This window comes from Miniopterus natalensis, chromosome 2, assembly GCF_054644295.1.
Source record: "Miniopterus natalensis isolate mMinNat1 chromosome 2, mMinNat1.hap1, whole genome shotgun sequence".
Classification (NCBI taxonomy): Eukaryota; Metazoa; Chordata; class Mammalia; order Chiroptera; family Miniopteridae; genus Miniopterus; species Miniopterus natalensis.
In genome coordinates, this window is record NC_142082.1 from 39025302 (window position 1) to 39169480 (window position 144179).

The 144179-nt window shown below is 39.6% G+C and overlaps 2 protein-coding genes and 1 non-coding gene across 7 annotated transcripts; 2 read left to right on the top strand and 1 right to left on the bottom strand.

The window, feature by feature from the left end:
• Window positions 1-56218: 56218 nt before the first annotated feature.
• GPR180 (G protein-coupled receptor 180) lies at window positions 56219-84712 on the bottom strand. Its single transcript, XM_016224150.2, has 9 exons — window positions 84568-84712; window positions 81846-82004; window positions 75397-75597; window positions 66769-66949; window positions 66578-66627; window positions 63523-63680; window positions 61764-61955; window positions 59563-59640; window positions 56219-58510 (listed from the first exon to the last, which is right to left on the bottom strand). The coding sequence occupies exons 1-9, from the start codon at window positions 84710-84712 to the stop codon at window positions 58352-58354; spliced, it is 1323 nt and encodes a 440-aa protein (XP_016079636.2). The 3' UTR covers window positions 56219-58351.
• A 3273-nt stretch (window positions 84713-87985) lies between these two features.
• On the top strand, window positions 87986-103110 carry TGDS (TDP-glucose 4,6-dehydratase). Of its 5 annotated transcripts, none has more exons than XM_016224156.2 (12): window positions 87986-88072; window positions 90340-90406; window positions 91431-91499; window positions 92945-93035; window positions 94315-94457; window positions 95548-95646; window positions 96594-96653; window positions 98303-98346; window positions 99086-99251; window positions 99591-99649; window positions 100284-100381; window positions 101620-103110. In XM_016224156.2, exons 1-12 carry the CDS (start codon window positions 87987-87989, stop codon window positions 101703-101705), a joined length of 1068 nt encoding a protein of 355 aa, XP_016079642.2. In that variant the 5' UTR covers window position 87986; the 3' UTR covers window positions 101706-103110. The 5 variants fall into 5 exon arrangements, with proteins under 5 accessions (XP_016079642.2, XP_016079643.2, XP_016079644.2 ...); XM_016224157.2 differs by having other exon boundaries at window positions 88031-88096; XM_016224158.2 differs by lacking the exon at window positions 87986-88072 and adding an exon at window positions 88268-88371.
• A 13518-nt stretch (window positions 103111-116628) lies between these two features.
• On the top strand, window positions 116629-116701 carry TRNAF-GAA (transfer RNA phenylalanine (anticodon GAA)). The gene has a single exon. It is a non-coding gene; the product is annotated as a tRNA-Phe (tRNA).
• The last annotated feature ends 27478 nt before the right edge of the window (window positions 116702-144179 follow it).

Sequence of the window (144179 nt, forward strand, 5' to 3'; positions counted from 1 at the left end):
CTTAGTAAATAACTGTCAGCACACACCAAAAAAAAAAAAAAAATGCTATTCTTTTTGTCAAAAAAAAAAAAAAATACCAAACCTCTCATGACCCCATTTTTCCCTCTAGCTACCATTCCACTTTTCTGCTTCCATTTATAGTGAATTTGTTAATTAACAAAAGATATCTGTATTCTCTAGCTTTAATTCTCAGTTTCTTCTTCTCTTAAAACTCCCTCGGTTCAGAGTTGTTTCCTCCCTAAACACCACTCCACCCAAACCTGCTCTGAGCCAGGTTACCAGTGACTTCCTAATTTGATTAATCAGTTCTTATCTTCCTTGATCTATAGCATTTGACTAAATTGATAACTCCCTCCTACTGGAAACCACTTGGCTGCCAGGACACCAATGCTCACTGGGTTTTTCTGCTGTCCCGTTGGATGCTCTTTACCATTCTCCCTTCCTGGTTCTACCTCTCTCTAAACTCTTATCAAGTTTTATCAGAAAGATAGGAATTCATTCAATATTCTCTGCTATAGACTGAATGTTTGTGTCTCTCCCTCCCCCTCAATTCAAATGTTAAAGCCTAAAGCCTAGTGTATGGTGTTAGGAGTTGGGGATCTATGGGAGAAGATTGGATCATGAGGGTAGACCCCTCATGAGTAGGATTAGTACCCTTATTAAAGAGACTCCAGAGAGCTCCCTTGCCCTGTCGATTACATGAGGATACATCAACAGGAAAGCTGTCTGTGAACAGGACAGAGGCCCTCACCAGATACTGAATCTGTTGGTGCCTTGATCTTGAACTTCCCAGCCTTCAGAACTGTCAGAAATAAATTTGTGTTGTTTATAAGCCACCCAGTCTATGGTATTTTGTTAAAGCAGTGTGAATGGACTAATACATCCTTCAATTTTCAAAGAAGCTTCAATCATCTTCTGATATTACTGTAACAGTTTCAGTAGGACACAATTACAATGTCAATTATATATCTACATAATTGGCAGTATAGATTTGTCAGTCAGTATGAGCAAGAGTAAGCTGAAATGACATATAAACCCTTAATCTCAGTGGCTTATAACACAACAAATGTTTATTTTCACTCCAACATGGGTTATCCTGGGGACTGTGCTCATCATTCCATCTTGACCTGTTTCTCCAACTGCCTCAGCAGGGAAAACAGCATAATTAAACACTGGCTCTTAAAGTTTCTCACCAAAAATTATACCAATCACTCCTCACATTTCTTTAGCCAAAGTAAGTCTCATAGCCAAACCAAACCTCAAGCGGGGCACAGTAATACAATCCTACCCCATTCCCAGAAGCTGGAGGGTGAGAGCTATTTGGTGAACTGCACTATTGACCACCTCAATATGCTTTATGTAAAACATCCTCAATCTTAAAAAGAAAACATTACCAACTGTGCTTCTTATTTCTAAGAAACAATGTTATCTGAAAGAAAACGTGACTAAACCACCCCAGACTTAACCAGAGGTCTTTTCACCTTCCATAATTGGAAAGACTTCCCATTGCTTTGCAGGTGCGGCCAAATTTGGGAAAGCCTTGTGATGCTCACAGCCCTGCCTTTCATCTCAGCCTTTGATAAAATATGTCCATCTCCTCTCTGAATTCACAGCTTGCCAGGCAGTCTATTGCTGCTAGGGATTTCTGAAAGGTTCATAACCACACCACAGGATTTGAAACTATACATCTACAAAGCTTTACAGAATTCATTTCCTGTGCTTGTGGTGGGGAGAGGGAAGAAAGGCCAAACTGTAGCCCCAGCTTTTCCTTCCATCCTATGTCTCTACCCTTCAATCTTATATCTCTACCCTCTCCACACACATGCATACAATCATCCTTGTACACAGGTCCCATTAAATGACCCTCTTTCGGGAATTTGTCTTGTAGTTCTCCTACCTTTGTCCCCCCTCCAAAGTCCTACACATCCTTCAAAGATCTGTTCAAACATCATGTCCTTCTAGACCTCATACCCTGCCAACTTTTTTTTTTTTTTAACTCTCACCCAAGGATATTTTTTCCATTGCTTTTCAAAGGGTGGAAGAGAGAGAGAGAGAAAGAGAGGGAAACATTGATGTGAGAGACACATCGATTGGTTGCCTCCTGCATGCGCCCCGACCCCAGCAGGAGAACCTGCAAGCCAGGTAGTGCCCCTGACTGGGAATCGAACCTGAGACCCTTTGGCCCATGGGCCAGCGTTCTAACCACTGAGCCAAACCAGCCAGCTTTTGATGCCACTTGCAATTTTTCTTTCTCTTCTGTTTTTCATTATATTTTTGTTGTTATTGTTTTTGTTCTTCTGTTAGGCACTTACTGGCTTAATTGAATTTAGTAACTCTCTGTATGTGTCTGTATGACACAATTGTGTGAAAAGCAGGGGTGTCTTACCTTGTTATATCAGTATGGCACTCTCTCCTCTCAGCACCTGGCTCAGACCCTGGCCCAGTACATACTTGGAATAATTTACTCTACTTTGTGTTGGAGCATCTTCTAACAACTTCTGGGCCTAAAAACAATTGGAAACACTTCTAACTTTAATCATTTTCAGCTTTCTCTGATCTTCTAATCTTACTATGTGTAGTCTCACTATGAGCTCCTCAGTCAATTTGAATCTAGATGCCAGATGTACTTCAGAGAAGCCTGAATCTTAACATTTAAATACTTGGTTAAGTCAAAAATCTTCTGGGCTCATATCTTGTCTTTCCTGTCTATAGATATAAGGAGCTGAAGAAAGGAGATCACAGAATACACAACATAAGAAGAACTTGTGTAAGTTGGGGTGATTAGTGTGAGCTACTTTAACAAACAACCCCAGAATTCCAGTGGCACAACACAGTAAAAGTTTCTTTTTCATGCATATTGCAGCCCAAAGCAGGACATGTGGCTCCTCTCTAAGAAGTGGCTCAAGATCCAGACTTCTTCCATTTTGCTGCAAGGCCATCAAATAAGGGCCTTCTGGATTCTCTGCACTCAGCTGACTGACAAGCAAAGACAGCCCATGGCTCTTGCAGGTTTTTGTGGCCATGCCTGAGAACAATGGGCATTCCTTTAGCCTATATTCCCCTGGCAAACATGAAACCTGATTACAAGGAATGCTGGGAAATTTAATTTACTGGTGTATCAAGACAAAGTAAAGAAGATTGGTGAACACCTAACTTTTTTCTTCCAAAGGACTTCCAAAATCCTTCCAAAGGACTCAAGAAGTCATTTTGTCACTTTATAATACTGAGAACAGTGCTCCAACACTGCACTGTACAGTGAGATACAAATCTTCATAAAGGGGGCATCGGGAGTTCCCCCTTAACAACAATTAATTTCTGCTCCCCTCTATTTCACTCAAAAACCCCAAATTCACTTTCTCAAAAAAAAAATTTAAAAAAATCAAGAACTAAATAATGAGCTTCTTCCATCAGATATTGCTCTTCTCTCCCTGAACCCGGATTATAAGAAATGTCCTAAGAGAGTGTTTCTCATCCCTAGCAGAGCATCAGAATCAAGGTGAGCTTTTGAACCATAGCGGCACTCAAGCCTCTGTGAAGATCTATTCAGGTAGAATTTCCCAGGACTAGAGCTCAGGAACCTATCTGACTCTAAAATTTTCTCCTGATGATTTTGGTGCACACCTAGGACTGAAAGAGATTGTTCAGAAAGAAGTGTCCAGTAAGACCCATGGTCATATAATTGCCATGTTTTATGCTATAGTAAACTTTTATGAATTTGTCTTGGCAAATAAATAAACAAAAGCCAAAATATTTTGCCTCTCAATTCAATTCAATTTTGTAAAACAATTGTATTGGTGAAAACAACATGGTGTAAAAGAAAAAGAAGAAAACTAGAAGCCAGAAGATCAGGTTCTGCAAATTTCCATTTATGTTACCTTGGACAAGTCACTTGCTCTCTTAGAGTTTTTGTTTTCTTAACTGTATAAAATGCCAACACCTTGACCTATCAACAATTTTTGGCATAGACAAATGCTCTCTTCTCCTAGAAACACTTTCTTCAATTGGCCTCCAGGACCCCACTCGCCCTTGGCTTTCCTCCTACCTCCCTGTTCACTCTTTTCTATCTTCTTTTCCTGGCTTCTCCTCTTTTTGCTAGCTTTAAACATTAGGGTACCCAGGGTTCAGCCCTTGGGAATCTCCTCGTCTTTGTCTGCACTCACTCCCTTGGTGATTGTATTAGTTTTCTATAGCATAACAAATTACCACCAACTAAGTGGCTTACAGTGACACCCATTTTTAGGTCACAGTTCTGTAGCACAGAAGTTTGGGCATGGTGTTGTTGGGTCTTCCGCTCAGGGACTCAAAAACTGAAGTTAAGGGATTAGCTGAGCTAAGTTATCATCTGAAGGCTCTGGAGAAGATTCTGCTCCCAAGGTCAGTTAGGTTGTTAGCCAAATTCACTTTCATGAGATTGTAGGACTGAGGTCCCATTCTCTTACTAGCTGTCAGCTAGGAGCTGGTCTCAGCTCATTGAGGCTGCCCATATTCCTTACCACAGGCCCTCATCCACCAACTTTGAAGCTAGCAATGGTAGCAATGGAGAATTTCTTATGCATTCAATCCCCCTTGCTTCAAATTTCTCTCTTCTTTGTCTCAAAACCAGATTCAAAGGACTCATGGGATTAGATCAGGCCCATTTGATCCAAATTAACTCAAAGTCAACTGATTAGTAAGCGTTATGGGCTGAATATTTATGTCTGTCCCCCCACCCCTAATTCATATATTGAAACCCTAATCCCCAGTGGGATGGTATTTAGAATGGAGACTTTGAGAGGTAAGTAAAGTTAGATGAAGTCATGAGGGTGTGGCCCTCATGATGGAATTGGCACACGTAGTTAGAATTCTGTTTACCACAGTAATCTTATCTGGTCTGGCGGCTTTAAAATCATCTACATGCTCATGATTCTAAATTTATTCCTCCATTCTAGATCTCTTCTGATACCTAGACTTATCTATCCAAATACCTCCTAGATATTTCCACTTGAATACTCTATAGGCACTTCAAACTTTACATAGATGCAGCCAAACTTTACATAGCTGACTGAATGCCTGAGTATAAAATGGAGAGAGTAGCCTGCCCTGTACAGAAGTGAAGGTTTGGGACTAGGAGAAAGGGACTGGACTGCACATCTTATGGAGCACCCTCTTTGTCAGACAAAAGGTAGGCTCCATGAAGACCAGCTGGTAATCATGTCATGTCATAAGACCCAGCACAAAGCAGATTATTTGCTGAATAAGGTTGATGTCACTATATTAGATTCTGCATATTTATTAGCACATTTGACCCACATGACCTGTGGATCATTATTAATTTCATTTTACCACTTGAACCGTCCTCAGACAGTGAGCCAAATGAGACATTACAGTGTGAGAGTACACTGTGAAGTGTCGTAGTATTTCTGAAAAGGAACGTTGGGCCATTCAAACTACCTTTTTGTCCCATGAAGTCTCCCCCTCACAAATGGGCACATTTTTGAAAGCACTGACTGATGAGAAGACAGCATGGCACTGTGGCAACAGTGTGGAGTCAGCCAGGGAAAGGTCTGACTATCACCTTGCCGATTGACCTGCTGTATGATCTTGGGGTAGTTACATAACCTTCCTAAGCATCCATTTCCTCTTCTTTAAAAATAGGCTAACCAAGCGTCGGCCTGTGGACTGAAGGGTCCCTAGTTCGATTCTGGCCAAGGGCATGTTCCTCAGTTGTAGGCTTGATCCCCAGTCCCAGTAGGGGCACGTGTGGGAGGCAATCAATCGATGTGTCTCTCTCATGTAGATGTTTCTCTCTCTCTCCCTTCCACTCTCTCTGAAGAGCAATGGAAAAAATATCCTCTGGTGAGGGTTAACAATAAAAATAAAAATAAAATATAAAAATAAAATAAATAAAAATAGGGCTAACCACTGCAACTTGTAGGGATATTGTGAGGATTAAATGAGATAGCAGGTGGAAAGACACAGGAGAATGCCAGCTTCTGAGTAGGTACACAATAACATGAGTTTTTTCCTTCCTTTATGAGACCCCAAATCCACCTCTGTAACATTTACCCTTTATTGCAAATACTGCTCTTGGGATAAGGAAGTGATTATCCCTTTGAAATAACCTCTGAAGGCAGTTACCATGTTCTTCCTCAATCTTCTCTTTCCAAAGGTGGAAATGCTCAGTTCATTCAACTATTCCTTAAGAAAACTGGTTTTGATTTCCAAATGTGCAATAATTTGACAACACAGCTTCTAAAATATGCTGTCTAGGAAGGACTTATAGTAGAATATAAGTTCCATGGAGGCAGGATTTTTGTCTGTTTATTATTATTATTTAAAGTTCTTTTTTAAAAATTGCTTTCAGAGAGAGAAATGGAGAGGGAGAGATAGAAACATCAATGATGAGAGAGAGTCATTGATTGGCTGCCTCCTGCACACCTCTGCTGGGGATCGAGCTTGCAACTCAGGCATATGCCCCAATCAGGAATCGAACAGTGATTTCCTGGATCTCCTAGATCAATGCCGGAGCCACGATAGCCAGGCGGCTTTTTGTGGTTTTTGTTTAGATTTATTTATTTATTTATTTATTTATTTATTTATTTATCTTTATTGTTGAGAGTATTACAGGTGTCCTATTTTTCCTCCCCAATTGACCCCCTCCACTTCGCTCCCACCCCCTCCCCAGGCCTTCACTCCGTTATTAACTGTGTCCACGCATTATGCATATATGCATATAACTTCTTTGGTTAATCTCTTCCCACCCTCCACACCCCTTCCCTCTTTCCCCTGAAATATGATCGTGTGTTACATGCGTCAGTGTCTCTGTATCTATTTAGTTCGTCAGATTCTTTTGTTCATTAGCTTTTTCTTAAAAAAGACTCAACTTTTCCTGTAGTGCTGGTCTGGTGGTGATGAACTCCTTTAGCTTTTTCTTGTCTGTGAAGCTCTTTATTTGACCTTCAATTCTAAATGATAGCTTTGTTGGGTAGAGCAATCTTGGTTGTAGTTCCATGTTTTTCATCACTTTGAATATTTCTTGCCACTCCCTTCTGGCCTGCAAGGTTTCTGTTGAGAAATCAGCCGACAGTCCTATGGGTGCTCACTTGTAGGTAACTAACTGCTTTTCTATTGCTTCTTTTAAGATTCTCTCTTTGTCTTTAACCTTTGGCATTTTAATTATCATGTGTCTTGCTGTGGGCCTCTTTGGGTTCCTCTTGTTTGAGACCCTCTGTGCTTCCTGGGCTTGTAAGTTGACTTCTTTCCCCAGGTAGGGGAAGTTTTCTGTAATTATTTTTTCAAATAGGTTTTCAATTTCTTGCTCTCATTCCTCTCCTTCTGGCACCCCAATAATATGAATGTTGGGCCTCTTGAAGTTGCCCCAGAGGCTCCTTATACTATTTTCATATTTCTGGTTTCTTTTTCTTTTTGCTTTTCTGGTTGGGTGTTTTTTGTTTCCTCATGTTCCAAATTGCTGATTTGATTCTCAGCATCCTCTACTCTACTGTTGATTCCCTGTAAATTATTCTTCATTTCAGTTCCTGTAGCCTTCATTTCAAATTAGTACTTTATTATGCTATCGATTTTTTCAGTTATTTCCCTAATAGCCTGCTTAAACATCCTTATAACCATTATTCTGAACTCTGTATCTGTTAGCTTGCTTGGATCTATTTCATTTAGTTCCTCTTCTAGAGATTTCTACTGTTCTTTCCTTTGTGACATGTTTCTTTGACTCCACATTTTGGCTGCTTCCAGGTGTTTGTTTCTATGTATTAGGTAGAGCTGCTGTGTCTCCTGGAATTTGTAGAGTGGCTTTGTGTAGTAGGTGTCCTGTAGGGTCCAGTGGCTCAGCCTCCCCAGTCACCTGAGCTGGGCATTCCAGGTGCTCCCCTGTGTGGGCTGTGTGCACTGTCCTGTTGTAGTTGAGCCTTGGTTGCTGGAACTGACCCCCAGGCCAATGAGCTGTGAGGACCAGCTGCAACTACAGCCAAAGAACTGCTGTGCTGGAGACACCCCTATGGAGCAGGATTTACTTCAGTGGAGCTTTGGTATTCACCAAGTGCGCCCCTTGAGTGTGTCACTCATGGCTGTGGTAGGGTTGTAATCCAGTGTGGTTGAGTCTGACCACCAGGTGCAGTCTCTCAGGCCTCCCAGGAGGTGCAAAGTTAGCCTGTGCCAGTGCCTTGCTCAGGGCCACCCACCATGAGCTACACAGCAAACCATAGTTGGCTGCCACTTGTCCTGGGCTTGGAGGTGCCCAGGAGAGGCCAAGCTATGAGCCAATGCAGGCTGCCGCTAGTGCCAGGCCTGGGGCCCCTTATCAAGCTGTATGGGGCACCCTGCTGCTTGTTTGAGAGATTTTAGGAAAATCCTAAGCATGAGGCTCGAGAGGCCACTTGCACAGAAAAGCCCCTGGAAATGGCCTGGATGAGCTGCAGGTGGGGAGGGGCGGGGCCTCCGGGAATCACGGGGCGGGGCCAAAGGTGAGTCAGGTGCTGGCGATTCAAACATGGCGCCTGCCTGCCGGCTGTGTGCGGGAGGACTCGCCAAAGGAGCCATGGCCTCCGCCAGCTCTTCTGCCTGGGAGGAAGCCGCCCCTCCACCTCTCGCCCGGATTTCAGGCAGGTTAGTTCCCCCCGAGTGTCCCGGGTCCTTTCAGGCTGCTGCCCGGCGCTGGGCTCAGAGGGAGCGTCCGAGTGAGTCCGTGCCGGGCCCTTTAGGAGGAGCTGCTGGGGCTCCCGCAGCCTCCGAGACCCTCAGGGAGAGTCCCTGCTGGTTTCACAGCCAGGAGTGAGGATGTCTCTTCCCAGCCCTGGGGCCCTGGGCTGGGGGCCTGCTCTGGGGCTGGGACCCCTCCCTCCTCCGGGAAACCCCCACCGCCGAGATTCCCTCCCGGGTTTCAAACTCGGCACCGGGTGTGGGTCCGTGGCTAGTCTGTAATTCAGCCCCGATCCACCCGCGTCTCCGCCCCTCCTCCCGGTCTCGATGCTCCTTCAGCTCCCTGGTTGTGGGGCTTCTGTTCAGCCAGATCTCAGGAAGCTCCGAGTGATGGTGGTTTGTGTTTTAGTTGTGATTTTGATGTGGTTGCAGGAGGTGGCGGGTGCAGCTGTTACCTACGCCCCCATCTTGTTTCTCTTGGCTTTTTGTCTCCTTAGTTTCTGATGTACCACCAGCACATGGAAAAGTGCCTGGCACATAGTAAGGTCTCAGTAAATATTTGTTTACTTAAATGAGGAATCTATAGAAGTTGTCTATAGTGCCCTATTCTGGGGATCATGCTGCTTTTAATGCTAGCTGTCCTTCCCAGTTCTTTTTTTTTTTTTTTTTTTTAATATATCTTTATTGATTTTAGAGAGAGGAAGGGCCTCAGAAGGAGAGAGAGAGAGAGAAACATCAGTGATGAGAGAGTCATTGATTGGCTGCCTCCTGCATGCCCCCGACTGGGGATTGAGCCCACAACCCGGGCATGTGCCCTGACCTGGAATCAAACCCTGATCACCTGGAGCCTAGGTTGATGCTCAACCGCTGAGCCACGCCCGGCCGGGCAAACTACTGGTGCTGTGAGCAGGATCCTCAGGTCTTGATGGGTTCTAAGTAAGGTAGAAATCCTCTTCAAACTATTTTTTCAGAGATAATTTCTTGGACAATAACCTCGAAGTTTCTCAACTAGAAAGCTTAAAGTTTGTACACGCCATTTCCAGGAACCTTTCCAATTCTAGGTTTTGGTTGCTGTGTCTTTAAAAAGAATAAGATATAATTCAAATAACATAAAATGCACCATTTTAAAGTGGTATTTAGTATATTCATATTGTTATGCAACCTCACCACTATCTAATTTCAGAACAGTTCCATCACCTCAGAGAGAAACCCTATATCTATTAGCAGTCAATTTCAAGTCTCTCCTCTCTCTATTCCCTGGCAATCACTCATCTACTTTCTGTTTCTATGGATTTGCTTATTGTGTACATTTTATATGAAAGAAATCATACAATATATGGCTTTTTGTGTCTGACTTAGCATAATGCTTTCAAGGTTCATCCATGTTATAGCATGTATTCCTTTTTATTGCTAAATAATATCCCATTGTAAGGCTATACCATATTTTGTTTATCCATTTTTCTACTGATAGACATTTGGGTTGTTCATACTTTTGGTTATTATGAATAATGCTTTTATAAACATTTGTGTACAAGTTTTTTTGTGGACATATATTTTCAGTTGTCTTGGGTATATACCTAAGAATGGAATTGCTGAGTGATTGGGTAACTTTACATTTAATTTTTTGAAGAACTGCCAGATTTTGTCAGAGTAGCTGCACCATTTTACATTCCCTCCGGCAATATCTGAATGTTTCAGTTTCTCCACATCCTCGTCAACACCTTTTGTTTTCCATTTCTTTGATTTTAGCCATCCTAGCAAGTGTGAACTGGTATCTCACTATGGCATGTGGTTTGTATTTGGTTATCTTTTACGTTAGGGTTTAAATATGGTCCCTCCAAATGTTCGTATCACATTCTTTGTCTTGATGTTGGTCTTATGCTTGTTAAACAATTCTTAAAATTAATGCATGTTTTTAACTTGCACCACTTCTTCTTTTTTAAAATTTATCTTTATTGTTGAAAGTATTACAGATGTCCCCCTTTTTCCCTCATTGATCCCCTCCACCCTGCATCCACCCCTCTCCCCAGGCCTTCCCCATACTAATGTCTGTGTCCATGGATTATGCTTAAAAGCATCTAAGTTCTTTGATTAATCTCTTCCCACCCACTCCACCATCCCCATCTTCCCTCTGAGATCCCTCAGTCTGTTCCATGCTTCTATGTCTCTGGATCTATTTTGTTCACCAGTTTATTTTGTTTATTATATTCCACATTCGAGTGAGATCATGTGGTACTTGTCTTTCTCTGCCTGACTTATTTTGCATAGCATAATACTCTCCAGTTCCCTCCATACTGTCCCAAAGGATAAGAGATCCTTCTTCTTTATAGCTGCGTAGTATTCCAGGTATAACTGTCCCACAGCTTTTCTATCCACTCATCTGCTGATGGGCACTTGGGCTGGTTTCAGATCTTAGCTATTGTAAATTGTGCTGCTATGAACATAGAGGTGTGTATAACTTGCACTACTTCTTGGAGCAAAAGCTTGCTGAAGGTATTCTCTGCCTAAAATAATGCTTGCCTCTGTCATTAACAAAAATTAGCAATTCGCTCAACTTTCACAGGTTACTCCTTAGTCCTAATCACCGATTAGTTGAGGCTTTTCATGCTCAACCACTCCTCACTCTTCAAGGTTCTGTGGTCTTACTGCATCCTGCCAGGGTCAGTTTTCTGAGAGTTCTAAGTTTTGCAGCTTGCTGAGGGCTCTGACTGCAGGGAGAGATTCTAAGTCAGAAATGGGATGCAAGGAGGGCGAAGAGGTGCCTTGACATTTTTATCCCTGCATAACTTCTCAGAGAGATAAAAGTCAAGCCTCAGTCAAAGAGCAAAAACTGAAAAGAACTCTGGGATAAATACAAATAATCCTGGACCACAAATTCACAGCAGGAAAAGGTCAACCAAAGACCACACACACAGTGTAACACAGTGCCTTTCAACAGGGAGAATTTTGCCCACCCCCCACCCCACCCCCAGCATCTGGCAATGTCTGGAGACATTTTTGGTTGTCTACTGGCATCTAGTGGGTAGAGGACATGGATGCTGCTAAACTTTCTATGATACACAAGACAGCTTCCGACAACAAAGAACTATGTGGCCCCAGATGTCAACAGCATATGGTTGAGAAACCCTGGTGTAATCAGATATCAAAGAGCACTTTTCTTATCTTTAATTTTCAGCATATTTTGCAGGCTTTGGTTACACCTATTTGGTTCAACCTCTTTAGCTGAGCTTTCAGGTGATAGTGGAGTATAGTTCAGATTTCTATATCCCTGTTAAAAGTAATACTCAAAATTCCACAAGAAAAATAAAAGAAAAACCCCCACTGTAGTCTAGCCATGTATAAAATATATATTTATAGGTTCCAGGGTGTAAGTGAAGAGGTTGACTTATATACGTATATATGTATGAAATATAAAAATCATCGTCATATAAAAAAGCTTACCTAGACAAATAAAAAGGAAAGATATTATAGAGGTGCATCTTACAGTTAGTTAATAAACTTTTTTCTGTATTTTGTGTATGGAATTTGTTAGACATTTTATATTTATAATTTATTTTATGATTTCTCATTCTAAATAAATATTTACTTGTACACCTAATTTTGTATTAATTCTGTATTATTTTTCTTGAAGACAATCCCCAAGAGACTTCAGGTCCCACAGTCAGTCTTCAGAGCCTGTGATCTTAACTAACCACTTAACCACTGGCCTTTTCTACCCACCAGGCACAGATCTAATTATCATTAACCTGTTCTGCCTCAGCTTGAGCCCATTCCACACAAGCTTTGCCTGCACCACTCTACAGACCCTACTCTAGGGATAATAAGCATCAAATTGGCAAATCCAACCAATGGTCAGTTCTGTCCTTGTATTACTCAGCCTCTGGGGCATTTTATACAGTCAACCACTCCCTCCTTGAAAGTCTTCTACTGGCTTTCCTGACACCACACCCTCTGGTTTTTTTTACTCCCTCTCTACCTGCCCTTCTCAGTCTCCTTGGCGCTTCATCTCCAACCCTCTTATCTTGACTCCATGTTGTTGTCTTTTTCCTCCACAATCCCTGTCCAGTTGACCTCATCTAGTCCCATGGCTTTATTATTATTATTTGAAATATGTTTTTATTGATTTCAAAAAGAGGAAGGGAGAAATAGAAACATCAATGATGAGAGGGAGTCATTGATCGGCTGCCTCCTGCACGCCCCCCGACTGGGGATCGAGCCCGCAACCCGGGCATGTGTGCTGACCGGGAATTGAACCCTAACCTCCTGGTTTGTGGGTCGACACTCAACCACTGAGCCACGACAGCCAGGCCAGTCCCATGGCTTTAAATGTGACACATATTCTTTCAGCCTTCAAATGGCCAGCCCTGATGTTTCCCCAGACCTCAGATTCATTTAGCCAACGTTCTGCCTGACATTTCTCTTCATTTGCGCATCATGTCCAAATTAGAACCTTTGATCCTCCCTTACCTTGACCCTGCTATTCTCTCCAGTCTTTCTCATCACAATTAATGAAACTATCACCTACAGCACCTGGTTGCTCAATCCAAAAGCCTAGGAGGCGTCCTTTCTTTCAATCTCTAGATCCAAATCCATTAATAACTTCTATTGATTCTTCTCTCCAAACATGCCCAGCATCTATCAACCCACTTCTCTCCAGCTCCACTCTCCCCTTGCCTGGCTCACTGCTGCGTCTCTGAACAGTCTCTCTGCTTCCATTCCCGCCCTGCCTCAACCCATTCTCCACAGAACAGTCAACGTAAATCAGGTCACATCATTCCTCTGCTTAAAACATTTTAGCAGCTTTCATTATATTCAGAATAAAATACCCTGGCCTACCAGGCACTAGCATCCCTTCTCTGGCCTGATTTCATCTTCTCTCCTTGCCCACAATGCTCCAGCCACACTGGCCTTTCTCTACCTTAACACACCAAGCTCACTCGCCCTTAGCGTTTGTACTTGCTGTTTCCTCTGCCTGGAAAAGCTCTCACCCATGATCTTCTCATGGGTGACTCCCTGTCATCCTAGTCACCTTTTCAAAGGCCATCTTGTCACTCTACCACATAAACCTATTTTAATTCTCTTCACTGCACTTATTAGTATCTGATACATCCTAACTTGTTTTACTGCCTTTCTCCCTGCTGTAATGGAAACTCCATGAGAGCCGATGCTCTCTTTTTCATCTCTATGAATAGAGTACTCAATAAACACTTGTCAAAGTGAATGAATGAATCCCTGTTTTACAGATGGCAAAACTGGGGTGCAGGGAACAAAGTATCACAGCTGTAGGTGGTAGAGTCAGGGTTTGAACCCAGGCAGTGGGTCTTCAGAGACCATCACCATAACCACTGTAACACCCTGCCTTTCTCCACCCACCAGGAACAGACCTGGTTATAATGAAAGACCAGAAGGCAAGAGAAAGGAGGAAATAGGGTGGTAGTTCTGCCTTGGACCCAAGGGACACCCTTCCTGGAACATGAGGAGATAAATCAACCTACTGGTGTCTGTTCTTAAATACTAGAAGGTGGAGTATAAGTGGGTTTCCAGTCCCATTTGAAATCTGCTCATGTCCTGCTGGAACCCGTCACCTATCTGCAAGTCAAGTCTGCAGCTGACTTTGACAACCCTGCTCCTAAAAACTTCCCAGGGATTCTGAACAGACATGAAAGTCACCCCTGTCTTCATTCAAACTCCAAACAAAGCAAATGAAAGTCCACCTCACAGCATCAGTATAAAGTCACCTTCAGGAGCAAGTGGGGTGCGTCCAGAGGCTGTCAATTTGGGATCTGTAAAGTCCCCTCACAAGGTGAGTGTAATTGGTGGGAAGCCAGAGCCCACTCCTCTGCCACCATCAGTCCCTGAGAAAGCAATTTTCTTCCCCTTCTGGAAGCACAAGCTTTTAGAAAGTGGTCTCCAGGTTCCTGAGTCTGAGGTAATTTGTTTTTGCTGTATTTGATGACATATTGTGGCCTATTCTTCCTAGTGCCTAAGTCACTTCCTGAGGTTAAATTGGCCGGTGGAGTGGCACTCTCATACAATTAATGTATAGAGGCACCACTAGGGAGTTCACTTTTATTAATTTAAGTATTTTACAGTATTTCCACCCCACCCCACCCTTCACTGTTTTCCCCCAGATATCTATAAAGTAGAACACTTTCCACGTGTTGTAGACTTGCTCCTAGTGTCTTCTGTTCGGTGTGTGACAGCAGGAGGCAAAGGAAGGCCGGGGTGTCTAAATCCCTGGAATCGAGTATTTTCAAGCTCATCGCTCGGAGAGATTACTAATCACTTTAGCAATTTATTCAGTTGGAATCATGGGGTTTAAAAATGCATTCCTCCCTTTCAGATGTAATTTCTGTGAAATAATAATTCAGCAGTTAGTAGAAAGAGCAGTGAAGTCATATATCAAGATCACATTCCAGCCTTCTACCATTTCTGTTTCTGACACATAATAAAGGGCAACATATTAATAAAAGAGAAATTCAGAATTTATTTTCAACCGAGAACTGAAAAAAAAGATTATTTTTGACCTTTGTCTTTCTTTCCTGAAGGAGAACTATGACCAAAGTATCAACCTAGGTCAACTCGAGTTAACCAAGATCAAATTCTTTTACATAATGTAGTCTTATATGTTGCTTTGGCATGATTATTAGCAAGCAAAAATGTGTATGCACCTGAATACCAGAAATTAAAAGTTATTTTTTAAATATGGAGAAAGTTAAATCTAAGTACATCAGAAAAGTTGGGATTGACTCAGTTAATATTTAAAATGTGTGTGTGTGTGTGCTTCCCCCTATTTTTGGAGACTTGGAGCATCTAGTGGACAGTCCCAAAGTCAAGGGCAGAGGCCATTTGGGGGGAGGTCAAAGGCAGTGTTTCAGTTGAGTAGAGACTCAAGGAACAGTGCACAGTGCAAGTACATTCATCCTAATCAGAAGACATAGGGTCACAGAGTGAAGAGGGCCCTTAAAAGTAATCTGATCCCAACACCTGGTATTCAGGAGAAGGGCTCTACTGATAACTTGTTATCTTATGAGGGGTGGAGGAGGAAGGAGTTCTTCCCCAACCTAGTGTAGTCGGTCTGGGTAACTCAATTACTTAATATTATGCATTATTTACTCAGTTAAAAGCTCTCCACTAGATCCTGCATCCTGTGGGGAGGGTTTTGGCAGCTGAGTCCGCACCTCTGATGATGAAATACAAATAAATCACAATTCCTAGGTGAGATTCTTTAATTGCTCTAATTTAATGCATAAGATTGAAAATTTTGAGTGTTTGCTAAATGCACATGCTTCTTGGGTATGGAAGGGGTAGGAGTGGGGAGATGGTGGTGCCTAAGAGATCTCAATTTCCCCTTCCAAGTCTCTTGGGGGTCTTGGATAATTGAGCTCAGGCTCAGTTACAAGCTCTTCTTTCGTAGGGGAGAATCTCACATCACCACTTCCCCATTCCAACTAGAAATGGCTCAAGGTGCTGACAAAGTCTCCTGGAGCAGTCGGTGGAGGTTACCTCTGGAGGAGGGCAAGTACAAGTTCTACTGATGAAATCAATGACAGTGGATAGGGTTTTAAGTCCTTCATGGCCAGATGATAACCAGTCATAGTGGTTATAACTCCCCTGACAGCCAGGGATCCTGCTCTTGACGCCCTCCAGCTACAGAGCCTTTAAATTCCCCAATATAAGTCTCATGCCAGGGCAAGCACTACTCAAGTCCATTTGTGAATTAAGAGGAATCTGTTCTGCTAGATTTGGAAGCCAATTGTCTACCAGTATTTGGTTTTCAGGGTAAAAAATGTTCTCCCTTGATTTTTAAATAATGGCTGATTTCAGTGATGTGTTTGGTCCCTTGAATTTCATTGCAAATCTCAGACAATGACCACTAGATCCTGCATCCTGTGGGGAGGATTTTGGCAGCTGTGTCCACACCCCTGATGATAAAATACAAAGCTGTTTTATTTCTGCCATGGTCACATTTTGATCCATAACATTGCAGTTTTTGAAGGAAAGGGCCAGTTGGCATTTAATCTGGTGGAATTCCAAGTGGCTATGTGCCACCAGTTATTCGGCACACATTATAAGACACGTGTGCCTCTTCTTGCTGATTCCTTTTGCTAGAAGGATGCACTTCCCTGATAAATGAAATCTGGAAGCCTCTCTTCCCTCTAATTTGCATGAGAGAATTAGGCAAAGGGCCTACAAGGATTATGAGGGCTCTCGTACCATTCATCTGAAGTCACACAGCAGTTACAGAGCTCCGTGTAGATAGCGCAGCCACCAACGCATTCACCACAGAAATTACTCTGTAATTGAACTCTATTAGACACTAAGCCTGAGCCTCCCCCAAAGAAGAAATTTTAATATTTGGGAATATTATCTTGGAAATTTAGGTTTAAAAAAATATTCATTTAAAATATTTGAGAGATTGATTTTAAAAGTACTTGTCCAGAAGTTCAAAATATTCAAAGAATGACCTGGATTTTTCCTTCCTGTTGATATGCAGGGACACATCCCAAAATACATTCTATTATAATTGCTTAGTCATAGAATTTCAGTTCTTTCTGGGAAAAGAAGCCAGATTAACTTGTAAAAGACAGGGGTCCAGTTCCCTGGCCTGACTGCTCTCCAGAGCTTCAGCTTTGCATCACCACCTTCCTACTGGACATTTGAACTTGGATGCCTCATAGTTACCCTAACTCCCAGCTCCTAGCAATGCTCCAATCTCCCTTTTTGCTTCCCAGTAGTTCCCCTCCAGATTCCCCTCACTGTGGTACCAATGCTCACTGCCACCTTCCTTTCCTTTGTCCCAAATATCCATGAGTCTCTAAGGCTTGCTGGGTGTTCCCTTGCACTATCTCTCATACTCCACCCTTCCTTTCAATTCCCATTGCCCCCCAGACCCCCTGCTTCTTCCAGCCTGGCTGATTATAATAGCCTCTTAACTAATGGCTTACTTGTTTCTCCCCCTCCAATTCACTGCAGCCACAGTAATCTCCCTAAAACACCATTTAATCATGCCAAACCCTTAATTAAAAATCTTCATTATCTCTTCATTACCACCAGGATAAAGTCCAAGTGCCTTAGTTTCCTTCTACTATCTGGCTTCAGTCCACATTCCTGGTAATTGCCCGCTCCTTCCCTACAGTTTTCATAGACTCCACTCAAACCAGTCCAATCATACCGATCGTCCACCAGAAATGGTTTTTCCAGCCTCTCACTGAGATGTGTGTTCATTCCTTGAGAACCACGTCAAGTTCTTCTGCCTCTTGTGAGGCTTCTTCTCAGGGCAGCTATGTCCCCTTCAGAGCTTCTAGAACATTCAGCCCCACATCATAGCCTAACATGAGTCATTGTGTAGTTTTTGAAGTGGTTGTGTTTTCTGTCTGCTTCAACTACATGTTTCTTAAGATCAAAAATTACTCCAGATACATCTTCGTATCTCTCATTATAATCCCCAATAAATACCAAATATGATATGATTTGATTATAGGGTATTTTGAGTTTGATGGCCAATGGAAATAATTGCTGTAGTGCGTCCATTGTGGGGTCCTTTTTTATTTGGGACAACCCATATGGGTGATTGTCATGCCAGATTATAAAGAACTTAAAAAAGTAGATCTTTATTGATTTTAGAGAGAGGAACAGAGAGAGAGAGAGAGAGAGAGAGAAACATCAATGATGAGTCATTGATCGGCTGCCTCCTGCACACCCCCTACTGGGGATCAAGCCCGCAACCAGAGCCTGTGCCCTGGCTGGGAATTGAACCTTGACCTCCTGGATCATAGGTTGATGCTCAACCACTGAGCCATGCAGGTCAGGCTTTAAAAGAAATTTATTTGGTGTGCATGGGTGCTCAGTTAAAGCCAACCATCCCAAATAGATAGGATTAAAGATGGAGAAATGCTAGGGGAAATCATTTGTAGGGAAAGACTATATCACTGTCCCCTCTGAGGACTAAGGAACATAATGGAGGAACTCCTCGTGCACAGCCGTGGAATGGTGGAGAGGCCGAAGGGAAAGCAGGCCAATTGTGTTTTCGCCTAATTCATAATTTCCATCTAAGTGCTCAGAACCGTGCAGCTCTGCCCTTCTCTGCATTTATGCTAGACTCACACGGAGTAAGGCACAGTACGCCAGGCACAGAGAAGCATCAATAATGCTCCTGGCTCTCTTTTGTGTTTCAGTCCCACTTAGAATGTAGGCACGTTGTCCTGAAGGGGTAGTTAGTGCTGGCTCCCTGCTCTGTGCTGGCCACGCGTGCATTTCATCCGCGGGCCCTTCACTCTTACTCTTCACCTCAGCTCGCTGCATCCTTGCAGGAGTTAAGTGCTGCTTCTCCTTGTCACTCTGGAGTCCCCAGGTCAGGCACTCCATAGCCACACATGGCATCATTACAGGAGTGAGAATCTTCCTTATGTTCACTTGAGTGAAGAATGCCTTCTTCCTGTCCCCCCCCCCATGTTACCCATGTCCCTACTGGAGCCCCCAAGCCTTAGCTGATGCCCCCTGATCTGCTTGTCCTTGTTTCCCAAAGTGTCTTCTACAATAGGCTTTTCTTTGTTTCTCCCCCAAAAAACATTAAAAATAGTATTTCAGTCAATAAGACCTGAGGTTGCAATTTGTGTACAAAAGATCCATAAGACATTGTTCTCAGAGCTCCAAATCATTCCGAGCAAATGAACTGACACTCACATGACTTGAAGTTGTCACCAGGTTAAGGTGACATATAAACATTTACAAATTACACATTTGGAATCCAGAAGAGTACATGGCTTAAGGAAGTAATCTGAGCTAAAAGGTAAAAGAGGTAAATTGGAGAAAGATTTTGATGTGGAAGAGAGTTGTGTATAAAAAGATGTGGAGCTGAGTCAGAGTAATTCCTATGAGGATGGCAGAGGTTTGATTAAGATAGAGAATCCGAGATGAGAGTGCATTTTCCCATCAGGCTTGAAACACAGATGTAGTCTAATCCACCTTTGCATCCAGTGCAAACAGCATAGTGCCAGGCACATAGTAGGTGGGCAAAAAATGTCTGATGAATTACTACATGAAAAATAAATTCTTGCCAGGCTGGTGTAGCTCAGCAGTTGAGCATCGACCTACAATCCAGGAGACTGAGGTTGGACTCCAGGTCAGGGCACATGCCTGGGTTGAGGGCTCCATCCCTGGCGGGGGAGGGGTGTGTGTGTGTGCAAGAGGCAGCCGATCAATGACTCTCCCATCATTGATGTTTCTATCTCTCTCTCCCTCTCCCTTCCTCTCTCTGAAATATATATATTTAAAATATAACTTAAAATTAAGTAAATAAAGTAAATCCTTGCAGAATCAAATGTATCTAATAAAAAGTGAGCTGGTGTATTTCTAACTCTGTTCTCTCTTGGTTACATTGTCCTGGTCTCCTATTGCCTGCTGGAATTCTTGACTTTCTGACAGGGCTCATTGGCAAAAGGGAACACCCAGAGTATCGTGTTATGCACACCTGTAATGTTCTACTTGTCTCATGGGGAGTGGGTGAGAATCAGACAGGATAAAGCGCTTTGGTCCCCTTTTAGTAGAGAGGACATGTCAATGCCTAGGGAAGATTATACCACCGAAGCATGTTTAAAAGCTTTCTGTTGTTGGATGGACATTCAAGTCCTCAGAGAAAGTGGGAACACATCTTCCGGATCATTGTATGCTAATGGAACTTCCCTATAATAAATTCTACCCACCAGCTGAATTTCCCCAGGACGTTTTCTCCCCCAGGTCAGAGTAACAGTTGCCATAACCTTTTCTTGCCTGGGTACAAACCTTACATAACATAGCTCCCAGTCTGAAGAGGAAACTACAACAATTTCGCCTCACTTGGAAGGTTGCAGAGGAAAATTATGACTGGAACAATCTTTTTTTTCAGAGAAGAGAAAATATGGAGGCTTTCCCTCCTTCTGACCTTACAGGTCTCACTTTGTGCTAATTGGAAAACTGTGCATCTGCACAAAGCAGGCAACTCCCTCCCCGACCTCCAGGTACACGAGCGCCACCTAGTGAGAAAAAAAATCCCACTTCAGAACTTTCCAAACAAAACAACCCTAATTGTATTCATTTAACTTCCCATTGAAAATGATTAAGTTCATACAGACATGTATATAATTTTAAATATTTAAACAAAGAATCCTAACTTAGGAATCAAAAGACTAGAATTAGTCAAGTGAACTGAGTCAGGAAATTCAAAGATTCAACCACTACTTTTTAATCACAGTTTGATTTCTTTCCATCTACGTATGTTTTCAAAAGTGCTGATGTGTTATGTTTCAAATATAAAGACCATCTTCAGAACTCTGGAAGAAAATAAAAGAGGTATGGATGAAGTGTTGGGAATAGTGCACAGGAAGACAGAAACAAGACCTTTCACTGTATACTGTGTGATATTGTTTATTTAAGAACCATGTGAATGCATTGCTACTCAAAAAATTATATTCAAAAGGAGCAGTGAGCATGTGTTTATGTTGCAAATAGCCATTTAGTTTCAGCAAAAACAATATCACTAGTCACATTAAATTTATTTGCTAATTTGCAAAGAAAAATAATGCCTCTTCTTCATGAGGTTAAAGAATATTTTCCAAGTAAAAGTATTTACTTGTCTGCTAAATGTAAACTGTTACACATAGGAACTTCATCTGAAACACACACACACCACTCTTCCTCTGAGTTTCTTACATCTTTACATAGGCAGGCATCTCAGCTATTGATTTAAAAAAAAAAAAAACCCCGCACAACTCAAAATGGTACTCAACTTCCTTGAACAAACTCTACCAAGTAATTTACCTAACTTGGCCCTTGAACATATTAACTAAAAAAAAATAAATAGATGTTAAAAGTTACAAAGCAAAGCTCATAGGATGTCCTTCAGGTTGTGGCAACTGCTGAAAGAAGACTTCTATTTATCTTCTACAACTTGGAGAGAAAAGACACATGGACTCCTGTGCCAAGTGCAGCTTGCTGTCCTGACAAAAACGCTGACCCAGAATCACCAGGCTGCGCTTCTCAGTGCTCCCGTGAAACCAGCCTGCCCAGCGGCGCACCCAGCTGGGCAGACCACTGTGATGCCTCCCGTTACACCTAAAAGTATGATAGCTGGCTTTGGGGTTATTTTATAAAACAGCGAAACTGTTTGGTGAAAAATATCATGTAGTCTTGCATATTTTTCTGCCTTTATTTGTGGTTGAATTTTTTCCTGTCCACAGACCACTTTATGATTAGGTAAAAGACCCTGGAGACTCCACAATTGTTTCCCCAAAATTGAAACAAGGCAATACACAAGCAAACGAGAGAGCCTTGGCTAAGCAAGTGGATGCAATTTTTTAAAGCTCATTTTGGAATTTTGAAACAGATCCTCAGTGAATAAAAACCACACCACCACCATATTTTACTGTGTTTTGCATTTTGAATGAACACTGGGGGGAAATGCATTTGTGCCGTGAAAGCATAATAACAAAAGTTCAGGTTTGGGATTTTGCATATTTTAGGTACACAGGGTGGGGCAAAAGTAGGCTTACAGTTTTGAGCATGACAAATAATACAATAATTAATAAATGAGGATACAAGAATAAACTCTGTTTCATGTACTCACAACTGTTAACCTACTTTTGCCCACCCCTGTACGAACTTCAGATTGTGGCAAAAACAAATCTAATTTTAATAGTGTATGTTAGCATACTTAATGCCAAATACTGTCTTCTATTATATATATATATATATATATAATATATATATATATATATATTCTACAGAAAATATTAAATAAATTACCAACAATTACTATATGAATGTGTCCACAATTTTCCTTACGTATATTCCCTTAAAGTATTACATTGGGTAGGGGCTGACAGCTAAAATGAAAAAGTTTAAGTGAGGGTGTTTGAAAATTTTAAATACATACATTCCTGTGTTTTACTGTATAAGCTTGTGATTTTAACAAAGAAACTATAAAACAAGGTAGACTCAATGATGAGGTCATTATCCTGTAAATGTGGACTAAGATGAGAGATTTTAATTGATCTGACAGTTGGTTTGGGCATTATTTAAAAAAGGAAAATACGTACAATTGCAACTGTTGAATGATATCCAATTTATAACTCTAGTCACATGGCTACAGAGCTAAAAAGAAGTGAAATTGAACCATCCTCCAGTAAATTAAACTCATGCCCATATCCCATCTAAACTGTTGGTCCAGCCATTCTCTTCATTCCATCTGAGTTGATCCAACCCTAACCTGTCTGTTCTGAAATTGTTCTTAGAGTGACAGCTGTGATCCAACATTTAGTAATGGATCATTAAATAGGAAAACCCCCACACATCAGTCAGAATTTGATGTTGGTTTCTCAATTAGATCATATTCATCTTGCCAGAGCTATAAGCAGTGTGAGAAAATCTTTGGTATAAATGTATATGTGTATATATGAAGTTTATATATGTATATATATGAAGTTATTATTTTGGGATATATATATAAAGTTATTATTTCCTCTAATAGAATAAGCCATTTTGGTTGCTTAGTTCTTTAAAGCTAGGGAGAACTAACATTCTTCATGAAAAATTACAATTATTTTCTCTTCTAAAATTACTGTGTGTTATAAAACATATTTTACCAGATATTAGATGGGTTTAAATATCCAGCTGAGTGAACTATCTGCAGCTCATTCTCTAGTTAGTGGCTAGGAATGTCGATTGTTTTCATTTGACCATTTTAACAACTAACTTGGAGCTAATAACCTTCTATTCAGAATTCCACCTTAGTAAAAACAGCAGCTCTAATAGCAAAATTATCTGAATTAGATTAAGCTATGGTTGATATACAATTCTGTGAACATCTACTTTATAACATGTAACTACATACTACATAATCTCAGATACTTTAACACTACTCCCAACATATCCTGTGAACATTTCATTAACTTTCTAAGGAATCCCATTTTTCTTTGTGCACTTGCTTAAATAATTAGCTATTCTACCAAATAAAAAAAAAATTTTTTTATTTTACAAATAAAAAGACTTTCCCATCCTCATTCATTCATTCATTCATTCATTCATTCATTCATTCAAATAAACTAATAACTGTTGAGTGTCTAATAAGTTCCAGACACTGGGTGTTATAACAGCAATCGAAAGAGACATGGTCCTTGCCTTCATGGGCAAGAGGGACTTAATCAAATAAGCAGAAAAATAAAAATATAGTTACAAATTGATGTGGATGATGAAAGGAAAGAATGGGGTGGCCTGAAGAAGCATAATAAAATGACCAGCTTTAGACTGGGCCTTCAAGGCATCTTTGAGGAAGTGACATTTAAACAACAGGAGGCATCCAGGTGATGAGAAAGGTGGGGCAGGGGTGCCAGATAAACAACAAATACTTCTTTAGTATAGGTTTGCAACATTGGACCATACTCCCACTAAGAAAGTTTTGTTGTTTCTCTTAAATTCAAATAAATTTAAATTGAGATATAATTGACATATGACATTATATTAGTTTCATGTGTACAACATCAAGATTCGGTATTTGTATAACTGCAAAATGATCACCACAAGTCCAGTTAACAACCATCATTGGACATATTATTTACAATTTTTCTCCTCTGACAAGAATTCTTAAGAGCTAATCCCTTAGCAACTTTTAAATGTGCCATAGAATAGTATTATCTATAGTCACCGTGCTATACAGAATATCCCCAGGCCTTATTTATTTTATAACGAGAAACTTGTACCTTTTGACCCCCTTCACCCATTTCCCTCAACCCCCACCTATTGCCTCTGACAACTACTAGTCTGTTTTCTGCATATATGAGTTCTGTTTTTTTTCTCTGAAATTTGAATTTAACTAAGCATCCTGTATTTTATCTGGCAATCCCAGGTGGGTGCCTGTGCCCGAAGCAAGTGGGAGGGCCTGGCCACTCTGGAGAAGGTGAGGTGGCTACCATGATGTGGCTGTAATGGAAGGGGGCGTTGGTGAGCTGAGGTTGGACAGCCAGAAGTCCAAGATTTCTGCATGGCTATTAGGTATCATTCTTTCACACCTTTGATTTTGTCTAAAGTAAAGTTTTGCAGCACACCGGTCAGAGGCTAGTTTCAACTTAATATGATAACTTTTTAATTAATATAATAATCTGAGAAACATTCTCAGCCAGTATCTGAACTGCAAGGAAGATGTGCTTATTTTCTTGAAAGACAAGCTTAAAGAAAGCTTTAGTGGATAAAGCATGTGTATATTCAATCTCTGCTTTCCACTTGGCTATTTCATCCTGTATTGGCCGAGTCCATCATGGTATATGCAGGGGCCTGAAAGACACCTGCTGTCTGGGGAAACATATTGTCCTAGCAGGCTGAGGTGCCCTGCAGAGGGGTGTGACTCAGCTCTCACCTATTAAAAGCTGTCCATTTCAGCCCCCATAGGTAGTCTCATACAAACCTCTCTGCGTAGCACATATAATTTAGCCTTACAGACCTTCGCGTCACTAGATTCTATTTTACAATTTTCTACTTCATGTTAGAAATCATATCATTGTACAAAATCCCCTGCCATCTCCTCTCATCCCACCCCCAAAAAACCTGCATACAAATGTCAAAAAGTTTGTTGACCATTTATTCCAAATTCATTAACATTTAGCTGGTATTTTTTTCTTAATATACAATGAAATAATATCATGAAGTCTTTCACCCCAACCCTGAAATAATCTGGAAAAAAATCAAACTATCTCTATTCTGCAAGTAACTAAAATAGAACAAAGTTACCTCTAGCTGCTACAAAGTCTCTTGGCTTGTCTATATATGTATATGTGTCTTTTCTGTTAATTCATCTGAATATTGATAAAGCTCCTACTGTGTGCCACACAGAGTATTTTCTAGCACTTTCAAACAAAAGGTCAAATAGAGCCTTATTAAATTCACCAAACAACTCATTCATTGAGGGTCTATCATGTTAAAAACCAAACGCAAAAACAAATTCTTGGGGCACTTATTAAATCATATTTAGAAATAAAGATAAAATAACACTGGAAATTCAAAAAGATCTCTGAAAAACAGAGTCCGAATAGCTGCAAACTAAGGGTTACAAATCTTGCTCCTGTGGAAGATCAATGGTGCATTTCTCCAAATACAGGTACAGGTAAGGCCTGTGACCTCAAAACTGCCTTCAGCAAAAGAAAAATTAAAAAAACACATACGAAGTAACCCTCAAAAGGAAATCTGCATTTCATATTCCCTTTGGGAGGTGCATTAGTTTCCTAGCGCTGCTGTAACAGAGTACCACACACTGAGTGGCTTACACAACAGAAACTTACTGTCTCACAGTCCTGGAGGCTGGAAGCCTGAGATCAGGTGTTGTCACCTTTGGTTCCTTCTGAGGCCGTGAGGGAGACTCTGTGGCATACTCTGCCCTGGCTTTCGGAGGTGGGCTTTTCTTACCTTGTAGATGCATCGTTCCAATCTCCTGTCTTTATGTGGCGTTCTTGCTGTGTCCTCTTGTCCACTTCCCTCTGAATTGTCTGTCTCTGCCCAAATTTCCCCCTTCTGTAAGGACACAGTTGTACTGGAATTAGGTCCACCCTAATGACCTCACCTTAACTTTATCATCTGCAAAGATCTTATTTCCAAATAAGGTCACATTACGGGTACTGGGGGTTAGGCCTTCAGCCTCTTTTAGGGAGTACAATTCAACTCAGAACAGGGGGAACCCAGCAACAGTCCAAATACCTGTGGGTTTAAAAGAAAGGGAACTATGCTAAGCTAGTATGGTTTTCTTAACCTCAGCTTTGGTTAGTGAAGAGCTGACGTTTGAGTCCAAAAGCATCTTAATCTAGACAGTCACAAGAAGGCAAGTGTCACCTCAAAATACACAGAACTGGGCCCATGTACATCTATGGATAAAGACCTGGCAAGACCCTCTCTTTCCCCAAACCTTGGCCGGACTAGTGCTAGGGATTTTGTAAACTTATCTACAGAACTGTGTCTTTTCAGCTTTCTATCCCACATATCATTTGCTGAGGAGGGTAAATCAGGCTTTCTGGTGGGAATTGCTCCAGAGGGGAAGGAGTGGAGGTGAGTTTGGTTTGGTAAATTTATCCATATTTCCAAAGGGGTTATATGAGAGATCTGCTTTCTTTCTGCAATGTCTATTGGAAGAAAAGCTCCCTGGGAGCCTCCTCTTACCAGAAGCAGTAACTGCTATTTTTCTACCGAGGACCCCCTTTGAAGGGGCTTCTTTTTGGCTGTCCTGAAGCCTCCAGCATTCCATGAAGGAAAATGATTCTTCTTTTGCAGGATGTTTAGACCAGCCGTTTGGGTACAAGAACGGAGCAGGATTTGTCTCTTAGAACAAGTTGTTGTGTCTTATCGAGAAGGAAGGTTGGAATTGACTATCACTCCAATCAGTAAGGCTGAGATCGTCAAATGATTTGTCCCCTGTCAGTAAGTGTTTACATTGATGCTGTGGTCAAGACTTTTTTCACAGTTGGCACACTGCTGAAATTAGAGTGCTGAGTGTACAAGTATTTTTAAGAAGACAGATACCCTAATGTTGATAAAAAGGCACTTGGTGTGCGGGGGAAAATATTCTGAGGGGGACTCACTGTAGTTTCTTCTCATTGAAAACATTGATCAAATGCTGAACAAGATTGTCAGGTGTAATTTTGGATTTGCAGTGGGGTTTTAGGCTTAATAGGCAAGAAACACAGCCACAGTAATATATATAGTAGTCCTTTATGAATCTCTGAAAATAAAAACTCCTAGCCTCTTATTCAGAACAATTTGATGATGTGCTTTTTTTTTTAGTTGTCAGAAATTACTTTCAGCTACACATGTGTTCAAGCTCCCACCTACTCTTCCTCACTCATTCAACTCACTGCAGCAATGACAGTCCCTGATTATAAATGCACTCAGGGGGTGTTTAATACAGAGAGATAGCAGCCTACTATATGTTGCTTTAGGGAGGGCAAACTCATGATCACTGATGGCAAGGACAATAATAGTGGGTGTGAAGAGAAGTTGGGGGGAAGGAGGAAACAGTTCTTTATCACCAGCTGATTTTTCCCATCGAAGATAAAGGGAGTCATTTGGACGGGATGGTTAAATCAGTTGTCATCTTCGCTGCATCTCACCCTTTCACAGTCCCGTTTATCTTTTCACCTGAGATTGTCTGTGCTTTAAAGACTCCCATCCACAATAGAGACTTCAAACAGGTAGGGAGGAGACTGAAGAGCTTATAGACATCTGGTGATAGGCAACTCGGATTTCAGTTTAGACATTATAGGATCTCCATTTTAAAACATCAAAATGTTCATTTTGTGCAGTTTGAAATGTGACTTTCCACGATGACCCTAATCTCAGGGGAGTAGATAGTCTGCCTGACATATGTGAATTTCACTAGACAGCCTGTTTTTGCTTCCCTGTAAGGCGCTGAAGTAGATATGCTAAAAGGTTGTACCCCTTTCAAAGCTGATTCTCCCTGTAAGAAAGTGTTAAACTGCAGTTTGCGATGGAAACGGCTGATAAGCCGTCTAGTCGGTGCCACCGCCTCCGTGGGTGGCTGCTCTTTTGACATATCTGAATTCGGAGTGAGGGGCTGTTTGTAACAAAGTCTTACAGACAAAATTCACATGGTCAGAAAGGTTTGCAATATAACGAATGCTCTAATCATCACTAGAATCTTTACAACAGCTTGGATGACTTTTTAATTGTGGCTTAATATAGTTAATTATGGCAACTCTTCCCCATTTTCCAGGATGATGAATTAATACGACAGATCATTAACGTTACTAAATTGACATAATGATATAGTAGATTGAACATCCCAGTTATGTTAAGACCTGCTTTATAATTTGGCTCTTTTGTTATTTGCCTTAAATAGGAAAAGCATGCATGGTGCTTGCCTCTTAGCAGTGGGCTTCATGTAACTACTTGTGTCATTTTCCTTAATAAATTATTGATATAGAAAATCCCAAATGGAAGATTTCTTCATCTTCAGACTGTATGTGAAGCCAGCATTTTCTTTCTAATATCCACTTTATCAGTATAAAAGTTAGAAAGCTCTGGCTCTTCAGCCAGGTTTTATAATTAGACAAGACTGTATTTTACATCTGCAAAATACTCATGCTTAGTGGGGGGGAAAAATGAGAAACGCGATGTGTTCCATTCTGTTGCAATGGTTATACCATTTTAATCTCTTAAGTTCAATATATATCCTCTAGCAGGCTATACTTCTAGGATTTCATTTTTAGATCCTTAAGGCTGCATATATCTGTCAAGCCGACATAATGAATTTAAAGTGCTAATGCCTAGAAGAGCAGAAAAACATTGAAATATATCCTCAGTTGATTAAATTACCACCTCCAGCTACTTTACATCCTTATGTCCAAATAGATTTTCTTTTTACTTACCAAGTACTGGATCTGGAAGATGTGGAAGATGTAATTTTATGGTAAAAACATGCACATGTCTTTAGACAAGAGCATTTTCTTAAGCATCTTTTTAAAGTCCGTACAGTATTTCTGTGATAGGACTCGCAATTTGATTACCTGGCCTTTCAATTATGCTCAACCTGCAGGTTAACAAGTAACTTTCAAGTGTATTCTTGGAATGGAATTTATGTTAAACATCTGGAGTCCTAATATTCAAATGTTCATGATAACAGTATCAAAAATAATGGGAACCTGTTTTGCAAAAGTAAAAAGGCAAAGATGAATCCTAATCTTCATGTTAAAAGCTGTTTCTTTCAGGAACTGCTTAGATTGACAGACTGACAACTAAAGGCAGCAAAAATGACTCAGAGAGATTCCTTACTCCTAAATGGGGCCCTTTGGTCATCTTACTAGCTTGTCACAAAAGGGAGACCAGGTGGGAAGTCTTATTCTTACTTGTAAAAGAGGCAGTCAAAATAATCCTAGAAATCAAAATGCTATGAACCTCCGTGGGAAGGAAATAATGGTTTTCCATTCAACTTTTACTCCTGGAATTTAACATCGAATCAAAGCTTAAAGATAGCAGTGCCTTCCTATACTTACTGTACACACGACCTCCTGTGCACACCCGTCACCTGGTCCAGTTCATACACACATGCACACTCCATTACACAACCACAGAAGTCAAATACACACGCATCCCAGCCATCACCCCGACACAAAGAAAAAATAGCAGCAGATGCGGCTGTGGTATCCAGGGCTCCCTTTCTACTGGAAGATGGCCCGTTATAAGCATCTGCCTCAGGACACCCTGTCCTGGCCACCAGGCATGGAAGACCCCTTCTGACCACATGTTCGCGGTCCACACCCCTCTGAACCAGGCCCAGGACGTGAGAGAAGGGCTCTGTCATTTCAAGGTGAAGTCTGCAGAGCCTTGCAGGAAACAAGCAATGGAGAAGACAGTGAGTGTCAGTGGTTAGACATCAGGCTGCTGCGAAGTCTGGGGGTGAAACTAAAGACTGCGATGAATGTGAAATAAAACGACAAGTATCAGATGAAACAGGAGCAGGGACCGAAGGCAAGAGAGCAGATTTGTAGTGCTTTGAAATGAAACGTTATAATCCCCCCGACAATCCTGTTGACTACGAGCTCTAGCGCTGGGAGTACAACACAGGAAAAGGGATACATTGTGGGATAAACAGCTTCTTATAAGGTAAACTGACTGGCCAAACAGATGAACGAGGAGACACAATGCGGAGGGAAAGCAACGGAGTCGGTGGCGCTACAAGGGAAAGGGAAAAGTGAACAGAGGACAGAAAGGCAGAAAAGGGAAAAAAATGTAAATGAGTGAGACAAAAAAGCCAAAAGACGAGAGAGAAAAAGAGAACAAGAGGGGGAAAGAAGTAATATTTTCCCTGATAAAAATGCACAAAAGGGAAGATGAACTTTGTTCTTTTTCTCTTTCTACTCTCCTCTCTTTTTCTGCTTTTCGCCTCGCAGCACGCCAGCCTAAGCTGAGAGCTGTAATGTCATTAAATTGCAAATGCTTTTTCATTTCCGACACACACTGTTTACTTATCTGGCAAAAACATATGTTGGAAGGAATCCGTTAAATTCTGCCCATTGCCTTGGGTAAAAGTGCAATGGAAACGGACCCACCGAGCGTCCTTTCTTCTTTAGCACTCCCCTTATCTACAAGACGGCTTCGCAGGAAACTGGCTCGTTCAATGAAAAATGAAGATACAGCGGGAGATTAGGGAAGAACACTGAGCACAAAATTCCTGGAGAGAGGGTCACTCCATTGCAAATGATTTCACTCCTCTAGATCTGCATAAATTACTATTTTTAAGGCATCTCCAAAGTCTGTATATTTTTCTCACTCTGTCAAACATTTAATTTCACGCCCCGTGTTCTGAATATGCTAAAATGCATATCTCTGATGCACCTTTAAGCCAGAAAAACGAATGCAAAATTGAAGATAAAATGATGTGATTTGCACTACAAGCCTATTACTTGAGGTATTTACATATAGTTTACCTCTGCAGTTCTGAGGATGATTTATTTTAAAAAAATCTGGATTAAGCTCATATAAATATGTATAAATCTTTGTTTAGAAAATAGATTTTGCAGCTGTTGTGTCAAAAAAGTTCTTTAAGATTCTGTGAAGAATTTTCCTTTTAGCATGCTTTAAGAGGGAGAAAAGGGGACAGGATTTGACATTCTGCTCGGCGGGGGGTGGGGGGTGGGAAGCATATTCCACCATCCAGCAGTCATAAAGACTCCTTTATTGCCCCAAGCAGCTTGGCTCCTCCTCACTCTTTTATTATACTTACTTAATTCTCTTTTTTTCTTTTTGCTTGGGCCCAAATAATAGTACCCGGGATTACGAAACTCAAATTAAATATCGGTGTTTAATGGCTGAAACAATCGAGAGCCTTTTGGATGTACCGCACAGCCTCCCCCCCCCAGCCCCCTCTTCTCTCCACTTTGCCAGACACAACCTCCAGGAGTCCTTACTGACACCAAGCCCTGGACCTGCTGGGAACGACTTCTCATTACTGATTTGAAAATGATTATTAGCATTCTGTAAGCAAGGTATCTTAGCCACTGGAGAAGCAATCCTAAAAAATTAGTGGCATTTTGTTTAAACAATTCCCACATGTGTGTTTTAGCCCTCCCCATCTCCCCCCCCCCCCCCCCCCCCGCCCCATCTCTCCTAGAGTTTTGCCTCTTTGTCTGAATAATGCTTCATTTAGTCTGGCCTCTTGCATTCCCCTCTGATCCCCATCCCTCTGTAATCATTGTGAGGGAATTACTCTTTGCTATTTTCTTGTTAGGCTTTGGGTTTAGGAGAATTTAGATAACCAAGTTGACTAATTCGGACCTGAACACACATTGGACTGCAAACATACCACCCGCCGCATGATGAGGGCAGGGCCCAGCTTCTGGGCTGCACCTGCGAGATGCTGTGGGAGCAGCTGCTTCTGGAAGCAGGTAGTGGGAACAGCCATTTCTTCAAAGCCGGCATTAATCCTTTCACAATTAAAACAAGAAAGGGATGTTTACGGGCATTTGATCGCTTATGGGGGAGATAGGAGCCCACTTACAAAGATTGGATTCCAGTTCTGGTGTGCTGCGTCTGCTTAAAGTTGACTAATGACAATTTAAAGCAATGAAACTGCAGTCATTTTCAAAAGTTAAGAGTCATTCTTTTCTGCACAAAATGGCTTAACAATCCCCCCTAGTGGTCTGTTTCCTGTTTCTGTGATTTATGTACACTCTGCTTTATGAAACTGCCCACTTGGTTAGTTTATCGTTTCAGAGCAGGGAAACCACAAAAACAAAACCCAAAAACCCAAAGTCAGACTATTCAGAGTTGAATGAGCTTTCACTGAATTCTTACTCCTAGACAGTGCCTAATCTCTCATATAGTGATCGGACTAAATCCTACCATAAAGCCAGCTTTCTATCTCGAGGGTTTTCTTAAAACTGATGAGTAACCGCAGATTTCTGGTGTTCACACTGCCGTCACTGAAATCAGTGACTAGACTAGGGGTGGGGCACACTCGGTCTTTTCATTACTATTTCCAAGGGTGGATTTGGGTTTCCAAAGGGAAAACAGTAAATCATAGAAATGGTCGGAGCCTTTCTTTCAGGAAGATTTGGCCCAGACTGGATTATTTCAATCCTTTAGGATAAAACTACCTTTAAATGATTTTTTAAATCCTGTATGTTTTTCAAGTATAACCACTGAGGACATGCCTGGTCATGTTGCCACCCGGTGTCCAATTCTTTTCTTTACTCTGCACATGAAGGTGGGAAATCTTGTTTCCTCCCGTGTTTGCAGGTGGTGAGCTACCCACCAATCTCCTCTGCTTCCGTCTAGCTGCTGCTGACACACAGCAGGCTACAGCTGAGATGAGGCCAGCTAAGTCTTTCAGGCTTTGGACATTGAGACAAGGAGATAGCCCATTCACCCGAAAGCTGGCTTTGTTTCCCTTGGCTGTGTTCCCAGTGTTGCTCCTTTTCGGGATGATATAGAGGTAGAACCCACATATCCACTCATCATGGAAGATGCTACATAGTGTTGCCCCCTTGATAGCGCAGATGGGGAGAGTACCGAGATTCCTTATATTACTGGACATCTTAGTCTGTTTGAGCTGCTATTACAGAATACCACCAATCGGGTGGCTTACAAATAGCAGAAATTTATTGCTCACAGTTCTGGAGGCTGAAAGGCCAAGATCAGGTGCCAGCATGGCTGGGTTCTGGTGAAGACCCTCTTGAGACTGCTGACTTCTCCATGTGTCCTCCCTCACACAGTGCAAGGGGCGAGGGACCTCTCCGGGGATTCTTTTATAAGAACACTAATCCCATTCATGAGGGCTCTGTCCCCATGATCTAATCACCTCCCAAAGACCATCCTAATACCATCCCAAAGGCCGCCTCCTAATATCATCCCATTGGGGGTTAGTAATTCACTATAAGAATTTTGGGGAGACACAAATATTCAGACCACAGCACTGGAATAACGGAGGAGAATAATGTTAGATATTTACTAAATGTGCAGCTACAAAAAAGGTGCAAAATTATCCTAAACCCTGAAACCCTGACCTACAAGAAGCTTACAACATGAAGAAAAAGTAACATTTGAAAATGAATCCATTGCAAACCTCCTTGCCCTTCAGCCTTGAAAGCTCATAGAACTTTAAGTCCGGTTTTCTCTCAAATATTTAGACTATTTCCTTCAATAACATTTGGGCTTGCTTCATTTCCTTCCTTTCAGTTTCTGCAGTCTCCATCCTGGTCCATGAAATTATCATTTCTTGCTAGAAATATCTCTAGGAGCGGCAGTGCCTCCTTTTATTTACTAATTAATTCATCTTAACCCAAGTGGCAAAAAATATTTACCTAATGATGCAACTTTCCTTCTCAGAAATGTGCTCAGGTTCCTGACTACATTATCATGAAACTTTATCTACTTAGCTTTGAGGAGATAACAGACTGGTCTTTTCAATCAACGATTTAGTAACACAGTTGTTGCCTTTCTGTTATATGCTAGACTGCAGCTAGTTAAAACTTTTTGCTGTGCCTTGAATCACAACTTAGGTTTTTACACCTACACGTACTTCTACAGAGGCACGTTCAGCATGAAGCTAATGAAGCTTAGTCTTTAGGGCCCATTACTTGCATAGGCCATTGCTAAGGCTTTATACTTAATTTTGCATTTGTTTTCTTAAGGATGGCCTCCCAAATTGTATAAACTTCAGGCCCCACATTATCAGGATCTGCCCCAGCCTTCACCCTTTATTATTTCGCCTACATGTGGGCATCTTCTCTTAGGACTTGTGCACATGCCTGCTTGCACTCTCTCTCTGAACTATGTATTGTGCTTGTGCTATTGTCAGGTTTAGGAGCTTGAAGGTTTCCCCTCTGCAATCATGTTATCTTTTTCATTAGGTAATATCATAAATGACTCCACAATAGGGACAATCTCTTCTTTATATTTTGTACCAGACTAGAAGAGTTTGGGTTTAATATTTTTAAGGTACTGAACAAACATTTTGACTGACTGCTTCTGAGGCTGTTTGAAACTGTTGGTGTATTTATAAGTATCTATATTAAAGATTATTAGAGAATAAAACTAATTTCCCAATACCAAGATCATTTAAATAAAAATCAAAATAAGCAAACACTATGGAGCATGCTCATTGCTGTATATTTAAACCCAGCATGGGTGGGTAATAAATAATTTTAGAATAAATCATAGGTAATTGAAGACTAGGGGAGCAGGGTGGAGATTGTTACTCACTAGCTTATATCACTGCAGAAGCCAGGGAACATTAACTGGCTTCTGGCATGGGATGGATCCAGAAACCAATCTCTTTCTCCATTTGGTTCTACTTGCTTCTGTGTTGTATTTACCACAGCTCTAACCCATGCACTTGCATGACCTTCAGCACCTCTAAGCATACAACCTATGAGTTGAGAAGCCCCAGAGTAAAAAATAAAAAACAAGCTCCCTTTCCTCAAACTTTCCAACAAAAATTGCAAAATCAAGTCTCACTGGGCCAACTGGAGGCAAGACCTGAGTCTCCTTTCCCTCTTGACCTGTGCCCAGGGCATGGGCCAGAGCTGGGACAGGTATACATCTGGGGAGTGGGAAAGGGGTTAACCCCCTGGAACCATGTGGATTAGGAAAACAGTAGATAGGTGGTTTCCTTATAGAAAATTGAGAAGGCCACTTCCATTTCTTTATTAAAAATGTTAAGAATAATTACAAATCAATGGAAATCTTTATAAGCTGCTGGTTGGAGTATAATTTGGTAGAACCACTGTAAAACGTAGTTTGAGGTTATCTTGTGAAGTTGAACACTTGCGTTGTCTATGACCCAGCAGTCTCACCCCTTGAGTGTGTCCCAGAGAACTGCTTTCTACACATGCAGTTTTCCATGGCTACTTATTCAGATTATTAGTTATTTGGAGTTACAAAATGGTGATAGTCTATCATTCCAACCTTTCTTCATTTATGGGCTGGGATACTTGTCTAAAAAGAAACATCTCCTCATTTGTTATACAGTATATATAGGAAAGACGGTAAATATTTGGCTTTTTTCCACTAATCAATGTTCAGAATCATGATTTGGTTTCCTTCCATGGTGACCAATTTTTTGGTATCTTTATGAACTCATGATTTAACCATGTTCGATGTATTTCAATACATTGCAGTTACTATTCTAATTGCTGCTCAAATTATTCCATCTTTGGCTAACAGGAACCTTTTCATGTAGGCTCCTAAATCCATTAGACCAGACCCCAGTAATCTTCTACAGTTTCCTTTCTTTCAGGTTTAACAGGATGTTCTGTCATCATCTTATACATTCTCTGCCCCAACCCTGGGGCAGCAATTTCTCCAAGGAGCCCTGGTTCCTTGAGTGAGAAACGATAGATGGAGATGGTGCTAGAGTTGCTCATCACTACTGGGCTCACCGTGTTTTTTGGTTTTTCCAATGGACAGCACTAGGAATGTATACATATTAAAGATAAACTACACCAAGGATTCATAGTGATGTATCTGATTCAAATTCAGAGCTATAAGGTTTTATGCAACTTCTTCTGTATTACATTGTATCTTTCTTCTCCCACATTGAGAATGCTGGTTCACAAAGCAATTAATATTTGATTTTTAAAATTGCTTTTAATAGCTGATCATTTTTATTAATTGACCAATTCAATTGGAAATAATGTTTTTTATTGTTTTTACAGTTCTAATTAAGCTCACTAAAAGAAAATTATCTTAAAGATATCATTCTTTTCCTAATGAAAATGTTAAATTGCAGTATTTTATATTTAACTAGCTCAAAACATTATTGTGATATGCCATTTCTCTTCTAGGAAAACATAATGTTGGCAATGTTAGTATGTCCAGTTTGGAGTATAAAGTCTGAAAAATATGACTTTTGACTTTTAGATAGTCAAATTTAGTCAGATAAGTACTTTTTTACACACTTCACATGTTTTGTCCATGTAAAACAAATGATACTAAATCAGAGCAGTGATTATTTGGTCTTGCATTAAAGAATGTCTTGTGAGAAATCCTGGGGATGGTTTACAGTGGCATCAACATGAAAAAAGGTCCAGCCTTTCAGGTCCTCATCAGTAAGATAAATATTTTATCCACCCTACCTAGCAGGTTTGTGGGGAGTTAGGATTAAATGCCAGTCTAGGATTAAATGCCTGAAGGGTGTCTTCCTAAGCGGGCTCTTCTCCCTTCAGAAAAATGTAGGAATTAAAATAACTTGTCTGAATTTACATCCTTAAGTGATAGAGCTGCAGTGGACCCTTGAATGATAAGAGGCCAATGTCCATACATGTTCTTTCCACTAAGGTAAACTTGTGATTTAAAATATGTGAACTATACACATGCCTAATTCTCAACATACTCACCCTTTATCTTATTTGTATATACGTATACATGTGTGCACATGTGCGTATGGGCATAAACTCACATACATGTGCATATGTGTACACACATATGTTCATATGTAAATAAGATAAAGGATAAGTATTTAGAGAGCTAGGCATGTATGTAATTCACAGATATACCCAATACATACATATGGTTGACACAGCTTCTTCAGGTACTGAGTTTTATATATTTACTACATGTTTTAACAATGTGTCTTTGAAGTAGATGCCTAATTTAGATCATAAATCCAAGGACCAGTTTTCCTTCTAGACTTGAACCTTGTTAAATTCTCAGCTTGTACTCAAGAAATATTAAATTGAAACCATAATGTTATAGAAAACAAAGTGAACAATTAAAAAATCAAATCATATCCCGGGAAAAGTTAAACTGGTCATTGATAGAAAACTAAGTCAATAGTCATTCTGTATTCAGTTCTTCTAACCAAGATAGACTACAAGAAAAAGAACAATGTTCCAAGTAGATTACACATTACAGGAAGTGTAGTGATTTCTGTAATCCTTACTTATATAGATGTCTAATAGTGCAAAACCTGGCCCCTACAGTGTTAGTACCTGAGGTTGGGGGGGGGGACGACGACTTAATTTTAGCATTCATTTCAACTGTAACTTTAAGTTTCTTACAATTCAAATATCTACTGAATGAACTTTTAGGCAAACCTATTCATTTTTGTAATAAATTAGATCTCGCATCTAGTATATATGAGGACTCATCTGTTGCAATCTGGCAAAAAAAAGAAAAGATAGTAAATTTTATGGGTTTTTTTGGTAAATACAAGGAGAGTGAACTAATCTGTATAATTTCAACACACTGTTCCACAAATGTGGACCCCAATGAGTGAGTACAGAATAAAATGAAACGAGACGTATCTGAAAAGTAGCTGCTGTACACTCACATGCTAATCACATCTTGAAGCAGAACATTGTTGGTTTGTTTTTTAAGTAACAGAAGCAAGAAATTACTATTATGAATTAATTGCATGCCAAATTTTGTTTTTTAATCAAATCTATTTTTAGCTAAAGAAAATACAAAAATGAAAATGAGGAACTTAACCCTCCAGATCTTGTGAACTTGTAAGGGTTGATACACTTCAAAGATTTTTTTTTTTAAATCTCATAAATTAAAATCATCATATGACACAGCAAAACATACTTATATGTAAACCTTTGATTTTATCTTCCATATAAATTTTCAACCTAATACAAGTTCTTAGGAGGGAGGGTTTGAAAAATCTTAAAAATAGTTGTTTACTAAATAAATACTGATCTAATTTAATTTCTCACATATACTGAACTCAGACTGAAAGTGAGAATTCAGTTGTTTTACACAGTGAACAAAGCCAAACAACAACAAGAAAACCACGTTTGAAAAGAGTCAGTGCTCTCAAATATGCAGCCGCATCCTCTCCAGCAACATACCCACAAAGGGTGGGCGAGCTCACGAAGGGCTGTTTGAGCAGCAGTCCCCTGTGTGCTCTCCCATCTGGGCTGAAATATTCATTAGTGGGCCTAAACAAACTCTTCAGAACATTTTTATCTCAAAGTGAGAAAATGCTATTCAAACAGGCCACTGATGAAGCCATCCGCCAGCTTTTTTGATGTTGTTCTCATAGTTAAAGAGCTCTGACTTCAGGCAGTGCCTACTCCCAGTGGGCAACTGTTTTAAACTTTGTGGGCAATTGTGTAGCTGTAATACAGACTCTTCCTATACAAAGCCAACCCACCATTGTAAATGCAAAATGAGACATATTCATGGACATCAACTATAGAATATTAGATGTTATATAAACTGCATTTTACTGCGTGAGATCACACTCTGTCGAAGGACATGATAACATGTCATTATAAGGATAATTCTGCTTGGAATTCAAAGCATACAAAAGAATGTGTTTTTGTTTGTCTTGAAGCCAGAGAGCACAGAAAATATTGGGAGGGGGGAATGTATACTGTTGATGAAATATGTAAAACAAGTAGTTTGTGCATACATCTCTCATAGGAATATCTTATACTACTTAGAAAAAAATACATCATAGGAAAGCATTTTGTATTATTTCAAGATGTGTGTGTATGTGTAGATACACACATATACACAAAATGATAAATAAAATTAAAGTATATAAAATGGAAATGTTACATTAAGATTGTAAAGTAATGATGCAAAGAAATTTTAAGTTGCTCTTATATTCATGCAATTACTACTTTTGTCCAATTGGATGAATGCACTTCCTCAGAAGATGATTTTTCAGTATTCGTGCTGAAGTGGAAAAGTGGAATGTGTGCCAAAGTCCGTAGGTACTGTGTAGAAAGTCACCAAATACAATATTCTACATGCAGATGATACACAGGCATTTCCAATTCAATACTTCAAAATTAAACTCAATATTTAACTCTGACAAATTGTTCCTTTCCCTGTATTTTCTAGTTTGATTCATGATACATTATCTGTGGTAGGCAGAATCCTAAGATGACCCACAAGGACCCCCATTTTTTTTTAAAGATTTTTTTTTTTTTTGAGAGAGAAACATCGATGTGAGAGCAAAGCATCTATCGGCTGCCTCACCAGGGATTGAACCCACAACCCAGGCATGTTCCTTGACTGGGAATGGAACCTTTCAATGCATGGGTGGCGTCCAGCCAACTGAGCCACACTGGCCAGGGCTGACCCACACTTTTAAGTGTGGACAAGACCTATGAATATGATGGGAAATCACTCCTCTGATCATGTTACACTACAAGGCAGAGGGGAAGGGATTTTGCAGATGTAAAGTCCCTAATTGATTGACTTTAAGTTAATCAAAAAGGAGATGAAACTGAATGGGCTTGATTTAACCAGAGGAGCCTTCTAAACGAGGGTCTAGAAGTCAGAGAGATTCTCCTCCTGGCTCTGAGGAAGTAAGCTACTGTGTTGGGAGAGGACCTGTGAGAGCACCACAGAGCAAGCATACGTGGATGGGCCTAGGAGCTAAGAGTGAGCCCTGGCTGTCAGGCAGTAAGAGAATGGAGACTTCAGTCTTACAAACACAAGGAACTGAATTCTGCCAGCAGCCACATCAGCTTGGAAGAACACCCTGGGTTCCAGAAGGGAACATAGCCCAGGTGACACCTTGATTGTCGCCTGTTATGACTCAGAGCAGAGGACCCAGCTAAGCTGTGCCTAAACTCCCAACCCATGGAAACTGACACAATATATAAAATAGGAAATAGCTTCTTAAAACATTTTCCAGCCTGGCTGGCATGGCTCAGCGGCTGAGCATCAACCTATGATCTGGTAGATTGAGGTTCGATTCCAGGGCAGGGCACATGACTGAGTTTCGGGCTCCATCCCCGAGAGGGGCCGTGTAGGAGGCAGCCGATTAGTGACTCTCTCTCCTTGATGTTTCTATCTCTCTCTCCCTCTCCCTTCCTCTCTCTGAAATCCATAAAGACATATTTTTAACAAAACCACAAAACAACATTTTCTATTGATGTCTATGCAGTACAAAATACTTCACTGGAAGTTAGTTTTAATCAAAGAAAGCAGAAGAGTGTAGCCGCTAATAAGCTTTAGAGCCTGACATGTTCAATTCTGTCACTTAACTAGGTGACAGTGGGTAAATTACTTAATCTATTTCAACTCATTTCCTCCCAAGGTTGAGAGGATTACATTAAATAATGTGTACTTGGCCACTGCCTTGAACTCTGTAAGTAATGAGTAAGTTGTCACTGCTAGTTTCCTTTTCAGATTTTTCCCAAAGTAGGTGAAGCAAACACAAAACAAATACGCCAGAATAAGCACATGGTTTTCAAATCAAGTGCATTTAAAATTACTTAATAACCACAATCTTCATCATGTCCCCGAATGCTAGGAGTATGAAAGGCGTATTAGACTGGTGGCCTGGATTCCAGCCTTCGCTCGGCCTCTATGTGACCATGGGATCTGCAGCAAATTACTTGCTCCCAGAGTCTCTAGGTCCCTTATCCATAAGACGAGGGGAGGGTAAGAGAACTCTAAGAGTCCTTTTCAAATCTGTGATTTTAATGTTTGACTGAGTACTATAATTGCCTTACTGCTCAGATCTAAGGAGTCAAATATTTAGGATAAAATGTTCCACATCCCCTCACTCTAGCACTTAGGGAAGGTGCCAAAGCTATGACAAAGTGGGTGCCTGAGTCCTTTAACCAACCAGAAAGCTTTAGCAGAAGAACTCTTACCATCTTTAAGATATTACACTTAATATGGTAGGAAAGAATGTCTTCAAACAGGTAACTTGAGTGTGACTCGGATTGGTAGGAAGACTTGGGCTCTGATGCTTCTCACATTGATCTCCCACCTTTATCAAAAAATAATAGCTTTATCACTGGGACTAAATAAGTCTCCTAACAAATTATCACATGACACTTTTCTTCACTAAACTCAGTTATCACATCTACAACTTAATTGTTTGTATGGTGTAGAGCAATCTGGATATTAGAGTTCAAATCCTGGATGTATTGGACAAAAATTTTCCTTATCTTTTTCTATATTCTCAGTTGAAGAGAGTAATGCTTGTATTTCATTGATTCTAAGATGGATATATTTTTCCAATTTTAAGACCTTGAAATTGGATAGTCTAATAGTTTGTGTTTGAAAAGCATCGTATCATAATTTGATTAGCAACATATTTTCTTTCTTAGTAAAATGAATGGTGAATCTTAAAAGCAATGGGATCTTAAATTCAGTTAAATACAATAAAATCCTGCCAACCCAATACAGAAATTTTTGTATGGCTCTGATGAAACAAACGGTCTTCAAAAAGTCTTGTCAATTGTAAACAGGAAAATGGACTGAATGTTGTTTAAAGTTTTTGGTCTCTAATGTCTTTAGAAGTCTTATAAAAATGCAAAATCTGATTAAATTGATTTCTCTCTGCAAAGTGAGGAAATGTGCTAACACAAGTTAAGGTAAAACCATATTGGCTGCTATGATTTCCTCACTGGCCAAGGAAATCAAATACTGAAATATATCGATACTTTCTACCAGTCTTTCCCAACTCTATTTTATTCTCAGAGATAAGTTCATATTAAAAAGCAAAAAATTTAATAAACTTATAAGCAGTTATAATTTAAATCAACATATGTATATAAAATAAATATTTGTCTATAAAAAATATAAGCAGAAAAGTGAAACTTGTGTATGCAAGTCATCATCTAACAAGCCACATTCACAAGCTGCAGACTTCATTAATGACATTGTCACAGTTGGAATATTTCTGGTACCCTCCTATGCACTGTTTAAAAAATAGTGACTAGAAATTAATTTTTTAAAAATTAAAGTTTGTTTGCAACTAATATTTCTTATTATAAAGGGTAACACATGCTTCTCGTAGAGAATTTGGAAAATGCAGGAAAGAATAAAGAAGAAATTTAAATCTCACCACCCTGAACTAATCCTCATTAAGATCTGGATGTATTCTTTCCAGTCTTTTACATAGTACTATATACATTAGTGTGAAATTGGAATCAGAGACTGTTGGTATATATGTACACATATAAAGTTTATATCAATATGTTTTACTTGCGCTCATTTTATCAGGACCACTTTCATATCAGTGAATATTCTTCAAAACTTTGCAAGGTGGATTGGAACATTTTGGAAAAAGAAAACATTGGATCCATAGCAGGACTCTTTACATAGTAGTTCCTGACTCTGCTTCCACACCAAGAACCACTTGCAGAAAAATTTTTAAAAAACAGTGGCCATACCCCACCCTCAGAAATTCTAAATAAATTAGTCTGGAATGGTTTCTAGGTACAACTTTTTTTTCTCATGTAATTCTTTTTTTTTTTTTTTTTTTTTTTTTAATATATCTTTATTGGCTTCAGAGAGAGGAAAGGAAAGGAAGAGAGAGATAGAAACATCAATGATGAGAGAGTCATTGATTGAGCTCACAACTCGTGTATGTGCCCTGACCGGGAATCAAACCCTAATCACCTGGATCCTAGGTCGATGCTCAACCACTGAGCCATGCCTGGCTGGGCCTCATTCTAATGCATAGTCCTGGATGAGAACTGTTGTTTGGCATCAAGCTAAATTCCAAATAGATTTAAAAATTGATTGTTCAAAAAAAGAAACCGTGGAATTACTGAATAAAAATGTAACTGTACATGTAATTTTAGGGCACTAAAGAACACTACAGACAGAAACACCAAAGGAAAATATTCATGTTTAATTACATGAGAACTTTAAATTTACGAGTGTCAAAAAAGACAACAACCCACAAACAAAACTGAAAAGCAAATCACAAACTAGGAAAATTATTTCCAATATACGATATAGGCCAATCTCTTAATGAAAGTATAAAGGAAGACATTTAAGACTAAATAGAAAAGGTTAGCTACAGGTAAATTACCCAGAAAAAACCCTCATTAAATATATAGAGATAAAAATCATTTTCTTTGTAAATGAAAAATAAGCTGATCTTCACTTCAGAATATATTCCTATTTTCCTGACCCCTCCCCGGCCCCTTACAACTCAGGGGCTATACAGTAACATTTACATTTATACCGTGACGCTTTATCTCATTAAAAAATCAAACTCTAAGCAAATATATTAAAACTAAATGTGAATACATGAAGGGGAAAGTCACAGTGACACATAAAGTCTCATAAAATCAGATGCAAAAGAACACAACAGCCCTTGGTTGCCGCTGGAGTCCAGCTTCGCACAGGCTCAGCTGCAGAAAAGGGGGCCTGTGCAGCCTGGGCAGGGACTGTGCCCCTTGGGGTGCAGGCTCCTTCTCTCCCGATTGCTCCTCCGCAGAAAACACACGGCTCTGTGCTTGGTTTCCACACGCCTCGCGCAGCATTTCTGTTTTATCCTGGGAGACTGTGATAATCACTTCACACACAATAGCCCGTTGAAGAGCGGATCTTTACAGGCAAAAGGCCCGCTTCCAGCGAGGCGCTCACGGTCATCAGGTGCACACACTGCGCAGGGCGCACGCAGGGGACTCTGCAGCCGCGGGGTGCTCCCTCCTCTCAGGAGGTATCCATAGGAACCCTCTGAAATGTTTGTCTTATTAATTTGCCTCCTCGCTATTTTCCATTAGTGCCAACACTTTCAAGACGATGCGGTTTGGACATGTCACAGCTGTTGAAACTCAAAGCAGAAGTCTGAGCTGACGGGTGTATCATCGAGACCAGGAACGCAAAGCAACAGCGTGATAGAGGCTGAAGAATGAGAAATGAGACCACGGGCAGGAAACAGCGCCTCACCACCGGGAGCAGAGCTGGGGGAGACATCCAGCCGAGAAAACAGTGATTCTTTCCACACAGTGAGGGGTCGCTGGGGCAGTGACGAGTGGCCAGATGCGAGAGATGGTTCCTGGAAGCTGAAGAGCAGGCAAAGGGATGTTGATCTCTGTAGGGAAATTTATAATCAAAAAGGTTAGAGAGCCTGGCCCGGCATGGTCGACCTAGGATCCAGGAGATTGCGGTTCGATTCCCCGTCAGGGCACATGCCCGGGTTGCGGGCTCCATCCCCAGTCGGGGGGCTGCAGGAGGCAGCCGATCAATGACTCTCCCATCGTTGATGTTTCTCTCTCTCTCCCTCTGAGGTCCTTCCTCTCTCTGAACAATAAAGATATATTGAAAATAAATAAATTCATTAAATAAAAAATAAAAGGTTAGAGGCCTATGGCCTTGACATCTCGATAGGAGCTGTAATTTGAGATTTTTGCTGTTGTGTTTAAAACTAGACCTTCCTATGTCAGGAATGCATTCTGTCTTGAATTCTCAGGTTAACTTTACAAAGCTACTCTATCTGCTTTGAGGAGTAAGCAAAGCTGGAATTTACAGGGGTTTAAAAAGATTGTTGGTTTAGAACTACTAAATTTTAACAACTATTGAATATCGTTTATTTCTACAAAATCAGATTTCTTTACAAAAGGGAATGAAGAATATTATAGTTTACTAATTTGACAAAGAACTTCAGTCATAGCAATTGATGTATCTGAGAAAAAACACTTTACAGTTAAAACATCCACTCCTCCCCCAATCCCTGAAAACAAACAAAAACTGCAACAACAACAACAAACTTTTACAAACACTAACTTCTGGGTAAGTCTTAAAAACTAATCTGAAAGATCTGTAAGGCTCACAGGCTAGGCAAGAGATTTAAAAGTTTATTTTGTGTGGGTGTAAGTTGGAATGTAGTCATGTGTAGATTAGGTAGAATCTTGAAACTATTCCAGTCACACCTACTTTCTGCTCTAACCACATTTGTATGATCATTTAAAGCAAACACTTTCCTCTCATTGAGATTTAAATATTATCTTCAGAAATAAAAGATTAGGAAGAACCCCAGGTTCATGAAAAGTTGTACACGACCTTTAGATCTATAAATAACAAACATTGCGTAGAATAGGCATAAGCACTAGACATAGTCTTTAAAACAGTCGCACGACTTAGCAATGTTGGAGCCCATCTCTCACATCTGGCCACTCCTCACTCTTTTCAGTAAGACTCCTTCTCTGTGCTGAAAGAATCCCTGTTTGCTTCATGAGAAAATCGTTGAAAAACGGCAGGGCTAGGATTTGAAATCGGTCTGTCTTGCCAAAAAGTCCGTGCTCTTTCCGGTAGAACTTAATGCCTTCTATATGTGAAAGATTTTGGCACCTTCTGTACCTAACCAACTGTACTCTAAAGCACCTTGTGACAATAAACCTGAAATACAAGTGATGCATAAAGTGAAAATTCAAAATAATACAACTTATTTTAAATACACTTTTTAGGCCCTGGTTGGGTTGCTCAGTTGGTTGGAACATTGTCCCATATACCAAAAGGTTGCAAGTTCGATTCCGGTCAGGGCACATACCTAGGTTGAGGATTCAATCCCAGGTTGGGGCACGTATGGAGGGCAACTGATTGATTTCTCTCTCACATTGATGCTTCTCTCTCTCTCTTTCTCTCACTTCCTCTGTCTAAAAATCAATAAATACATCCTCAGGTGAAAATTAAAATAAATCAATATTCTTTTCAGAACAAACACCTATGAGTCTTGTCTTTCTAAGACATCCTCAAGACATGAGAGAATCTGAATATTTTTATCCCCCAAATTACTAAGGTTTATATCTTAATAAATATCCCAGATTTTTAAAAATCTCATCAGCTTGAGGTGGTAAAGCTTTCAAAAGTGTATTAATACAACTCACCATATTAATAAAACAAGAGAAACCTCACCATATTCTTGGATGCTGAAACACATTAGATAACATCCAACATCTATTTTTAAAATTATTTTATTCTTTAAGTCATGACACAGAAAATTGACTTTTAGTGCACAATTTAAAAAATTTTAACACATATGTATAGATAGATTTAACCACAACCACAATCAGGATACAGAAAAGTTCCATCACACCCAAAAAACTCGTTACCTTTTCATAGTCACACATTTCCTCCACCTGTAACTTCTGGCAACCACTGATCTTTTCTCTACCACTGTAGTTTTGTCTATTTGAAAATGCCATCTAAATGGAATCATTCAGTATATGACCTTTTAAGAATGCTTTTTAAAAAATTTATTATTGATTTTAGAGAGAGAGAGAAGAAGACAGGGGGAGAAACATTGACTTGCTGTTCCACTTATTCATGCATTCATTGGTTGATTCTTGTATGTGCCCTGACCAGGAATCAAACCCCTAACCTCGGTGTATTGGGATGACACTCTAACCAACTGAGCAATCCAGCCAGTGCCAAGACTGGCTTCTTTTATTCAGAAGAATGCGTTTGAGACTCATCCAAATTGTATGAATCAATAGTTTGTTTCTTTTTATTACTGGCAGTATTCCTTTGTACATATATGTCATACTCTGTCAATTCAGGACATCTGGGTGGTTTCCAATTTCATGATTGCAAACAGAGCTGCTATAAACATTTGTATACAGCTTTTTGTGTGAACATAAATTTCCATTTCTCTAGGGCTAATACCCAGGACTGGGATTGCTGTGTCATATGGTAATTTATTTAACTTGAACAACCACAAAACTGTTCTCCAGAATGGCTGTTCCATTTTGCATTCCCACCAGCAATGGAGGAGAGTTCCAGTTGCTCCACATCCTTGATAAAACTTGGTATTTTTAGTATTAGCAATTCTAATAGGTATGTAGTGATATCTTACCATGATTTAATTTACATTTCCCCAATGAATAACTATGTTGAATATTCTTCACGTGATAAATTGTCATCAGTACATTTTCTTTGGTGAACTTCTGTTGAAGACTTTGGTCGATTTTTAATTAGGTTGCCTTCTCACTGTAGGGTTTTAAGAGTTCTTTATACATTCTCTATATAGAGTCCTTTAGTGAATATGTGATTTAAAAATATTTTCTCCTAGATTGTAGCTTGTCTAGTCATTCTCTCTCTCTTTTTATTCAGTATTTATTTATAGTCTTCATTTTCCCAGGTGTATAGCCTAAACTCCTGCCATTGTCATTTAATTGACTCTATAATGTACAATTTTTTCCACATATAAATATCCCTGAAATTGGGATATTATTGACCCAATATCAGTTGTGATGTAATTATATTCTAGTCATTCTCTTAACAGTGTCTTTTGCAGAGCAAAATTTTTAATTCTAATGAAGTCAAACATCAATATTTTCTTTTGTGGGTTGTGCTTTTGGTGTCTAAAAATTCTTTGCCTAACCTTAAGTCACAAAGACTTCAACTTATGTATTCTAAAAACTTCATAGTTTTATATTTTACATTTACATCAGTGATTCATTTTGAATTAATTTTTGTATTAGGTGTGAGGCTTAGGTTGAGGTTCATTTATTTTGCATATGGAAGTCCAACAGTTCCATTTTTTCCACTGAGTTGCCTTTGCACCTTTCTCTCCATTCTCTTATATTTTTCTGGAAGATTGTGTAGAATTGGTGTTATTTCTTCTTTAAATGTTTGGTAGAGTTCACCAGTGAAACCATCTGGGTCTGGAGATTTCTGTTTCAGAAAGCTTTTAAACAAAAATTCTTTAGTTTTCATAGTACTACTTTGGACACTTAGTTCACCTTAAGTGGGTTTTGGTAGTTTGGGGTGTTGGAATAGGAAATCCACCAGGGACCCTGTGCATCCCTGCATGCTCTTGCTAGGTATGCCAAGAATGCAAGGCTCCAACCACTCTTTATTTGGGCCCTTCCTCAGGGCTATGTTTGTAGTGAGCAGCATTGAGCTGACATCTCCCTCTCAACACGAAGCCAATTTTAAAAGAGAATAATTCCTTAAATTCAGTGTTCCTTGGGGGCTATACAAATCCATCGCATGTGTAGCATCCATCTAGTCTTACCTGTAGTGTCCTTATCATCTTAGGAGTTAGTGCAGGCAATGCAAATCAACAGGAAGCTCAGGATGCTTGTGGTGCTATGTGTGATAAAGTCCTTCATCTCTGACCCAGGAGTCTTGTGTCATCTGCAGTCTCCATGAAGCAGTAATAGGTTAACTAATTAGTTTGTAAGTAGGGTAAAACCTAAGACTATTCATAGTTCTTGACATACAGTTTCCAGGGAATTGGTTATTTAATCTAAATTGTCATATTTATGTTAGTAGTATTTTCCCCCCAGTATTTTCTTGCTGTCGTCCTGTTAATGTCGGCAGAATCTGGTTTCTCCTTTTTCATTCCTGATATTGATAATTTGTGCTGTCCATTTTTTTTCTTTGTCAATTTTGCTAGAGATTTATCAATTTTAATGAATTTTTTTCAAAGAACCAGTTTTGGTTTATGGGTTTTTTGTGTTTTTTTGTGATCAAGCTAATTATATCTGCTCTCATCTTTATTATTTCCTTCCTCCTGCTCCTTTGGGGTTATTTTTCACTTTTAAAAAAATTCTTAAGTTGGAAACATAGATTATTGATTCAAGACTTCTCTTCTTTATAAACATTTAATGCTATAAATTTCCTACTAAGAAATACTTTTGTTTCCTCTCACAAATTTTGGTATGCTGTATTTTTATTTGTAGTCAGTTCAAAATATTTGGTAAGTTATGGTTAGTTTGAAAGTGGTTTTCATGTGCTTGTAGATTTTTCCAGTTATTTTTCCATTACTGGTTATGATTAGAGAGCATATTTTGTATAATTTCAATTCTTTTTGATTTGTTATGGTTTTTGACCAGGATATAATCTATCTTGATGGTCCATGTGCAACCTGAAAAGAATGTGTATTCTGCTGCTGTGGGGTTGAGTGATCTAAAAATGTCAACCAGCTTCAGTTAAAGCTATTATTCAGTTGTTCTACATTTTAGCTGATTTTCTACTAGTTCCATTGATTACTGAGAGAAGAATGTTGAGGTCTACAGCTATAATTATGGGTTTGTCTATTTCTCCTTTCGGTTTTATTTTTGCTGTATGTATTTTGAAGATCTGTTGTTTAGTGTATATAGTTAGGATTGCATGTGTTCTTAGTAAATTGGCCCTTTTATCTTTTCATCCATTCTTTATCCCTGGTAATTTTCATTACTTTGAAGTCTACTTTGATATTAATATAGTCATTCCAGCTTTTGTTTGATTATTGTTTGCATGGGTATATATTTTATTTTAGTCCCATCATCTTATTTTAACTTACCTATGTCATTATATTTGAAGTGAGTTTCTTGCAGTGAGCATATAGTTAGAACATTTTTTTAAAAAATCTTTCTATGTCTACCTTTTAATTAGGGTATTTAAAACATTTACACTTACTAAAATTATTGATGTGTTTGAATTTAGGTCTATTTTTTTGTTTTCTGTTTGTTTTTCTCTGTTTTTAATCCCTCTGTTTCTCCTCCCTTCTTTTGGGTTATTTGAACATATTTTTGTATTTCACTTTAATTTTCCTATTATATTTTTTACAAAACATTCATGTTCTTTGTTTTGTTTTGTAATTGTTACTCTAAGGATTACAGTATACATATTAACCTTTTCAAAGTCTTTCTGGAATCACTTCATGTGGAATGTAGAAATCTTACTGCATATTACCAAAAGTAATTAACACTATTCTGGAGATACGAGAACAAGGGGTAAAAATAAGAGGTAAATAAATGGAAAAAGAGAATAAAAATAATTATTTGTAGATGATGTATTTGTTTACCTCAAAAATGCAAGACAACTAGAACATTATTACAACTGTCAGAATTCAGTTAGGTGTTTGGAAGCAAAATTAAAATACAGAAGTCAACAGCCTCCATGTGTAAAATAATAGCTGTATGCAAAATAGAATGAAATATCCAGGGGTATCAAGAAATGTACAAGAACTATATAAAGAAGTCTTTAAAAAGTGATAGACACATGTTCACCTTAAAGAAATGGAAAGATATTTCACAGCAGTTTCTTGGATCACTATGAAAATAACCACAGACTCAGGCAGTTGATGATATGCTTGGCCACAGGAATGAGCTTCCATTGCTGGGATTAATATCCAACATGGTAAGAACACTGAATCTTTTGCCCTTGTGACTCGGTTGGGTGTCGTCTCATGCACTCAAGGGTTGCTGGTTTGATTCCCAGTCAGGGCACTTGCTCGGGCTGTGGCTTGATGTTTTGTTCTCACATCCATGTCTCTCTCTCTCCCCCTCTCCCTTCCCATCTAATAATTTTAAAAATTTTGAAAAAAAGAAAAAAATGAAAGCTGAATCTCCCTAAATTGATTTGGAAATTCAATTCATCCCACTAAAAATAATAAACAGGATTTATTTTTCTTTTGAAAATCAGAAAAAACTGATTCTAAAAATTAGCAAGGGCCCGGCCAGGCATGGCTCAGTGGTTGAGCGTTGACCTAGGATCCAGGCAATCAGGGTTCGATTCCCGGTCAGGGCACATGTCTGGGTTGCGGGCTCAATCAATGACTCTCTCATTGATGTTTTTCTCTCTCTCTCTCTCCCTCTCCTTTCTTCTCTCTGAAATCAATAAAGATATATTTTTTAAAAATAAATAAAATAAAAAATAAAAATTAGCAAGAATAATCAGGAAAATTATGAAGGAGAGCACTAAAAGGAAATTACCCCTACAAGACTGTAAGGCGTATTTTAAAGCTACAATAATTAAAACAGTGTGGTGCTAGGTCATGAATCAATAGTTCCTTGGAACAGCTATAAAAGCCCAGAAATAAACTAGAGACAAATCAGTAAAGAAAATGTGGACCATACAATATATGGCAGTGTAATAAGTGGGCAACCATTTGAAAAAAAAAATTAAGTTGAATCCCTAGTTCATATTTTTTATAGCAAAATAAATCCCACCTGGATCAAAACTTTAAACATAAAACTACTAGAAAAAAAAATGGGGGATTTAAACATAATCTCAAAGAGGTGAGGCTTTCCACATGAGACACAGATAAAACATAAACACAGAAGCCATTAAAAATATACTGATAATTACACCTGTATTTTTTTATTTATTTATTGTTATTGTTGAAAGTATTACAGATGTCCCATTTTTCCCCCCATTGGCCCTTTTTACCCAGCACCCACCCCTGGCCCCAGGCCTTCACCATACTACAGTCTGTCCATGGGTTATGCATATATTCATATAAATTCTTTGGTTAATCTCTTCCCACCCACCCATCCCCACCTTTCTACAAACTCACCTAAGCTTCAGTGTCCAGGGTTTCTATTGGAGGTTCATTAGATAGGCACTATTGATTGAATCGTTGACTATAGATTGAACTTAATCTCCATCTCTCTTCCCTCCCCAGGTCAGGCTGATATCACTGTGATCCAAAGCACCAATCCTCTAATTATATGGTTCCGGTGTGGCCAACCCTCATCCTGAGTTATCTCATTAACATAAACTATCAGGTTCCATCATAAATAACAAAGACCCTTCTATCACTCTGAAAACTCCCAGGTTTTAGATCCTTGGAAGATGAGTGGGGCTGTAAAGGAAGGGGACTAAAAGGAGAGGAAGTGGGCCAGGCACAATTTTTATTCCAAGGGAGGCTACCAGTAATAGCAAAAGACTGGAAATCAACAATGTCCAGTAACAAAGGACTAATTTAAAAAATTAAAATACATCTATGTGATGGAATTCTATGCAACTAATGAAAAGAGTGGGCCAACTCTGTAGATAGGTATGCAAAATAAATTGCTGAATGTGCAAAACAATGTGTATGGTGTGCTATAATTTGTTTCATATATATGTATATTTATATATCTGTGGTAGGTGGTGGGAACAGCACTGGGTGTTAGGCCCGTGGGGTCACACCAGACCTGGGTTCGGCAACCTTGGTACCTGGGTTCTGGCTAGGAAAGAATTCAGAGCCAAGACCCAAACTATAAGAGAACATTTATTGCATTAATCACAGAGGAGGGAAAAGTAATTCCTAGAAGAAATGGGCTTAGGAAACAAGTTATAGAGGTAAAGGAAGGGCCTTTAGGGCTTGGGAGAGAGGAAGCTAATGGTAAGGTGCCTCTAGGGGGTGGGGGGCAGGGTGGGAAAAGGAAAGGCTCCGGTGGCCCCCCCCCCCCAGGAGGACTCTGCGTCCTCAGTCCTGAAGGTTTGAAGGGAGGAGGTCTTAGGCAGAGGTCCCAGGAAAAGATCTCATTATAATACTCAGCAGCTTTCCAGGTGTGTCCTTCCAGGGTTGTGGTGTCTACAGATTGATCAATGCAGCTGATCCTGAGGTCAGCTCAGTTGGGGCTGGTTTGGTTGCTCTTCTGGGCCTGAAGCTGAAATACAACTGAGGCCTAAATGTTATCTCTAGGGAAGATCCAAAACGCAGGACCGGAGATATGCTAGGGCAGGAAAGGCCACCCTGGGGGCCAGGTCCCATCCTACAATTGCCTGTAGCTAGGCACCTGGGGCTTTCTGCACAGATGACCTTCTATACCTGGCCCACCGTCCCTGCTCTGCTTTTATCTGCCTTACTGCCTATCACATATCCATGGGGCCATCTCTAGAAAAATAAACAAGAAACTGGTACTAAAGGTTGGATACAGAGAAAAGAGTGGCTGGGAGAAAGACTTAACTTTTTAAACTTTTCAACCTCCTGATTTTTTTACAATGTGCATATTATTACCTGTTTAACAAGACTGAAACATTACAGTGTATTTGTACATTTCTCCAGGGATACTGAATATAATTTATAATTTAATCTTTTGAGTACTAAGGTCATTGTCATGAATTATATTAAACAACAAAACTCCAGTGTCTATTAAGGCCCATAGGGCTCTTTTCATCCACACTAAATGACCCCAGGCTGCTGTGATTTGAGTGTCCTTTTTATTTATGTATTATTGTTGACAATATTACAGATGTCCCCCATTTCTTCCCCCTTTCACCCTACCCCAGGCCTTCCCCACACTATTGTGTCCATGGGTTATGCATATATATTGTTTGGTTAATCTCTTCCAGGCCCCTCTACCCCACCCTCCTTCCCTCTTAGATCTCTCAGTCTGTTCCATGCCACCATGCCTCTGGACCTATTTTGTTCATCAGTTTATTTTGTTAGGTTCCACATAAAGTGAGATCATGTGATATTTGTCCATCACTGCTGTTGCAAAGGGTAAGAGCTCCTTTTTTATAGCCATGTAGTATTCTATTATGTAAATATATCAGTGCCATTTTCAGCCTATCTTCTCCCAGCTGCTTTTTCTGTCAACTATTCTTCCTCTGATGCTAACTTCTTTTAAATTGGTGCTTTTAGTTGTAATGGGCTAAGAAACAAGACACTAATACAAAACTATATAAAATAGAGGGAAAATGCCTCGACAGCTTAAGGAATCCTCTTGTGATTGATGATTTTACAGGTTAGACTTTATAACAACTACTTGACTACTCAAGATTTTTACATATTCTCAGATCCATATAATTGAATAAAAACCAGGCAAGATATTACTGAAGTCACAATGGGAGGTTCTATTATTTAATAATCCTATATTGCTAAGTACATGTCTGGAACTTTTTCATTCATTCAAAAATATTTTTGAGCATCTAGTATATGCCAGGGAATATTCTATGTGCTAGGGATACAGCAATGAACAATACAGACAATGGCCAAAGTCCCTTAGGATTTATATTCTAATTGGCAGGAGATAAAGCAGTAAGTACTATACAGAGAAAACAGCATAATGGAATTGTGCAATTAGGATGGGAGAGCGGCGTTAGGTAGGATGGCTTTCTCAGTGAGGGTGATAGAAAAGGAGAACTTCTAGGATATAACATACACACATACACACCATCTTAATATGTAAAAGAAGGGATTTATGATAGGGATTACAGGGGGCTGTTCCTTTTGTGTCTGGTGGGTGGGAAAGGATGGTGTGAAGGGGGGTGGAGAGCAAGGGCACACTGGGAACTGCCAGGAGCAGAATCCATGGGGACTGAGTGGAACTCGTGCCAGTCTCTGTCTCCAAACCTCCAACTTCAACAACAGGGTTGTCCCGTAGAACCTGGCACCCTTTGTCACTTAGTAAAACATATACCTGGCCCAGGAGTCAGAATAGCTGAAGGAGGCAATCCAGCAGCAGCTGGCATTCCTGTGGGCCTGGCTGTTGGCCCATAGGCCAAGAAGGTGAACCAGTTATCAGATAAGCAACATGGGTGAGCAGCAGGAATTATGCAGGGAGAATTCTGAGGAACATAGCTCCAGCTTATCTAAATTTGCACCAAATAAATCCACCGCAGATGGTCAGAGGTCCCTAAAGATATTTGAGCTGAGACCCTGAAGAATGGGGAGAAGTCAGCCATGCAACCATGCCAAGATTTGGAAGAGAATATTTCAGGCAGAAAAAAATGGTAAGTGCAAAGGCTCAGAGGCAGTGATATAAATTAGGTTATTCTTAATGATGAGGCTGGGGCATGGTGGGAGGGAGAATGGTACAAAATGAGATCAGAGATAGAGGCAGGGACCAGATCACATGGGGCCTTGTAGAACATGGTAACGGGCACGGATCACTTTTTTGTGAGTGCAATGAGAAGCAAGTATAATTTCTAATAGGGATACAGTAACTTAAAAAAAAGGCACGTTAGCACAAAGAATTCTATCATCCAGCTTTGCTTTGCAGAGAATGGGCTTTGAGCAAGGCCACTTTTTCCACGACTCCGAGCCTCCTGGCATTCTACGTCAATGAGTCCCACAGCACAGGCCACACGATGCACTTCCAGTTGTGCAGGAGCGGATGTCCAAGTGCGAAGCAGCAATGTTACCTAGAGAACTACTGAAGAGTTCAGGCCAGTGTGCTCTACACTAGTTTTCATCTCTCACAGAAAAACCAGTCTTGTTAATTTAGTTTCAATTCATGAATTCACGTTGAAACAAAAAGTGGTATTACCTCTTCAGATCTGGTTTCAAACTGACTGGCTGTCACATCAATTCTCAAAAACCCAGCCGGTGTGCCTCAGTGGTTGAGCATCGACCCATGAACCAGGAGGTCACAGTTTGATTCCCAGTCAGGGCACATGCCCAGGTTGCAGGCTCAATCCCCAGTAGGGGCGTGCAGGAGGCAGCTGATCAATGACTCTCATCATTGATACTTCTATCTCTCCCTCTCCCTTCCTCTCTCTGAAATCAATAAAAACATATTTTAAAATAAAAAGCAAACAAAAAAACCGCAAAGATTTGTCACCACTAAGTTACTCAAAGAGAATGTTTCACAAATAATTTCAGATTTTCAAAGAATTTCCAGAGAATACGCATAGCCTCCTAAGGGAAACATATGGAAGGGCTCAATGTCCATGTTAACATATAGGTCCTACTCTCATATATTCAAATTGACCTTAGACATGCATATCTTCTATTTTCATCGGACTTGGCTTACTTTACTTGAAATCATGAAAAACTTCCCTAAAGCAAGCTCTTCTGCCTGTATTATCTCTCCCTGCTAGCAATGCCATCTGGCTGAAAGCCAAGGTTCAAATACTGAAGTATGCCGAAGTGCATACTTAATTAAGTACGAGTTAATATTATTATACATATCAATAAAAATAAACATCTTCTATACTTTTCTAAAGAAAAACAAGAAACAAAAAACCCAAGATGTGTCTTTTAAAAAGAGAGCTCTGGACAGATTGTTCATCTTCTTTAAAAAAAAAAAAAAAGTAAAAACAGATTTTAAAAAAGTATTATTTGACAGAGAAAGAAAATAGAAGTTTTGATCTTTAATTAGTTTGCAGTATACACTCATCTTTCTGTAATCTGTAATGACATTTCTCCATGTAAACATTCAGAAAAAGAGGAATGCTATGCCATGTCTTATGAACTATAAATTTGAGTTCTGATTACTAAACTTTATTATCACTTTTATACATTAATTATGAACAATTGTTTTACTTCATTTAACAATGGCTCTTGAATAACAAAATAAGTTATCAGCAAATTCAACCATAAATTAAAAAATAAAGTAAAAAACACCTGTTGAAGTTTCATAAATGCAAGCACGGTAATATTTTTCATATGTCCTGGTTACAGTTTCTATGTTCTTTGTGTAAGGTAACATAAAGATTATTCCCTTCCATTGTTGCAAGTCCACAAAATTTATGAAAAGGCTTCACTATGCTTTTTTCCAGCTTAATTAACTTGCGCTTCAGTTGAACACAACAGACAATAACTGGTGTTATTAGTGAGATGTGGTAAAAGAAAAGGTCATGACCGCTCAGCAGATCATGTAAACCTAAAACATACCCTAGACTTTCTAGTCTCGACCTGCAGTTCTCATTATTAAATACTTTAGAAAGAACTATTCGAGGTGACTTCATGAGCAGGCTGAATTTTGTCACTTTGCTACTTTACTAGTCACAAACGCATATATTTTTGCCTTTAAGATGAAACAATACTATTCATTTCCAATGAGACCAGGTGAAAGGGAAAAACAAAAATGCAGTCATAGATATTTTTAAGTTGCGCTATATTATTTTAACTATTTAATTAAAAAGTTTCATTACCAGGTCAGTGCACCATTTCTTATTTTGTATTTTTTATCTTCGCCCGAGGCTATGAGACAGAAACATGGACTGGGGGTTGAACTTGCAACCATTTGTGTGTACGGGACAGTGCTCCAACCAATCGAGCCACCTGGCCAGGGCAAGCGCACTATTTCTTGCTTAAAAATGTAATGCCTTTGAAAGCAGATTAAAAAAAATTTAAAAAATAAGCCAGAGGTAAAAATGAAAAGACTTAAACGCTTGACAAACAGAAACAGAACACTTTCCAATCAGTGACTATTAACGGAACCCTCACTTTACACGGGAGGTTTAACCACCATTTAGCAATTCTTCAAACAGGCACTTGATAGAGTATTTTTCAGCTATTATCCTCAATATTGGGGCATCACATACACAAAAAAATATGGCTTTATTACAAAGGATTCAAGATGGCAACTACTTAGAATCCACTGCCAATGAGGATTATAACAAATCCAGTGAGTATTTTGTTTTTCAATTATTCATAGAAAATTTAATCCTGATTAAGTATCCTTGGGCAGGAATTCATGGTTAGTTGATGACTGAAACCAACATTTATGTGAAATGCTTCTGTTAATTTAATCTGTGTATATGGCTTAATTATGATTGGGGCTTCAATGTAAGAGAAATAAATTATATAAGGATTAAAATTTTAGTGCCTTATCACACAGTACTTTTTCCTTCTTTCTTTTTAAACATGTAGACCTGCTTGTCCCTTCACCTAAATGCTCAGACTTTAAAACTCTTTGTCCTTAAAACGCATGTAATGTATCTGATTTTATTTTTCATAAATTATCTGTCAAAAATCTTTTGCTAATTAAGCTAAAACCTGAATTAGAGCCAAAGTGATAGAAGGGAGAAAAACTCCATCTACAAATAAACAAAAGCTTATTCATTTAACTATGAATATACTTTATATTTATTTTCTGAAGTAATTCATTTTCAATTCGTTTAAACTCCAATATAAAATGCATTTTCCTTAAAGCATAAAAAAGCAGTTTTTAATCAGTGTACTACACTGATTTTGTAACTGGACTTAGTTCAGATATGTATAAACAAGTAATCATTCAACTGATTACTTTTTATAAGACTAACAAACCTGAGTTAACTATCGACATCAGATGAGGCATTTTAAGTGGTGACTCTCTTACTGAAATTTCATATAATTCTTTTCCATCTTCATTTCCACATGGAAATTGTATAAATCACCTTATAACAACACTCTTCAAAGTTTATTAAGTATTTTTCAAAACATTTCATTTATTACCTTTTTTAGTTTTGGTACTGCTTAAATGCAGTTGTATAAATAACATGCTCTGCTTTCTATGTTCAATTTTTCATACCAAAAGTATGAAAAAAAAGTCAGTGTCTTTGGATCCTTATTGCACTCTGTTCAATTCACTTTTCCTTTAAAGAAAATCAAGTATCAGAAGTGAGGCCGACTTTTGTGTCCAGAGGATATGGTCAGTGGCAGAGTTACTGAGGAAAGTGAAGACACCTCCCAGTACAGACTGTGGGACAGAAAGAGTCTGTAGAGAACCACCATGGAAACAGACTGGCAAAGGATAACACCTATTGTAATGACCTGGAAAGAAGAGGAAGAGAATGCTTTTACTGCATACGGAACAGAGAAAGGAAATTCACCTTACCACAAACCTACATGTACTTTATATACATACATACGGGATAGGGCAAAAGTAGGTTTACAGTTGTTCACCTGGGAAATAATACAATAATTGATAAGTAATAAGAATAAGCCGTGTGCTTTGTGTCCTCCTACTTTTGCCCCACCCTGTATATATACACAACTATCCTCCAGATTTACCATGGGTACACCTTATCGAATACATTTTCAACTGTGACTGATGTTCAGAACTGTAATTGTTCAAAGGTAAAATTCCTTTAACAGTTTAGACACCAAAATAAGACACAAAAGAATAATTTGCTACGCCATTCTCTCCTTACGGTGCACGCATTACAGAAAGTAATGAGAAAAGCCAGGTTCCTGGCTAATCCAGTAATAGGAATAAACATGCTCCTGAATCTTGAAGAGTACTCTCAAAGTCCTTTCAAAATCCTCCAGTCACTTCTCTACCTCTGTAGACTACCGTCCTATCTATTTACCCTTTCTAAATACCCCAGGCTCAATTATGAGTTCAAGCACATACTCCACCGCTTGTGAAGGGCTCCTGGCAGAACTCCACACTGAAACGATGGGGCTGTTCGCCTAACAAGGTAGGTGTCAACGCAATGAAAATGTGGCATACCTGAAAGTGGCACCAGTCTGCAGCCTGTTAAAGCAGCAAGACTGGTTTTTATAGATCTATTTTGATTTTTACTATTACATAGCAAAACATTTGTCATTTTTTTCCTTAACAAAGATGTGTTATGAATTCTCTAATTTACAAATGGCATTATGAAATAGGCTAAAATATGAATAACAAAGCTATTTTCCATCATTTTGCTTATCAACTAAACTTAAAATTTTGTCTTTTATATTTAAACTTCTAAATTACATGCTCCCCAGTTCGATATTTTGTTTGAAAGTTTCATTTGGAAGAACTCAGGAGCCTCTGAAAGGAAAAGCAGGCCCCATGAAGACGACCACAAACTGTTCTGACCACGCATATTACTCACCTTATCTCTTTGGTAGTCATTAAACATCAAGGATATGACTGCAAGAACTGGGTGGCACAAAAACCACAAGACACAGCCCTGAAACAAATGAAAAATAAGTCCAGTAAGTGCAGCTACATCTTTATTTTCAGAATGTAAAATATAAAACACAGGAGGCATATTTAAAAGGTCTTGATTGATCTCAACTGGACTTTAGAGGACTTGCAATAAAAATGTAGAAATAAATTTGCTGTTGCTATGACATTAATATTTTGTTTCTAATCAAATGGGTATTTTCTAGAGTATCTAAAATCTTAAATCTTTCACATGTGCACATTTTTATATACTGCAAATATATTAAGTAACAAATCATTAATTGAGAAAACCAAGGTACAGATGTGTAATATTTCTGTAAAAAAATAAGAACATACATTCGTATTTGTGTGTGTGTATACACACACACACACACACACACACACACAAAGAAATTCTGAAAGAATACACAAGAAAGTGTTAGTGGTTACCTGTTTGAGGGTTGTCAGTACAGAACAGAGTGGAACTGGGCAAGTAAGAATGGGAAACTTTTTAACATTATACTTTTCAAAGATCTCTTTTCTATTTTCCCTAAAACCAGGGAAACATATTCTTTTCCAAAATTAAATATGAAATAAAGTAATAAGTTAAAAAATAGTAGCTATTGAGATGCTTAGTATATTGAAGATAAGGAAAAAAATAATGTAGAAAAATGTGTTTAGTATGATACTATTTATATAAAAATGGAGGGAAATACATAGGAATGCATTATTAAAAATTCTCTGGAAGGATAAATTAAAACAGCAGTGATTATAGGAGGAGGTGATAACCAAGTCAATGAAAGAGAGGTAAGAAACATGTTTTGCTACTCTTTAAATACTTTTGAATGTTTGAACCCATTCAAAAAGTTAAATTATAACATAAAAATAATTTTTTTAAGTTCAAGGAAAAAGTTTGATACTATTTTAAACATAACTCAAGCCCTTGCTGGTGTGGCTCAGTGGTTAGAGTGTAGGCCCACAGACTGAAGTGTTCTGGGTTCAACTGCAGCCGAGGGCACATACTTCGGTTGCAAGCTCAATCCCCGGCCCTGGTTGGGGTGCGTGCAGGAGGCAACCAATTGATGTTCCTCCCTCCCTCCCTCCCTCCCTCCGCCCCTCTTTCTCTCTCCCCTCTTCCACTCTCTCTGAAAAGCAATGGAAAAAAATCCTCAGGTGAGGGTTAAAAAATAAACATAACTCAAAAGAAGAAATTTAGTTTCTCAACACCTTAAATATATATCCACTTTTCAAACAATAAGCACTGCTATCCCTATAAAAAATTTGAAAGTGAAATGGCCTTTTCTTGACTATTTGTTACTCAGAAGCCTGAAAGGGTTTCTAGGGCTGCAGCAGCAGCTTAAAGATGCTCTACACTAGGAATAAAGGAGGAACTTGGCCGTTCTTCCACCACTGCTCCGACTCCTGAGGCCCTGTGGAGCGGGATGGGCTGCTTTTTAAAGTTGCCAAGATTAAGAAATACGGAGTCTCTCGATAGGACAGAAAAACATAACCTAGGGAGGGAGGCTTGCAGTGTTACTGCCCCAACCTCTCTCCTGATCTTTTATTAAATGGGTATAGAAAAAAAATCAAATTTGCTTTTAGATTTCACTGCCATACGAAGGACAGAGAAGGGGGAATAAAGTGAACATCTGATATGGAGGCAGTGAAATGGCTAAAACATAACATGTACTCAGCCTCCTGGTTTTGTCTGCTTATGCTGACAGGTCCTCAGAGTCCGTTTTAAACACTACACAATTCTGACAAACAGTATCTAGCAAGTCAATTAACAACTGTTTTTTCCCCTTGAGGAATGTAAACTGTTTTCGAATTTAAAATTTTTTAAAAATTTTGATACTACAGAAAAATGTAAAATCTCTATTGGTAAAGAAATCATGAACCAGATAAAAATGAACTGCCAAAAATTACAAGGAAACCACTGTTCTACGGGTTCTGTAAAATGAGGATACTATCACCCACATCTCATAGGTTGTGGAGATTAAATGAGCTGAAGAGCATAAAGGGCTTACAGTAGTGCCTGGCACGTAATAAAAGTTTAATAAATGTTGACATGTGGTTGCCTATATACTTCCTAAAAAGGCAGAACAAAGCTGGTAATCAGAAGAAACCATTTTTTAACCAAACCCATACTTTGGCAAACGTGGTGTAGAACTCCCTTTTCAGTGTGCTTCTCTCCACTGTGACGATCTGGTAGAGCCCACAGCCTAATGACAGTGCTAGGCAAATTCTTAAAATGACTAGGAGGATCCCTGCTAAGTTGTTGTGTGAATAGTAGCTGTGAGGACTGGTCTCTTCGAACTGTTCCCAAAGTAGCAAAATACTCTGCAAAACAAACAATACATTTAGAGAAAAAAAAGCATACCTTGTCTGAGTTGTTGTTGAGTAACAGGGCCATGTCTAATGCATTCTTCACAAATGCTCACATATAATTTAGGGTAGTGTCAAAATCTCAATTCTTAATGTGTATTTGTCCATGATAATCAATTTAAATTACAATGAAATAATAAAAAATAAATATTTAAAAAGCTATTAATTGAGAAATGAGAATTTAACCTGATATTAATACTACTCTCCACAAATCCTGAATGAAAAACATTAAGTTGGTAGAATCTTGCCCTTATTTTAGTCACTTCTAATTCAGTTCTTTCTCATTAGTCCTCCCTTCCCGGCATTATCTCCTTTCTAAATATTACTATCTGTGATATAGTCTCTTTCTAAAATCAATCATGTAGTGCCCCAGCCAGTTCGGCTCAGTGTTTAGAGTGTTGGCCCTCGGACTGAAGGGCCCTGGGTTTAATTCCAGCCAAGGGCATGTACATCGATTATAGGCTCGATCCTTGGCGCAGGTCAGGGCAGAGCCCAGTCAGGGAGCATGTAGGAGGCAACCAATAGATGTCTCTCTCTCACATTGATGTTCCCCTCTCTTTCTCTCCCCACCTTTCCTCCCTTCCACTCTCTCTGAAAAGCAATGGAAAAATATCCTTGGGTTAGGATTTAAAAAAATCAGAAAACCCCCAAAACCCTTAGATTATAATGTCCTTTACAGAGCCCAGTTGTATATTTCATATTCATCTACAGCCAATGATGGTTACAAACTCAGTACAAATTTTTATGTTTGTAGCATTCCAATCTGGGTTTTTATAAATCCATTGCATATAGGCATATGGAGATCCTAGAATAATGTCTGTACCATTGCTATAGACAGAAAAAAAGGCATAGAGGACCTTTCTAAAAGACCAAATTTGTTTTTGTAATTGTTTTCAAAACCAAGATCCCATTCTTTTTTTATTCTACATTTTGCTTTTTAACTGATCTCAGATATTCATTTGAATTATTTCATGTATAAAGTAGAACTGGACCTGCCCAGCCAGGCATGGCTCAATAGTTGATGAGCATCGACCTAGGATCCAGGAGATCGGGATTTGATTCCCAGTCAGGGCACATGCCCCGGTTGCGGGCTGCAGCCAATCAATGACTCTCTCTCTGAAATCAATAAAGACATATTTTTTAAAAAAAACAAAAAAGTAGAACTGGACCTAAAGATCCTTGCCAATGAATGAATCTCAAATTCACCGATTCACTCCTTTAATGTTGAGTACTTACTATGTGTTAGAAAATATGAAAGAAGCTATTAAGTAAAAAATAAGAATCTAACCTAATATTAAACATATTGCACTTGAATAAGCTGATAGGAGGCTCAAATTCAGGTAAACTACAATTAAATTTGGCACTAAGATGATTAAAAGGTTATCTGATCTATCACTCTTTAAATTCATACTTTAAAATGACACAAAGTACTTATGGGTTCTGGGTTTCAATTTTGAAATGAGAGACATTAAATTTGCACTTCTGACTATTGAAAAGTAGAACACTGGATGTCAATACTCACCTGTGTTATGACAATGAACACAGCAATGCCAGTGGATGCAGGAGTAGAATCCCACTGAAGAGGTCTGCTTTGAGACTTCTTCATTCTGACTATTGTCCAGCCCATGCATAGACTCAGAAGTAGGTATAACATTTGAATTTGGGAAGCGATGTCAAAAACTAATCAGGAAATGAAAACCAAAGTCAACCAAGCTTTCATAATACAAACAATATACTCCTTTTGAGTTGAGAATATAATTAGTTTTTAACCACAAAAAGATAGGCATTTTCAAAGAGAACTGACAAAACTCAATAATAAGAATTATTCATCTGTAACAATTCTAAAGAAGTAAAATTCTGCCATTAAATTTGTAAACATTTATGAGAATAGTTAAAACAATGGCAGTGCTCCTATTTTAACATATATACATATATATAAATACCCATAACACATAAAACTTTCAATCTCTTTGTTTCCCATTTTTCTTAGCTTCTCTAAGTATATAATCCTGTTTATATCTCACCGATTATTAGAAGAAACAAATTTTAAATATAATTTCTGACATGTAAAGAATACTGCTGCCTTCATTTCTCAGTTGCTAATTTTTTTTGATGGCTGAACTACAATGTGAAGAATATTTTCTAAAATTATTAATAAGAAATAGAATGACAATAAAACGCATAGCTGTAGTAACATCCAATTATGTTTACTTTAGTGTCAGAGTCCCAACGACAAATGAAATACTCCATGCATTAGTGTGATGTGCCACCAGGTGGCCATCACTTACACTGCAGGGGAAGCCTGCTGCTTTAAAAATGATGCAACAGAACCTCCTGCATCCAGCTCAGTGCTACAAGAAAACAATAACAATCTATAAATACTTCAAGTACCATGCACATTTACTTTAGAAAAATAGTATTTATTGATTTTCAAAAGATTATCACTTTCTCATCACAGTGTATTTTAATCTGGATTTTAGAATAAACGTGATCACAATTTAACAAAATAAAACTTTTTCAAATTGCCATCCATAACTTTGAGGTCTATAACTTTTACTTCTTTTACATAAAGATATTCTTGGAGAAACAAACAAAACTAGCTATAGTTTAACACTTATATTTAATAGTTACAAGCCAAAAAACTATTAGTATAGTTTTTCATATCTATTTTGACATATTTCCCCCCTACTCTGCCATTCAAATTAAAAATGGATACTCTACATTTATGCTTATATATTTGTAATAATGAATTCTGATAACAAACTGTCACTACATTTGAATGCTATAAAATCTCATGGCCCTTCAGATCAAGCACAATTTTCTTTCATCATAAATTTTAAATGTAATGCCAATTATTTTTATTAAACATTTCACAAATACATGTTCATTTACTTAAAGAAGTTATAGTCATAGAAATATTCCTACTTAAGTTGCTAATTTGCAAAAACAAATATCTGGGGGAAAAAACACCTGATTTTTGGTTCCTTTCTTTATATACTAAGTAATGCACATATTGATATAATACTATAACTTTGAGGATAGTTAGCTAAAATACACAGATCACACAAAAATCCCATTCTGTGGGATTTGATTAAAAATCTTGAAATTTTAATCATTTAACTAACCAAGCTTGTCAGAACAACCAAAATGAAAATTGATTTACTGCAATTTTAGTAAAAAGATTTTTACTTTTTACAGTGAAGATGCCAGACAGACTAATATACTGTTTTGTATACAGCAGACACAAACATTTTCAAAAGTTCTTGAGTTTTGTAATAGCTTTACCATTGATGGGTTTCTATGTGTTTTGTCACTTTGGGTCTCAATTTCTTCATCTAAAATGCGTAAGCTAAATTATTTCTAAGATCTATCCAGCTTTAAAATATTCTATGATTCTATTAAACATTCTGAGTCATCTAAGAGAAAAGACTGGAAGAAACCAGGGCTCTAGATAATGTTAAAAAAAGAGAAGCAACTCTTGTTCCTGTCCAAGAGGGGAACAGTATGCATTCTCTTGACAAGAAAAATGAAAGGTTCTAGAAGTTTTAGAATCTTAAAATAGGAAGCAAGATCAGGAGAAGTGGGTCTGAGATGATTACCATTAAAGATACCCTATAAAAGAGTGATGAGACTTAAAGAGAAATATGGAAGTAAAAGGAAAAGTGAATTCTAGAATGGTTTCATACTCAGAATCTGCCTTTTTTTTTTTTTAGAGCAAATCATAACTAGTTTTCCAGGACTGAGAAAGGCATATGACCTGATGTATGAAGTTCTCTTTAAAAAGTCATGATTATAGAAACTTCTAAATACTCTTTCCCATCATGTTTAACTGAAAAATTACTTCAAAAGAGTTCCTCTCAAAAATAAAAAACCAAAAAACCAAAAGCTGTGAGGTGAGCTCAGTACTCTATGGCTCTGGGTCAGAGTAGAGGAAAAAGAGAAAAAAAAAAGGTTAAAGATAGAAAAAAAAACCTTCAGCTTGGGGTCAGAAAACTTGGGTCAGCGTCTTGGCTCTACCACTCAATAGCTGACTGACATCTGGAAATATGCCTCATGCCACTGAGCTGATTCTTTTTAAAATATACATACATAACTTTATTGATTTCAGAGAGAAAAAGGGAGAGGGAAAGAGAGATAAAAACATTAATGATGAGAGTCACTGATGGGCTGCCTCCTGCACACCCCCTATTGGGGATCGAGCCCACAACCTGGGCATGTGCCCTGACAGGGGATCGAATGCTGAGCCACCCCAGCCAGGCTGAGCTCTGATTCCTTATCTGCAAAACAGGGATAAGCAAACCTATAGTTCACTGAGGTTTTATTGAGGCTAAAAATGGAAGAAGGCATATAAATATGCTCTAAAAACAATGAAGAGCTACACGTTACCTATTATTAAAGGAAACTAAATAGGATATATGAGAACTAAAGCCATAGCCCTGTTTTCAGTCATGCTAAATTCTAACCAACCCTGAATAGAGAAATTGTATTAGGACAGAAATAATTTACAAAAAAGAAAAACAAACAAGAAGCAGATAGCAAATTTACATGTTTTAAAAAAGGCTCAGAAAGATACTCACATTCTGCCAAACTTCCCATAAAAGGAACCCCTACTCCATCTTTGGAGTACCTGAGGAATTGAAGAGGAGAGTATCAGTGTTAATTACAAATGTGAAAAAATTGTTTATAATCAAATCAAGCAAAATTTTGGTGGACTAATTAGGATTAATTAGACGTAATGATGAACACAGTTTTAGTGGTTGTGAGTTACCTGGAGAAATGAATGTAATTAGCTAAAGCTGAACCAGCTTGTAACAGCAATGCAGTTGTCAGAACCTTTAAAATCATGTGCATGGGTCCTCCTTTATTAATAGCCTGCCACAATGATTGAGCATAAATGCAAGCAATCACAAAGTACACTAGGACTAGGAGGAAAAAGAACTCATGTAACCCTGTGAAGAGAAGAAAGGAGTTTGCTTCAGTAAAACAAGCCAGTTATAGTGTTGGGTTGCTTTCAAATCTTCCTGTAAATATACTTCTAGAACTTGTTTTTTAACTGAAGTTATAGCATTCACTTTTATAAGAGAGAGAGGGGAAAAAAAGAAAATCATTGAAATTTACAAATTTCATACTTTTGGACAGTTTTAACTATAAGGCAGATTAAACTAAACTGGTTAAAGTCATCCTATTAAAAAACATAGTGGTCAAGGAATAAGCCCAAAGACTACCTATAAGATCATAGTTTTGTTCAAAAACAGTGAATTAAAACAGTGATTTCAGCATTGTTAGATATACTTTTTACCCCCAAAGTGGACTTCTTCTGTAAGACACTTAGAAACATTTACTCAGTCAACATTAGTAAAATATACCTTGACAACGGGTCTCAAAGTGTGATCCCTGGGCCAGTAGCAGTAGCATTACTAGAAAATTTGTTAGAAATGAAAATTCCTGAGCCTCGCCCCAGATCTACTGAATCAAACATTCTGGGCACAGGTCCCAGTAATCTGTTTTAATAAACCCTTCAGGTGATTATGATTGCAGCTAAAGTGTAAGAAACACGCTCTGGAATTACCATCACCTTAAATTTCCATTTGGACAAAGCTTCAAAATGCCTGTCATGACCAGAGACCCCTTCTGAAGTAAACTGTCTTCAGCTCTTGTCAAAGAGGAAATCCTACGGTGACCATGTGACTCCACTCCACAGTTAACTCGAACTATAACACCTGACTAAATGGCTACTAACCCAAAGACTAGCCACTGGCCAAAAACAGAATAACCTGGTTCTCAAAAATAAGTTAGGCTAATCATATTCTCTTGGGAAATCAAACCACAAAATATGGAAAGGATTAGGCAACAGAAATTGAAGTTAAAGGGGCTGATATTGGGATAGGTCAAAGGAGTCAACCCAGGCCATGATAAAATAAAAATTTTGAGTCAGGGCAAGTGCCCGGGTTGCGGGCTCGATCCTCAGTCAAGGGCACACAGGAGGCAGCCGATCAATGACCATTCTCTCATCATTGATGTTTCTATCTCTCGCTCTCCCTTCCTTGCTCTGAAATCAATAAAGACCTATATAAATAAATAAATAAATAAATAAATAAATAAATAAATAAATAAATAAATAAATAAAAATTTTGAGTACACTGAAATTTTGAATGAGCAAAGGGAGCTGGTTGGTAAAGACAAGAACAAAGTAAATGTGCAGATTTCATATTAAAAATGGTGACAGTCATTAAGTGGCCTCTAGCTTCTACTAGTAGCCTTTCAGTAAAGTCTTCCTGCATCCTCATGATAAATCCCCCCCCACCCTTTTTCTGCACTACCTGGAGTATTTTGACTGTGTCTTCACTTTTCAGAAACTTCAGAAAGTTTTTATAATAAACCAGAAGGCTAACTTTGAGTTTAATAGCTTATACTTAGTTGGTCACACCTAAAGCTAGCCTTTAATATTAGAGCTTTTATATTCTATCTAAATAACACTAGACTACAGTGACAGTGGATATGAACAGAGCTGTCTCGACTGACTTTGTGGATAAACAGTCTAAATTGCAATCACTTCTATTCCAATTGTGAATACTGAACCTGCTCCGATTCTCATGTGGTAAACTCTAACCAAGAGACAGAGGAGGGAATATTTCCATTAAATGGAAAATGATTTTAGAAAAGCAATCCAGATACTAATAGTAGAAAAAAGAGTCAATAAACAGTTCAGTCTCAATTATGGTTTTGACATGGTTAGGAGGAAAAAGAGAGAGAGAGATAAGAAGTATTTCAACCACTGGGTGTCTCTCCTGCTCTATGTACATAGATGTCGATAGTCCAGGTGAAAAGGCATGTTTAATCTTTAGGAAGAAAAGATCAAACAACAGAAAAGGTATGTTTTCTTATAAAATTCCTTACATAGAAAAAGTATTCCAGCTTTAAAAATAATGGGACAATAAACCTGGGATTGTTATAGCAATGGAACAAGACGGGAAATATGCTGAATATATTATGTCAGTAAAATTCTTTTTGCTAGCTTGTGCTTTAAATCCTGGTTTTTATCTTTCCTTCTTAGTATAAAGAATTAAACATGGCATTCTATTTAAAGTTTTATTTATTTATAATTCTTTAAAGAATATCCATTACAAGGTAAAGATTTTAGACTCCATTAGGTTACAAATCCACCATGAAAAGAAAATCCTCAGATGATTTACTAAGTAATCAGAATAGTATAGGAGAGGGAGGAACTTCTGAAAATAAGACATGTCACCAGCAAAAAAGTGTTTTAAGGTTATTTAATGTTAAGTACATCTTTCAGAAAAAGCTATCATTTATAACTAACAAATTATTTCACTGAGGTAATATATTAAATACCTTGAACTAGGTCATTTGTCCTATATTTAGTTCATTGAATTTTGCATAAATTATTTTTACCATGACCCTGTCCACAAGACACTTTAAAGATAAACAACAGGTTCTGCATGCAGTACTCTTTTAAATAAATCGCCTCTAGAAAAAGTCTTTTTCTCTCTTCAGCTATCAATTTACTTTTGTTCTATCACCATCCTTCACAAGAAAGCAATCTATGTCCACTTTGAAATTAAAATCTAATTTTAAAACAGATGGATACTAGGTATTAAATTTTACCTATACAAAAAAAAGAAGAAAAATGCTCTTAAATGAGCATGAAACAAGTGCCAAACTCTTATGTTACTAGGAAATATACAGATTTTAAGGCAAGCTTAATGGGAAGAAGCACTGGCAAAATTCAGTAGTAAGAAAACTTACAGGACAGCTTCAAAAAATTCAGCTCCAGCTAAATGAGAGATGGGAGAAAAAAGGGTAAGAGAAGGGGTGTCACTGGGTCACAGGCAGCACCTGGAACACTCTTGCCTACCCAAGATGCTTGCCATCTCGGAGCCCCAATGTCCATCACCCTCAAATGTTTCAAGATATATCCTAATTAGTCTAACCAATCAGAGAAACTCCAATTCTCTTGCCAATAAGAGGTAAGCCTAACCCTTTACTTTGACACTATGGTATACTCCTATTTTCTTTCTGACTACTTCACTTACATTTCTCTCATGATGTTGTATAGCACGGGCACATGACCCAGTTCTGGCCAATGAAATGTGATGTGGGAGCCTCAGGGAAAGGTTTTCTTGCTTTCAAAAAAGTTACTGAATTTTGCCATCAATCATCCCTCAGTATCCAAGGGGGATTGGTTCTAGGACCCACTGTGGATACCAAAATCCACTGATACCCAATCCCTTATATAAAATGGCACACTAACAAAGTGTGAGGTGAGCAACGCTCAAACAATAGCTGGAGAGAGGCTAAGGGTGACTGAAAATGGCCAGAGGCCACAACTGGGTCTGTCTACACATCACTTCATTTGGGGGGGGGGGGGGGGGGATTCAGCACAGTGCTTGGCACATGGCAAATTCAAATTTTGCTTTTTGGAACTTTCTGGGATTGCCTTTTTAATATTTTCAACCCATGGTTCATTGAATTTATGGTGCGGAGCTCACAGATACAGAGGGCCAACTGTATCTAGATGTGATGCCAAGAACTGCTGCCGTAACTATGAACAGGAGGGAGCTAGCCTAAAGACAAGCTGACAGTCACAGGAGAGCAGGGTAGAGAGATGCTGAATAAATCACCCTGAAAAACCCTTGGAAATTCTTGTTATGTAAGATAATTAATTTCCTTATCATCTATACCATTTGCATTAGTGTTTTCTGTTACTTTAAGCCAAAAACATTCCAACATATTATCAGCAACATGTTGGTTACCAGAACTAAATGGGATACCTAACCCATAATCTGTTGGGATAACAGAGGAAAAAAGGAACAAGAGAAAAGAATGAACATATCTGGAATCTTAAAAACAGTGAAATGGTGGATGTGACAGAGCCTATAATATTACTCCATTGAAAACCACTCTGTTTCAGTTAATAATGCTTTAACCCTCAGAATTCTAAGTACTTCTTTTGATTTCTAACAAGAGCACAAATATAGTTAACTGGGATTCTAATTTTTTTTAAGAAGCAGTTTTATTTTATTCTATCTTAAAGCATGATATTCCTATAGTATTTTGTCAAGCAAACTTGCCTTAGTTTTACTTATTTTTTCAATCTAGACCAAGTCTGTAAAATATAGGATAAACCAAAGTCTGGTAGATATAAAACACATAATTGGTTTTAAAGAAAATAAATTGTAAAATTTAACCAAAATAACATGTAACATTAATTGCAGTTATTTCCACCAAGTTTATTCTAATTCACATTCTCAGGTACATGGTTTAACAGTCAATGCTCAATAAAAAGCATAGCAAATCAATTTTCCCTACTTAGGGAAGAAAATGAGAAAAATGAGCAAAAGTTTCTAAAATGAACTAATTGGGAATTATTCCCTGGAAACAAATTCCATTCCTAATGCTACAGAGTAGGAAAAATTCCTCTTAAGTCTCTACACCAACACATTACCAAAACAATGTGGGAAATGGACTTTTCGATCAGTGGTACTGCACATTAAAATCAACTCTGGAGCTTTGACCAACTACAAATGCTTGGCTTCCACTCCAAAACTAAATCTATCTGAGTCTCTGGGGGATGGACATCTATTTTTTTTTAAAAACTCTCCAAATGCATGCACAGTGATGGGTTAAGAACCACTGATTTAGACTTCAATGTAGAATTAACCACATTTTATGGCAATGCAAAAGTAATCATATTTTAAGGTCTTTAGGCATTTTAGTCAGTCAAATGATGTGATCCTTAAGAATTAAACCATATAACAAATCTGAATACTTCTGAGCACTCTGGTACTTTCTGATAACCAATCCCTACAGATTAGCTTTGCACAGAATCCCATGCTTAAGGAAAATAAATACTATAATGAGGTTTTGTCCCTCATTTAAATATTGATGAGATGACCAATGTAACTTTCCCCATACTAGCATTAAAAAAACAGATTTTAGACATAAGTATAAGCATCTAATCAAAATCAGCCACAGGAGAATACTGATCAGAAGAAGTTAGGACTAAGAACTGAATCAGAATGGTTAGTGTGCACCTTAAAGAAAAAGCTAACCAAAATTCAGGATGTTGAAAACAATACTAGACAACATAGGCAAGGTTCAGGAAGAGCCAGGGTGAGTATGACTGACATTCAGTGGCTCATGAATGGCACAGGGCACATGTTTAATCACTTTATGGTCTATGGCAATGTTCATGTGTCAAATTGGCAATTCAGAGAGACAGGAAATGGGAGGTCGAATGAGGAGGCAAGAAAAGACGCATAAGGACACAGCAGCATCTAATGGATTCAGCCACTAAATAAAACCACCTCTTGAGCCAAAGGCCTACTCCTTGTAAGGCAGTAAGGGGAAGGACTGGACTCCACCATGAGGCAGGATAGAAAGAAGTTAGGGAAAAATCCTGACAAGTGGGATGAGGAAATAGGAGCACACATCCTCTCACCAGAGTCCCCAACTCCAGCCATAATCAAACAGAAAACAGTTAATGGCAGGATATCCCTGTGATCCTGGAAGTCACAACAATAAGGCCCTTCCTAACCAGAAGGCAGTCAGGATTTGGTGCCACAAAGCTCGAAGACAACCTCCCCCCCCTTTGGAAACAAAATCCCAAGAACTAACTGACCACCCACACAACTCACTCTTGAGCTGGCCCTTTTCCACTTGGATGCATACTTTTCACTTTTTTCACAGTGGCATGGGCATCCCGGTCTCTTTCTTTTTCTCTACCTAAATAAAACTTACTTTATTCTCATTCTGATTTGTCTTTGAAATCTTTCCTGGGCAAGTCAAAGACCTGGAGGTTGCCTGACACTCGAAAGATCCAGGACTGTGCTGGGGCAGGGCCAGCCTGAGAAGTGGTCAGGTCACTACTAGAGGCAGGAGGGTTTGCATGTATAGTGACTCTAGTAGAGCACTGCTTCCTGCTGAGCCTTGACCAATCCTAAAAATAAGTATCAGATGAAATAATGAAGCCTTGTCATTAAAAGGAACTTTAAAAACAATTTAGTCCGATCACCTATCCAATGCTGTTAGTAGACACGGGTTTCATCAATGCCTTTCCAAACTATGAAAAATAAATGCGAACATCTTTTAGAAACATAGAAGAAATAGTAGCATTGACCTAACTTCCAGTAATAATAATGTACAATTGTTGGTGTAAGTAGCTAGATATTACTAAGGAAGGAAGCAAAGGGAATCAGACATCAAGTCTAATAAACTAGAGAGCTGAATCAGACCATAAGCCTGCTTCATTAAGATGCTACAGCTTCCCACACTACCCAGGGGGCCGCTGCCTCCTCTGGCCTCAGGACCTAATCCCTGAAGCAGGCAGGAATTATAGTTACTGGTTATTAGCCAGATTACTGAGAGAGAGACAGAACAGCAGGAGAAATTCCTCTGCTGGGCACAAGCCCAGTAGAAGCCAAGACGGCACTGGGGGAGCTAGGCACCTGTGCAGCAGAAGCCGAGAGGTCCCTCCACTTTGAGGCATGTGCAGTAAGAACTTAGATAGCACCCACAAAGGGCAGAGCCTACCTGGGAGAAGGAGCAGATTGGATTAGGAACACACAACCCGGAAGATCTAGGAAATGAACTGGTCATGGGGAGGACCTAGCAGAAGTCGGGGAAAGACTGGGAAGGTGATGGGTTAGTTTGAAAGGGCACCTGGTCCTTTGTAAGCCCAGGCAGCATAATCAGCCTAACAAAGACAAGCTCTCTTCCTCTTGCTTCATAACATGCGTTTGCCCCATGGGTTCCCTCATGGTTCCCACCCACGTTCTCTCCCCATAGCAGCCGAGCAGCCAGCAGCTGTAGAACTCCAAGCACTGGCCTGGGCACAGCACCAGCCAAAGTGTAGCCAGGAACAGACTAAGCTAGCAGAACAAAGACAGGCTAAACTGGACTAAACTGTAGCATGGCAGAACAAAGACAGGCTAAACTGGACTAAACTGTAGCATGGCACAAAATTTTTGGACACTGGCCTTTGTTCTGGGCCTGACAGAGACAAGGCTGGACTTTTTCCACAGTGGGACTGATGGAGATGAGACCCCAAGAACCTGGGGGCTGTCTTCCATTTCAACCCCAGTAAATCTTACCACAACACCTCAAACTCCCATGGGTGGGTCCTCAGAAATGCTTTTCTCACGACTCCAAGAAAGGACCCCATTTCCATTGGCAACACAATGATTCAAACTACCATTAGTAGGACTGACTTAACTTCCAATAACAATCTACTAAGATCCAAACTACCATTAAGTGAAATTTAACCTTTGAGTTCATTTGCATTAAAAACCAACTTGAGTAGCTAACCCTTATATCATTTCCTTTACACAAAAAACTTTCAGAATTAACTATTTTAAAACATTTAGCATCTCACTTTGTCACTATATATATATTTTTCAGATCAAAAGATACTAAAAAAAAAGTTGATGTCTTCATACATTAAGTTACTTGTGACCTGTTGTCCATAACGCTTGCTCCTTGAGTTGCTTTTCTGTGGCAATTTGTATTTTGAACCAGTTTTGTATAATGCAGCTTCAACCTCTGTCCTTCCTCCACCCACTCTGACGGCCAATGAGATGTAATGGGTTTAAATTTTTCTCTAAGAATATCGACTCTTCCGAATGGGTAATGAACTCATGAATCCTTTTTTTTGACAAACAGTCTGCAGATCTTAGTTTTCATTTTGACATGTTAATTTACAAATCTGTTAGGATACTTTATGGCATGTTTATCATGAATCACAAGAAGTCGTTCATTACTGTTTGGGCTACATATCTCACTGTAGTAGTGCTGTACATAGTCAACCTAAAATTCTGATGAAAAATTTAATGGGAGTACACCTAATTTTGGAAAGCATTATAAACTTTGATCATTCCTAAAATGGTTGCAAGCTCCAATAAAGACAATCCTTAAATCTGCTCAAACAACCTATTAAAAGGATAGTCATACAAAGTAGCACAGTTCCTAATCTCTATCGTGGAGTTTCCAATTTAGGTTACTCAAGTTATTAATATTTTTCTGTTTATAAAAATGCTAGTTTATTATTTTTGAAAGATTTAGAATATATAAGAGAAAATAAAACTATCCAAATTTCTACCACTCAACATATGGTAATAATTTGTTAATATTCTTGTACTTCTGTTTATTTTCTGCATTTTTTAACATACTTCAAATCATACAATATAAAATTTAGTGTTCTGCTTTTTTAACTTAGTAGTATTGCTATTAAAATGCTATAAGAAGATTCATTTAATCATTTCCCTACTATTAGACACATAAGTTTTTAGTTTTTAATACCCTAAAAACACAACATAAAAAAATTTGAAAATAAATCTTTTTCTGTATTTAGGACATATATTTAAATGTATATTCTTACCAGATTCTCCAGCACTAAAATGATCAAGTGGATTCCCTTCAGCATCTGGGTTTAGTAGCATCATTTCAAATGGTATATCTTCCACCTGAGAATTCTCATTATCATCTTTGCACGTATACTTGTCTGCATAAAACACGTGCCATGTTTGTGGATACGGAATCTGGGACACTGTCAGATTATGTTCAGTCTGATTCATGGTCACTTTAAAGAGAAAGAAGACAGCACTTTCAAAGCAAAACTCTCATATGTATTCATTGTTTTAGGCATACAATCAATCTGAAGTTAGAATTCTCTTGTTTAATTCTTATAGGCTTAGAAAATCAAACCCTGTTGCAGTACTGGCATATGGTCTGTATATCATAAAGCAGAGAAAAATAAGGTATCTTAACCAAAGGAATAACTATAAAAGTACTACGAAACACCACAAATGAGAGAATGGTTTCTCTGAAACTCTGATATTTCATTTTAAATGTTTTCAAATTTTTCAAGTGGGTTAGTGATCAAAACTTTTTTAATTAAATATATTGGGGTGACATTGGTTAATAAGATTATACGGGTTCCAAGTGTACATTCCTATGATACATGATTTGTATACTGCACTGTGGTAAAATATACAAAACACAAAAGTTACCATTTTGAACAATTTTTTTTATATGCTTTTTTAAAAAACTGATTTCAGAGGAAGGAAGAGGGAGAGAGAGATAGAAACATCATTGATGAAAGAGTCACTGATCGGCTGCCTCCTGCATTCCCCTACTGGGGATCCCGCCCACAGCCCGAGTATGTGTCCTAACCAGGAATCGAATCATGACCTCCAGGTTCATAGGTCAATGCTCAACCACTGAGCCACAATGGCTGGGCTGACCAATTTTTAAGTGTACAATTCTGTAGCATTAAGTAATTTTACAATGCTGTGTAATGATCACAGTGACATTTCTGAAAACTACTTATTTCAGTTAAATTTAAAATGGAGCGTTCAATTTAGAAAAAAAAATCTAATAATTATGACTGACAAATACCTTTCAAAAGATTGTCCAAAATCTTTTTCTAATTGGCAAGTCTTAAAAAGGTACTACAAGTAGAAAAATAGAAATTATAAGAATATAAGAGTTATTACACTGGGTTTGGTCTATATAGTGGTAAGAGAAAGGGGACTCATGAATACTGGCATCACACAAAGCTGTACTTGAGTCCTGGCTCCAATGCTTACCTTCTTTGTGACCCTGGGCAAATTACATAAGCAATGACACTCACTTTCTTCAGCTGTAAAACGAAGATACTTAGAGCAAAGAGCTGATGTAGGGACAAAGTCATATGAGTCACTTTGCATGGTATCTGTCACATAGTAGTTGCTGAATAAAGGTTAATTCTCCTTTCCTTTTCTTTAAAACAAGGTGGTTACACTTATAAGTGGTTCTCAAACCAGGGTAATCTTGTTTCCTTCTAGGGAATCTGAAAATGTGTAGGGACAGTTTTGTCACAATAGTTGAGAAAATATTTGGAGGGGGCTGTGCTAAGTCTCATGCAATCCAAGGTATAGTCTCACAAAAAAGACCTGTTCCTCCCTATTTGAGAAACACTAAATGATATCTAAGATCCCTTCTGGATTTAAAACTATGATTCTGACCTAAGAGGCACTCACTAACACTATCACAAAGTTACAGGAGAGTAGTGTCTCACACATTATGCACAATAAAAAGAGAAGAGTTAAAAGAGCAAGGCTTAGCCCTTGCTCTTACCAACATTATAACTCTTACCAACATTATAACTCAGCAAATAAATTAACCTCTCTAAATTTGTTTTTTGGTGGTACAATTAAGATACCTGCCCTAGCTAGCTCAGATTCTTGTGAGGAGCAAATAAGACAGTATATGAAAATCCTATGTAAAGAGTCTGATTTTGTACAAAGATGAGTATTCTTAAAATTTAAGATTATGATGGGCCTGATTCCCACTCTAGACTGCCCGCACAGCATGACAACTAATCTCGATCTATTTCTCAAATGAAGGAAAAAACTTTTTAATAAATAAAAGGCATGTTTTGGGCTAATTAGAAATTAGCATATGAAAGATATTTTAGAAGACATTATGAAATGATTCACTTTAAGAAATCTTAGGTATAACACAGTGTTGTGGTATGGAGAAGACTGTCCTTACTCTTATACAATGCAGGCTGAAATATGGTGGGTCGAACTGCTCATGACACCCACAGCTTATCTTCATATAGCTTAATTAAAAACAAAAATCACACATACAAGTACAAAGCAAATGTAACAAAATATTAACAATTACTGAATCCACACTTCCAACTTTTCTGTATGATTGAAAATTTTCCTAATAAAAAATTGGAAAAATGTTATTTATATAAGGCTGTCTTTATAAACAAGATACTGATGTATCTAGTCAGGATTAAAATTTTGAGGACTTGGACTTTACAACTGGGAATCTCATTAACAGCAGTTAAACTGGACAAGAAGACTTTATCGACAATACTATAGCACTGTTTTTTTGGCGATCTAAATTTAGCTGACATTTATGCCGTTTTTTTTTTAGCTGTACAGCTGCTGGAAAAATGTAACCAAGACTCAAATTTCTGTTAAATATTTGAAAACCTTTAGTAAGAATTCAATATATAATCAATATGTGGCTCGAAAATAAGGTTTTTGAAATGTGCAGCTTACAATTACATAATTTAGATCTCATTACTTAAAGGCTCTGCTATGTTGCTGTTCTATCACTTACACTTTTTCTCTTAGATAAAACAATATAAAAATTAACCATTATATTTTCACCAATACACTTTTTAATGTTTCATTTTAAATTATGCAGATTTACATCATTAAAACAAGAGTGCTTCATAAAGTGCTACTGCCTTAACTTTTTGTCTTGTTGCCTTTTTCAGCAAGCCTGAGAAACAAATCTCTTGACAAACTGTGTATTCATTGTTTTTGGGACAAAAGACTACAGCACAGCACACACATTCTATGCTGATGTAATTAGTACCTCAATTATCAACAAAACTTGAATTGCAGAGGATGATGTTATATGGCTAATTGCTCAATCATATTATAAAAGGAAATGAATATTGTTAACAAAAATACACTGAATAATAATATACTAACAGCTTTAATGGACTTCTAAACATGCCAAATGTACAAAAGGAAATATATGCACATGATGTACAAAGACATTATTGAATATGTTTTATATATAAAATTATATTTAGCTCTTCTAATCTGATAGCAAATTACTCTTAATCTCCTTGTTAAATTGCTTTGCATAGAAACTTATTTTCAGTGCTTTGCAAATGTCTTCTTTGCTTGCTTTAAAAGCCTACAAAATATTTTATTACTACTTTTAAAGCTGATGTTTTATGACATTACTGAAAGAGAACAAAGGAAGACTGAAAAATAATTTCTCAAACATTCATGTGGGAGAATGTATACTCATAAGCGACATTTGACATTAGGGAATTTTTCAAAGCTGCTAGTCTTTTCATAGTTCATAGCAGCAGTAAGGTTTTACATAGGCATTAGGCATAGTTAATGAACTCATTACCAAGTAGGTGAAAGGCTATTAATTCTTAAAGTCTCATTAATGGCCAGGAAAATAAGAATTATTTCTACAAGGAATTATTTTAAAATGTGGTACTACTACACTGTCATGAATTTAAGGATATGCCTTTTGTTTCAGTGCACCAAAGTTCCCAAATAATAACCTACTATAAATATGAAAAACAATATATAAAAGTTAGAGAACGTAGATTTTTCTTAAGACTTGGCTTTTGTTATTGGAAAAAGAATTGATGAAATAAGTAGAAAGTGATTTATGTCTCACCAGTACTTAATTTATTTCGGGACCCAAAATTTAACACAACAATCTTCTTCCTCAAAAATTCCTGTTTCCTGAGATCTTCTGTTCCAATAATTCCAAAGAATATGCTTGCACTCAAGAAAGTAGGAAAGGGAAAATAAAAAAAGAAACAACAGCAAGAGGTTTTATAAGTCACTGCCCTATTTATATGCAACTCTATCCTAAAGAATTATAATTAGAATCACAGCATTTTAGGCCTTTTGGAAACCTTAGAGAAAATCAGTCCAACTTCATTGTACAGATAAGTAAAGTGTGGCTCAAAGATAACAAGAGTTTATAAGTCACTAGCAGTGATTCTCAGTTTATCGGTCTTTCCATTTGCACCATACTGTCTCCTTGTATACGTAAGTTCTGTGACTGAAGGCATATTATGACTGATACAAAAATTATGATTTTCAAAGTGTACAAAGTACAATATTGACCATGTGATATAGGAAAACAAATCCTTCCTATAGCTCAAGGCTTTAAACTACCTGGTAAGTTTTTATTGGAGAAAGAAAAAGACTTTGAGGTGTCAAAAACAAAGCAAACAACCTACCAACCAAAAAACTCCTCAAGCACTAAGCTCTATGATAATTCACCCTACAGATGCTTAGTAAATGCTTAACTCAGCACTAGAATATGCTAAATTATCATTCTCAGAGTACTATGTAACTAACATTCATAATACTTACCACAGTTGCAATTTCACATTTACATTGATATGATTCATTCCTGCCCCACCCACTATTGTCACAATATTTTGGTCCATGATTTATCACTAGTGCATAGCATAATACATGAAACGAAAGAAGTACTCAGTTAATGAATGAATGAATGAATGGACTAAGAGAGCTCTGGTGCTCTTACTGATTGATTTTATAACAAATAAATAAGATGCAAAGTGGTAACTATAAGTGCTGTGGGGGGAAATAAGAGGCTATAAAAACTCAAGTATTAACTTAGAGGAGGGAGGAGCCAAAGGGGAAGGAAGAACAAGAGGAGGAAAAGCCTGTGCAAAGACCCAGGACAGCACTAAAATAAAACAAGCACTATAGCTAATAAAATGAGGCAGGAGGGGGGCAGTACTGTGAGATTAAGTTGGGGGAGGGGCAGCTAAGCAATGAGCAGACTACCATGGCATTGTTGGTCAGGTTAAGGAGGCCTGTCTTTGTCCTAAGAGCAGCTGGAGTATTTAAGGGTGTGGTGAGGAAGTGAATTCAACTTGATGAAATCTGCTGTTCAGAAAGATGACTGATTACAGAGAAGGATCAGCATGGCTGCAGTGGCCATAGAAGGCTACTGCAATAAGCACAGGCAAGAGATTACAGCAACTTGGAATATCACGGCGGAGGTAGGGATGAAGAAAATAAGGTGAATTCAAGAGATATTTAGAAGTCAAAGAGGGGAGTGTTGGAAGATTCCTTGGTTTCCAGCTTGTTTCTGAGATGGATGGTGGCACCAGTTCCTAAAACTGAGAACATTGCAGGAGGCCCAGGTTTGGATGGACAAGAACTTTGCATACATATGATGAGCAAATTGGCGTATAAAGAAACATAAGGAGCACTTGCACGAATTTCTCAGGTAAGTTCTGAAATTCAGGATTGAGGTATCTAACTTTATGTAAGTGTCTCTCCTTAAGTCATTCAGATTTCTTCAGCATACTGTCAATGTCACCTCACAAATCTAAATAAAAGATCCCCACAATGGATGGCAAGGACTGGGGACTTCTACTCTTATCCCTATTCTGGATCACTGCCTTATGAGGAAACCAGAGAGCTGCTAAAGCTAGGAAGACTGGATGTTTAGAAATGGCAGTGTTTTACTTGACTAAATAAATATTCAGAGAGTCATCAATATGCAGAACATGATAGGGAAAATATAGGGGAGAAAAGGGGAGAGCAATAATTCCAACTTTTTCTCATGGATGCTTCACACTCCTAATGAAATGGGTAGTATGGCACATGCTCGTCATTTCTATATTAAAAAGATCTGTACTCACTCTGGATGGCTAACACCCTAATGCATGAGTTAGTGTTGATGAGAATGGAAGAGCTCAAGGATATAGGAAACTAGAATAAAAGCAGTGCCTCTCTATAGGCAAATCTAAAGGTTTACAAATGATGTGCCACTGCAAGACTAGGTCGTATGTTCCAATAACATGTTGCAAAACAGCATCACTTAGGCTACATTATACAATTAACTGAGATAATACATGTTTAGTGCTTAGCTCACTGCTAGCATGTAATAAGTATTCAACAAATGTTACCATTCACTCCACGCTGCCACTGGGTCAAAATATATTGGTATGAATTATTTGACCTGTAAGAAGTCTAATTGAACGAAAAAGTATGCCCTTATAAATTATTTGGATATATTTTCCAAAATTTTGAATGATAAAGGGGGAAAAAGGCATTCTATCTTTTAATCAAGGAAAAGGTCAGTTTCCTTAAATTTCAGTTTAGAATGTAGTAGACAAAGTGTCATCACAGTGCAATGCGTGCTGTGTCATAAAACATCTTGGTATGCAAACACTGCATTTAACATCAAGGAGGAAAAAAGCATACTTAACAATCAAATAAAAAAGGATATACTCACTTGTCAACTGAGCTTTGGATAATTTTTCACTACAACTATAACTATGACTGTTTTCTTGCAGCTTTAGCCATTCCTGGGCTTGGAATAGATGGAGTTTAGCTTCTTTTCCAACAGCTACTGCTATGTTGTTGATTCTGACACACAGAAGAGCATGGTCACCTAGACATTAAAACAAAAATCATCAACTAGTTTGGTCTTACACAAAAGTGAGATGGTAGGACAATTCAACACCACTACTTATCAAAGTGGGAATTTAAAGAACACAATTTTGCTTAACTCTCCCTTAACTGGGTAGATCACATTAGAATGAACATAAATTCAGATGCAAAGTCAAGAGATTAGGCACATTAATTATCCAAATCAGTGTGTGGTTTTTCCTTATACTTCAGCTAACTGATGACATTTCACTGAATTAAACAGCAACATCGCTGCATGTGGACCTTCACTGTGATAGAATTTTTGCCTCATTTTACAACCATTCCACGTCTTTAACATCTGCTCATAAACTGTAGAAATTTCCTAAGTTTCTTTTGTTTTTTAAAATAACATGGCTCTTGATATTGAATTATACTTTTAATGTAAAAAATAAGCATAGCTCGTTCTGGCTGGTGTGGCTCAGTTGGATGGGTGTTGCCCTGTGCACGGAAGGGTTGCCAGTTCGATTCCTGGTCAGGGCACATGCCTGGGTTGTGGGCCCAATCCCTGGGGGGGGGGGATCATGCATGAGGCAGCCAATCAATGTTTCACTCTCACATCACATGAATGTTTCTCTCCCTCTCTCTCAAAAAATTAATAAGCATAGCTAATAGCAAGAAAGTTTAAATATATGAGTTTTGGGGTAGACATTATACCTGACACAAAATCTGACATGTGACGTTTATAACAGAACTTTCAGAATATGAGCCTGGTTGCACACACCAACTATAGTCAAGGCCCATAAGTAAATGGCAAAAAATAGTTGCCTCTGTGGAAATGGACTCTAGGTGAGAAGGAAATTGCTTTTTCATTTTAATATTCTCTTATTATTTTTACTTTTGTTATAATTACCACTTTGAGTAAACATTTTAAATAAATTTAAATGTATAATATGAATATGTATCAAAGAATGTATATGTCTTCTATATAAATTGATTACATTATAAATTACCAAAAGTTAAAAATGACTTTAACATCTTAAATTGCATTCTGAATTACAGTTCATTATTTCAGTATAGTTGTAGTACTATTATTTCACTGAATTTGAATTTGATGAAAGTTGCAGTTACATACACACACACACACACACACACACAGAGAGAGAGAGGGAGAGAGAAAGTGTTAAAATACTTGGATCACTCTATTCTCCAAGCTTTCGTGAGAAATTTGGATTTACTACACAAGTTTCTGTTTACTACGTAATCATCATGACTGTCTAAGTCTTGCCTCTAGACATAGGTAATAACCATGTCATAGCTTCCATACATAACAGACCTTCCAGCACTGTCCAGATTGTGCCATTTATTGCAGTGATACTGCTATCATTGTCAATACTCAAAGTATATTTACAGCCTGTTGACTAAGAAACTTAAAATGGTACCTAAAAAATAATAAAACTTTGTTTCTAGAGTTTCTATTTTATTCACCCAAAATCTATCCCACATTGGATTTTGGAAAACTGGGTTGCATCTCCTTTTCTCAGCTTTTAAAAACTTTGGATTAAAAAAAAATTCAGGTTTCCCTACCTTTAACCACCAATTCTGTAATTTTTCAATACTTTAAACTGCTCTCCCACACTAAATAGCTTCTCATTTCTATTATCTTCTAAGAATCCTCTCTAGGATAATATTCTGATCTTTTAACACTAAAGACTATGTAAACCAAGGATACTAACCTCATCAAGGGAAATAATGATTTGAAATATAGTACTAGTTAAATGAAGAGTATCAAGTGTGTCCCAAGAAAAATCTTGAGGGTACAAATAAATATAGTAAAAATTAGAATGAATTGCAAATTCACTCATTGAAGAATTACTGATTTTTGAAGGAGACCAGAAGGTAATCAAATGCAGTTCTGATTTCAGAAGGGCCAGAGAGGATACAAAGTATGAAGTTTTCAGGACACACAGGCTTTTCTGTCAAGTTAATTCTAGGCCTTATGATCCAGAGTTAATCTACTCCTTTAGAAGAGAAACTAAACTGTTCTAGCAATAGTGACAACTAAATTACCAGGTGTTTTGTATTGGTTTCCAAAACCTCTTTGTTGCAAGTAGTTTTTATCGAATTGATCTTAATAACAACAAACCCAAGAAACCTACGTTCTGGGGCTTAGGCTCACACGTTAATTACAGGGCCTTAGCGTATATAATCAGGTCGACACAGCGTGAGCAACTGATGCTTCTGTGAGGCAAGGATCTCGAAAAATGGAGCAGGTGTGTCATCTGCACAACGTTTGTATGGGGCGGGTTGGAGAAACGATCTTTTAGGTGCAGAATGCAATCACCAAAAGGGGAGAGGGCGCCGACGAGGGTGTGGGAGCAGCAATAGGAGGGTTCGCAATAAACGCATCCCACGATTCCGGTGAGCTGCGGTGGGAGGAGGGCGGCCGGCGACGCGGGAAGTCCTGGTGAGCTGAGAGAAGTTCAGGGCCTGGCCGCCGGGTGCCGGGTCTCCCTACGCGGGGCCGGGGGCGCTGCCCGCGGGACATGTCCGCTCGCCTTCATCCCTCTCCCCGCCCCCGCACCTACCGTGGAACTCGAAGTGGCCGATGCTCTGGCCCTGAGCGTCTCGGGCCGCTGCGCTGCTGAAGCTGCCCCGCAGCGTCTTACCCTGGCTGCCCGGCGGCCACCAGCAGCAGGCGACGGCCACTGCCAGCAGCCGCAGCACCCCCATCCCCGCCCGCCGCTCGGAACCCACACCGCCGCTCCCAACCACCAGCGGCCACCAGTCCCACGTCGGCAGCTGGGGAAGGGGGAGGGAGGAGCGGGACCGGTGCCGCCGACTCGCCCAGGAGACGGACAGCCAATGAGGAGGGCGCCTCCGCCACGAGCCACGAACGTCCACCAATCAGAGGCTGAAGTGGGCGGGACGTGCAGATGCGTAGGTCCCATCACTTCCCAGCCAGTTGGCTAGTTCCCGCCTTTTTTTATGGAGAATTAGGAGGATGTTGCTTCAGGTTACGGAAAAATTATTGCCCTCGTTGCCCACTGCGCATGCGTGGGAGCGCAGGCCTGGGCTCAAGGCTTTTCAGAGGCCTGCGGGGTTCAAGACAGAACTAACAAAACACACGACAGCACCATCTGTGGCCAAGAGAGGGAAACTCTAGCAAAGCCCTAGGTGCCTGTGCAGCCCACTGGGCGTTTCCATTTTAATGTCTAAACGATACTTAACATGTCCAATGGCTTTTTTCCCCTCCTAGATCCCTGTCTACTTGAATTAAGTCATCATCCAGCAGCCCAGACAGCTGGGAATTACAGCGACACCCCCACCCCTTACAGGCCTACATCTAGTCAACTCATTTTAACAGTTTAGTAGCGTGTCTCCCGGGCAGTGATGGTAGGAAGCAGCCGCCACTATCCTCTCCAGGCCTATGGCCACTGACCTGCCTCTGGTCTTAATTTTCTCCAATGGGCTATACATAGCCCATCTCTAGAGCCACATAAAGTTTTGGGAAATGCAATACGACTGCATCACTTTCCTACAAAAGTTCTCAGTTGCTTTTAGTCCACAACCCACTCTTAAGAATATGGTTTTCGAGCCTCAAATTTCCACCTCTGGACTTTTTAATCTCCATCCTTGCTGTCAGTTCACTGAACCCTCCAAGTTCTCCTTTCTGGGCCTTTAGCACTTGCCGATTCCTCTGGCTGCAATATTTGTCTTATTCTACTATGCAGTTCCCGCGTCACCTTCCTTTGTCTACTTTACTCTTCTTCCCCAAGGCTCTTTTAGAAGCCTTTCTCAAACTCACAAGTCTGTGTTAGATGCCCTGTAACAGGAATCCTCTACTTCCGTGCGCAGGCACTGACCACAAGGTATTGTAAATGTTTATTGACTTACCTGAATCCCCTACTATGCTGTAAGCTCCAGCTGGTCAGAGACTGTTTCTCCATGAGAGCAGAAGCTTAAAATTATTTTATGAATAAATGTGTATAAATTATTTTCACTCGACAACTAGCTTTATTACGTAATAAGCAAGTTCTCACAATGGACCTCACCTTTTAGAAAATGAAACCTGGCGGGAACACTCCCTATCATATAGCCAGCATTTTCTGGTATCTCTGGCAGACCAGGAATAAACTGGAGGTATTAAAGTTTTGAGATCTTTTTTAAAAATTACATTATATTTTAATTATAAAAGGAATTCATGCAGCTTAGAAAAAAAACAGTCCAAATTGTCTGACGTAAAAATGTAAGTCCTCATTTTCTCCTTTCCTTGCCTACGCCTGATACCCCAAGTTAACCCTTGTTAGTAGTCTAGGGTGGATCCTTTCAGACATGATTTTGCAAGTATATGTGGTATTTGCAAACCAAGAACAGGAATAAAACTGGTCCTGAAAAAAATCAGAATATGGATCTTGAATGCTGTGAGGCCTCTTTTTCTGTTTCTTGTCTTTCTTCTCTTTGTTACCAACTTATTTTCTCTCTCATTAAAGATAGGCTTTTTGATTTCTTAGTTCATTTGAATGGTTATGGCCAAGAGCAAGCCCCAAATTTGTAGGTCCTCAGAGTTCAAGAAGAGCAATCAGACTATCCAAGAACCTTAGTCTAATTCCAGATCCCAGGAAGAGGTTTTAATTGGCCTAGAGTGAGTCACATGCCCATCCTGGCGCCTACCTGGAGTAGGTCAAATTGGGGAGATGATAAAGGGTAAGGGAGCCTGGTCATATAAAACCAGAAGTATCCACTACAATAAATATGGCCCTCATTCCATGTTGGTACATTCTTTTAAAAGGCTATATATCAGCCCATTATATTTTAAAAGTGCAACAGTATTAGTAGACATTTATATTGTGTCCAGTTTTTCATTACTACCAGCAATAGAGCAAAGAACATACTTGTGTTTTCCTGCAATTACTGATATTATACATAATGGAATTTGAGGATCATAGGATACGTACATTTGAATTTGCCTACCAAAATGTTGTAACAAATAACACTTCTACATATACTGAGTATTTTCATTCCTTGTAGGCTCTGCCAACACATTGTTTAAAAAGCCACAAGATTTTTATTCATCTATTTAACAATATTTACTGACGGTTTATTCTGTGCCAGGCTTGGTCCTAGCTAGGGCTTTGGAATTGTATCAGAAAACAAAGCCCCTGCCCTCATGGAGCAGGAACAATGAGCAATTCAACATAAATGTTAACTGTTACGGAGAAAAACACAGGGTAAAGTGGTCCACCAGGGCTGGGGTAGAGTTTGCTATTTTAATTGGGGTGGTCAAGAAAGAACTAACAGGGTGAGGCTCCAGCTGAAAATGGAAGACCTAAGGGTAAGTACCAGGCAGACATCTGAGGAAACAACAGCCAGGCCTAAGGGAAGGAGCATGCCAGGTGAATTCCAGGGGAAGCAAGGAGCACAAGGTCTAGGGCAGAGCAGGAAAAGATCTTAGGGTAGGACCCGGGGAACATCTATACCATGATTGCAACAGCTTCCGCTGTCTGTAATAATACCAGCAGCAGCAGCAGGAGGTCATTTTGCTATTCCAACCTCCCATCTCTGTACCTTGCAAGATAACTCCCCGGGAGTTCTCAACGCCACTGGTGTGTGATCTGTGGAGATGGCTGTTGTGCAAGAATGCAAAGGTAATCATTCGTAACTCCGCCCACCTGGAGAGCTATGGAAAGCCTAATTCATGCTAGCGACACTGGCCCGGAAACCTTCCAGGCCCCACTTTCCCAGGCACCCTGCACCGCTCTTAGCGAGCCAGGGGTCCGCACCCAATAGCGGCGCCTGCGCAGTGGCTCTGCGGGGCCAGGGCTCCCGAGGGTTCCGAACGCCCAGCCCTCCAATGGGCGGGGAATCAGCTCCGCTCCGGAAGTCGCCGCTGCCTGTCCCCCGTTAACGAGCCTGGCGAAGGGGCGCGTCGTAAAAGGTCGCGGTGGAACTTCCCTACAGCACAGAGACGTGGCGCTTTACGGTGCCAGGCACTGCTGGAGGGGAAATGTCGGCTGCGGGTCGGGAGGATTCCTTGGGTCCTGCCAGCAGCTTTGCGAAGCGGGTCCTGGTGACCGGGGGTGCTGGTTTCATGTAGGTAACGGCGTCGCTGGTCAGGTACTGGCTTCCCAGAAATCCCAACCCTTTCTGCGGCTCTGCTTGCCCGCGGCAACTTGGGACCAGCTTTGGGTGTTTGATGAGGGGAGGGTCTTAATGCGCGACCGGGATCTTCCGACCGTCTTCCCCCTGCCGGCCTGCGAAGACCTGGTTCCTTAGAAACTGCGGCTTCTTTAAAACGCCTTCCTCCCCAAAGCAGAGGTTCTGGGTACTGTCTGCCCTCCTGCCTGGCCTGAGATGCACCTGTCACTCTCCTGAGTGCGCCCATAATTGCAGTAAGCTTCTCACCAGCTGCTTCAACCCTCCTGGCACCCCTTCCCCCAATACACAGGTCTTGTACCTCTAGACGCCAAAAAACCATTTTTGTAACATGACAGGGCATTTATTTACTCAGCCTACTTTAAAACCCTCTGTTGGTACTAAACGTTTGATACCTCTTTCCCTCTACACCCACAGTCAGCAAGTCCTCTCTCCCTACTTCCAAAGTTTATCCTCAAGGCCTCTTCTCACCTCCCTTCCCCTTCTACCCTGGCCCAATTTTACTGTGTTCTTTTGCCTATGCTACTACTGTAGCCTCCTGATTGGTCATAGTGCTTCCAAGTCTGTTTTTCACAAGTCAGTGTTTATTAAATAAAAGTGCATACATTTTACTCCAGTGGTTCCTGTCAGACTTAGAATAAAATCCAGACTCTTTTCCATATCTATTAGACTCTCATGTGCCCAAGCACTACTTTTCCAATCTGATCTCCTGCCAGTCTACCCCTAGCTTTTCTGTGCCTGCCACACATCTCTTGCTGTCCCTGAAACACATGAGGCTCCTTCCTCCTTTCTTGAGGCTTCTACCCTTGCTTCCCCTTTGTTTAGCCTGTTTGCGTCACTCAATTCAGACGTTTATTCAGTCATTACCTTCTCAAAAAAGGCCTTAACTGACCACCCTATCTAAAATATCCCTCTCCCTACTAACATACTTATCACTACCTGAAATTGTGTGTTGTGTTTACTTGTTTATTGCTTGCATTCCCACTTTAGAATGTAAACAGTGAGGGCAGAAACTGTTGTTCTCTCAGCACCTGGAAGACTGTCTGGCTCATTTTACAGAGGTCTTCAGTAATTGTTCAATGGACAAATGCATAAGTACAAATGAGAACCTCTCCCAATGTTTAGTGGAAGAAGAGGAACATGGAACTCTTTCTCCCACCTCCAAGCCCATTAACACGTTAAGTCTCCTCTTCTAATCTGAAAGTGATTTAGAGAAGAGTACCAGGCAGGCAAGGTTCACTTAATAAGAACAGGAGTGTGGACATAAAAGAATGGTACTGGTGTGATAGTGCTGGTCCAAGAAGGGCACTACTAGAAAATGCTGTGAAAGGGCTGTCAAGTACAAACTCTGAGTTCATAATTTGGCCCTTGTTCCTGCCTTTTTGTTTGGTGTATATGATAAAATCTGGTGAATCATCTCACTGAAATATGCCTCTGGTTCCATTTCAGGGTCCTCTGAAACCCAGGAGCCACTGTGGATATCTAACTGGGGATGGGTTCAGCTAGCCTTGGAAACCTAGTTTTAGTGTAGGACCCCCCCTGATTTACACCATCAAATTCTTTTTTTTCTCTTCTTTTTTAAAAATATATCTTTATTGATTTCAGAGAGAGGAAAGGAGAGAGAGAGACAGAAACATCAATGATGAGAGAGTCATCGATCAAGCCCGCAACCCAGGCATGTGCCCTGACCGGGAATCGAACCCCGATCGCCTGGATCCTAGGCCGACGCTCAACCGCTGAGCCACGCCCGGCTGGGCTACACCATCACATTCTTGTACCAAGAGATAGCAATTGCAGTAGGATTACTATAAACATAGACAACTCCCATGCTCATACTAACTTAATTTTTACGTAATTATAGTCCATTTGCACTGACCACCAACCATTGTACTTACCATTCTGCTTTACTCCCATACTCAAAGCATGCGCATTAACAGATCATTTGGTTAAACTAATTTTTTCATGTACCCAGGACCAGTAAACTTGCCTCTTCTCCCTAGTGTAAAGGGAATATAAAGCTTTGTGTATTGCTGCTGTTCACAAGGTTAGTGAAAAGAGGGTGTGTATATTCAGTGTAGTTATATCTCTTGCAAAAATGTAAAGGTGTCTGAATAGTTTCCTAATACTTAACAGCTTAGGGTAACATTTAAGAATTTAAGGAAAAGGTTAAATTTTCTACTAACAAGATATACTTTTTCTTATAGTGCATCACATGTGATTGTCTCTTTAGTAGAAGATTATCCAGACTATATGATCGTAAATCTAGACAAGGTGAGTTTTATAAAAATGAGCTTCATGCACTGAAATTTATTTATATATTTTAAAAGTATTAGAATCCTGTCGTGCTAATATCTTAGTTTTTTATTTAGTCATTTTAGCAACTTGGGGGCCTATAGTCATGTGTTCATGCTGTATTAATCTTAATAAAGCCTTTGGAAACTTTTTCACTTATTATGATAGCCCATAAAGTAAAGGTTTTTAAGAGCAGTATTTTTACAAAAAAAAAAAAATCTTCACCCTAATTCAATATTTAATGTAATCTTGTGATTATTAACCTTTTTTGGAGTTGGAATATTCTGGTCATTTGATTTTATTATTTGATTTTGTATCTGCCATCTCATGGAAAACTATATTTTTTAAAAACTTAAAATGTAATTAATTTACTTTTGAGAATTTTTCTGTAATAATTGGACTCTCGCTGGAGAGTCTGAAAGCTATGATTGATAATCACCAAGTTTTTGACTTTAAACACAATGTGCAGTTATTACCTTCATTTTGTAAAATGTAATAGGAAAAGTGTGTAGTCAAAGAATAATCCATAAGTCTTAGGAATTTTTACCTCCCTTACTATCATGGACAGTAATTTTTACCCCCATCTCTACACCAATTACCAGCAATTAATTCAGGAAAAAATGTAATGAGTTATATTATGTGTAACACAAGTGTAATTGTTTTCAATCACTAATTCCTTTTCAGTAGAGAATGGTAAACTTTTCCAGCCACCAGGTGCTGGAGGTAAATCTGGGCAGGAAAATTTTTTTAAGGAAAGGTTTATAACAAGTGATTTTTTTTTTTTTTTTTGTATTTTGAAACTAACAAAATTACGCTTTTTATTTTTTACTTTTAAGATGTTAGAAACTTAAAAATACAAAAAGCAAACACTTTAAGAAGACATGTTCTCATATTATGATCAGAACATCTATAGTCTTTAAAATAAATTGATATTTTATAGCAAAAGCCATTAATCACTTTTTGTGTTATTTCTCCACCCTCCTTTCCCCTTACTTATTTTAAGCTGGATTACTGTGCAAGCTTGAAAAATCTTGAAACCATTTCTAACAAGCAAAACTACAAATTTATACAGGTATGAAAGTTCTTATAATATTATTATACTGTGCCTCTTTAGTTATTCAGACATTATATCTTTCTTTATAAACTTGTGTAATATGGGCTTGGAAAATATGCTAATTAAAGACCTTTTAGTGTTCAGAAGTACCACATGCTATAGAGAATACTACTTTTAGATTGATACCACATACAAAATTATGTGTGATTTTTCGTGCCTTGGCAGATCTATGAATAGCTGATTGAACTTACATGGTTTGTGATTTTTAGGTCCTCACTATCCTTTTTATATAAAAAAAATATGTTTTTGTTGATTTCAGAGAGAGGAAGAGAGAGGGAGAGAGAGAAATATCAGTGATGAGAGAGAGTCATTGATCAGCTGCCTCCTGCACCACCCCCTACTGGGGGTTGAGCCCGAAACCGGGCATGTGCCCTGACTGGGAATGTAACCATGACCTGTTTCATAGGTTGACGGTCAACTGCATGTGCCCTGACTGGGAGTGTAACCATGACCTGTTTCATAGGTTGACGGTCAACTGCTGAGCCAAGCCGGCCGCTCACTATCCTTCTTAATAAGGCCTTGCTGGAATTTAAGAAGATTGTTATAAAGTGGGGTGTTACTTAGGTCAGCCAACAGCCAAAAAGCCCACACCATACAGCCCGTAAGGTAGTCTTCTCCCATGAAAGTTCATTAATAGGCTTTGGAAGACTGATTCTTACTAGCCACTCTTAAGAATCCAAAGAAACCAAAGAACCAAGTCAGTAGTTTGCAAAGGGAAATTTTAATGTCAACTGCAACTATTTATCCTGTGGTTTATATGTTTTTTTTAGGGATTCTGGAAACACTCTTCTTAACCACAAATCTTAAAGAATATATTGAGCAATATACTGAGCAAACATTTCATAATTCTGTTGTTCTGTATGAAAGTGTTTTCTTCAGTCACCAAAGAATTATTGAGAATACATATTTTTAGAACTAACTATACATATAACATCAAAAGTACTCATAAGTTTACTTAGTTGTGATTAAATGCATTTTTCAAAATGTCACTCCAATTGTAATACTTTAAATATGTTTCAATAATGATTATCTTAAACTTTTGAAAATATGTTTAAAATTTTTCTTGTTAACGTAGTGACCTTAGCTTGGCAAGAATGTTATGGAAAAAACCTAGTATAGTCCTTAATAGTAGTTGGTGCTCAGTAAAATATTATTTTAGATATTTATTTGCAAAAATATTTTTGAATTGAATATTTTATATCCTAGGATGCTGAAAAAATACATCATTCATTACTGTACTTACTTGACTCCTCAGTTGAATTTTTAAGATATTCTCTATAAAACTGGGGAGGGGAGAATTACTTCTTCTCTTATCATTCTGTTGTTATTCATACAGTAAAATGGATTTTATGAATGAGAATGCTCAATGAAACTTAGTTTTTTCATGTTTGCTTTTTATATAGGGTGACATATGTGATGCTCACTTTGTGAAACTGCTTTTTAAAACAGAGAAAATAGATATAGTGCTACATTTTGCCGCACAAACACATGTAGGTAAGCATTGTTTTATGTTACAGTTATTTTTTCCAATGACTGATTAGCCTAAATCAAAGTCCAGTAATGGGGCTGAACAAGTAGTACTTAATATGTGTCTTTGAGTGAGCATATACCATGCTCTACCAGGAAAACAAGTCTTTGGTCACTCTGTCATCAAGGTAATTGGCGCTATTCAGGTCACTTTTTTTAGTGTAGGTTGAAATGTAACTTTGAATGTTATCTTAAACCTACGAGTTTAACCAAATTTAGCATAGTGATTACTTTTGGGAAGATGAACATTCAAACTGTATTTTTTTAAAAAATATTTTCATTGATTTTTAGAGAAAGGGGAAGAGGGAGAAGGGGAAGAGAGAGAGAGAAAGAAACATGGATATGAGAGAGAAACATCAATCGGTTGCCTCCCCCACGTACCGTGACTGGGATTGAATCTGAAACCTGAGTATGTGCTCTGATTAGGACTCAAGCCGGTGACCTTTTGGTGCACTCAGCCAATTGAGCCACACTGGTCAGGCTCTATGAATTTTTAATTTGGATTTTCCTTGTTGTAATCAGTTTGAGCATCTTAAGCTTAACGACCTTTGTATTTCTTGTCTAAACTCTTTATGTCTCTTTCTCATTTTACCTTAGGGTTGTTACTTTTTTATAACTTATTTATAGATTGAATATATTAACACTTTTTTCCGATAAGTTCAAATATTTTTCCCAGTTTGTCATTTGTCTTTTTACTTTGTAGATTTTTTTGTGTTTTTTTTTTAACTATGCAAGAATTTTTATGTAGTCAAATTTATCAATTTCATTTCTTTTGCTTCTGTATTTTAAGCAATAGTTAGGAAAGTTCCCCTCATTCCCAAATTATAGATAATTGATTCTTTAAAGCGAATTTATTATAAAATAATTTGTCCAATAGTTGTTTTCAGCAATAACAGGTTGAGCTGAAAAGCCTAGCCCTCTAGCTTAAACTGGAAGTTTCAAAAAATTTTTAAATTTAAAAACATTTTAAATTTAGATGTATCATTTATTTTTTTCCTTATGGAATGAAAAGTACTTCCTTCAAATTTAGCACTGATAGTTTTCTAGGCCCTAGGAATTTACATGTACGATGTAATTTAGGCTAAAGAAATCATAATAGCAATGTGTCTTTGTGTTATTTTTTAAATTATTGCATTTGTAGTGAATGAAGAGAAGTGAATAGAGTTTTACTTAAACCTGAGTCTAGCATTTGATATTTGTTTTGTCCCTTGAATGGAATTGTTCTAGCTTTCTCTCTCTTTTTTAGATCTTTCATTTGTACGTGCCTTTGAGTTTACATATGTTAATGTTTATGGCACTCATGTTTTGTTAAGTGCTGCTCATGAAGCCAGAGTGGAGAAATTTATTTATGTCAGCACAGATGAAGTATATGGAGGCAGTCTTGATAAGGTAAGCTTAGAAAATGTATATTTCATCTACTTACCGTGGGCCATGCAACAAACCTGTCACAGTAAAACCTTCTCTAGGCTTTTTTTATCCTCTGATTATACATACTTGTGGGACTCTCCACTTGTCATTCCATTGTGTCTTCTGTTCAAATCAAATTAATGCCACTCCAGTGGCAACAATAATACTCTAAGTAAAGATTTATATGTAATTTGACTGACAGTATTTAACAAGAGAGCAGCAGATTTCATCTTTTTGTCCCAGTCTTATGTATATGATGAATGTTATTTCCATGGGCCAAAGCATGCGTAAGTTAGGCTGCAGCATACTGCTTGTTCACTCAGGAAAGCACATTGTCATGTCAAGGAGTGAGTGTGAAATTATTGTAGAAACTGGAATCTGTTCTCTTTTTTAAATCATTTGTAAATGTCATATTTTTTATGCAAAAAATGGTTCCATTTTTCAGTCTATATTTTTCATAGCCAGTAGTGACCTCATTCTGTTTTATTTTACTTTTACCAAAGCACATGTATAATGAAAAAAATCAAGTAGTTTGAAAAAACTTATAGTGAGAAAAAGCAGACCCTGGCCACTTTTCAGTTCACAATCCCACCTCTGAGAAGCAACCACTTTCATTTCTCCTTGCAATTTTTATAAGCTTAATTTCTTTTCTGTACCTTGTCACCCTACATTTGATGTGACACAGTAGCCAGAATGATTTTTAAAATGGAAGATCATGACATTACTCAAGATCTGTTAATTTTTTGATGTTGGCCTTCAAAGTTCCACATGTTTTTGCCTCCCTCTAGCTCCCCCTCTCATGACGTTCCTTATAGTTCCCTTGAACACACTTCTGTCTCGGGGCCTTTGCACTTGCTGTTCTGCCTCCTGCTTCATTGGCTTGTTGTGAACTTTAAATAGGTTACTACATTAAAGTGCTTAGAAAAATACTAGGCACATAGTTGGGGTTCATTAATTTTTTTTTAATGTAGTGATTATGATTAACATTTCAAGTTTGTAATATATTTTGTGATTTCTCTACTTAGAAAGTATGCATAGTACTTTTTAAAAAAAATTATCTTTTTAAAATTAGGAATTTGATGAATCTTCACCCAAACAACCAACAAATCCTTACGCGTCATCTAAGGCAGAGGCTGAGTGTTTTGTACAGTCTTACTGGGAACAATATAAAGTAAGAACTGATTTTAATTTAAAACTCTTGAATCATTTTTCTTTGGACTTAGGTGTTAAAACTTCAAGTTAGCATTAGCAATATTTCATTTCTAGGGTAGAGGATATATATATTGAGGATGTACTTCTATAGTAGGACCTACTACTTCTTGTTTAGTTCATCTTTTAAAGGAATGATTTGTACATTTTTTTTTCCTGCTTTAGTAATATGTAGAGTGTTAGAGCTAAAGTGAAAAGCCCTGTTCCCAGGAATCCTCTGAGTTAAGGAAGATGGAGGGAGGGCAGATTCCCTTACCCTCTGTGTGCTCCTCTCTGCATGATTCATCTCTCTTGGCTCCTCATGAATAGGAGGCAGATTTCCCCGGGTGGCTCTGACACTGTCAGTGTGGGAGCCTTACCCATTATGAATTATCAGCTCGAATCCCCTACATTTGGCTTCCCACTGGTCGTCTTTGGGTGTTATTAGGGACTGGGTCAGAAAGGCAACACCAGGGAATGACTCAAGGTTCTCTTGCCTTTTGTGGTCCAGTAGCATTGGTCTGTTTCTCTTTTCTGGTAGGTTTTTTTATTTGTAAGGGTTGGTACAACAGAGAAAGCCAATTTGAAGTATAACATGTAACCAAACATAGAGCCCTAGAAGTGGTCTCTGAAGTAATCAGGTGGAAATTTTCTTCTAGCAAACTTACAAACTGCCTCATCTATACTTATCCTCCCCTTGTCCCAATAAAGAAAACATTCCTCCTCCTCTTGTTGGAACCTCCGCCTTAATCTGAATCCCATCCTCTCCTGTCTTTTCAGGGACCTTACATTAGAAAAAAGTCCCTTCTCTTCTGTCCTTAAAGTGTATGGAATGATTTAGCCAAAAGTGCCACATTTTAAAACTGCTTAACTTTAGGTAATCATTACTTTGGACCATTCCATTATCTTAATGTCGAATACTCTTTTAAGTTTCCAGTTGTCATCACAAGAAGCAGTAATGTTTATGGACCACATCAATATCCAGAAAAGGTACATTTCGCTTCTGAATTCAGTGTGTTTTAGTGATGGTAACTTATTATTTATAATAATCTCTCTTCAGTTATTTATTCAAAATTTATGTTGTAATTATACATAATTTATAGGTACCATATAGGCCACATGCATACTTAAGCTTAAGTCTCAACCTGATATTCACCAGCGGGCATGACCTTAGGTCCTTTGAGCATCGTCTTTAAATTGAGGAGTAATGATAATATTAGAGAGGATTTTGAAGGACCCAGTGAGATGACACATGTGAAAATGCCTTGTACTGTGCAGGATTCTCAAAGCTAGTTAGAGAGTGATGTGGGAAGTTTGTATAGAAATTTATCTTAGACTCCACAGTGATCAGATTTTAGCGTGGAATAAAGCCACGCTGGACCCAGGAATCCCAAACTGGAAATTCTGACTTCAAAGGACATTTTGGAAAGCAGGACTCTGAAGTCAGGGAGATTTAAAGAGACAAATGACATTGTACACTAATATTTGTTCAGTGAAGGCAAGAGGGAGTGTGTTGCGTATGGTAGAGCTTTGGCAAACCTATTTTATCTTAAAATGTGTTATTCAAGTTTTATGTAACCTCTCTGCAAGTAAAGTGTTCCCCAGAGAGACTGTGCACCTGAGGCCTTGGGAGAACATTGTTATTTTCCTGTTGCTATATGAAATCTCCAAATGGGTCACATTAGCGTCTTTGTCCTTTGATTCAATTCTATCTATAGCACTTCTAGTGAGTTCAGTGTATCGCCCCTGAGGATGGCTATGTCTGAGGATAAGATGACTGAGGTTTGGTCCCTGTCCTCACTTAGAGTAATAACTGGAATATACTGAGATAAGGGCTGGAGGGAGCTCAGAAACAGGACTGAAAAAAGAAAAAAAGAAATTTATCTTACACTCAATTTATCTTACACTGTTCTCCAACTCCTCTTTATTGTTGCAGGCCTGAATGTCTTCCAGAAAGTAGTACAAGTAGTGAGTAAAGAAATGTAGTTAAAAGGTGAAAATGCCTGTGTGGTTGATTCTGTATCATTAAGCCCAATTTTAAGTAACTATTGCTCCCTCTCAGCCTAAATTGAGAGTGAGTTTTTCACTTCCCAGCTGGTTGCAATGATCTGTTTGTCCAAAGGAAAGGGCCCCTGTCATGATCTGCTGGTATTAATACCTACTTTGCTTAATTTTTGGAGTATCTCTAACAGGTTTATTATAAATTTAGTAATTTATGTCATCCTGTTTAACATGAATTTACTTTGAATCGAAGGTGCTGGAATGTACTTTAATTTTATTAATTTCACAAACACTTCAATAGGTGTTATATGTAAAGCAATAAGTAATGTAAAATTTCTGCTCTTATAAAATCAACACAAAAGTGAGTTTTGTGATGAAAGTATATAGCTCACGAAGACTTTTTCTGCGGTTTTCCACTATTTATAGTATTGTCTTATTTTCATATTTTTGTAGCAGATAACTTGTTTTTATGAAATAGGAAGCTTAGAGTTCTTTTACTTACCAAAATTGTAATAGGTTTTTCTTGAACTCTCATAAGAATTGTAATGCGTTTAGTATATTCTTAACAATAATAATATTTTAATCATATTAATGAGTAGATTTCCAAAGTCTGAAATAATATTTAAATATTCTTTTAGGTTATTCCAAAATTTATATCTTTACTACAACACAACAGGAAATGGTATGTTATTATTTACCTTTGTACCCATATGTTTTTCTGATATGTTGTTAGTATTTGGTGACAGCCTTTGTTGAAAATCATAGTCTTAGAGTTGGAGGCCATAGAATTGAACATCTTAACAAATTTACAGATTTCTTCTACAATTAATTAATAGTTTTTAAAATAAGTATCTGTAATAGATCTTTGTAATTATTTACTAAGATAATTTCAGTTCTTAAGTGAAGGGACTAAGCAAAAACAAACAAACAAAAATTTCATAGATGTAGACAACAGTGTGGTGATTACCAGAGGAAAGAGAATTGCGGAGAGGTAGAAAGGGTAAAAGGGAGATAAATGGTGACAGAGAAAAAAAAATCAGTTCTTAAATGATTTATCTTGGAACTTTTAGATATCTCATAAAATTTGACATCTTTATATAACTTTACTTTTTGAAAGGATTTATTCATAGAACTGTAGATATTTCTTCAAAATGAACTTAAGGTAAAATTGACAAATTTTTCTCAGGGAGTCACTTATGTTTGCCACTTTCCTACTAAGTACTCTCAGGAGGCTTGAAGATCATTTAAGACCTATGTATAAAATTTAGAAAAGTCATGAAAATTTGTGTTTTCAGTAAGAGATTTCCCAGATCACCATGGAATTAGCTTTTCTGGAGTTGTACCCAATCCTTGCCTCACTCTGGCTTGGGAGAGCTTACTTTTTTACATTTCATGATTCCCTTCTATTTAATCTTTTTTAGCTGTATTCATGGATCAGGGCTTCAAAGAAGAAATTTTCTTTATGCTGCTGATGTAGTAGAAGCATTTCTCACTGTCCTCAAAAAAGGGAAACCAGGTGAAATTTATAACATTGGAACCAATTTTGAAATGTCAGTTCTCCAGCTTGCCAAAGAACTAATACAACTGGTACGTATATATTGTGAAGGGGTAGTATTTTCAAAATTGGCACTAATTTAGTGACAGTAATGACTAATTTAATCAAAATCAGTAATTTACAGTTTATTCAATGGAAAGGCCAAAAAAATTTACTTTCTGCCATAGTATACAATGTGTATTCTTTCTCAGCTTCAGATAGAATTTAGGTTATAAAGTACAGAAAGAGTTACTAAAATGCTGTTCATCTTAGCTGTCTCTCCTGCTGTGGGGAGGTTGTTTTTCTTGTCTTTTGAATCTTCTATTGAATATTATTGCTGTTCTCTGGTCTCATTTTATAATTTGACTTAAAAGCCCTTTCCATTTTGACAGATCAAAGAGACCAATTCAGAGTCTGAAATGGAAAACTGGGTTGATTATGTTAATGATAGGTGAGTAACAAGTAAAATGTTTCGGAAAGATTGTGAAATCTTAGGTACTTATAAAATTATAAAATGTATGGAATTAACCAGGAACTAGTTCGTCCATTCTGAGTTTTCTGCGAAAATATTTTTTTTCTGATTATAAATGTCATGAGAATAAAGTGTGACATTATTACTTACTAGCTCTGTGATTTAAAGAAAGTTACAGTACTGACTTTTTCCAAGGCTGAGGTTTTCTCGAGTGTAGAATAGAGAAAATAATACCTTGCTTTTAAAACAGTACATTAATGGATATGAAGTACCCAACCCAGGGTATAGAACACAAGAGTCCTAATAAGTTTATGTGTATTTATTTATTCATTCATCAAACATTTAGGTGTGATCCACTGCAGTCATACCTAGATTGTGCTGAAATAAGAAGAGGATAAGCTATAGGGAGTGTTAGTCATCTGGAATTATAGATGATTTTTTAAAATATACACTTTATTTTACAAATTTTCTTCTATCATGTCATCAGGGAGAAGTTTTTTAAGAAAAAAATTTGAATTTTGGTAAAGATGCATGGATACACATTATTTCTCTTACTAATCAGATTGTAAATATGTTTCCCCAGTGTCATTTTAAATCTGTTTTTTTTTCCAAGACCCACCAATGACATGAGATATCCAATGAAGTCAGAAAAAATACATGGTTTAGGATGGAGACCTAAAGTGCCTTGGGAAGAAGGAATAAAGAAAACAAGTATGTTATGAATTGGTCATTTGGGGGATGGGGTTCAGAAAAATGTAAAGAAACAGTAGTTTATTTTCACAACACTACAAATTCAGTAGAATATTGTGATGAATCATTTTTACTTTTCAAATTGTTACATTTAATATATTTCTAGCAATAGTAATATATTTCCTAAGCATCTTGAATTTCATAGACTGACTTCTGATCAGTTTTCCTATATCTTATTAGCATTTATCAGATACCTATTTCATTGATTTTCAGGTATACAATTTTTTTACTTTTTTTATATCCTTGAAAGGTGTGTGTTTTACAGTCACTAGTATCTTAGAACTACCATTGCAACATTTTTCTTTCTTAGTGGTATGTAAAATAATTGTTTATCCTAAGAGAAGTGGCATCTTAGATTTGATGAAATACAGATATTGCAGTCCTAAGTGTCTTGAGTTTTTTTTTAAAATATGTCTTTATTGATTTCAAAGAGAGGAAGGGAGAGGGAGAAAGAGAGATAGAAACATCAATGATGAGAGAGTCATTGATTGGCTGCAGCCCGCAACCTGGGCATATGCCCTGACCGGGAATCGAACCCCTATCTCCTGGATCCTAGGTCGATACTCAACCGCTGAGCCACGCCCGGCTGGGCAAGTGTCTTGAGACTTTTTATATTGAAACAAACAAATAGGAAGCAAATTGAATATGTACAGAAATATCCATTAAAATAAGTGTATGTAAAGTCTGTATATATATGTTACAGTTCTATTTAGAAATATACATAATTTATCTTTTTTTTAACTAAAAAACTTTACTGATAGTACAGCAACATAAAATAATTTCACATATTAACAGAAGGAAACTCACATCATCTCACTATGCCTATAATGCAGTATTGCTACATTTACACATAAAATACATTTATTTCCTATACCTTTAAAATAGGTGCAAATGACTTATCTGTTTCCCCCTGAATTTCTTAATATCAGGATGTCTTAAACACACCAGCAAGTTTGATGTTGAAGCACTTTTGAAGTTAAAAAGAAAAAAAATAGTTGATTTTTAAATCTGAATTTTCGATGATGAAATACCTTCCGATTAATGTCAGTTCAAAATCAAATTGTCATTAGGCAACCCTTGCCTGCTGATAAGCTGTTGGGCAAGACTTTTCTTACTTAGGAAAACTCAGTATATTTTGGTTAACTGATGTTTAGTTTTTTAATTTTGATTTTTGTCTTTTGTTTTTTTTTTCCTATCAGTTGAGTGGTACAAAGAGAATTTTGACAACTGGAAGAATGCGGACAAGGCATTAGAACCTTTCCCAGTACAACCACCATTTGTGTAGTCAGGACAATTTTTGGAAAAAGAAGAAAATTTTCCTACCTCGACAAGTGATATGAAATCAAGTGACCAATTGAAGTGTCTTTTTTTTCATTTGGAATTAGATTCATGACTTTTTGTATAAAATCCAAATGCAAAATGCCTCAGTCTTTAGAAGAGTTTCAGTATTGGCATAGGATTTAAATATCAATTTTTTCAGAAGACATTTCTGAATTAGGAACCAGTAGGCATAGAAAGACTTCTTCATAGGATTGGGCCTGGAAGGAGGAATCTCCTGGTTCTGGGAACAAGGACACTATTAGCTCTGAGCCAATGACAGCTTTGCTAGCATTGAACCCAGTCAGCTTTCCTACCTTTCCCACTGCCTACAACGTCTCTGAAGTTTTCATTCTTGGGCAATATAGGATGAGACTTATGCCCCAATTCATCTTTTTTAAAGGAATGATACTGTGCTACAGTTGCTTTAAAAATGGAACAAAATGGAAGCAGTTTTTAATTTTTGATAATGTTGTAACATTAAGTTAAATGTTTTTTAAATGAAGGACATAGTTTTTATATTTTCAAAGTCAGTCATTGAACTATGTATAAGTAACCTTGTATCAGAAATTTTATCATGTATTTACTGTTTAAAATGATTTTATTTATAAAATCAATATTTAAAAAAAATTTTATATCTCTTTATTGATTTCAGAGAGAGGAAGGGAGAGGGGGAGAGAGAGATAGAATCATCAATGATAAGAGAGTCGTCATTGATTGGCTGCCTCCTGCATGCCCCCGACTGCGGATCGAGCCCACAACCCGGGCATGTGCCCCAACCGGGAATTGAACCCTGATCGGCTGTCCTAGGTTGATGGTCAACCACTGAGCATGGCTGGCCGGGCAAAATGATCAATATTTTAATGTATTTAATATAGAATATATTTTTTTAAGTAATGAATATTTTTATTTTTTTGTAGACAATTTTTTAAAATACTTAATTATGTATTTTTAATTCCTCTCTCCCCTAAAGACTTTAAGATGATTTGAAAATGTAACCTATTGGATATTGTTTTGAGAAAGGGAGAAGAGTCAAAGATTATGCCCAACTTTCTGGCTTCAATGCATGATTAATGGTTGCCTTCTCTGTGAAGTAGGAAGCAAGGTCATTAACCCAGAGGTAGTTGAGGGAGGGGGATGGGAGTGGAGTGAGGACCTTGAGAATGTAGAGACTGGGAAAAGAGTAAGCAGATCCAAAATTAGTAAGACGATTTGCCAAACAGAAATCAAACACAAACTGAAGTTGAACACTTGTAACTTCAGAATTCTGAGATAGTAAAAATAGTTAGATTGAGCCAAAATTGGGAATAGTATGATTCAGGTTGGGCGGAAGAACTAAGAGTGAGATTAACTGAAATGATGCTCCACAGGTCTTAGTTGTGCAGGGAAGAAAATGCTTCTTGGAGGTAGCCTGTAGCAAACAGAGATGGGAAGTGGGCATAAGGGAGGCTGAGGTGAGAGCTCAGGGACGCTAGGAAGTTACAGGCGGAAATGGGACCAGCTGAGAGCAAATGGTCTATGGTGGAGTTTGGTCATTGAGGGTAGATGACAAAAACACTGTTCTGTCATTTGTTCTGTCACATATTTTTGTGTACGCTTTTATTTCCAGCTTTAATAGACTTTATTGTTTGTCTGATCTCAGGAGATGACCTTGACAGACATGAGGAACATAGAATGGAAAACCAGTTTATTTATTTTTAAATGAAAAAAAGTGTAAGAAAAATTAATGCTCCATATGTCATAAGGGAAATGCAAATTAACACAACAATGAAATACCACTGCACACCTGTTAGAAAGCCCAAAATCTGGAACACCGACATCACCATATGCTGACAAGTGATTCCACTTGTATGAGGTTTCTAGAGTAGGCAAATTCATGGACGTAGAAGGTAGAGTAGAGGCTTCCCAGGGGCTGGGGGCTGGGTGGAGAGGGAAAGGGGAGTTACTGTTTAATGGGTACGGAGTTTATGCGGGATGATGAAAAAGTTCTGAAAGTGATGATGGTAATAATTGCACAACATTGTAAATTGTTAATGTCACTGAATTATACACTTAAAAGTAGTTAAGGTATAATTTTTGTTATGCATATTTTATCACAGTAATTTTAAAAAATGTGTCCCCAGACCAACTACATTGGAATCAGTTGTTAGAAATGCAAATTCCTGGACCCCACCTCAAACTTACAGAATCAGAAACCCTGTGGGTGGGGTCTAGTGATTCTGATGCACCCTAACGTTTGAGAACCACTGCTCTATAAAGTAAGGTGGGGAGATTAGGCTAGAGGGGAATGTGGTGGCCAGGCCATTGAGGACCTTGTCTGCCATGAAAACATTCTTGGACTTTATTCTGCCAGTAGAGCTAACAACATTTTATGGGAGAAACTGAAATTGTTAGATTTGTGGGATTTATCAGTTTCCTGATTTCAAAAAGACTGTCTGCTCATTGCAGAAAGCTTGGAAAACTAAATCAATTAAAAAAAGAAAATCAGCCCTGGCCGGTTTGGCTCAGTGGTTAGAGCAATTCTGGCCAAGGGCATGCACCTTGGTTGCACGCTCAATCCCTGGCCCTGGTCAGGGCTCATGTGCGAGGTGACCAATTGATGTGTCACTGTCAAATTGATATTTCTCACTCCCCCTCTCTCTCTCCCTGGCACTCTCTGAAAAGCAATGGAAAAAATATCCCCAGGTGAGGATTAAAAAAACACCCACCCGTGATCTACCATTGGACGATAACCCCTGTTGTTATTTAGATGGATGTTCTTCATTTAATTTCTTGGAATATATATAGATATATATATATGTTTATATATATATGTTTTTGAAAACCAAATATGGGGTTATAATGTATATACTGTTTTAGAGTCTGCTTTTTTTCACTTAGAATATATCATGAATGTTTTTACATGTTAGATCTTTTGCCATTTTTATTAACAGCAGGATTACATTTTTGAGTTTATTGGGAAGCAAGATTGAGCTCCTGCAGAGATCCAAGCTCAAGCTGGTGGGCAGGTTTCGAGATCTACAGTAATATGTAGGAAAAAGTAGGTTTACAGTTGTGACATTCTTTTGAATAAACAAAGCAATGCTTTCATTCATTCCTGCTTAGCTGCCTTTTATATGCCACAGGGAAGGAGCTTTCAATTTTTTTTCACAGTGTTAAGTCGTTGAATTCATTCTCAGTCTATTCTCCTACTATTGTAGAAGGAGGTGAAATGATGCAATGGCAAAAAACAAAACACCCTGAGTGCTGGAGTCATGTTTGCTGGGCCAGGGCAAATGTGAAAACTGGTGCTCCCCTTTGAAAATTCTTGACTAATGCCCTAAGCAAATGTGCTCAAGCTCTGGTGAGCACAAGCTCTGGTGAGGGATCCTAGATCCCTAGATCCCTCAGTCCTATGGATTTGCACCATTCCCTAACTGAGGAGATTCCAGAAAAGGATCATCTAAGGCGAGTACGTGACAACCATATCCATACAGACTTCCTGCCAAGCTGCCTTCTGCTTGGAAGGACTGAGCAAGGAATTGGTCACATGGAATCCTACAATTGGGAGTTCTTCAGGGAGTATAAACCTACCTTTCTGAAGCTCTAATGAAGAGCTGGAGTGACCTAGTCTTATTTTGTTAGCCTCCTGCTGGGAATGAATAAAAAGTGAGGACCAGGGTTAGTCGGCATTGTAAAACTACTGTGACCAGTTTCTCGGACTTTGGAGACTGCCTTTGGGCCATCGGGCTGGGCAGTAGCAGTATCTGCAAAGGGCAACTGTGAGACACCTCAAGCTTATGAGAGCCTCCCAGCACTTCAAGTTCAAAGCCTGGTTCACCACTCCCTGCCTCGTGATAGTCACAGTTCCCCATATGGGGCTCAATATCCTCCTTTGTAAAACAGAAATAGTAGTTATTGTGAATTTTAAATAAAGCAATGCACGTAAAACATTCAGACAGTGCCTGATACATATATAATACATGTTCATTAAATGTTAGGTTTTATTTTTATTTCACAGGAAATAATAAAGGAAACGGGTCTCGCCCTAAACACAAAATTATTTCTTACCTCTTCTCTTCTCCATCTATTTACCAACAAGTACTTCAGAGAACGTCTCCATTTAGTGCCCCCATGTCCTACCTCCTGATCCCTCAGCACCTTGCATAACCCGACTTGTTTTCACCACTGTCACTCACAACCTCCTAAACGTGAAAGCAAAGGCCAGTTTTCTTCCTCACCTCAGCGGCATTTGGCCCTGTTCACGCCGCCTTTGTTAAACGCTTGCTTCCCTTGCCTTCAGCAGCGCCACGCTCTCCTGTCTCACGCCCCCCCTCCTTGCTGGCTGCTTATTCTGCCTGTTCCCTAAATTGACCATTTCAGGCTGGCTAATTCTTGGTTATGGGTGCTGCCCTGTGCACTGTAGATGGTAGGAGGTTTACCAGCATCCCTGGTGCCCACGCCCCACCCTCCTGCACGTAGTGACAATCAAAAATGCCTCCAGACTTGGCCAAATGTCCCCTGGGGAGCAAAATCGCCCTGGTTTCAAATCACTGCCCTAAGCGATGGCGTTCCCAGCATTCCTCCCTGAGCCTCATTCATGCACTCACGATACCCTCAACCTTCAACTTCATGATGACCATGATGCCCACATTTCATTTTTCCCAGCTCTTACATTCTCCCCCCCACCCCCCACCCCCTGTATTTTAAACCCAGAGCAACTTTTGGAGCACCCACCTGGATTCTAGAAGATACCTCAACTGTTACAGATTTGTAACAGAATTTATCTCCTCCACAGCCCCAAATTAGTTTGCTTCCTGTATGCTCAGTCCTGAGAAAGGGCATCATTGCCCACCCTTTCCAAAGCCAGCAGCTTCGATGCCGTCGTTGACTTCTTTCTCCCCCTGCCCATGTCTAGTTACTAAGTCCTGCAATTCCTCCTTAACCACTCTGAATTCTGGTGTCTCTCCAGCTCTTACTGCCACTGCCTTAGAACTTATGACACTCTCCAGCTGGTTTCCCTGCCTCCAGACCCTCTCCACTCAATCCTTTCCTTTATGCTTCCACAGACGTGTATTTTTATAAATCAAACCGATCCCTGACGTAGAAAATATATTTTGGTTTCCTGTTGCCTAATGCTTCAAACTCCAAAGATTTACCGTAACGAGGCTCCTTGCTTCCTTTCGGCTCCATCCTCGGCTGCCCTCACGCATGGGCACCCGGCCTCAGGATGCCTGGCCCTTCCGTGCCCTTTGAAGGCACCTTTCTCTTCTCTGTCTGAAGAACTGGTCAACCTTCAAAACCCAACCCAAACACCACCTATTCACCAAAGTTGGCCTCACCTGCAGCTCCTGAGATTCTGCCCTCTGTATTACCATCACATTTTTCTTGTTTGATTCATTTGTTTATAGGTTTGTGTGTCCCACTAGACTTGTTGCTCCTGGGAGTGTAATCATCTCTGTATCCCAGGACTCACTCAGCACCTCTATTTGCTTGTGGGGTTTTAAAGGAGCAGATTCTTTGTCACAGTCTCTTTGCCTCTCTGTTTCTCTCTGCCTCTTTCCACACACACATCTGCTCTTCCACCCCACCCCAGGCAGAACCCCATGCCTTTTCACACACCACTGACCACATAAAACATACTTTCTCCCTTGAACCTCACACTATAAGGAAGAGGTAAGCCAGCTTCATAAGCCTTAGGCTTGCTACTGATTTCACTAATGTTTTGTTGTTTAGAAGAACTGATCTTTAATCCTCACTTTCCTGCTTCTTTGTAGAAACTTCTTTGAATAATTGTTCTTTGATCTTTTCTTAGCTTTCATAGTCAGTGTTTCTAATACTGTTGTGTTTGTAGCTAAGTTCACTATGCTTTTTTTTTTAATATATCTTTATTGACTTCAGGGAGAGGAAAGGACAGGAAGAGAGAGATAGAAACATCAATGATGAGAGAGTCATTGATCGGCTGCAGCCCCACAACCTGGGCATGTGCCCTGACTGGGAATCGAACCCTGATCGCCTGGATCCTAGGTCAACGCTCAACCGCTGAGCCACACCCGGCCGGGCAAAGTTCACTATGCTTTAACTGACACACTCTAGACAAGCTTTACCCAATGATGGAAAATACTCTGTTTACCAATGTAACCTTTCTATCCTACATTCAGAAAGTAGATGGGGGTGGGGGGAGGCAGGAGAGGGGAAAGGAGGGAAAGGGGAGATAAATGGTGATGGAAAGAGATATGACTTGGGGTGCTGAACACACAGTACAATATACAGATGATGTATTATAAAATTGTACACCTAAAACCAATATAATTTTATTAACCAATGTCACCCCGATAAATTTGATTAAAAAACAATAAAAAAACAAAAGTAGGAAGACCCTTTTTATCATTTTGACTTAATTAGGTCAATTTTGAGAAGCAAAAGAAGCAATTTTAATTCACGGTTTCCCTCTTCTGGCTTGAAACTGCTGGAAAACCTTTCGATAAAATGCCTGTTCTAAACAGTTCTGCACTTTGCTTAATCCCTTATTATTTACTTGACTCAGAATGGAAACATTGCTCACCTAATGAACATAGTGGTGAGTAATAACAATAGGGGTAAAAGAAGAGGGAAAGCACATTTCCAGGTTAAAATGCTGAATAAAAATTACAGGGATGAGAAATATTACATAAAATAGGCCAAACAAGCCCTTGAGAAACAGATTTCTATTTCTAGAAAATTTAAAAACTTTGATGAATGGTTCTGCCATTCTGCCCTTCACATTTTTTAATCGAATAAACTTAGTGGAAAATATAAAGCAATTTTTCTTTGCTCAGAAAAAAGCCTCCACAGTAAAACGTACATTATAGCTTATTTGGATGTTACATATCAAGTGCCAATTCCCTGTGTTAATATTTAGAAAACACACGTTTCCCTAAGATTAATCTGCTACTCTGCAGGTTTTCTTTTTGCCCTTGTAACATTCTAAATAAATATGCTACCTCTGACTTACTCTACAAATATTTCAGCTATCATTAAAAGAAAAATAGGGTGCCACATAGCTAAAATTAAATCAGTTTAAAATTCTCAGGAGTTGAAATTGTGGTTGCTTAGGTTAATGGACTAATCAAATCCTAGTTTTAGATGGTGTTTCTGCAATATTCTAATTACTGCAATCTGATTTTCCTTAGTAATTGTGAAGGTCAAAACTGAAAGCCTGATTCAAGAAGGAAATTAAAAGTTAAGAATAAAAGACAAGGAAGACATTTTTATCCCGAACATATGTCATGATAGATTAAGTTGACCTTGTAAAGTTAAAAAAAGGTTTTTCTGTACGTCGCACTGGAGTTGACTACAAGGTATGGAAATTGTGTTCCAGATCTTGAAACCGTATCATTTTATTTAATTGTGTTATTTTTCAATAAGTGTGCTTCATGATATATTAAACAAAAAAATCATATCTGTACATATTTTGATCTTATGCCTTTGTAAGGCCTTCATGTGAGTAAAAACAGAAGTGAGGAAAAATATTCCTGTCAGACCACACATCCTGACTTTTTTATTCCAAAAAAAATGGTCCTGGTACATGCAGGACAAACTTTAGCCATAGAGGGGCGAAGTGGCCATTTAGCCTGATCCTGGCTTTGGTGAAGAACCTCTCTGTTCTCACAAAATATGTTCCTGTGCATGTTCTGATGCCTGAAAGCCCATGAATAAGACACAAAGTTCTTTGCCACTTAGTGAAAAGTAGCATTGAAATCCAGAAGTTTCTTGGATCTGTAACATAAGACTAGTATCATTTCTCAAAATTTATTATGAAAAACTTAAAACAGAAAAATTTAAAGGTATATTTCTCCACGTAGATTTGACAGTTGTTAATATTTTGCTATATTAATTTTATTCATACATGTATATAGGTTTGAGATACTTAAAAGTAAGCTGTAGACATGACACCTCAACACTAAATTCTTCAGCATAAATATCCTAAAATCCATAGTATTCTCCTGCATAATTATAATACCATTTTCATACTTAAGAAAACTGGTAGTCATTTCCTAATATACATATTTAAATTTCTCTATATTTCCCTGAAAGTTAGAAGAATATGCCCCCCCCAAACATGCCACTTTGGCATAACATTATTTTGAGCTGAAGGCAATTGACAAGATACAAGAAAAGCTCTCTGCCCTCCCTCCCCTATTTGCCTAAAAGCAGAAGATAAGTTTGTAAAGGTTCCCCCCTCCCCTCTCTAACCAGGAAGGACAGAAGTTAATCACCAAAGACAACCATACACCCTGATCCCCTCCAGAGGCACCAGAGGAACCCACGTAACAAACTTTCCTAGCTTAGCCCCATCTACCATTAGTGTCTCCATATGTTTACCTGCCCGCATTTCGACACCCTAGAACCTTAATCACTTTCCTTTGTCTACAAATTTATTTTTCTTTTGTAAGATGCCATATCAGCCCAAGTTCTCACCACCCCGTTGAGTCACTCATCACTGAGAACTTCCACGTGTACGTGCAAGGCACAGGTTAATAAACTTCTGCTTGTTTTTCTCCTGTTTTCTCTCGTTTTTGTCAGTCTAATTTACAGGGCCCCAGCCAGGGAACCTAAGACGGGCAGGGAGAAAACTTATTTTCCTCCCCTGTAGCCCCAAGGGCCTCTTATTTATAACTTAAAGAAATCTATAGCAGGATCCCATAAGGGGCCACACATCAACTTTGGGTTATGTCTTTTTGTCAGTGATGCGATGGGTTCCTGCCCACCCTTCAGGGGAGAACTGGCCCCTGGGCTGCCAATGCTGCGAAAACGTAGGACGGGGTGCAGCTGCGGCCCCTTCTGGATCATGGGCAGCCCGTGCAGTTGGGGAAACTGGTGTGGTCAACCTTTCCAGTTGGCATTGGTGGGAATGGGCTGCATGGTGGAGTGGTGGAATGTGGGGTCAGGGCCCTGCTTTCTGTCCTGCTAATTTAGCAAAGCCGCAGGAATGGGCCCCGACTGCTCCAGCTGCAAGCCCGAGGAGGAAAGGCTGACAGGCTCCGTCTCACACTGCAGAGTCCTGCCTGAGTCCTGACACACGGAGCAGGAAAGCTCCACTCCCCCCTCCCCCCATCCCGCCCACTTACTAATGTCCTCCAGGGCGACTCTGCCTGTGTGCAAGGAAGAAGGGAGGAGTGGCACAGAAGAGCTGGCTGCTGTTGCCAAGGCTCCTGAGTGAGAGTGACGTGGGTCAGGAATGGGCCAGGTGAGACCTGGAGCTGGTGTGAGAGCACAAAAGAACAGGACTAGGAAAGTGGATGGAAGCAGCGGGGAGGCAAGAGTGCCAGGCTCCTGGGCCGGTGGAGGGGACTCAGGGCAAATAGCACAGGTGCTTCTGTGTCCTGGCCTCCTTTTCTGAGCCTCTGGTCATTGAACACTATCTTGTGCATCTTTACCTGAGAAAAAAAGAGACTATTTCTTGTTTCTTGAATTAAAAAAAATTATCAAAGATTTGGAAAACTCCTGTATTAAATTTATTTTGTCCTATTTCTTTGGGTGAATAATCGAGCTAATAATAATAATAATCCTTTCATTGCTGGATATGGGTGGAGTGGGGAGATGGGCAGGGATGCAGTTGGGAGGCTGGCCCACTTCATTAAAAAAAGGAGAGACAAGTAATTAAGCTGACAATTATTTACAAAGTATGCAAGCCTCTGAAACTCAAGCTCTGGATTCCAAGTTTTTTGGCCTTTAGGCCATTGTGCAGAATCCACATGATTAGTTAGGCATTTGCTTGATGGACGTGGGAGGATTGGATTAGAGCATATGAAAACCTCGGTAGGTTGTTCTTGAGTATAATTTACTTAATTGTTTCTGGCCAGGTAAGTGTACCTAGAGGCTTTATATTGATGTATGTGATTCAACAAAAAACAATAAGGTCTTTATTGACTTGTGGTTTAATGGCGTTAAATAAATTAACTTCTTTTGGATCAATTCAGTACACTGATGATTTTGGAATCTATTAACTTTTTTATACTTATCCCCTAAGTTATAACTTTAATATATAACTTTGGAGAAATCACTTTATATCCACCAAGTAAAAGTATTATTTTCTATACACAGAGAACTTCAAAATGCATAGACATGCCCATAAAAATACATCTACAAGGAAAAGCTGAGCCTCAACACCAGATTCCAGTTGAGGATTTGGACTCTCAAGCCAATTTAATTAAAATAAGGTTCTTCCTTGAAAACATACATATTGGGAGTATTTGGGACAAGCTAAAAATATGTTCTATAGGTCAGCAGTCAGTTCTGCACTAAATTAATTGTGTAACTCGTATGGATGGAATTGTTTCCCCCTTACCCCAAATTCATATATTAAAGTCCTACCCCCCAAAATGATTGTATTTGGAGATAGACCTTTAAGAGGTAATTAAGATTAAGGAGGTCATAGTGATAGGGTTCTAATCCAACAGGATTGGTGGCTTTATAAGAAGAAGAGAGATCTCTCCACGTACATGCACCAAGGAAAGGTCCGTGTGAACACACAGGTGAAAAGAGTCATGTGCAAGCCAGGAAAAGATCTCTCACGAGGAACCTAATTGGCAGGCATCTCGAACTTGAACTTCCCAGGCTCCAAACTGTGAGAAGAGAAATTTCTGTTCTTGAAGCACCATCCTTCCAACCTCCAAACATTTATGGTGGTTTGTTATGGCAGCCCATGCCAATCTTAAGCAAGAGAGTAACCTTGAGCAAGTTGTTTATAGCATCTCTAGGTTCAGTTTCCTGATGTGTAAAATTTGTGGGTGAGGCTAAATAAACCCAAAGTTCTTTTCCATTAGTAGCATTTCTTTGATTTCACCTGAAATTGACTGACTAGAAGAATATCAAACTTAAAAAAATTTTTTTTTAAATTCTGACTCTCCAATTTCCATAAAAGTTACAAAATGGTACAGGAAGTCCCATATATCTTTTACCCAGATTACCAACTTTGATACTTTTCCCCCATTTACATTTTCATATTCTCTTTTTCTCTGTCTCTCAGTGTGTGTATTTGCACACATACTATTTTATTTTTCTGAACCATTGGAGAGCAGATTGCAGTTATATCTCTATGTCCCTGAAAACTTCAGTATATATTCCCTAAAAACAAGGATTTTTTCTTACCTAACTACGGTTGCCAGCTTCAGGAAATTTAACACTGACATGACACTTTTATGTAATCTACAGCCCATATTCCAATTTCTTTAAATGACCCAATAATCCTCTTTAAAGCATTTACCCTCCCCAATACGAACCAGTCCAGGATCACATATTGCATTTAGTGGTCATGTCTTCTTAGTCTCCTTCCACCTGAAACAGTTCCTCAGCTCTTTGCTTTTATGACCTTAATGGTTTTGAAAATACAGTCCAATCATTTACTAGAATGACCTTTATTTTGTATTGTATAGTGTTGCCTCCTGATTAAATTCAGCATCCCTGGCTGGACCATTATATATGTGACAAGATTGTGTTCTTTCCAGGGAATCACATTAGGAGTCACACGATGTCTGAATGTCCTTCATTGGTGATGTTAATCTTGATGACCAGATCAAGGCATTGTCCAGTTTCTCCGCTGTATGGATTCTATTTCCCCCTTTCAACTATTAAGCAATCTGTGGAGAAACACTTTGAGACCATGTAACCATCCTGCCCATCATATAGCTTTCCCCTCAATCACCCATTGTTGATTCTTGACTGAACCAGTCTTTACTCTGATGCTTGGAAAATGATGATTTCCGATGCCACCATGCCCTTCACATTTATCAGTGGGTGCAAGTCATTCATTCACCTGTAAGCCAGGATCCTCAATGTCCCTCTCCCTCTGTTATTATACTCCTGGATTTTTATTTGATTCAAGGAGTTAATAAGCTATTACTCTTATTTATTTATTTATCCTCACTTGAGGATATTTTTTCCATTGCTTTTCAGGGAGAGTGGAAAGGGGAGAGAGAGAGAGAGAAACACCAATGTGAGAGAGACACATCGATTAGTTGCCTCCCTACCTGGGCCGGAGATGGAGCCTGGAACTCAGGTATGTGCCCTTAGGCCAAAATCAAACCCAGGACCCTTCAGTCTGCAGGCTGATGCTCTAGCCACTGAGCCAAAACAGCTAGGGCTCTCCTTATTTATTTTGATACTCAGATTGTCCCAGATTTGGCTACTGGGAGCCCCTTCAAACTGGCTCCTGTGTCCTTTTGATATGTTCTCATATTTTTTTAAACACTTGAAAAATAGTGATTAAAATCAGAGGCAGATAAAAATAATGTTATTTTCTGTGTGCTGTGGGGTCCCAGAAGCGAAGGTAAGGACAGACTACCGGTTGACAGCAGTTCAAAAATTTATTAGATGATGTAACTATATACAACACATTCTCTTTAGTTGTTTTATTCTCAGTTCTTCTCATAATTAGTTTTCATAGTTATCATAGGTAATTAGACTAGAGTTGGCTGAAATCCATGGGCTAATTCGCAGCCTACGTAAAACTTCTTTTCAACATGGAGTCTCCTCCAACATCCTTCCCCTCATTTGAATGCCAACTTTTTTTTTTTTTTTTAATCATCTGTCTCTCACTGTGACATATGTGCAGATTTTCACTTTACTGTAGCCCTTGGCACAGGGGCTCTGTGGAGGTTCTGATGGTTCTTCTTGCCTCTGCAATCGTGCTGAGCAAAGCCAGATTTTCTCCCAAGCTCAGTAATAGTTTTCATTCCTGTCGTCAACACTAAGACACTAAGCTAGAGGTTTTCAAACTTCTCTGTTACTAATGCTTAGTGACTCAATAATCTTTTCCAATGCCCCAGGCCAAAGTAAATACTGAACAGTTTCTTTTATTAAGTGCTCAGGCCCAAACAACTTATTAAGTATTCATGTCCAACAACTTTGTAACTGTTTGGAAATAATTATACATATAATTGAAAGAAAACTTCTATTTTTATTTCATTTATAAACACTCATCATTGCTTACCAATGGGATGTGTGTACTCGTTGGGTCATGCACAATTTCTCAAGCCTTGGAAGCAAACTCTTATTTTCTTTATTATTTATTTTCGTGGGCAATTGCTTTTTATCGTAACTGCTGAAAACGTAGCTTCCCAAAGAGATAATGTCCCTGAAAGAAATGTAGAGTGATCGATCTATGGCTGAAACCGTGAGCTACCTAGTTGTCTGGGCAGTGTCCCACAGCTGTTCAACATCACTACACTTCCCTCAAAAATGTAACTGTGCAGCACTGCAGCACCCCATGGCACCCGGCTGCGCAATTTGGGAATTACGACACGAAGCCGGGGAAAAATCTCCTTTGTAAAACAGCAACAACAAATATTGAGCTGATGTTAAAAATCTTTTCACTAATGGTGAAACTGGTAGAGTTCATTATGTAGCATCAAACTGTGGCTCTGTTTCACAGTTTATACATTGGTTCCAGCCATTCTAGGATATTTTTAAGAGTGAAAAGGTATGACCATGACAGAATTCTGAGACAACAGATGGAAACAAGGACGGCTCTGGGCAAACCAGGGGGTGTGGCCACCCAGTTAAGCCAAGACAGACATCACAACACTCACATCCTGAAATCCACCTTCACCCGAGGAGTGGTCACTATTACAACGTAGTTTCTATTATCCTGTAATGGGCCAAAGGATGCTATCACATTAGGTTGTGAAGCATGACGTTTCTTGGTCGTATTCTTCCATCTCTTCCCTCCTACCCTTTCTGCTCTGGTTCCCCTCAGGCCCTGGGCCCCTTCTTCTCCCCTTGCCCCCACCCCAACCCGTCCAAGTTTACCTGCCGCTTCCCTAGTCACCCAGGGTCAAGTCTCCTGCGCTGCTTGGAAGAGAATGTGAAAGGTAGCTACATCCACGACCCACAAGAAAGCCTGTAAAAGTCCTTTTTTCTTATGTCTTTCTTTATGGATGACCCACACAAGGCAGGTGCCTCAAATTTCGCCTTTCACTCCAAGCCCCCTAAGCCTTCCCAGGTCAATATCCATCCCCCTCCTCAGCCAATGTCTTCTCGGAAATCTCCAGCTCTTCTGTTACTTGGATTTGACACAACAAAGGAACTCAGAGAGCGACTCTCCGCCTTAGTGATTGCAAACACTTTCAAATATTCAATCCCCCCCTTGAGTGCATGCATGCGCCCATCCTGAAGAATTGGTGGTGAAGCCTCAGCGTTAACGCAAAGCTCTAAACGGGAGCTAAAAACGCGGTGCGATACCCGCCCCTGGCTGCGGAGAATTGCGGGTTCGTTGAGGGGAAAGCGGGGCGCCCGGGCCTTGCAGAGGCGCCCGGCGCAGCGCTGCCTGCCAGCGGGTGGTCGCGCGATGGGCGCGCCCGCTCCTCCCGGGCCCCGCGAGCGCCGGGGGCCGTGCACAGCGCTGGCGAGTTCAGGGGCATTTCGAGGGCCAGGGCCACGGGGCGGCGGCAACCCTGCCTCCGGGACCTGGTCCTCGCGCTGGTCCCAGTGGTGACAAAGTGCGTGTGGTCACGGGCAGGGGCGGGTTGGCCGAGGGGACCGCCGGGCTCCCGACGGCGCGGACCAGGCCCGGGAGGACCGCACCCGCCTCCCCAGGAGCGGGGGCGCTGCGGGGCCGAGGGGGCGGGTCTCACCCGGCGGCGCCCCCGCGCCCCCTCCGCTGGGACCCAGCGCCGCCCGACCCCCGAAGCAGCAGCCGCACGGGCGCGTCCAGGATCCCCGGGGAAAATGAAGGCGGAGAGCCGGGCGGCGTGGAAGAAGGTACGTCAGGTGCGCGCCGCAGCTAGCCCGGGCTCGCGAAAAGCGGGGCGCAAGAATGCGGGCGGAACAATGTTCTGTGACAAAGAAGAAACGCCGCAATTATCGGAAAGAGACGGGGCGGAAGGACGCGGAGTGCAGTAATGTCAGGCTGTCAGGGCAGAGCGGAAGGAGCCGAAATAGCTCAGTTGGGAGAGCGTTAGACTGAAGATCTAAAGGTCCCTGGTTCGATCCCGGGTTTCGGCAGAGCCGCTTTCTTTACTTTTTTATTCGAAGGGATTCAGATTTCGAAGGACCCCCCGTCAGGAGTAATTAATGCCAGCTCAGGTACAAAGTGGAACTTGAAAGGTGAGAGACAAGAGGAAACGTCCAGCCTCGGTCACCCCTGGAGGAGCAGCCACTCGGCGCCGCCATTTCCGGCGCGAGTCGCGGGAGTTGCTGCGCGTGCGCGGTGCGGACCGGGGCCGACGGAGCCGAGCTCCCGACACCGCGGCGCGGCCCTCGGCGGGCGCGCGGCCCGTGCACGTGTTCGGCGCGCGGGCAGCCGGGGCCGCGCCGCACTGAGGGCTGGTGCGAGAACGGAGGGGATCTGCTCGGGGAACGATCCCAACTTTCCCTCCCCAGGGCACTCCAACTTGGAAAGCAAGACCCCCTGCTCAGTCAGACCTCTCCCCGCTGCCCAGCCGGCGCAGGGAACCGGGCGGCCCGAGTTTGCGGTTCGAGGCGCGGGCAGGGTAGCCGGAGCGGCAGAACCGGAGTAACGTGCCCAGTGGATCAAGGCGTGGCAGCTTTACAGCTCTGTAAAAGTAATCAGACTTGCGGCTAGACAATTTTATGTGGAGTCTAGACCAGTGTTTCTCAAAGTGCGGCCCGCGGCCCAGCATCCCCGTGGTCACCTGGGAACTCGTGAGAAATGCGTGTTCCGGGCCCGCCTCCGACCTAAGGGATCAGAAACTGTTTCCAGCTCTAGGGGTTGGACCAGCCCTCGCGGGGACGTCCGGGAGCAACGCAAGTCTGAGACCTGTTCATCTAGATAGCCCTTTCTCTCTAAAAGAGCCCTTTACTAAGACTTTTTGGGAACACACTTTCCCGTTTAGTGTCTTTTGTTCTGCGAGTCTGAAGTTAAACTTTGACATGTGCTCGAAATTAATGTTTCTTAAATAACTGTTGCTTTCAGTCATTCAGGGGGGAGGGGTGTGCAGGGGCACCGCCTGCCGCACCCCGGGTCCCGCTCCTCCCAGGCCGGGCTGGGCGGCTGGGGCTCCCTTAGCTGGGCCAGGGCCAGGGCTGGAAGAGGCAGGATGCGGCTGGATTTCAGGAGGAGGACCTTTTAATCTGTTGGAGTCGCTAGAAGATGGGATATACAGTGCAGCGGGGCTGAGCTGCTGGCCTGCAGATAAAGGCAGTCACTTGTTGGGTGTATACATGCGGCCTCGTCTATCTTCTGGTTCTGTTGGTTTGAGAGGGAAAGGCAGCTCATCGTTATGAAGTACCGTGCGCTCTCAGGCTATTAATTCATTCATCAATTGGACATTAATAAATTGACCTCCCACAAGGTGTCAGGCGTTATCTGACCTTCATAATTACCTTATGAAGTAGGTATCATTATCGTCATTTTACATCTGACAGCTCTTGTCGGATTGCAAGGATTGAATATATGTCAGCCGTCTGACAACGGTCGCCTCCTAAATGTTACGGTGCATGGGTACAGTATGTGTTGGGATGTTTGGTTAAGACATGTGCATAAAAGTGGAGGGAATTGTAGGAGGAAACTAAAAGCTTTTGCTGGTTAATCAGAAAAGGCTCTATGGGCAAGTAGGCCTTGACTGGGCCCTCAGAGGAAGATTCCTTGGATAGGGAAAGACCAAGCAGGAGCAACCAGCTGTCCGTGTGTTTAAACGGAAGGCGAATGGTGTAGATGCTGGAAGGGAGAGATTTCAGACAATCTGAGGCCTGACTACCCTGTGGGGCAGATGCAATAACACCATGTATTTGCTACTGGAGTAGGAACATGTCGTATAGGGGAGGTCAGAAGCAGGAAGAGGGCAGGCCTGCTTCCACTGGGGGGTGGTTGTAAACGGCTTGTTGGCTTTGTGGGAGGGAGGAATGATCAAAAAGAAGGTAGGCAGCATTTTTTAAAAATGTATATATACACATAATTTAAAAAATAATTATATATATAATATGTATGTATAATTTTTTTACCTTAAGAAATAAAGTGTAAAGAGGTAATCTGATCATTTTTCTTGCCTTTCACTGAAACGTGAAGTGACCTGATGTCACTTCCCAGGAGTGAAGGCTGAGAAAGACTGAGCTTGAGTTGTCTCCTAGGAACTCCCCAGATGCCAGGCAACTCTGGGATAGCTCTTTATGAGTGAGGAGGAGGTGAAGGGTGAAGAGTGGAAGTGTGGAGTCAGCCCTTACTTTAGAAAAGAAATGCTTTCAATGGAAAGAACAGGACTAACATGAAGCATTTATGAGTTAGTGCTCAGCCCAGCGCTCTGTTATCAGCAAAAACGTGAATGTCTCCTTGGTTCAGACCATTTTTCCAGGGCTTGAGGGGGAAGGCATCTTCTCAAATTTCCTTGGTATGTTTTAGAAAGAAATCTGGGACATCTGGCTCATCTGACAGATTTCAAAGTTGACTCACAAGCATGCTGCTAAATGACGAATTATTTCTTAATCATGGATACTATTTTCATTTTAGGTCAGGATTATGATATAGTGAAGCTGTTACAATTGTTACACACAATAAAACTAGATGAGCACTTAGTAATTAATTGGGGTCTTTTGTGTACAGACATTAATGCTCATTTTATTAACCTTGGGTCATACTTCTACTCTTTTAAATGCATAGTGGTTTATAGTTGTTTAGTTTCAAGTTATATTATTTGTCATATCTCCGATTTATCTGATGTTCTGCCTCGGTCAGAAATACAACTCCTGTTTGGATTTGCCTCAGATTCCAGAAATATATGGATCCTGCACAATCATCCTTCATATGTGGTGTCAGGATGGATTACCTCGTTTAAGTGTAGTTCACTTACCTAACTGAAAATCTTGAAGGATTGTTTGTGGTCCCTAGCTGCCAGATGTAATGTTTGGGAGAGGGCCAGCAAACACCCAGGGAAGCAAACAGGACAGTTGGAGCAGAGGCAAAGGTCTTCTTCATAGCAGACACCTGAGTCACACACTAGTTCCATAAATTCCAGTTTTCATATAAAGAGTTGTCTTAAAGCAGTTGTCTTAAATAATAGTCAAATATTTGACCATTCACTACCTAAATATGTTCCACAGTGCATTTTGAGCAACCTCTTGCCCTCCATACTTCATTGACTCTCGTTTAAAGTATCAAGACTAACCAGAGTCACCATGTCTGGAGTGTTGTCTGTGTGCCAGGCAGTCTAATGAGCATTTTTCACATCAAACCTGTTAATAACCCTTTGAGGTAGGTGGCATAGATGAATATAAATTTAAAAAATGCTACATAGGTGTGCTGTTGTGAAAAGCCAGCATAATTCTGAGATGTATTAAAATGGAGCATTAGCCATAAAAATAAAGTAGCAGTTCTTTTATATGTTGTTAGTGAGATCCATGTTAGAGCATTTTGTTCACTTTGATTAACTCAACTTGGGAGGAAAGGGTTAACAAAGAACAAAACCATGATTAAGGAAGAGGAGAATTATTTTATAACTGAATAAAAAAATGGATATGAAATAGATTTGCTAAGACAAAAGAAACTAAAGGGTAACTTGAATATTATCTTCAAATTATTGTTTCTCAAGAGTATATAATTTTTAGGAAGATGCTATAGGAAGAAGTGGGTTTAGATGAAGGCGTGAGAAATTTCTGTTAGCTAAAGAGAGGAATTGTGATCAAATATTTTATCTACTTTTGTGACAGAAAAAGCAGCTGGCCAAGATTGGGTAATCTAGAGAATTGCTGTTGAATTGATTTGTCTGTGTTTAAGAGGACTGCTAGCCAACTTTGGTATGTAAGGGTGGAAGGACACTTTTCCCCACTACCCTCTGAGGTTCTTGGCTGGGGCCTTGTAAATTACACTGACAAAAGGCAGATTAACAAGAGAAAAACAAATAAGCTTATTAACATATGCAGCATGCATGCATATGGGAGTTATTCAGTGATGAGTAACTCTAAGGGGTGGTTAGAACTTGGGCTGGTATAGAATCTTAACCAAAACCCAATAAATTTGTAGAGAAGTGACAAGACAAAGGAAAATGACTTTGAGCTTCTAGGGTGGCCAATTATGGGAAGGCAGATAAATGGGGGAACTAATGGAAGATGAGGGTTAGTAAAGTTTGTTAAGTAGATTCCTCTGGTGCCACCTCTGGGCTCATTAGGGCTTAGAGTTGTCTCTGGCGATTAACTTCTGGTTCTTCCTGATAGAGAGGGGAGGGGGAACATTTTTATAAATGGGGGAGGGCAGAGAGCTTTTCTTTTATCTGCTTCTTCTCAATTGCATTCATCTCAAAATAATCCTTGTGTGAAAGTAGCATGTTTGGATTGGCTTAGTCTGCCACCCTTCAGACACTTCCAAAAAATCTACTGACTTGTGGTTTCTTTGTGGGTTGTTGCCACTGACAGGTCTGGAAAGAAGGGGTTGGGATAGCATGGGGTGTGGACATTCCTGGCAGAGACCCTAAAAAGGGTGGCTGGGTGGGTCCTATTAGCTCTTAACATTAAGAATGACTAGGAGCCATACTGCGTCTTTCCCCACCTCTCTGATGGGTTAGTGTGCATGTCACAAACACGTACTCTAGTCAGAAAAAAGATTTCAAAAACACTCAGCATCCTGAGATAAACCAAGACAGCCTCCAGAGGATTAGAGTCCTCATAATAAATGAAGCCATGAACCTTTTCTGAAAGTTATTGACTCTGCAGCAAAGATATTTTATTCATGACAGTTTCAATATCAATGTTTGAAGATGTGTGGTGACTTTGTAGATAAAATCTTGTGGCAAAATTGCTGTTTCCCAGGATAAACTTACTAACTGTAAACTTGGTAGCATCCCTCATTTTGTGTAAAGAGGTGGGTATGTTTGAGCTTTGGGGGATTTATTTCAGAGTTTCTTGTTTTTAAGCTAGTTTTTGTTTGTTTGTTTTTTTAAAACTTGGACTCCCTTGTTAAACTTCTTTGCAAGCAAACTATTTTTCTAAGTACTTTTCTCAGAACAAATGTCTGCTTAAAGATGGACTCAGTGTTAGAAAAGTAAAAGTCTGGGTCCTTCAGTAGAGTTTCAGGCAAACTGAAACATGTGGAGGTGAACACTTGAAGCATAAAGCAGTATGTGGTGAGAATTCAGAGAATAAAATCACCATTCCACTCTTGAGGACCTTGAATGAAGAGAATAGGGATGAGAAGATGGAATGCCCAAGAATTCTTGGTCAGTGTGAAGACCTAACTAAATGTTTAAAGTGCTTGCATAGTAATGCACACACTTAAACGACACTGATGTGCCCTGTTACAGGGGAGGCATGCAGCCTGCCAGTCTGTTTTATGTAAGTTTCAAATTACCTGAAGGAAATTTTGATAGGTACACAGTAGTCCTTAATTATCTAGAAAACGAATACAATATTTGTATACTTATATACATTTCCTGCTGTGAAGGCAAATGTGAGGGCAGGTTATTTCCTAAAATCCAGAGTTCAGCCTCTGGAGTACCTTCCAGCGCAATGGTCCATGTGCAGAATCAGGGCTGAGCCCCCTTCCTTCCACATTAGTATGGTTCTTCTTGAAATCTGTAGCCTCCCATAGTCTTTCTCGTCTTCACAAAGTCTCTGTAGTTGTTGACTCTACTTTTCCAGTGGCCTCTTAACTGGGGAGCCTACTTCCAGGGAAAATGTCTTTCAAACATGTGGACAATGTGAACAGAGGTTTGCTCCGTTCCCAGAGCACAGCATCTAATTCACAACTTCTGCTTCTTTTCTCTCTTCCCATCCTATATTCTTTCTCAATCCCTCTTTCTCAACTCATGGAGTCTATTCTCACATTTAAGAGTTGGGATTGGAGAAAATGTTAAAAAACTTTTAATTTCCTTTTTAGAATTGATCATTGAAATACAGGGTGAGAAATTTAAACAGAGAAGGAGGTATACAATGAAAAGTGCATTTCTGTTTTAGCTCTGTGCCTAGTTACCCTCTGCAGAGATGACCATTGTTAGTAGCTTCTAGCGTATTCTTCGGTCAAGAATTTTTGTATATACAAGCACATGTGACAGTTTATACAAATAGTATCATTATTATGCACACTGTCCTAAAGCTTTTTTCTAAAGATGTACATTGCTTCGTCTTTTCACATAGCACCATACTTGCCTTTGTTTCTTGCCTTTTTTTCTTAACCTATTATAAACCTGAGCTGAACTTTTAAACCACATTTAGTATCCTGTAAAGTACTCAGAGATACACTCACCCAATATCAATGATTGCATTCTCTAATTGAATTGGATTCTAAAGATATGACTGTAGCCGACTTTAATATTAAATCCATAAACTGAATCTAAATTTGAATGGTCTGATCTCTTATTCTAGGAACAATTATTAATGGAAATACTTGGTTTTATTCCTTTTGAAAAATGGAGGCCTGATTTGTTAAGTAGCATCAGCTATTGATTAAATAAGAATGAAATACAGGTATACAGCAGCATAAAAGCATTTTCCGTTTAAGCATTTTCCTATGTCAAGTTTGTAAATTGCTCAGATAAAAATAATCAGTTGCCCATTCATTTTGCATCTTTTTTCTTAAGCATCTCAGCAATTTGCACCACTTTAAAAATTCTCAAGTTTTGTCTCCTCCTGAAACCGTTTCCCACAGCTTAAGCTAACACTGCTCTCTCCCCATTTTGACTTCCCAGAGAGCCCAGTGCTATGCATTGGGCGTGTGATTCTGCCACATCTTTCGTTTTTGGTTTTGAATGCGTGCTCATTTCCTGTGACAAAATGCTACCGCCTGAAAAAAGGTGGCATTGACCTCAGGGAGAGCTACTGCAGTGTTTCCATGTTCTAGCAAGGAAATCCAAGTGTTACCCAGTAGTGGTGCTCTGAAAGAGGTCCTGTGAGCTGGCATAGCTGGAGGGGGTGGACTCTCAGGACAAAAGAAGGGCAAAGAGAGTGAGGTAAAGAAAATCTGGCAGGCAGGCCAAGGGGCAATCAAATTCTCTTCCTTGCCTTGGCCGGTGTGGCCCAGTCGGTTGGATTGCTGGTTCGATTGCTGGTAGGGGGTGTGCAGGAGGCAGCCCCATATGCAGGAGGCACAGTTAAGGCAGGAATCCTCAGAAAGGACCTTTTATTCCAGGCCGACAGGCAGAGAGAACAACTTGAGGAGAGCCTAAATGCAACTTTATTTCTTTTAAATCTCGAGTCCTCAGTGGCATTCGTGATAGGCAGTGGAGCATCTGTTCCCCTCAGCCAACCTGACTAAAGAATATGAGGTGAAGCTCATGGCCGCAGTTTATAGCCTTGAACTGTCACATTGGGGGGAGGGGGGAAGGGGAGGTGGATGGTGCACCAAAACCATGTGCTTTTTTGTCTGCAGCGGTCCACCAGGAGGCAGAGAAGGCTGACACCAAGGTGCCACAGCCATGTGTAGGCGTGGGGGGAGTGGCCAAGAGCACAGCCCCAAGGCAGGCTGCTGGACTGGAGCTCTGACTCCACCTATCGGCTGGGTAATGTTCATAAATTCTATAACCCTTCTCAGTTTCAGGCTCCCCATTGTAAAACAGAGAAAAGGAAAAACACTTATTTTATAGGGCTATTGTGAGAATTAAACGAGATAATCTATGAAATGTGCTCAGCATTTCGCCGGGCACTTACTGCGTGCTCAGGAGGCAGGCGCTCCCAGCGCACCGCTCTCTTCCTTCTGGAAGCAGTCTATCGGCTCCTGCCCACTCCCCAGGGAAGCTTAGTTCCATTTTGTGCCTTCCACACTATATCCACATATCCATCCAGGTTACATCTTATTGCATTTCACTGGTCTTTTATGCTATTATCTCTTTAAGATCACAATTCATATGCATAGCAGAGGGCCCAAAGCAGGTGCTGAATGCACATTGACACATCTCCCTTTTCATTCTCCCAGTGGTGGTCACCACTGCGTCATCGTCCCTGGCTGTACTTGTTTTTATTATATTCCCTATCCAGGGAATTAACTTCTTTGGGGGTCTAGACTGAGGTTCCTATTTCTTTTCTAGGCCTGTATCACATAGCCCTGTGACAGAAACATTTTAGATTCTCAGGAAATGCTTCTTAACATCTATTGATCTGACAATAAGCAACTCTTTTAGAAGGACTAAAAAGGTTGTGTGGTTAATTTAAGATTATGGATGATTTCAGTGTTTTCTTTTTTGTTGATCTGTATTTTTAAAAATTTCTCATTTGCATAATGAAAAAAGGAGGAAGAAAAAGGACTCGAAACCTTCTTCCACATAGCAGGACAGGACAGCAGAAAGCTGTATCTCTTTGTTCATGTTCCAAAAAGAGTGTGGGTTTGTCTTAATCTAACAGACAAGTTGAGTCATTTTGGAGACCAGGATCTGCCAGGGCATGAGCCCAGGTGAACTCATATACCCGTGAGTTAGGATCATAGTCACACATTACATGGTGATATTCAATAAATGTCTTAACAACAATCAAAATCCTTCCATCTTTCAAGTTACCTAAAATGTTTTGACTGCTGTTTTTAAATGTAAGATTTGAATAACTTTCTTGATAAACAGGTTTTAGAAAACCTTCCAGGTGTAACGGAGATTAAAAGCTAAATAAAGGTTTTGTGTTCAGAGGGATATAAAGAAAGTGAAGTCCAATACAAATAGAAACAGGTCTTAATAATATAAACATTTTACGTAAATCATCAGTTGTCAGTTCATTATTCTCTGTGCAGGTGTCGTGATCTTCGGTAGGTGTGCTTGGGAGGTCCTCTTTGCAGAGCAGCTGCTGGATATCACAGCCCTCGGAGGCTCCCAGAACATTATTCTGTCCAGTGCAAATGTTAAGTCACCAGGTCCAGGCCTTTTGGTGCATGGTGTTCCTGAAGGTTGGACCTGTTAATCCTGGATCCTAGAATGTATCTGCCACTGGCCCTTGGTTAGCTGTCACATCTCTGTGCATATACTTTGCTCCACTGGTCCTTAAATAAAGGGTTCACTTTTTCTAGATGTGGAAGGATTTTGTGTATTCACCAGCTTCTGAGCTGGTTCTTGAGACCTTTTTAGAAGCATAGCCCAACTTTTCCCTGGCGTTATACTATCTCCAGCTAACACCTCTTTGGGATGCCTGATGAGGAGCTGGGTTGACTTCAGTTTTCCATAGTGCCTCTGTGGGGTGGCAAGACATGTTTTCCCTTTAAGAGGGCAGCCTAGGCTGGGCTGTGCCATTTAAAATACTGATCATAAATGTATATTTGCAATTCCCCATGCCCTGCCATCTTGAGGGTATAGATGGGGTCATGGTATTGGTAATAACTTAGAGTTTTCTGGCTTTTTTGCCCCAACTATTAATTGAGGACCTCAGCAACCAGAAAGAATCTCACCTATACCTGGTGGGGTAATTCATGTGTTTTCACAAACAAGTGTCAGGTTGCCAGGCACCACAATTGTACCTCTGGTACCAGATTTCTCTCATCTCCTTCTTGGACTCATGGGCACTGGCATGATGCATTAGTGGCCTCAGGTGCTGAGGGTTGCTGTGTTTTGTATTAGAGAGCTGCTGGTGGGTCTGGAAGCACCCCTCTCTGACAGATCCCCTTCAGGTTCTGCCAGAGTTCCTTTCTATTGGGCTTGGAGGAGAGACAGACACCATTTCCTTTTCATTTCTCCATATCGTTTCCCTAGTAGTCACAGCTATAACGCTTCCTCCTTATGTAAGCCCCAAACCTAAAGTTCCTTTGCAGCTCGTCTCATGGTAATGATTTGTCTTGGGTCTGTTACACCATTTCATCAAACATGACCATAGGTCTTGAACCTCAGAAATACATACAACTAAAATTGTCTGCATGTCTAGAAGGTGGTGGTGTAGGTAACAGCTGCACCCGCTGCCTCCCGCAACCACATCAAAATGACAACTAAAACACAGAACCACCATCACTCAGAGCCTCCTGAGATCTGGCTGAACAGAAGCCCCACAACCAGGGACCTGAAGAAGCACCGAGACCAGGAGGAGGGGCGGAGACGCGGACGGATCGGGGCTGAATCCCAGAAACTCGGCCGCAGGCCCACACCCAGTGCCGCGGCTTAAACCTGGGAGGGAAGCTCGGCTGCAGAGGTTTCCCAGAGGAGTGAGGGGTCCCAGCCCCAAAGCAGGCCCCCAGCTCAGGGCTCCAGGGCCGGGAAGAGACGTCCCCACAACTCCGGGCTGTGAAACCAGCGGGACTGTCCCTGAGGGTCACGGAGGCTGCGGGAGCCCCAGCAGCTCCTCCTAAAGGCCCGCGCACGGACTCACTCGGACGCTCCCTCTGAGCCCAGCGCCGGGCAGCAGCCGGAAAGGACCTGGGACACTTGGGGGGGAACTAACCTGCCTGAGATCCGGGCGAGAGGCGGAGGGCGGCTTCCTCCCAGGCAGAAGGGCTGGCGGAGGCCATGGCTCCTTTGGCGAGTCCTCCCTGCACACAGCCGGCAGGCAGGCGCCATATTTGAATCGCCAGCACCTGACTCTCACCTTTGGCCCCGCCCCGTGATTCCCAGAGGCCCCGCCCCTCCCCACCTGCAGCTCATCCAGGCCATTTCCAGGGGCTTTTCTGTGCAAGTGGCCTCTCAAGCCTCATGCTTAGGACTTTCCTAAAATCTCTCAAACAAGCAGCAGCAGGCCCCATACGGCTTGATAAGTGGCCCCAGGCCTGGCGCTAGCGGCAGCCTGCATTGGCTCATAGCTTGGCCTCTCCTGGACACCTCCAAGCCCAGCACAAGTAACAGCTAACTACGGTTTCTGTATAGCTCATGCTGGGGGGCCCTGGGCAAGGCACTGGCACAGGCTCACTTTGCACCTCCCAGGAGGCCTCAGAGACAGAGCACCTGGTGGTCAGACTCAACCACACTGGATTACAACCCTACCACAGCCACCAGTGACACACTCAAGAGGCGGACTTGGTGAACACCAAAGCTCCACTGAAGTAAATCCTGCTCCATAGGGGTGTCTCCAGCACAGCAGCTCTCTGGCCATAGTTGCAGCTGGTCCTCACAGCCGATTGGCCTGGGGGGGTCAATTCCTCCTAGTGACACCAACAGCAACCAAGGCTCAACTACAACAGGACAGTACACACAGCCCACACGGGGGAGCACCTAGAAGGCCCAGCTCAGGTGACTGGGGAGGCTGAGCCACTGGACCCTACAGGACACATACTACACAAAGCTACTCTACAAATTCCAGGAGACATAGCAGCTCTACCTAGTACATAGAAACAACCACCTGGAAACAGCCAAAATGTGGAGGCAAAGAAACATGTCACAAAGGAAAGAACAGAAGAAATCGCTAGAAGAGGAACTAAATGAAATAGATCCAAGAAAGCTAATAGATACAGAGTTCAGAATAATGGTTATGAGGATGCTCAAGGATATTAGTAAAAGTATGACAAATAATTGAGAAAATTGGTGACACAATAAAGTACCAATTTGAAATGAAGGCTACAGGAACTGAAACGAAGACTAATTTACAGGAAATCAACAGTAGAGTAGAGGACACTGAGAATTAAATCAGCAATTTGGAGCATGAAGAAACAAAAAGCACCCAACCAGAAGAGCAAAAAGAAAAAATAATCCAGAAATATGAAGATAGTATAAGGAGCCTCTGGGACAACTTCAAGAGTGCCAACATTTGTATTATTGGGGTGCCAGAAGGAGAGGAAAGAGACCAAGAAATTGGAAACCTATTTGAAAAAATAATTACAGAAAACTTCCCCTACCTAAAGAAAGAAATCGACTTACAAGTCCAGGAAGCACAGAGCGTCCCAAACAAGAGGAACCCAAAGAGGCTCACAGCAAGACACATCATCATTAAAATGTCAAAGGTTAAAGACAAAGAGAGAATCTTAAAAGCAGCAAGAGAAAAGCAGTTAATTACATACAAGGGAGCACCCATATGACTGTCAGCTGATTTCTCAACAGAAACTTTGCAGGCCAGAAGGGAGTGGCAAGAAATATTCAAAGTGATGAAAAACATGGAACTACATCCAAGATTGCTCTACTCAGCAAAGCTATCATTTAGAATTAAAGGTCAGATAAAGAGCTTCACAGACAAGGAAAAGCTAAAGGAGTTCATCACCACCAGACCAGCACTACAGGAAATGTTGAAGAGTCTTTTTTAAGAAGAAGCTAATGAACAAAAGAATCTGATGAACTAAATAGATCCAGAGACACTGACGCATGCAACGGGCGATCATATTTCAGAGGGAAGAGGGAAGGGTGGGAAGAGATTAACCAAAGAAGTTATATGCATATATGCATAACCCATGGACACAGACAATGATGGGGTGAAGGCCTGGGGAGGGGATGGGAGCGAGGTGGAGGGATTCAATTGGGGGGGGGGGGATGGGACACCTGTAATACTTTCAACAATAAAGGTAAATTTAAAAATATAAAATAAAATTGCATAAAAATGGGTACATAGAATATATTCCTAATTGTATATATCGACAAGCTGAAGTCAAATCCTTCAAGTGGAGTCAGATATTTGGACACTTCAGGCAGCCTAATCATGTGAGGAGGCTGTGGGTCCTTCAAAATGCTGTTTTAAAATATTTATTCAGCATATATTTGGATGACATGGGGGAAGGATGGAAGATGTGACAGCAAGTGGCAATTCTCAGCATTGATGTTGGACAGATTGTCTTCTACCTTTAAATTTCCCTACTTCACTCAAATAAGTGCTTAAATGAACCCTCCCCACCCTCTTTGGAAGGTACTTCAGCAACTTTCAGATGTTTTTTGAGAATGTTCTTTGAAGATCTCACTCCCTCACCCAGAGCAGCTATTGCAGTATGGTAGAAACTGTCCTGATTCCCACCTGACCCGTCAGCTTATGCATTCCATTGCTCTGAAACAAATCTCCTGATGACCAGGGCTCACTGAAAACTCACGGCCAGTTGGCTACTCTCTGGTATCCCAGCACTCTGCTCCCAGCAGTTGAGTTGTATGCTTGCCAAAGTCATTTTATTGTTCTCGTTTCCAAACCTATTCATGCCAGTTGTGCTTATCATTGTGTAAGTGTGGAAAGCAAAAGACAAAGAAATAATTGGAGTTTCTAGGAAAATGAAGTTGGCTTCTTTTGAAAGACTTAATAAAATGAAGTTGCTGGCTGATAGATATTATATGTATGTAAGGGGGGCTCAACCCCTTGACCTGTTGTGCTTTCCATTCAACTTGACCTGAGAACTTAACAGTTCTTCCCTTGAGGCGACACCAGCCTTTGATTTGAATGGAAATTTATTTGATTACTTTGTCTTTGTTGGAGGACTGGACATGATGGGGTAGCTGATGAAGAGAGATAAATGAAAAGATCGGGGGAAATTTGAATGTAGAAAGATGTTGTGTGCAACTTGTTTCATAAGGATTATTATGACTTTGCTCCAGTGGAAATCATGGGAGATGCATCGTGGTGTAATAAATGTACCAATGTTAATCAGCTGGCTTTTGCTCAAACAAGGTATACATGCATCAAGAGATTTGTGAATGAATGAACAGTTAAATGTTTTGAGGTAAAATAAAATGTTTAAGGTGCCAATGTCCTGTTTTCATGATTCCTTGCTTTAACCAATTTTTTCAATGACAAGTCCTACTGACCAGCTCCAGTTCAATCAATAAGAGGGCATCCGTCTACTGCTTTTTTTTCAACTAGGGTATTCTCCTGTAAGATGCAGTAATTACAGTTTTCTCTAGCTGGTCACCTTTCCTGTGGTGTCTGGCCTGCCTCAGGGGATTGGCATAATGCTGCCTGGTTGGCCCATCCTATAATGCTGCCTGCACCTGAGATTTAAAAAATTCCCAGTAAATATTTTAAGTAAGATGTTAGTAAGCTTTCTTTGAAGAAAGATAATTTCATAGTCTAATAACTTAGGGATTAGCTGGGTTAAACAAATAAAATACTTTTTGTTTGTTTATTTTTTACTGCCAAAATTTCAGATCCTTTTATGTTATAGTTGGGAGAAAGAAAAGGGGTTCGGGGAGATGGGCCATAGTATGCATCATTTCCCAAGGTTAGTTTGCCATGGAGGCCCTTTTTGAAGGACTGCCTTTTGAATATATTAGAATAATGGTATTACTCAGGCACACTCAAGGAAATTCTTTGTGATGGATTTTTAATGTCCTTAATCTGGATTTTCAGTTCCTTGCAGATGGGAATTGTGTATTACTCATCATTGCATTCCCAGGGCCTCCCACAGTTCCTGACTCTCATACTCTCTCAGTAAACTCTTGGTAACTAAGTGCGGGCACAGAGAGGGCCTGCCCATTGGTTCTTGCCATGACAGTACTCACAGCTGGGACCCCAAAGCCATATACACCCTAGCCTTGTCAAGTTGCAAGTAGATAATTGCACTCTATGAGCCTCAAGCCTTGAAGATAGCACATGTGACCAGAATTCAGTGCCAACATCAAATTGTACTTAGAACAAATCTGAGCTTACCCACTTATAGCTATAATCAGCATGGCCTTTAAGCTCAAGTCAAGAACAGTTACGTGACAAGTTTACAAAGGCAAGTCAAGAATTTACAGGCCCATCTGAGCAGAGACAAGTTTCTGGGTAGATGGATTCTTGGCACCAGGATTCCAGGGTATCTTAGAAGTTGGGTCTTTCCTTACGAAGGGGGGCCATTCAAAGCTTGAAGATTCTGGGAGGGAGGAAGGACATCAGCAGAGGTTGCTATACAATAAGTGCATAGGTTAGAAACAATGTCTGGCAAGCAGAGAGTGTGTGCAGAGACACTTGGTGGGGTACAGCCAGGCATACACACAGCTTTGGAGTAACCATGCCCAGAAGCCCGTTCTGCTAGTCCTGTGGCATAAAATAACCCACTGTGGGTTGAATGGATATACACCATTATCCCATTTTCAGGACACTGGGCTGGACCCCTAGGTGGCAGGGATGATTGACACCTGAAATAATGGACCCACACTAATTCTGTTAATTCTGCTTGCAAGGTCTAGCAGAATTAACTAGCACAGTGGTTCAGAGCATAGATTCTGGTGCCAGAGTGCAGCCCGGCTTTGACTCACCTGTAAAATGGGGATGATCATAACAGTACCTCCCTTATGAGATTATTGTGAGAATTAAATTGCTAATATAGGTAGCCAAACAGAGGCTGGAACATGCTAAGCTCTCGAAAGGTGTTTGCTATATTACTATGTCAATTATTTGCCATACGAAAATATTCTTATCTTGAAAATTTAGTACAAAGAGATGAATGCAATGAATTTATTAAAAGGAAATGCCTTTAGTATTCTCAGCTGTGTGGAGTCCCTTAGAGTTGTATTTTAACACAACACACTTCATCTTAGGACAAGCTCCTGCAAGGCAAAAGGAGCTACCTGCCCACTGAAGTGAGGCTAGAATGAAAGAGGTAGGCCTCCCTGTGACATGAAGAAAGGATATGACATGAGAAGTAATTCCAAAAAATGAGGGAAGGGGCCCTTATTAGTTTGCTAGGGCTTCCATAACAATGTAGCACAAACTTGGTGGCTATTGTCTCAGTTCTAGAGGCTAGAAGTCCAAGACCAAGTGATGGCAGGGTTGGCTCCTTCTGGAGGCTCTGAGGGCCATTTTGATCTGTGCCTTTCACTCAGCTTCTTTGGTGTTCCTGGCGTGTAGAAGCATTACTCTATCTCTGCCCTCATCTTCACATGGCATTTTCCTTGTGGGCGTGTCTGTGTCCACATTTCTCCTTTTTCCAAGAACACCAGTCGTACAGGTAGGGCCCACTCTAACAAACCCCTCTTAACTAATCACATCTGCAATAACCCTCTTTCCAAACAAGGCTGCATTCTGAGATACTGGGTGACAGGACTTCAACATAGGAATCTGGGGGGAACACAATTCAACCCATAATGAAACCCTGATGGGGTTCTCCAGAAACAATGGAGACTGAATCAAGAGAAGGTTCTATGATCTCTCAACGGGAGAAAGCAAATGACTTTGCACAGGAGCTTAAAATGGAATAAAATCTTCCTCTTCATTGAAGTAAAGAGGCACCAGCACAGTAATGCTGCTGGCTCAGCTTGCACTGTCCCACCTCACGCACGGGACTCTAAGCCTACCTGTCTGCAGTGTCCCAAGGCCAGTGGCGAACGGCACCAGCAAGAGTCCGGGCTGACCGAGGAAGGCTGAAAGCTGGCAGGACTTGACAATAGTCAAATTCTCTGTGGCCACACATGTTTCTCATCCTGAGCAGACAGAAGGCCATACACACGTGGCTCACTTGCATCCCTGCCCTGCTTTGTGTGGTGTTGCTTTCAATTATTGAGCCATGAAGGCGCTACAGCCCACTGAGCTTCTCGGTGCCTGTCAGGAGCTTTGCTGAGCTGACCAGAGCTTCTGAGATAATGGAACAGTGGATAGTTCTCTGGTACAGGTCCAAGAGGCTATGCCCCAGGCACAGCTGGCTTTGAGTTTTGTAGTCGAGGGTCTTTCCTGGATGGAACAGTCTGAAGGAGAACATCTGTCCTGGTATAAAGGAGCCGGTGTTTGCTCATTTTACTTAATTTAAACCCACAGTTAGACTCTGAAACACTTTTCTTCCTCTCCTTCCCCTTCTCCAAAAGTAGTTTTCAGATTTCGTATACACATCTGTACACACGAGTTGGGTACATGAATGGCTACTGTTAATGAATCACTTTGACTTGGGCTTGGGGGAAATGAAAAATGATTTTTAAAAAATGAAGTTCTCAGGACATCTTCTGAAAAGTAGAATAATTTGGGGTCATTTCTCCCAGCCCAGAGAACAAGAAAATTTAAATAATCAGAAGGATCAGGCTATTGTATGTGTTTGCAGGAAAGTGTAGACAGTTCAGATAAGGGGTTAAATACAGAAGAAGGAACTGGTCCCTCTCCCCTGAATCCAGGGCAAATGTGTCTCTGATCACAAAGGGATCTGCTTAGAAATGGTGTAGCTGTAAAACCTCAAACAGGAATTTAGTCAGGGAGATATGAAATGGAATGTTTAGCAAAGGAACTATTGTTTTGCTTCCTCAAGAAATGGGTCAGCCTCCATAGAAGTTGGAGAGCCAAGTTCCCCTACCCCTGGTTCTGCAGTTGCTGCTGACTGCATTTAGGTGGCAAATGGAGGTCACGAAAAAGAGCTTTTATCTCCTCTCAGCTCCCTGCAAGACACAAAAAGTGTATCCTAATCCTGTGGACTTTCACACACCTATCACTAGAGATTTTTCACACATCCATGAACTGTATAAGGAAAAACATGTGACTTGACTCAGAATGTCTGGTTTGAGTTCCAGTTCACCCAATAACTGTGGCTATGTAATCTTTGCTAAAACTTCTAACTTCCCCGGACTCATCTGTAAAATGTGAAACAACACCTGCCACTCAGGATTGCTATGAACTGCAAATAAAATCGCTCATGTTAGAATGAAATCACGTATGTCAACACACTCAGTAGGCTACAAAGCACCTCTATGTGGATGAAGGTTGGTAGTAGGCGTTACTACGTTGTTATTATTTAGCATTGAATTTATAATTACTCTACCAAGGAAAACTAGCAACAGATAAGCAAAATGAAGGATATTCATACAATAGAATATTATTCAGCCACAAAAAGGAATGGGGTCCCAATATAGGCTACAGCATGGATGAGCCTTGAAAACATTATGATAAGTAAAAGAAACCTCCACAAAAGATATTACATTACTCAATTCATATACAACATCCAAAATAGGCAAACTTGTAGAGACACAAAGTAGATTACTGGTTGCCTAGGGCTGAGAGAAATGGAAGGATTGGGAATGATAGCTAATGGGTATGGGGTTTCTTTTTTGCAGTAATGAAAATGTTCTAAAATTGATTGTGGTGATGGTTGCACAACTCTGTGAATATACTAAAAACCACTGAAGCAGACACTTTAAATGGGTTAGCTGTATGGTACAGGAATTATATCTTAAGAAACCTGTTACTGAAAAACAAGCAGGAGCAACTGGAATTACCAAAGGGTTGTTAACATGAAACAGTATCTTTCTCTCTTTGTTCTCATTAAAGATATTTGGGCCTGTCTATTGACAATAATAGTTATGAGCACTTGTACTGTGGCAGGTACTGTGTGAGCATGTTATAAACATTCTCTGTTTCATCCTCACACACAGGTTTTTGTTCCTGTTTTAGTGATATGTATCTAAAGCTCAGAGAGGTTAAGCAACTTACTCTAGATCGCACAGCCAGTGCACTGCCAAGCTGGGGCATGACATCAGGCAGATGGACTCTACAGCCTCCATCCCACTGGTTACCTCCTCATGTCTTCACTGAGAGCGTGTTGAAATGTCTTAAACTCTATTCTGTCTCTATGTGCTTTCATTAAGTTTAAATGGTTGTAGTTAATCTGATTTAAATATTTACCATGTAATTTATCATTAGGGGGAAAAAGCAGAATCTACCTTTTGGAGAGAAAAAAATTATTCTAGAAAGGCATAAACTCGGTACCAGCAACCCCACCTGACTTTCCTGCCAGGAGTATGTTTGGATCTTGAGATCATGCCCAGAAGGGGCACGTGTCTCAGTCTTTTCTTCTAACCGCCTCGTTAGGAAGCCAAAGCTTCAGACATGACTTAAAGCCTATGTATATACCTGTTTCCAGAGGCAAAAGGAAGGTGGGTTAGGTTGATTCATTCTGGGGAGCCACTTACCATTTTTGTAAGATTTGGGAGCCCCAGGATGGTTTTGTGATGTACTTGGCACGAATACAAAAGGCTACACACACCACGAGCCCGCAGCTCCTCCACGGGCTCGCCATCGCCTCCCGCTCTGTCGCAGGGTCGGAGGCTACTTTCCAGCCGTGCCACCAGAATAGATTAATTTTGTCATTACCCTTTCTCAGTTTCTGCCTTTGACCAGACAAAGGAGGTTAATTGTGTGCCATTTCTCAGGAGAATGAGGTATCAGCATTTTAATTCCTGATATTTTATGAATTGTGGGCAGCTAATTAAAACTTAAAGATTAGAGGAGCTATTTTGGCTAAGCGGCCATCTGCAGGATTGTGAAATGAGAAGAACAAAGGGTTGTCTTTTCTTTTTATTCCCACAGCTCAAATGAAACTTCATGCTGAAAAAGAGCCTTGAATTGTTTTACAAGACGCCTATTCATTGTATTGATTTTAATTTTAATTTTGCAGCAAATGGTGCAATATGAGAAAGCAATTGAGGGGTTACAGTGGGATTACTGGGAATCTTAAATAGCAAGAGTTGTGTTTGGAGGCTCCCATTGGCCCTTCTTGACGTCTGAGAGACATCTTAAAGTCAGATAGGAACCGCTCACAGATTCCGTTAGGTGTTCTTGATTACTGGCTCAGAACTCACCCCGTATTTAGATTTTCTCTTCAGGCCTCCCTCGCAGTTAACTGTCTGACTTGCTCCATAATAGATTCACAGGCCTGCCACAGGCCCTGGGCTTTTTCTTGGTTCCTTTATTATCTGGTGACTTTCAGGCTATTCCATTTCTTTGGACACCGCTTAAGCCATTAGGATCCACATCTTGGGATGTGAATGAAGGAAGTCACTAGCCTCTACACGACTTTGTGCAAATTAGGAAAAGGGCACATCTCCAGCTGATGAGGTCCCCACAGACGTGTCGCTTGGAGAATCAAGCGTGGGTGGATTTTAACGCCGACCCACCTCCCGACTCTTCGGAACTCTGAGCAGGGCAGAACCCACGCGACAGATTACGTGGCCATATTTATCTTTCTATTTACCTTTCACAAGCGAGCACAGTCTCTCTGGACACTGCCCTGAAGTCTGGATCACACGCCTGCCCCACCCCATGTTGCTGCAGCCCAGGGAACACAAAGAACCTTCCCATGACTCAAGGCAGCCAAAGGATCCCAACAAGCGGCCTCCAGGGAGCTAGCTGCCAACTTTGTTCCCCTCACCCGACTCTGCAGGGGTCTGTACAGCGTCTGCAGTCAGGCAGGGAAACAAAGGGCGTGGTGCAGAGTCAGCTTGAATTCATATGTGGTGAGCCCCAGCCACCCCTCTGGCCTTGGTGGTCTGGCCTGAGCACCAACTTTGTCACAAAGTTTATATTTTACCAGCTCTTCTTATAGGTAAGGGCTGAGCAGGATCATCAGGAAGACAAGTTCACAAAGGTAGGTTTTCCAAATTTTAGGCCTCACGTAGGTCTCTCTTGGCTCCATGTGACTGCAACAGCAATCCACCGGTTGTCTAAGTCAGCCTCTTATCCCCAAACACCTATTCAGTTTGCTTCTCTACACTGAACATATAAGCAAGCTAGAGCTATGCCACCGGGAGCAAGTGGCTGCAAACTGCCATTGCTCAGAGGTTCTGAAGAGTGGCAAAGCCGAAGCAGACTTCCTCCTGGAGCTTCTTGGCTGGAGGAGTCTTTCAAGGGCCTCTAATTTAAGTACCAATCCTCTGTTTTTATCTTTCTTTGAGAGCTGGTCGCCCAGGACCAGGAGTTCACTGAGTCCTCAGGCAGCCTCACCCATAATTGGATATCCAGGTTAAAAAGTTTCTTGATAATGAGCTGAAATCTCTCTCTCTAAACTTCCTTCTCAGGTCATGTATAACAGTTACCCTCTTTCTCAAAAGAGCCCTTCACATTTTTAAAGACGGCTTTGATGTTTGCCCTGAGTCTTTCTCCTCCAGAGTGAAACTTCTCTAATTTGAAACACATCAAGCTGAAAGTTTCATGCTTGTGACTTTGAGAGTCTGTACCATTTGACACGATTCTTTCCTTCTTTCCTTCCTCTCTTTCATCCTTCCCTCCCTCCTTCCCTTCACTCCTTGTCCCCTTTCCTCCCTCGCCAAGGTGAACAGAATAATCCAGTTTAAAAGAGATAAATAAAAGGGGGCTGGTCAAACAGTGGGCCTACCCTGTGGCAACTTAGTCACTTCCCAACACAGAACTTCCAGGGGCCCAGTGCACACCCACTGAGCTCTTTCTCTAAAGCCAGATTTTATTAGTGAATGAGTTTGCTGCCTCATCTGTGCCTACCTTATAGGGCTATTGAAGGATTAAAGAAAATAACCCATAAAGTGGTCTGCTCAGTGTCTGACACATAAGAAGAAGAAAATGTTAGTTTTCATGACAAATAATTAAGGCACTATTAGACAGCTCCTACCACCAACATAACACACATAGTGGTTAGTGATCACTTTTCCCTCATATCATTATGATGTGTATGTTCTGGACATATTTGCAGATAACTGAGGTTTGACTATGTAAGTGGGAAAAAGTAAAAACATGACTAAAGAGTATATATGGGTCTTGATGTGCTTGTTTTTTTGTTGTTGTTTTGTTTTTTGCTAATGATTTGAATGAGCAATTTCTTCTATCATTAGTGATGTGAAGGACAGAGACGAAACCTGTAGACTCTTGACTCTATAAAGTTAGAAGGGATTAATTAAAACTGAGCTAATGTTTTATAAGGGCTTAAATAGAAATAGTCAATATAGCAGAAATGCAAACTCCACTTGTTCAAAAGCAAGATGTCCTTTGATATGAGTTGATTAAAATCTACCAAGGAGAGACTCTTTTGTAGCTTAGATCAAAGGTCTTGTATCCATTAACTTGCAGTGTGAGGCTGAGAGACCATCAGAACTCCAAACTTGGGATACCAGGTGTAGTTTTTATTTTTAAACTTTGTATTTTGAAATAACTTTAGACCTGCAAAAATGTTATAAAAAAGAGTAGAGAGACTTTAATTCACCCCAACTTACCCTTAGGTGACTATCTTATACAACCATAGTGTAATGATCAAAATCAAGAAATTATTGAGACAACAATATTAACTCATTTAGAGATCTTATTTGAATTTTACCAGTGTTCCCTGATGTTCCTTTTCTGATCCCTTATGGCATTTAATTGACATGTCTCTTTAGTCTCCTCTGATCTGTGAAAATCCTTTCTTTGTCTTCCATGAATTTGACATTTGTGAAGAATACTGGTCAGTACAATGACCTTATTTTCCACGTAAAGAAACCATGACCCAGAGATCACCATCGGTAGCATAATAATAAAACTGTCCATGTGTATCTGTTTGAGTTTCTTTTTTCATGAATAGACCAAAAGTAGGCATTCTGGCAAGAATACCACCAATGGGATATTGTGCCCTTCTCAGAGCATGATATCAGGCGTTGCATGATGCTTATATGTTATGTTTTATTGTTGGTGATGTTAAATTTGATCATTTGTGGTATCTTATAGGTTTTTACAGTTTTTTCCCTTTGTAATTAAGAAATCTCTTATTTTTAGACCACGTTAACAAACCATCTCTCATCATGCAACCACAGTGATTAATGTGGAATTTGTCTATAGTTATTTTCTATTTGCTTATTTATTTATATCAGTATAGACTCATGAATATTTATCTTATTTAGTGGGTTATAATCCATAACTATCATTTATTTTCTGACATACCCCATTATTTTTGAGAACTTCTTTACTTTCTATCTCCACAAAATGTTTCGGGCTCTGCTTTTGTTTTGTTTTTTGTTTTTTTGTCCTAACCTTGGAATCAACTATTTCCCCCCCAAAAATTGTGCTTCATTTTAATGGAGAATCCAAGCTCTGGATGCTAGGTGACCAAATGGAGTTTTAATCAGCAAAGTAAGCACCGAAGGGAAGAATAAAAGTTACTGGTGTTTAGACTCTGTGGTGCCGGGTAGCAAACTATGTGTGAGTTCTTGATACCAAGTGTATTAGTTATCTATTGCTGCGTAACAAATTACCTCCAAACTTAGCAGCTGAAAACTACGTACATTTATTATCTCACAGCTTCTTTGGGTCAGGAATCCAGGCGTGGCCTAACTGGGTCCTCCGTTTCAGGGTTTCTAACAGGCTGCAATCAAGGTATGGACTGGACTGTAGTCATCTCAAAGTTCACCTGGAGAAGGGTTTACTTCCAAACTCACACTGTTGTTACCAAGATATGCTTCCTTGCAGGTTGCTGGACTGAGGGCCTTAGTTCCTTGCTGGCTGTTGACTGGAGACTGCACTCAACTTCCTGCCACATGGGCTTCATTAACAAGGCGACTTCATAAAATTGTTAAGCCAAGAAGGCAATAGAGAGACTTCTCTAGTGAGGTGGAAGACACAGTCTTTTATACCAGAATCATGAAGTGGTATCCATCATTTTGCAATACCCTCTTCTCTCTACTTTTATGCTATCTCACTCTCTTTCAACTCCTGTTACAGGAAGCATCTCTTGGTACCCTCCCCCTCTTACTCCAGGAGTGACAAGAAAAATATTCTGCCATGGAAACCAAGATGACATATGACCATAGAGCTTACATTCTATAACTAGCAATAGTTGTTTTTCTAAAATGTAGCTTCTACAAATGAATGTTTGGCCAAATCTAGACTCTGACATTAAATAAGATAATGACTTCTTTTGGAAGATTATAAGAGAATTTGGAAATTGTTTGCATTTAGCAATAGGTCTATAATGTCTGATCTTGATGTGCTATTATTTTTATTTAATCAAGAAACAGAATTTTCATTTATTTATTTTTAATTTAAATTTTATTTTTCAATTACAGTCTACTTTCAATATTATTTTGTATTAGTTTCTAGTGTGCAGCATAGTGTTTAGACAATCATGTACTTCACCAAGCATTCCCCCAATATTTCTAGTACCCACCTGGCACCATATATAGTTATTACAACACTACAGACTATATTTCCTGTGCTGTACTTTACATCCCTGTGACTATTTTGTTACTACCAATTTATACTTCTTAATCCCTCCACTTTTTCATCCAGTCTCCCAACCCCCCTCCTCTGTCAACCCTCAGTCTGTTCTCTGTATCCGTGAATATGCTTCTATTTTGTTTGTTCATTTATATTAGTCTTTAGAATCTACATATAAATGAAATCATATGGTATTTGTCTTTCTCCGTCTGACTTATTTCACTTAGCATAATACCCTCTAGCTCCATCCATATTGTCACAAATGGTAAGATTTTATTCTTTTTTTTATGGCTGAGTAATATTCCATTGTACATATGTACCACCACTTTTAATTCCTTCATCTATTGATGGGCACTTGGGTTGCTTCCATAGCTTGGTTATTATAAATCATGCTGCAATGAACATAGGGTTGCATATATTCTTTCAAATTAGTGAAACATAATCTTTGAACTTGAAAAAGATTTTAGAATAATGCAGACCAAACTCTAATTCCTCTCATTTTCCAGATAAAAAACACGCAAAACAAGACCTACTAAAATAATGGTAGAACCCACATTTTAAAAACCCTAGACCAGGATACCAAATCCTGTGTTCTTTCCCCAAGACTGAACCAGAGTGCACAGGATAACAAAGAGTATTTCTGTAAAACAGGGATAAATTGTTTTTATAAACATTTTTCTAAACTTTTTGGTTTACCAAATTTCACTCATTGAACGGAACTGAACACCCTTTCTATGCTAGGGTATAGAAATGAATGAAGCACTGTCTTAATTCTGATATAACATAGAGACTATGAGAAGATAAACAAGTGGATATGTAGTCTGATGAGGAAAGGTTAGGGGAGTTATGCCTAAGGGATGTCAGATACAAAGGGAGGGAGCCAATGCAAGTCACTTTTGATGATTTTTTCACACATCTAAAGCACCTCTTTGGCATGCCACAAATGTTGCATTGGAAATCCATAGCAGTAATTTTCAGTGGTGCTCATGGGCATTTTGGGTGAGATAGTCTTGGCTCCTGCCCATTGAATTTCAGCAACAAGCACCCCCTGGATCAAAAACAAATGCCTCAGCGCTGCCAAGGGTGTGCACTGTGTTGGTTGAGAACCTCTGCCCAAGTTAACAGACAAGCGTCTACCTGCAGTAAAAATGCGAAACTCACCCTGAGAAACAAACAGAAGGAGAATGGTGCTTTCCAAACAGTTTGTTTGAAGCATTGAAAATACAGCGTACATTTGAAACAGGTGATTTTGACTGACGATGAACTACATTAACCAAACACAAGCATCACAGTCTATAAAAACAGCAAAGGTTGCACCATGTACAGTAGCATCTTACTCATTCCACGCCTCACAAATTTGGCTTTGGATTAGGATAAACTAAGGTTTGTTTTCGCTTTGACTTTGGTAATGAGTTTACCAAGGAAAGACATAAACAAACAAGGTAGAAAGAAAATATCTAGCTCACTTATGCACACTAAACACCGCTCATTTTACAGGTAGAACACACATGTGTAGTTCATCAATGACTCTAATCGTTAGGAAAGCCGGGGCCTCCACTTGATAATTATGTGAGTAATTTTTAAAAAGAGAATAATGGATATGTGCCTGCGTTGGTTTCCTAGGGCTGCCATAACAAATGACCACAAACTAGGTGGCTTATAACAGCGGAACTTTAGTCTCTCAGTGGCGGAGGCCAGGAGGCTGAGATCAAGGTGTGGGCAGGCTGCACTCCCTCTGGAGGCTCTCGGGGAGGATCCTTCCTCATCTCTTCCAGCTCCAGCCCCATTACAATGACTCGCCTCAGGGCCCTCCGCTTGGGACACTACCTTGCTCCTCAGCTCCCAGTTTGGGTGTTCTTGCCACGTGCTCCTACAGCTCTGTCACTTTCTCTGTGTCCCTGTGTCCACGTGCCATGAGTGCAGGAACCATGGTTCTCTTCTTCCTCATTATTGTGACCTGATGCCTAGTGAAGTGTCTGGCATACAGCAGGTGCGTAATAAACATTTTTTAAAAGTGAATGAATCAATAAGGAAGGAAGGAAGGGAAGATGGGGGTAAGAAGGTCAATTTATTTTCTGTGTACTAGGTGTGCTAACTGGTTTCATTTTCCTAACAAACTAATCAGATATGTATTATGAACACCTTCATTTCATAAGTGGTGAAAATAGAGGCTCAGAGAGAGAAACATGCCCAGACTGCTTTAAACCTTCTTGGAACAATTATTTCAAAACAAAGAAACTAAAAATGTATATGAAGTTGGCATTGGTAGAAAAGTCTGGAAGAAGATCCACCAAGTATTAATGGGGTTATCTCCGAGTGGTGGATTGTGTTAATCAGGTTTTGTTCTTGCTTATCAGAATGATTTTTAAAAAATTACAGTTGACATTCAATATTACTTTATATTAATTTCAGGTGTACAACATAGTGGTCAGACATTTATATAATTTACAAAGTGATCCCCCTGATAAATCTAGTACTCAGTTGGCACCATACATAATTATTACAATATTATTGACTATATTCCCTGTTGAATGATTTTCAAATGAAAGTATATTTGAAAAGTGAAAGCAGCTGTGTTTTGGGCTGGAGCCCAATGTGGGTGTAATCATCGTCCCATGAAAAGGGTGACGGTTTGGAACACCTTGTAAGGCAAGGTTAGTTGAATATTCTCTATGGCTTGGGGCTTGAGGTTAGATTCAGGAGTCAAATGGTTGCTAACTGCATTTTTTGTTTGTGGATGCAGTTGGAACGATGCTTAGCCACCGATGGCACACTTTGCTTATCTGTCCAGCAAGAATCAGAGATGTTCTGCGTGTTTGAAGTTAGGCAGTCTAATTCACGCGGCCAATTTCGCTTTTGAACATCCTGAAGAGAACACGGTTCTCTCTGTTACGTTGCCATCAGCAGCCAGTGTTTAGTGCTTCAGAGGGAAAAAGAAACCCTTCCTCAGAGCTCTTACTGCTTCCGAATGGGAATGCATATCTCTATGCTTTTAGTTTTCTTTCTTTATGATAAATTTTATTCAGGAGGGCACAGCTCCCAGAGGTTTTGTTTGGCTCTGATGTATTTATGTATGTTTCTTTGACAATTTTAATTGTAGGATTGAACAGAAAGTCAGCAAAGTCCCTGTGTTATGCTGGGCCCACCTGCTTTCTCTCATTGATGGATTGAACAGGGCGCTTGGTGTCTGGTAGGGTTGGTTTCCTGTACAGTTTATCTACAAACAGCTCTTGAGACACCAACCTTGGGGTCTAACTCATCCAATGTTATTTCCTTCCCGAGGGGAAAGGAGACTTATGATTCTGTCCTGCTGTTGTCCTCAAGCCTATATTTGATCCCCAAGGAGAGCAGCTCTTATTGAGACCTCTGAAAGGTATCCTATTCTTACAATTTGAAATCTTTTCTACTGAAAAGTGTAGAATAGGTATATTAGTTAGAGTTCTTTCGAAAAACAAAACCAGTAAGATGTGTGTTTGTGTGTGTGTGACAGAGAGAGAGAGAGAGACAGACAGACAGACAGACAGACAGAGGTAGTTTAAGGAATTGGCTCATGTGATTATGGGGCTGCCAAGTCTAAAATCTGCAGAGTGGGCCAGCAGGCTGGAGAACCAAGGAAGAGCTGATATTACAGTTCAAGTTCAAAGATCATCTGGTAGAATTTCTTCTTCTTAGGGGAGGTCAGTCTTTGTTCTGTTAAGGCCTTCAACTGATTGGATGAGGCCCGCCACATTATAATCTACTTTACTCAAAATCTACCAATTTAAATGTTAATCTTATCCAAAAAACACCCTAGAAATATTTAGAATAACGTTCGGCCAAAGATTTATGCATCCAGTCAAGTTGACACGTTAAATTTAATGAT

Excerpts from the sequence above, each read along its gene's own strand:
- GPR180 (XM_016224150.2), bottom strand. The coding sequence starts at position 84,712 with ATGGGGGTGCTGCGGCTGCTGGCAGTGGCCGTCGCCTGCTGCTGGTGG. Across the intron at positions 66,950-75,396 it reads TTTTAGTGCTGGAGAATCTG|GGTTACATGAGTTCTTTTTC; the intron begins GTAAGAATATAC and ends TTCTCTTCACAG. Across the intron at positions 59,641-61,763 it reads TCTACACCACGTTTGCCAAA|GGCTGTGTCTTGTGGTTTTT; the intron begins GTATGGGTTTGG and ends CATTTGTTTCAG.
- TGDS (XM_087814274.1), top strand. The coding sequence starts at position 89,215 with ATGGACAAATGCATAAGTACAAATGAGAACCTCTCCCAATGTTTAGTG. Across the intron at positions 96,654-98,302 it reads CACATCAATATCCAGAAAAG|GTTATTCCAAAATTTATATC; the intron begins GTACATTTCGCT and ends ATATTCTTTTAG. Across the intron at positions 99,252-99,590 it reads CCAAAGAACTAATACAACTG|ATCAAAGAGACCAATTCAGA; the intron begins GTACGTATATAT and ends CCATTTTGACAG.